Source organism: Malus domestica, chromosome 15 (assembly GCF_042453785.1).
Source record: "Malus domestica chromosome 15, GDT2T_hap1".
In the NCBI taxonomy this organism is placed as follows: Eukaryota; Viridiplantae; Streptophyta; class Magnoliopsida; order Rosales; family Rosaceae; genus Malus; species Malus domestica.
Window position 1 is genome coordinate 29,587,144 of NC_091675.1, and position 144,179 is coordinate 29,731,322.

The 144,179-nt window shown below is 38.9% G+C and overlaps 4 protein-coding genes, 2 long non-coding RNA genes and 2 pseudogenes across 11 annotated transcripts; 1 reads left to right on the forward strand and 7 right to left on the reverse strand.

The window, feature by feature from the left end:
- Positions 1-13,032: 13,032 nt before the first annotated feature.
- On the reverse strand, positions 13,033-15,411 carry LOC103443053 (transcription factor bHLH18-like). Of its 3 annotated transcripts, none has more exons than XM_017334461.3 (5): positions 15,276-15,411; positions 14,986-15,085; positions 14,195-14,797; positions 13,539-13,910; positions 13,033-13,451 (listed from the first exon to the last, which is right to left on the reverse strand). In XM_017334461.3, exons 2-5 carry the CDS (start codon positions 15,022-15,024, stop codon positions 13,365-13,367), a joined length of 1,101 nt encoding a protein of 366 aa, XP_017189950.3. In that variant the 5' UTR covers positions 15,025-15,085; positions 15,276-15,411; the 3' UTR covers positions 13,033-13,364. The 3 variants fall into 3 exon arrangements, with proteins under 3 accessions (XP_017189950.3, XP_017189951.3, XP_070670979.1); XM_017334462.3 differs by having other exon boundaries at positions 14,986-15,067; positions 15,276-15,390; XM_070814878.1 differs by lacking the exon at positions 15,276-15,411 and having other exon boundaries at positions 14,986-15,168.
- Positions 15,412-25,744: 10,333 nt separating this feature from the next.
- On the reverse strand, positions 25,745-27,900 carry LOC108172701 (COMPASS-like H3K4 histone methylase component WDR5A; annotated as a pseudogene).
- Positions 27,901-29,737: 1,837 nt separating this feature from the next.
- Positions 29,738-43,705, reverse strand: LOC103429188 (kinesin-like protein KIN-8B). The gene is made up of 14 exons (XM_029094169.2): positions 42,849-43,705; positions 42,694-42,765; positions 42,432-42,548; positions 42,194-42,282; positions 41,740-41,884; positions 41,556-41,651; positions 41,244-41,335; positions 40,474-40,722; positions 40,235-40,385; positions 39,749-39,811; positions 39,430-39,666; positions 31,419-31,523; positions 31,206-31,319; positions 29,738-30,856 (listed from the first exon to the last, which is right to left on the reverse strand). The coding sequence occupies exons 1-14, from the start codon at positions 42,894-42,896 to the stop codon at positions 30,314-30,316; spliced, it is 2,121 nt and encodes a 706-aa protein (XP_028950002.2). The 5' UTR covers positions 42,897-43,705; the 3' UTR covers positions 29,738-30,313.
- Positions 43,706-46,244: 2,539 nt separating this feature from the next.
- LOC114821675 (uncharacterized) lies at positions 46,245-47,168 on the forward strand. The gene is made up of 2 exons (XR_003769409.2): positions 46,245-46,544; positions 46,660-47,168. It is a non-coding gene; the product is annotated as an uncharacterized lncRNA (long non-coding RNA).
- A 5,543-nt stretch (positions 47,169-52,711) lies between these two features.
- LOC103411459 (UDP-glycosyltransferase 74G1-like) lies at positions 52,712-69,112 on the reverse strand (annotated as a pseudogene).
- LOC103453240 (uncharacterized) lies at positions 54,665-57,352 on the reverse strand. Of its 2 annotated transcripts, XM_029096861.2 has the most exons (7): positions 56,968-57,352; positions 56,386-56,597; positions 55,956-56,194; positions 55,652-55,870; positions 55,443-55,541; positions 55,278-55,358; positions 54,665-55,176 (listed from the first exon to the last, which is right to left on the reverse strand). In XM_029096861.2, exons 2-5 carry the CDS (start codon positions 56,588-56,590, stop codon positions 55,449-55,451), a joined length of 756 nt encoding a protein of 251 aa, XP_028952694.2. In that variant the 5' UTR covers positions 56,591-56,597; positions 56,968-57,352; the 3' UTR covers positions 54,665-55,176; positions 55,278-55,358; positions 55,443-55,448. The 2 variants fall into 2 exon arrangements, with proteins under 2 accessions (XP_028952694.2, XP_070669432.1); XM_070813331.1 differs by having other exon boundaries at positions 55,278-55,541.
- Positions 69,113-92,305: 23,193 nt separating the features above from the next.
- On the reverse strand, positions 92,306-92,761 carry LOC139191840 (uncharacterized). The gene has a single exon (XM_070812866.1). The coding sequence runs from the start codon at positions 92,759-92,761 to the stop codon at positions 92,306-92,308; it is 456 nt and encodes a 151-aa protein (XP_070668967.1).
- Positions 92,762-109,986: 17,225 nt separating this feature from the next.
- LOC139192080 (uncharacterized) lies at positions 109,987-114,470 on the reverse strand. 3 transcript variants are annotated; one of them, XR_011575884.1, is made up of 3 exons: positions 111,713-114,443; positions 110,872-111,612; positions 109,987-110,781 (listed from the first exon to the last, which is right to left on the reverse strand). It is a non-coding gene; the product is annotated as an uncharacterized lncRNA (long non-coding RNA). The 3 variants fall into 3 exon arrangements; XR_011575885.1 differs by having other exon boundaries at positions 109,987-111,018; positions 111,113-111,612; positions 111,713-114,433; XR_011575883.1 differs by having other exon boundaries at positions 109,987-111,612; positions 111,713-114,470.
- Positions 114,471-144,179: the final 29,709 nt, after the last annotated feature.

Here is a 144,179-nt window from a genome sequence, read left to right on the forward strand (position 1 = left end):
TCTGTCATTAGGATCACTTGCCCAGTTAACATCACAAAAAGCCCTAAGGTCCAAATGCCCTTTAGCGTAGTGTATTCCACAAGCCCTTGTTGCTTTGAGATACATAAGGATCCTTTTTACTGCCACAAAATGAGAATTAATGGGGCACTGCATAAATTGATAAATCTAATGCACTGCAAAATGCAATATAAGGTCCGATAAATATAAGATATTGAAGGGCTCATACCAAGCTTCTGTATAATGCTTGATTGTTTAAGGATTTACCATCATCCTTATATATGTTATATGGTAAACAAGGATTGGCACAAAGTTTAGACAAAAGCATCTCATAATTGGTAAGTAACTCAGAAACATACTTATCTTGAGAAAAAAAAATCATCCTCTTTGTGAACAATCTGGAGCCCCAAGAAATAATATAATGATCCCAAAACCTCAATATCAAATTCCTTTGTAAGAGCTGTAATAACATCAATGATAGCAGTAGTAGCACTTCGAGTTGATAATGTCATTTACATAAGAGAAAGAAAACCATGATAGACTTGCCAACAATTTTTATAAATAAGGATGAATCAACATGAGTAGTTTGAAATATACCCAAGGAAGGATAAAAACCTTGTAGATCCCTCATTCCATGTTCTGGGAGCCTATTTTAAACTATATAAAGACTCATGAAGTCTATAAACATAATCAAGATGTTGAGCATCTACAAATCCAAGTGCTTGGGCCATATAAACCTCCTCTTACAAAACACCATGCAAAAATGCATTTTTAACATCTAACTATCTTAAAGATCAACAACAAAGTGCAGCTAAAGAAATAACCAATCTCACAATGGTTGGTTTGATATCTGGAACCATAATCAATCCCCTCTTCTTGATTAAACTCTTTATCAACTAACCTAGCCTTATAATTTCCAATGGTACCATATGCATTCTTTTTTATCTTAAAGATCCACTTACAACCAAGTTTTTTTTTTTTTTTTTTTTGTGAGAAAAAGGAACCAAAGACCAAGTTCCTTGAGAATATAAAGCCAACAATTCCTCTTACATAACAGTAGCCCAAACTGGAGATTTCAAAGTTGACTTATAGGTTGTAGGTTCAACCTTAGTGAGATCAACACCCCATTCTCATGTATAATAGATTATACGACAATTTTCTTTGAGGTCCACTTTTGGACCTTGTTTCCATATGATGCAAATTAAGAGGTGGAATAGATAGTACAACATGTAAACTCTTAAGATGAAATTCTGGTACGACAGGGATATGAGAGGAGGAGGACTGAACTGTATACGTGGTAATGGATTGGTCTTCTATTACATTATTATGACTAGATGTAGTAGATGGCATAGGCACAAACACAGGAGTAGATAAGAGGTTTATGAGGCATAGACCGAATAAATGCAGGAGCAATTGAAGTGATTTTATTGGACTGAGGGATAGGAATAACATTATTGTTAATGGTACTAGTAGCAATGATTGAACAAATGAAGAGGTAGCATGAGTGACATTATGAGACACTTGATTGACTAAAGTAAGGTATGAGAACTTAGACTTGGCAACGAGTGCATGCCTAGATATGTATGGTTTATGTTTGGACACCTTATAACAAATATAACCTTTAAACTTTGAAGTATATCCTAAAATGCACATTTGTGGTTCTATGTTGCAATTTGGTACTATTGTATGGCCTCAGTAATGAAAAGCATGAACACCCACATATTCTAAGGTGATTAATCTCAGGAACAAATTTAAACAATACGTCAAATAGAGATTTATGATCCAAGGTAGAAGTAGACATTCTATAGATAAGACAAAAAGATGCTTAGCAAGCAAAGGACCAAAAAGAAGAAGGCAATGATACTGTTTGTGAAACTGTAATAGTCATTTTAATAATGTGTTTGTTCTTTCTTTCAGCTAGTCAAGTTTTTCTTGGTGTATGGAGACATGATAAATGATGGCTAATTATCTTATCCAATAGAAAAGATTTGAAAGATTTCCTATATACTCACCCCCTCCATCAATTTGTAAAATCTTACTTGAAACATTAAACTCATTCAAAATGAATTTGTAAAATGAGACAAAAGTGGAACAAATATCACTTTTATTGTATAGTGGAAAAATCCAACGATGTCTAGTACACTCATCAATGAAGATTACATAGTGCTTAAATTCTTAAATTGAAATACAAGGAGTTAGGCCCCACACATCACTATAAACAACCTCAAATGCATATACATATTTAGACACATGAGTATAGAAAGGAAGTTTGGTAAACTTGCCTTCTAGAATCTATGACACAACATAGGTATATTTTCAGAAACATGAGACGTATTGGACTTTATTAATGTTTGAGATACAATGAGATTAGAGGGATGGCCTAGATTGCTATGTCAAATACTTGATGTAACTTGTTGTCCAAGATAGGTAGTACCAATCATCATCTTCCTCCTTGAACCAAAATGAGTTGATGAAGTTATAGGGTACAATCCATTACTACACAGTCATTTGAATAGAATTCTCTATGTGGTTTTGTCCCGAATCCAAAAGCAAAAAGTACCAAAAGATTAAAAAACAGTTATTATCAAGACAACTTATATGAACTGGGACCAAATTCTGAGTCAACTTTGGTACACATAGTACTGAATTTAATTTCAAAGGCTGTAATGAAGTATTAATAATGGAGGAACCAACATGTGATATTGATAAACTTTGACCATTGGCTTACTGAATAGTATCATTTGATGGATATGGAGTGACAAGAGACAAGTTGTTTACATCAACAGTCATATGTTATGGGTCTTGAATCAGTGATCTACACTGGCTGAGATTAATTAGATGGTATTTGTGGAGGTGCAAAATGCAAATAATGATCAACATGCATTGTAGTAATTGGAGATGAGGTATTTTGATAGCAGAAAGCTACACTCTAATGAAGATTACCATAAATATGACAACCTTGAGGAACTGCATTATTTCTGAATCTACAAGTGTTAGCAAAATGATTATTTTTCCTACAAATTTGACAATCTTGAGTATTCTTGAATTTATAGGTATCAACTATATGGTTATTCTTACACAAATTTGACTAGGCTGCCGTTGAGGAATATAACCTTGTTGCCTTGGTGGAGAAACATCAAGAAATTCCAGGTGCAGATAACCTATAATCTCCAGTATTTACATTCAATATATTTCCCCTTGTCCTTGTTATTAAAGGACTTATAACCACTAGTTTTAGAATTAGAATAATTATTCTGAGAATTGTAAAACTCCGCCGTGTAAGTTTATCTTACATTGCCGGTCCCAAGCCCGGATAAAGGAGGAGGGGGAGGGCGTCAGGTAGTCGACAGCCGGCACTCCATGATCACGTCGAATCCTTATGAAAATGAATCCAGAACGAAATCGCGCTAAAGCTAGGGCGTCACCCGTAAGTGGCGCGCTGTGTGGCCCGAGCACAGTGATAAGTGAGCAAGGGTCGCTGTATCTCCATCGGCACCCGGATGCAGTGTTAAATGAGCAAGGGGGCTATAGAAACTTCTTTTCGAACGACTCCACTCAAAGTTGTTTGGGAGCATATGCTCCTATCAACTTTACACGGGACACACAAAAGAAGTACTTTGATCCTATTAGACGGGGAAGGGTGAAGAAGCTAGGACAGAAGGGTAGAGTTCAAGAGAGCAAAATGCGTTTAGGAACGTGGAATATAGGAACCTTGACGGGAAAATCTATGGAAGTAGTAGAAGTTATGGTGAGGAGAATGATAAATATTATGTGCCTACAAGAAACTAAGTGGGTTGGTCGTAAGGCAAAGGATCTAGAAAACTCAGGGTTTAAACTATGGTATTCGGGCACAAATAGAATGAGAAACGGTGTTGGCATCATCGTGGACAAGACCTTGACACAAGATGTTGTAGATGTCAAGAGGGTAGGAGATAGAATCATGGCAATCAAGATTGTAATAGGACAAGAACTTATCAATGTGATTAGTGCGTACGCACCTCAAGTAGGGTTGGATATGAGTTCGAAGGAGAAATTTTGGGAAGATCTTGGAGACTTGGTGCAAGGAATTGCTCAGACGGAGAAGTTATTTATTGGAGGAGATTTAAATGGACACATGGGCAGGGAGACAGGCAACTATGGAGGTTTTCATGGTGGCCATGGTTTTGGGGAGAGAAACGAGGATGGGGAAGCTATCTTGGATTTTGCAATGGCATATGATCTCTTCTTAGCCAACACCTTCTTTAAGAAAAAAGAAGAACATGTGATCACCTACAAGAGTGGGTCGTCAAAAACACAAATAGATTTTCTTCTAATGAGGAAAGGGGATCGTATAACTTGTAAGGATTGCAAAGTTATACCAGGAGAGAGCGTGGCTAATCAACATCGCTTGTTGGTGATGGATGTACATATCAAAAGAGTGAGAAAAAAGAACAAGACTTGGAAGTGTCCAAGGACTAGATGGTGGAATCTAAAAGAAGAAAAACAAGTCATTTTCAAAGAGAAAGTAATCACCCAGTGTGTGTGGGATAGAGAGGGGGAAGCTAACCAAATATGGGATTCCATGGCTAGTTGTATCCGAAAAGTAGCAAAAGAGGTATTAGGAGAGTCCAAGGGCTTTGCCCCACACCAAAAGGAATCTTGGTGGTGGAATGAGGAGGTACAAGCAAAGGTGAAGGCTAAGAAGGAATGTTGTAAAGCCTTATACAAGGATAGGACCGATGAAAATGGTGAAAGGTATAGAAAAGCGAAGCAAGAGGCGAAGAAAGCTGTGAGAGAAGCTAAGTTAGTGGCTTATGACGATATGTATAAGCGACTAGATACCAAAGAAGGAGAGTTGGATATCTATAAACTAGCTAGAGCAAGGGAAAAGAAGACAAGGGACCTAAACCAAGTGAGGTGCATCAAGGATGAGGATGGAAAGGTTCTTGCTACAGAGAACGCGGTTAAAGACAGATGGAAAGGTTATTTTCATAATCTTTTCAATGAAGGACATGAAAGGAGTGCTTCTTTAGGGGAGTTGAGTAACTCAGAAGAGTGTAGAAACTACTCTTTTTATCGTAGAATCCGGAAGGAAGAAGTGGTTGTAGCTTTGAAGAAGATGAAGCATAGAAAAGCAGTAGGCCCAGACGATATACCAATCGAAGTGTGGAAAGTTTTGGGAGAGACAGGTATAACATGGCTCACTGACCTTTTCAATAGGATTTTGAAAACGAAGAAGATGCCGAATGAGTGGCGAATGAGCACTTTGGTGCCTATCTACAAGAATAAGGGTGATGTACAAAATTGCATGAACTATAGGGGTATTAAGCTAATGAGTCATACAATGAAGCTCTGGGAGAGAGTCATTGAGCATAGATTGAGGCAAGAGACACGGGTTTCGGACAACCAATTCGGGTTCATGCCAGGGCGTTCAACCATGGAGGCAATCTATCTCTTACGAAGATTGATGGAAAGATATAGAGATGGGAAAAAGGATTTACACATGGTCTTTATAGATTTGGAAAAAGCGTATGATAGGGTCCCAAGAGACATTCTTTGGAGGATTTTAGAGAAGAAAGGAGTACGAGTAGCATATATCCAAGCTATACATGATATGTATGAAGGAGCAAAGACTGCCGTAAGAACTCATGAAGGACAAACCGAAAGCTTTCCCATAACTGTAGGATTACATCAAGGCTCATCCTTAAGTCCTTACCTTTTTGCGTTGGTAATGGATGAGTTAACAGGACATATTCAAGGTGATATTCCTTGGTGTATGCTTTTCGCAGACGATATAGTGTTGATAGATGAAACTCAGAAAGGGGTAAATGCAAAGCTTAACCTTTGGAAAGAAGTGTTGGAATCTAAAGGTCTTCGCCTAAGCCGATCAAAGACAGAATATATGGAGTGCAAGTTCAGTGCAAATGGAGGCCAAAACGAGTTAGGGGTAAGGATTGGAGATCAAGAAATACCAAAGAGCGACCGTTTTCGTTACCTAGGATCTATCTTGCAAAAGAACGGAGAATTAGATGGAGATCTCAACCATAGAATACAAGCTGGATGGATGAAGTGGAAGAGTGCATCCGGCGTGTTGTGTGACCGCCGTATGCCACTGAAGCTCAAGGGAAAATTTTATAGGACGGCAATAAGGCCGGCGATGCTGTATGGCACAGAATGTTGGGCGGTGAAGCATCAACACGTACACAAAATGGGTGTAGCGGAGATGAGGATGCTTCGCTGGATGTGTGGGCACACGAGAAAGGATAAGATTAGGAATGAGGATATCCGGGGTAAAGTAGGAGTAGCCGAAATTGAAGGAAAGATGAGAGAAAATCGGTTACGGTGGTTTGGACATGTGCAAAGAAGGCCTACTGACGCTCCGATTAGAAGATGCGACTATGGGATAGAGGTTCAGGGCCGAAGGGGTAGAGGAAGACCTAGGAAAACTTTGGAAGAGACCCTAAGAAAAGACTTAGAGTACTTGGATCTAACGGAGGACATGACACAGGACAGAACACAATGGCGTTCTAAGATTCATATAGCCGATCCCACTCAGTGACTTGGATTTTCCAAGTCTCCAACCGAGAAGTTTTCCTCACTCGGGAAATTAAGGGAACACTACCTCAACCTATATGCTCCACTCACAAAGCTTCAACATACAAGCTTCAACAAAAGAAAATTCAAAGAACTTAGCGAAGAAGGCTTTGGTGTATTTAACACAATACGTTGAAATGAAGGAAAGCTTATTTATTGATATCCTCGATAAGTTACAAATATGTACATATACTTGAGTCAAAATAAACAAACAAGAGGGAGCCTTCACAAAGGTTGCTTAGGAGAAGTCTCAGCAGTCGGTAGAGCCCCAGAAAGAGAAGGCACCGGAGGGGGATCATTCGGAGCCTCAGTACTGGACAAAACCCTAGAAGGAGGAGGCATCAGAGGTTGATCATTTGGAGCTTCATTACGCGGTACAGCCCCAGAAGACGAAGGCAATAAATGCCTTTGGAACAAACCCACAAATCTCTGATGATCAAGTAAAACTTGACCATCAGATTCCTTCATCTGGTCAAGCTTCCTCTTCATGTTTGTAGCATAGTCATGTGCGAGTCGGTGCAACTGTTTATTCTCATGCTTGAGCCCTCTAATCTCATGTTTGAGACTCATCACTTCAGCCGCCAATGATTCAACTTGGCGGGTTCGAGCAAATAGGCGTTGGGCCATATTAGACACTGAACCTGCACACTGAACACTGAGAGCCAGAGAATCCTTAACAGCCAACTCATCAGACCGTTTGGAAAGTAGTCTGTTATCTTTGGGAGTGAGAAGGTTCTTGGCCACTACCGCAACGGTCATATCATTCTTCATCACGGAATCCCCAACGGTAAGAGGACCAGTAGGGGAGACGAAGGATGGGCGCCATATGTTGTCTGGAGAAGGCGGGGCTGCCTCTTCAACAAGGTTCAAGTCAAAACGACGGTCGGAGGGGCCAGACATTTTCAAAGGTGTTGAAGAGAGAAGAGGTCGGACAAATCAAGATCTTAGAAGTGCAAGAATGGAGCTTCTACTAGTGGATCTTCAAGTGTGCTTTGGAACTTAATGTCAGCCCCTATAAAAATCTGCACTCGACGAAGCTTCAAAAATCGAAGAGGCGTTTGCTTTCTCAAAAGTTGGGCTGCTCAGAGACCACGATGGTCGATCTCAGAAATCGAAGAGGCGTTTGCTTTCTCAAAAGCTGGGCTGCTCAAAGACCACGAAGGCCGATCTCAGAAATCGAAGAGGCTTGCTTTCTCAAAAGCTGGGCTGCTCAGAGACCACGAGGGCCGATCTCAGAAATCGAAGAGGCTTGCTTTCTCAAAAGCTGGGCTGCTTAGAGACCACGAGGGCCGATCTCAGAAATCGAAGAGGCACCTACTTTTCCAGCCTTGTCAGCACCTGTCACACGCACACTCAGCTTTGCGGAAATTATGGGCATTCTGTCGAAGATTTCTGGCGAAGTAGAAAGCACATGAATCGTACTGTTCAATCACCCACTTCCCACATGCAACAGTAGCTCATGGGTACCACATATAACTTTGCCAAAGTTCTCTGACAAAGTTGAGACATGTGAAGTTTGCAGCTCCCACTACATCGCTCTGACCAAGAAGGGTAAAAGAATTGCAAAGAAACAACACTAACAAAGTTTAGACACATAAATTTTGAAGGTCTAGCTTCCATATTATTACCCACAAGGGTAAAGGAACAGTACCACCGCTGGATAATTGGAATGTCCCGGTGTGTCAACCTCTGTGCTTCGTGGCAAGGTAGACTAGCAAACATACCCAACCTTTACTCACATTCGAGAAAACACTCCCAACAAGATTGCTTGCTCCAAAATCGAAGAGGCACCGCCCTCCGAATCTCGAGAGCCAGACTCCCAACATGATTACTTTCTCAAAAATCGAAGAGAGGGTAAAGGAACAGTACCACTGCTGGATAATTGGAAAGTCCCTGTGAGTCAACCTTTGTGCTTCGTGGCAAGGTAGACTAGCAAACATGCCCAACCTTTACTCACATTCGAGAAAACACTCCCAACAAGATTGCTTGCTCCAAAATCGAAGAGGCACCGCCCTCCGAATCTCGAGAGCCAGACTCCCAACATGATTACTTTCTCAAAAATCGAAGAGAGGGTAAAGGAACAATACCACTGCTGGATAATTGGAAAGTCCCTGTGTGTCAACCTCTGTGCTTCGTGGCAAGGTAGACTAGCAAACATGCCCAACCTTTACTCACATTCGAGAAAACACTCCCAACAAGATTGCTTGCTCCAAAATCGAAGAGGCACAGCCCTCCGAATCTCGAGAGCCAGACTCCCAACATGATTACTTTCTCAAAAATCGAAGAGACACCGCTCTCCGAATCTCGAGAGCCAGACCCCCAGCAGGATTGCTTTCTCAAAAATCGAAGAGGCATCGTTCTCCGAATCTCGAGAGCCAGATCCCCGACAGGATTGCTTGTTCGAAAACCGAAGAGGCACCACTTTCCCAACTTCAAGAGCTGGATCTCCTTGGATAAAGCTTGTCTGTAATCTTCACACGCAACATCAGCTTTCCAGATACCACAGACCATTTTTTCAAAGTGCTCTGACAGAGTTAAAACATGTGAAGCTGGCAGCTCCCACTACCGTGCTATGACCAAGCAGGGTAAAGGAATAACATTATTACTTGATGTTAGGGAGACTCCTATATATGTCGACCTCCATCCCTAATGGACAGGCAGACCAGCAAAAATGCTCAACCCTTTCTCTTATCTGAGAGGGCACTCCCAAAGAAGCCTTTCGAAATATTCAGTTTTCTTTCCCCCCGATAATACCTCTGTAAACAAGTTATACTAGAGCAAGAATCTCTCATATCATCAGGGTTAAAAGCAAGAGTATCCCATATCATGCTTTTTCCCTGTCTTTTCCTTTGGCCTTGTTCTTACCTGCAAGACAAGGAGAAAGAGAGCAATCAGTCAGCACTTGGAATCAAGCTTCCAGCCAGGAACTGACTGCCTGGAACCCCTTACCTGATTACTTACCTGGCATTGCTCTCGAGTACTCATCTTCAACATCTTATGCTTCCAGGGAAGATACCGCATCTGCCTGAGGAACAGATAGGGCAAGTGAGAAGGATACAATGAAGCATGTGGAGACAAGCGTAACAGCACACGTGCCGATACATCCACTACTCTGTCAAAAGCAAAAGTATCCCATATCAGTAGGGTCGAACGTACTCTAGATTTGATGGACTTGTTTTGACCCTCAAATTCTTCAGTCGACCTTATACTCTGGAGGAAACCAGAAAACCCTCCAGCCCAGTTCAAGAATAAGCCTGTGGAAAGTTACTTCTTCAAAAGCAAAAGTATCCCATATCATCTCTTCTCATTTTTCTTCTCTTTATCCTTCATGCTGCCTGCAAGATAGGGAGAATGTGAACAATCAGCCGGAGCTCTGATTGCTTACCTTGTCTGTCACCTCTTTCAGCAGATCCCCTAGCTCGGCGACTTGGGGGACTCCTACTACATGGTTTGTATCGCGCTTGACCAAGCATGAAACTACAAGTAAGCTTCAAGTGAAATTGATACATTACCTTGTGCATCTCCACCAGTTACAGATACCACCCCTGGATGGAGGAAGAGTACTTCCAAAGAAGATGCCACATCTACCTATGAGACAGATAAGGTAAGTCAAGACGATACCACACTCCGGTACTTAGAAGTTTCGTGGCTACGAGATCATTCTCCCACAATATTTCCTAATGTCATTTGTACTAAATCATTCACTTGTACTCACTAAAGGAGAGCTTGAACCTATGTACTTGTGTAAACCCTTCACAATTAATGAGAACTCCTCTATTTCGTGGACGTAGTCAATCTGGGTGAACCATGTACATCTTGTGTTTGCTTTCCTATCTCTATCCATTTATATACTTATCCAACTAATGACCGGAGCAATCTAGCGAAGATCACAAAAAGTGACCATTTTCGCTACCTAGGATCTATCTTGCAAGAGAACGGAGAATTAGATGGAGATCTCAACCATAGAATACAAGCTGGATGGATGAAGTGTAAGAGTGCATCCAGCGTGTTGTGTGACCGTCGTAAGCCACTGAAGCTCAAGGGAAAATTTTATAGGACGGCAATAAGGCCAGCGATGTTGTATGGCACAGAATGTTGGGCGGTGAAGCATCAACACGTACACAAAATGGGTGTAGCGGAGATGAGGATGCTTCGTGGGATGTATGGGCACACGAGAAAGGATAAGATTAGGAATGAGGATATCCGAGGTAAAGTAGGAGTGGCCAAAATTGAAGGAAATATGAGAGAAAATCGGTTTCGGTGGTTTGGACATGTGCAAAGAAGGCCTACTGACGCTCCGGTTCGAAAATGTGACTACGGGACAGAGGTTCAGGGCTGAAGGGGTAGAGGAAGACCTAGGAAAACTTTGGAAGAGACCCTAAGAAAAGACTTGAGTACTTGGATCTAACGGAGGACATGACACAAAACCGAGCGCAATGGCGTTCTAGGATTCATATAGCCGACCCCACTTAGTGGGAAAAGGCTTTGTTGTTGTTGTTGTTGTTGTATTCTGAGAATTGTAAGAACTTCCATTTTTAGAATTAAACCCATTTGTATTAGCTACTAAAGTAGTAAGCATTGGAGTACCAGAAACAGTATCAATCATAGCTTCTTCAGTAGAAATCGGGATCGCAGATACTTCAAAGAAATTACAGTTTCGTGTCCTCTAATAATATACCTAATTGTATTATATTCAGCAGGCAATCCATTCAAAGTGGGAATCACAATATCATTATCATCAAAACATGCCCCAACAGTAAACAAACAATCCCTAGCATCCTTAATTCTTTGCAAATAGAAAGTGATAAAATCATTACCCTTCTTGATTGTTTTCAACACGAATTGCATCTAGAAAATACTGGTTTGAGTGACTTTGGAGAATTGTTCCTTAAGTCGATTCCACATATCCTAAGAATTGGTGTTTCCAATAGGACAGGAGAGAGCAGCAAGAGATAAGGTGGTAGTAATCAACTGCATCAGAGCCTTATCATGCATCTTCCAAATCTTGAAGTCATCTGACTCAGATCGAATATAAGAGGCTTCAGAATTAACCTCTGAATCACCAGAGTTTCTGTTAAGAAACTCTGCAGGACATGGTGTAGAACCATCCATAAATCCAACGATGTCATGGCCTTCAAGTAACAATTTTATTTGGAAATGCCAAGGCAAGGAATTAAAATCATCAAGATTTAGAGAAAAGAAGGTTGAAACTGCTCAAATCAAAGATGTAATTGGAGATTGCAAGATCTGTAATTGAGATGTTGTCACCATTGTAACAGATACGAATCGAAATTCCCAAATAGAATGATAGAGGAATTTTATAAAACACCTTGCATGCTTAATATGACACACGAACAATTGCATAAATATGAAAGAAAGAAACCCTAGAATCGAAGATTAAGATTATAGAATATCAAGAAATGATGAGGAAAAGAGCAGCAAGGAAGCGGAAGCAAGAATCCAAGATTGATATCCGTCAAGCATATAACTTTTTCAGTGAAGATATTATGAAGAAAGTTGAGGTTCCATGATAAAACCTATTGGAGAGTAGCTCAAACTCTTATAAGCCATTGCAAGATTTCTCATTTCACTGACAAACTTTTTTACTTTCACATCCTTACACGCCCCTTCATGTATGTCAAATTTTCAAGTCATACATGTAGACAACACTAATTGAATAATGTGGAGCATGTATGGCTGTTCTGCTTTACATATGGTGCCAATATGCTTTGATACCATGTAAACCATGATGAGGTGGACCTTAGAGAGCAAGATTATCAAAGAGAGAGAGAGATTTTTTAGAGAAGAAGAAAGAAAACTGTATTTCATTTACAAAGAATAATTTGTACACTATACACAACATTAGTATATATCCTAACTATGACAGCTTATAAACTAAGCTATCCTACAACAGTTTGTAACTACCTATCTAATCAATTTACACTCGTCAATATCACAACCATTGAACCTGTACTCCTAATAGTTTTCAGGTTGTCTCTATTAATCTGACAACTGCATGCTGGTTTACTCATCGCTACTAATTTATGGTATTCCGTTCAAAACAAATACATAGATGCCCACAGCGAATCCAACTGTTGGTGATAGAAAAGTTGGATTGCCTTGCCTGTATTTCTTTTCCTCTCTGCCTTGCAATGAATGAAAAAGTCGTGTATTTCGTTGGAAAATTTGAATTGTAATCCAACTTTAAAAGCATAATTTGCAAATTGAATTAAACGTAAAAATTGACTAAAATGAAATTTGAGCGAGTTAATTTTTTTGCTCACCACCCCATTTCGTTGACTGGTGTACCATTATTAAATGAAGTTGTCCAAGATGAAAACTAAAACTACAATCCAAATTTTATTGTCTCTAATTCTACTTTTTGGGTCTGAAATTCAACTTATTGTCGGTATTCAATAAATTATATACATGAAGAATATCCGACAAATAAAACAACAACAATTAACCATTAAGTGACAATAGATTACGAAGGAAGTTTACACAAAAGCCCTCCACAAAAAATAAAAACAAAACCTGCAGCTAGGTTTTCATATATAGCACGAGGGTAATCGAACGTGGTTAACCGGTCAACCACGCAAAACTCACAAAGGAAAAAACCCTCCTGCAAAATAAAGCCTTGCTAGCAGCATGAGTACAATGGCTGGTGTTTCCTCCAAAGGTCATAAAAGCCAGAAAAAAACCACCAAAAAGGGAAAAAAAATACATGCGTAAGAAACTGTCAGATTTATTCCTATCTATCTCCAACTCTAGGGCACAAAGCGAACTTCAGAACTTCATATTTCTGGTCCCACCAACTTGAGCAAAGCCTGTCTTAGATTTTTTACAAGATCTTTCACTGTCATTCTGAATTCTACATCCATCTGTAATTAAGAATTGGAGTCTTATTAGTTAAGGGTAAAAAAAGTGTTAAGTTTATGCACTGAATTAACCTAACCAAATTTATGTACCTGAGCAACTACAGTGATATCTAGAGTTGAATTGCCAAGGGGCAAGGCACAGCTGTGAACAATGGTGAGATCAAGCTTTTCTATTTCACTCAGTATGCTTGCCAAAGATCCTTTGGTTTTCTCGCTGTGGATTCGTATGAGGACCTCCTTGTCCGAAACTCTTGCTTCGATTTCTGGTAGTGGCTGGTTAGAGCAGCTCTCGGAGTTCTCATCGGATGAGGATATATCATCATCCGCTGAGTACTGAGTCCTCTTCACAAACACCACCGCTTCCACAGTTTTCTTGGCTGCTTGTTTCTCCAGCATTTTCGTAAGTTCTTGAAGATGTTTCACGTACTTGATCGCATCTCCGAGGACCGAAGCCTTGTCCGTCTGCAATTTTGTGAAAATGGGTAGTTTAGAATCTCTGATGGAAGCTACTATAACCAAATTAAACTAGAAGTATTCTCTTATCAGACAACTCGACTACCAGAAACAATCTGAGTCATTGATTAGACAAATCTTACATAAAATTTAGATCATTAACTATTTAAAACATGACATACTGTACGAAAAGAGGTTACATTAGATCATAACAACTTTACAACATAACGTACTGTCTAACTGAGAACACATTAATTAGGGGTAAAAACTGAAAAAGTTTAACTAATTAGTACCTTCTTCAGGCCTGGAAGTAAGGCAGATAGAGCAATGAACCGCTGGCTGAGATTTTCTCGGCGCTTTCTCTCCGCAAGAACATGATCTTGAGCATCTAAAGGACTTTTAGTCACCGTAGCCGCCCTCTTGATCCCCTGTCCATGTTTCGGTGAGCATGTTTGGGGGTCATAGATACCTTGGGAAATCAAAGCTCGAGGGTTCAATTTCCCATTGGAATATTCCACTTCATTCTTTGGCTTGATAACTCTGCAATCTAGACCATAGTACTGTTGAGAAGTGGTTGGGGGTGATGAGTTGGAGCTTTCAAAAGAAATTAGGTGTGAAGAGGAGGAAGAAGAAGCATTGGCAGTAATTATGTGGTCAGTGGAGCAAGAGTTCCAACTATTAGTGTTGTTCTTAGGCTGTTTTGCTGGCCTTTCATGAGTCCCGTACATCTGATGAAGATTTTCGATGGATGCTTTGCTGAAGTTGTCGGCTTTTGGGGTGAAATTTGGATAGGATGAGTAGCTCTCAGATGAGAAAGATAGGAAATTGAGCTCATCAAGTGAGTAGTCCCGGGAGCTCATTTCGTATTGATTGATGAAAGAAGGATCTTCGATTTCCTATATATAAATTAATCAAAACATTAATAGAGAACCAAAAATTTGAACAACTTTTTAAGATTAACTTTGGACTCTTTTGTATCAATTCTTTTATTTTTTTTTAAATTTCTTTGTTGATTTCTTCATGCTTAGGGTACGGAAGGGTATATATAATAAATTGTATAATTAAAAAAAAAAGCGAGACTTACGAAATCAGATACCCATTTTGCTGATGAGATCATGTCCATTAATGCACCTGGTTTCTTTACTAGGGAGTGAACCGAAATTTAGCTGCACCGTTGGATTCAACTAAAATAAATAGTAAATATATGAAGGCATGAATAGAACTTGAACAAAGAAAAAAGATTTCATGGAAGGCTGATATGTAGACTATAAATGATCATAAAGAAGCCCAGAAATTAAGCGTAGCAACCCCAAGAAAACTCCTTGGAACTTGGAAAAAAAGAAACAGGAGCACTGAAAGTTGAAAACACCTCACCTTAAGATTAGGAAAGACTATGCAAGTTTTTGTTTCTCCAGTTCTCCAGGAAGGACGAGTCTTGCAATCTTTTATAGGCGTACGAACGCGCTCTACATCGAGATGATGACTAAAAAGCAAGCAAATTAAGAAAATTGAACGTACCGATCCAATAAGATACTATAAATGCTAGTGGCACGTGTGAAAATGTTTCCCGCCTTCTGATGAGTGAACACTATTCATTTGGAGGCATTTTCCTCCGGGTCAATTTATGACTCTTTTCGTGTTTTTGACCTACAAATATTGCCACATCGGCAATTATATTGGCCGATTCATTGGGTGGAGAGATTTTTCGGTGTGACCAGTATACGAAATGATACACCACGTGTTATTAAATAAGTGATGAGATATGTGTGTTAAAAAGTTAATAACTTAAAAAATAAAATTTCTCACAATTCTTATTAAAACACGTAGTGTACTACTTGTGTTCCCATGACAACTAAAAATTTCTTCATTGGGTGAACTGATTTTCGATCGGATCGCATTAGAAATATACGTGGATTACAAATTTCGTATACCGTTGGTTAGAAGAAATTTCACTTACAAGAAAACAAACACTATTAGCTTAATTAACAAAAACCCTGAGAAAAGGGGAAGGGATCCGCCAAAGGGCATCCAATGCCTAAGTCAGAAAAGATAGAGAGAAAAATAGAACTTGAGAGATTTTTGAATAGTAAGTGGTGATTATTGTTTTCTCTGTTTGGCATGGCTATTTATACTGAAAAACTCTAACATGTAGCTTGGAGTTGAGGCTAGAGAGAATGCTAGACAATCCTTGATGATGCAGGCTAGTCTTTGCAGTCTTACTAGCTAGTAGTTCTGAAAGTCCATGTTGATAAGAGCGCAGATGCGCTAAACACTCAAGGGGAGACTCAGAAGAGTCAGTGGCTACCACCATTGGGTTGGGTACATGGCTTAATAGCAGGATATATTATGGGCCGCATGGAGAGCCCATGGTTTTTAAGTGGCATAAAACCTCGTTAGCTTAGGGCAAATTACGTCTTATTCGCTTAAGGTAATTTTATGTTCTACTCACGACGTCAAGGGTATAACCGTCATATTGAGTATATTGTTCATGTGTTTTTCCTAAACCCTTGAACATCCAGTAGCTTATGTTATACGAGCCAACACAAATTCTTCTTAAAAGTCATCAAAATGATATCATGAGAATCGAAAAATTTATTACGAAAATAACGATGAGCCATAGTTGTAGAATGATTATTATACGAGTGATCAATATATTAATATCATACTCACTTTTTTCACCCTACTGTGAAAGCCCGTAGTGTTATTAGATACGTTAAATCAAACTGGCTAGCCAGAATAGCTTTTCAAAATCAAATTCTAGCAAAATTAACAAAAATATGACTAATCTCTTGTAGATACTCTTAAGGTTTTAGATTCGAGTTTTGCCGATCACAAGTTTAAGGTTTCCGAAATTGAGTAGGATCCAAAATAGTTTAGATGGAAAAATTATGATCCCATGTCATAACTTATATCTTTTTTATTTTTTTTAACAAACAATATTATCTACATTAAGGGAAGGAGGTAGGCTTAGCCTCACAAAGAGTTAGCAATAATGTCGTTCAGATACGCATTTGGCGAGAATCAAACCTAAGACTTCTTACTTACAAGTGAAGAGGAATACTACTAGATCGTGTTAACGTGAGTCAATGCTATATTTCAGGAATTATAGATGTATTGTTTGGGTATGTAATCATGTGATTGATATCCTGTATAATTGGGATTCTAGTTTCCAGATTTATAGGACCTCCTATACACCTATATATATTCCTTTGAAAGAGAAGAATAAATCTTAACAATTAAATCATAACCCTATACTTTTATTTGACCGTAGTACTAAGTGACAACTTATATTATTAACTGTGTATTATTTATATGAATTTTGATAATTAGGCACATGAGAATTGGGATATTGGGAAGGCGCGCAGTTCAGAGGATACAAGGTAGGGAGCTTTGACCCCAAAAAAGAAAATATTTAAGGTAATTTCTTTAAGCATTTTGGAGCTTTTTGGCCACGACAAGGTTGGTTCTAGTTCCGCACAAGGACATAGCCATTGACTCATTGTAATTTCTCTTCCACTTTCTCATAGTTATGAGAATTTTGTTTTATGAGAATGCAACACTATCTCTTAATTTGAACAGTCTATTCATATTGCCTTTTAAAATTATCGTCAACTAATATTCTCATTTACTTGCAACTAAGAGGTCTTATATGTGAATCTCGTGACTTATGAATTCAATACTAATTTCTCCTCCCACCTCTTAATGTAATATATCTTTGAATAAGAAGAAAAAAATTCTTGTGCATATTATAATATGTCTTATTATTAATCATTGCTATATTTTAAATATAAACTCGGATCATACAAGAAGTGTGATGGTCCCAAATAAAAAAAAAAACATTCATGTGGAGCCAAAAATAATCACAAGGCGACACGTGGATTTTTGGACAGAAGAGGACAAAAATACCCTTGAGGCATAACGGGATTCCTAAGCGTGAGCAGCAGGTAATCATCCCTCAACCAAGTCAAAAGTGCCCAAAATAGGTAACAATCTCAAACACATCTCATCAAATTCCTTCTACAAGGAAACTCCCCAATTAATTAGCTAATTATCTTTTAGCTAATCAATTAGCTAATTATCTTATTCATTCCATAACTCCCCAAATAATTTCTTTCAAAATATGTTAATTAGTCAATTAATAGATTTATTACCTAATTAATCTATTAATGGCTAATTAACCACAATTTACACCAAAAAAAAACCTAAATGGCCAGTCCCTATTCTCCTAATAGGGCCAACCATATCCCTATATATAGGTCACCATTCTCTCCCATAAAGGACTTCCAACTCTTGCTAAAATTCTCTAGAATTCTCAAACACTTTTTCTCTCTAAATTTTAACTTTGGCATCAGAGGTTCTTTAGCTAAAGCCCCTCATTCATTGTGGGCGCGTGAGGCTCTTGGCCTTGACCTAAGATGTTAATTGTTTTGTAGGTGCAATTTTGTCCAAGATCAAGGAGGAGGAAATTTGCATCCACAAATTGGTGCTTTCAATGAGAGACGAGTCACACACTTGTAGAAGACCCCCGCATCAAAAGGTTTTTCTATTTACTTGTCCATTTGTAGATTTTTCATACGTTCTTATTATTAGATTTTTTATCCACAAGGCTAAATGTGATCATAGGATCAGCACCATCTCTATGGAGCTCCACCATGGCAACCTCCACGGTGGCCACCATGGTTACCACTACCTACGGTGAGGTATATGGCATCGCTACCACGACCCGAGCCGTGCCATCCAAGGCTCACGGCACCAAGGCCACGACCCAAGCCATGTCACTCCATGCCCAAGGCGAACTCAACGCGTTGCCAAGCCGAGCCCAAGCCTCGCATCCATATGCATCACACTCCGAGCAGCCTGTTCTAGGTGAGCAGCCCACTCTCGTGGCCCAACCTGCTTCCGCAGCCCAGTCTACTCCCGTGGCCTTCCAAGTAGCCCAAATTGATCCAAGATTAGTTTAACTATCCCGGCTCCAAATTTCTAGATTGAAGATCAAACCAGGAGTATTTTCACCACATTTTTCTGCGGATTTGGCATTTCCCAACTCAAATCTCGCGCTCGGAGTCTACCACACTTCCACTATTCAAGAAAACGCATTCATTCCAAGCTATTCCAACCTAAATGGAGAACAACACTTGTCTCGACAAGTCATAGAGTTGACGAGCGCCCTCGCACAGCAGACGACCTTGGTGAACCAGCTCTTGCAATGCACCAAGATGCAATGTGCCCCAGACGAGGTGCCCTGAAGTAGGATAAGGGTAGACAAAGAACCTCTCCAACAACGTCCTAGGAAGCAGCCACTCGACCAGCCGCGAGCCAAGCGTTCAGGCAGTGTACACTCCCAATTGGGCCCCCGAGATAGCATATACTCCCGTCTTAGAGCGCAAATGAGTGTGCACTCTCGACTAGGCCCATAGACGAGCATACATTCACAGTTGGGATCACACTCCGATAGTCAACATGAGCAACCTTCCAGGTGAAGTATTCATTCTTAGTTAAGCCCGCAAGGAGCATCCTTCACCTCTCATCGGAGTAGGCAACATGACGGACAGAGAGAATCAGTCACTTAATCCAGCTCAAATTTAACCGGCAGCCTACAAAGAACTTGCTCGCTTGCTTAGAACGCGCTACATGCATCGCATCCGCAGCATAGACGAGCCAAACACATGGAATAACAGCTTAGACCAGCAAGTCACGGTTGGGGGGCAGTCGAGAGCTCCACTACCTCAACAAAGGCAAATTCAGGAAGAAGTAGAAAAACTCTTGACCAAGTGATTGCGTAATTTCCAACGCAATGAGGTCACCAACGAGGTACTACGATGGAACATGACTAACATAAGCAAGTCACCCATCATGGACGAGATCGAGCAGGCAGAGCCTCCATGCGAGTTCATCATGACATATTTCATATATTTCAAAGGGGATGAAGACCCGGAGAGACACTTAAAGCACTATCGAAGCGCAATGATCCTTTATCGAAACAACAATGATCTCATGTGCAAGATATTCACCACCACTTTACAAGACGAGGCGCAAGATTGGTTTTACAGCCTACTGCCACAATCCATCCGGAATTTCAACTAACTTTCTTTGGTTTTCACCAAAGAATATTCATCCTATTGCTCGATAAAAAAGAAGTCCGACCATTTGTTCGACGTCAAGAAGAACCCAAAGGAGTCGTTTCGCGACTATGTGAGGAGGTTCAAAGTAGAGAAGGCAAGGATAGTCGGATGCAACGACTCGATAGCTCGAGCAGCCTTCCAAAAAGGACTTTCAGCAGACCACCCACTATTCAGAAAATCGATCATGAAAGAAGCTCTAACTCTAGCAGACTTTTTCGTTCTGGCAGAGAAGCATACACTTTGGGACGAGACTAGCCAATGCACATTCAAGGACTTGAAGAAGTACCCGACATCACATCCCTACTATCCAAACCGAAAGGTTACCATTAGTGTGCCTGGCACATGCCCGCACGTGGGCAGTGCGTCTGGCCGTGCCTTAGCAGGCACGTGGGTAGTCGAAATTTTTTTCTAAAAATATGGGGATGTTCGTGAGGTTGTGTAGATCACGTTGGTATATTCAAACATCCCATTTGAGTATTGTATGAGAAGTTATTAGCTAGTATTGGTTATGTGCTTTAAATTAACGTTTTTATAGTTGTTTCGCATATAGGGGAGACTTATCCCAAGGACGAGCGCAGTCAAGGATGACTCGGGGGCTACGACCCTTCGACATACCAGTGAGTGGGCTTTTGGTTTTCAGTATATATTTATATACTTGATATTTTCCCAGAAAATGTGTTTAAATGAAAGTATGCTTTGAAATGCCATGCATATAAATTTATATTCAGCATATGAATTAGTATATGATGCATAATATGAATTGGTGCTGTGGACACTCAGGTAAGTACCAAGTGAGTTATGTTTTGTTATATGAGATATTGGTAATGTGAGATGTGATTGAAAGCTCATAAACCTACACCCCGGGTGATTGTGATTTAGCCAGAGATATGGTACATGCCTGTTTATGATGTCACCTTCCCGCACTATATGCTCACATTGGATCCAATTTAGGTGCACAGTCTTGTCGTACAAACCATCATAGATGGTTCCAACTTGTAAGTGACTAGTGATTTATTGCACAGCTATCATGAAAGAGTAGCATTGAGCATAACTATATTACACTCAGTCTTGTTGTACGGACCTTTACAGTGGTTCCAACTCGTGTGCGGTGTAGTGTCGTATAAGTCACTTGCGATGACTCCGGCTAGATTGAATAATGAGCTATGAATTCAGCCGTATAGACCTCTACAGGGGTTCCGGCTAATATGTTATTTTTCCATGAAGTTATTATCACCTGAGTTACTTATTCTGTTTCATATTTTGGCATGGCATACTTATGAAAATGGATATGTGAAGGATTAATTGAAATATATGTGTGTATATACTTATATATTTATATTCCATTTCTGGGAAAATTATACATGTTTTACGGCGAGGGTTAGAGCATTTGATAATGAAATGGTTTTGAAAAACTTTGTTTCTGCCCACTCACACTTTCTGTTTTGCGCTCCTCCAGGTTTTAGATAAGCTTATTCATTGGTGGCTCAGGAGGTTTGACTGGAGGTTCTGACAAACTATCATAAATGTAGGGCATTTTTGGGTGTCGTTTAATTAGTGCTTATTTTCTGGACTGAACTTAGGCTACTTATACTTTGATTGTGTATTCACACATTTTCTAGCACTTACCTTAGCTAGTACTCATATGAATTGGTTTTTAATTATTCGTATTCTCTATTATTATTATTGTTTCCGCACTATGCACATGGCTACGTCACCCTCACGTGATGACCAGCATGCCCTGATTCGGGTCGGGGTGTGTCAATTTTTCTATCATTGATTAAATATACAATATCATGTGACGGTATACACATGGGTACAAATACAGATAAAACTTTAAAAAAATATGGGCACAAAAAGAAACTAATATATGGGTACAAATTATAAATGAAAAAAAAATTGGTACAAATTAAAAATAGGTACAAACTAAAAATAAAAATATATGATAAAAAATTTAGCCATAAATATAAAGGAAAACTAATGAAAAGGGCTTGAAAACTTTGAGTTTTAATGATAAGGACAAAATAAAGGGTAAAGTGAATAGTATCAGGATTGACTTTTTAGTGTAAAAATGTGGTTTTTCGTTAAAGTGAACAGTACCGGGTGCTTTTCGTTAAAGTTCCCTAAATATAAATATACTAATTGTAACATTTTTAACACTAAAGGAATATATTTAAAAATAAAAATATTTTATTATTCAAATAATTAATGATGTTATTAATATCCAAGGACCTTGATCAAAAATTGAAAATGAATAGGATTTTAATCAATGGAGTAACAAAAAGAATGATGTGAACCTAATTTCTCCTTTTCAATTTTATCACAAACTTAACAAAAAGATAATAGTCATTAGACCTAGTTTTAAAAAAAGGAAAACTAATGAAAAGGGCTTGAAAACTTTGAGTTTTAATGATAAGGACAAAATAAAGGGTAAAGTGAATAGTACCATGATTGACTTTTTAGTGTAAAAATGTGGTTTTTCGTTAAAGTGAACAGTACCAGGTGCTTTTTGTTAAAGTTCCCTTTAAAAAATCGACTATTCCTATTAATACTTGGATTTATATTGAATTTACCCTAAAGAGAATAGTTTATCCAAATGAAGGCGTAGATGTCTTCCTTTTTTTTATGAGTTTTAGTTGTAAATCTTAAAAAGTAAAAAAATTCTATAGTTAGTCCACTTGGCACTTTATGATTGGATTGGTAGGGCTCACTCGTGCCACAACAACACACTAGCAAAAAATTTGACGGAATTAGACATCAAGGACCATATAGTGATATGCGGCATTGAATCTTAGGGACGACATTGATCGATTTTGAAACTCAGGGACCTTTTAAGTTGCTTAAGTCAATCTTAGAGACTATTTGTGATGAAAACCTCTTTTTTTTTTTTTTTTTTTTTTTTTAATAACAATGATATTGCGGTTTTGAGCTAAGCTAGCATGCATGCAATGGCTAGTAATAATTTAGTATTAAATCCATCATTCATAGGAGTTGAACTAAAACCTTACACTTACATGTGGTGAGAAATATCATTACAACGTGACACTAATCACAACTAGCTCTTGTTTAGTCACATGTTTCAAATTCCCCCTTTTCTATTGAACCCAACATAATGGAGCAAAATTTATGGCATATTTAAGAATTTGAGTGCATAATTCCATATGCACAAGTATACTGACGCATTATGCGTATAATCAATCAATAAAATCAACTGACAGAGGAATCAATATTATATAAAAATCAAGCACGAACAACCACAAACCAAATAGATTAATGATCCATCATGTTCATTAATCTCCCAATTGCATGTGTGTATCATCCAGATATTCAAGATGTGTAGGCATGTTCAGAGGATCGTTGGCGAGGCAGTGTGTCAAAAGTTTCAGATTTGCTTATACAAAATGCAGATTTTAAGTAATTATTTAATTTGTTTATAGTTTCATAAATTCAGTGTATTTTTTTTCTTTTTTTTTTTGTTATGGTGGACACATAGTTTAAACTTGGTGGAAGAAAAAAAAAGAGAGATTAGGCTATGTGAACTTAAGCAGATATAAATTAGATTTCTACCTCATATCCATCTTTATATTCTATCATATGTCAAAAGAAGAACAAATTTGAAAAACTTCACATGGCATAATTAAAAAGAAGTTAAAAAAGTTCTAGAGTAGGATAGTGTATCAAGGCTCAAGCTTCTAAGCTATTAAAAATATGATTACAACAATTATCTCCGTTTAACAATAATGTGATATTGCTCATCTATTGTCAGGATCAGTTTTTTTTTATTATAAGCGATATTATTATTTTAATTTATATTTGAAGGAGGAGAAAGGTTTAAACAATGAGAGTTGGTTGAAGAGAAATGTCCTGACAAACAATATCTAGTTAAGAAAATAATTTGTGCTTTTTTACTTTGGGTTAACTACATTTTAGACCACAAGGTTTAGGGGTCATTTGTAAAATGAAACACTAGGTTTGAATTATTTTTTTTCATTTTACACCATGTGATTTATGAATTATACCAATTAACATCTCCATTAATTTCACGGTCTAATTGGACGTTAAGTGCTGATATGGCATAGCCTTAGACCATCTCCAATCAAAAGAGGGCCAGAGGGCTCGTTTTAGCCATTTGGCCCTCCAAGAAATTAATATTTTAATTAACAGTGTAGGGTCATATTTCTTACCATCTCCAACCGAGGACCAAACATAATTTTATGTTATGGATTGTCAATAATTTTCATGTTGTTAAATGTTTTAAAAAATGTTGTTTAAGTTTTATGTTGTTAAATTTTTTTTTTATATTGTTTAATGTTACTTAATGTTATTTAATGTCGTTTCATGTTACTTAATGTAAAAATTAAAAATTAAAAAAAAACTATAAAAAAAAAATCAAATATGACATCAGCATATGGCCCCGCATGGAGCCTGTTGGCTAGCTCATTTGGGCCGGCCGGTTAGCCCTTTGGCCATTTTTTGTCCAGTAGAGCCCACGAGCCCTTTGACCTGGCTCTCGGTTTGAGACAGTTTTAGGACTATTTTCAACCCTCTGGCCGTTTAGACCCTTCGGTTGGAGATGGTCTTAGTCCACATTTTAAGCACTCGTTGACCGCCAATTTTAATGTTCAGTACTTTACTCTTTTACTTTTTAAATCGTTTTACAAAATCAATAGTCAACGTATGCTTTAAATGTGGGCCCAATGTATGCAAACATCAACATTTATCGTCTAGTTAGACGGTGGAATGTGGTTAAAATGATGCAATTGAAAAATCAAGTGCTGTAAAATGCAAAAATTAAAATCTCATGACTCATTTTGCAAATGACTCCAAACCTTATGGTGTAGAATGCGGTTAACCCTTCTACTTTTTATGATACATAGGATTAAAAGAAGAATATAAAACAAACTGAAAGTGAAACCCCACAAAGGATCATCCCAAAGGAGGTCCAACGAAACCAAGTAAATTATAAGCCTAGAATCAATGGCCCAACTAAGTACGCCCAATAAAACAAAGAAATGCATGGTGGCCCAACGGTTAGAAGATCAACAGCAGCAGAAGAATCGTTTCAAGGACTACATTCAAACAGACAATACTGTATCCCCTATGTCAAGGAACCCTGCATGATTACAGAGACAATGCGTTCAGTCTTCCATCGTTGTGACATTAATGAAGATCGTCAACAAATCAGGCGGAACCACATTGGCGCTAAAGGGAAATGTAATGCAAATTTTCAAGGGAAGTTCCATAGTTAGCATGTTGTACGATTACAAACTACCCAATGACAACAAGTTCCGGACTTGAGTCAAGCTAATCAATGAATGTTGCTCACCACATAGCATTCACACAGACATGCACCAACCATAAACTACTGTGGAACAGTGGAATATGCAACGTGCGCTAACATGCAACACTAACGAGCATATAAATTAGACCATTGAAGATGACGGAGAAATTTTCACAAACCTGCATTGAGAAACCAAAACAAATTTTCATACCACACATCTCTCTGTCCACAAGTACCAAGCAGACCACTCCTTTGTCAACGATTTTCAGATTCAGGACACCCTGGCATCTCACAAAAGGAGTCTGCACCAAACTTTGATCGCTGTTTACAACAGCCAACTACAAGACCCGGCCTAAATTATAATTAAGAGAATTGACCTTAAACTGATATCTAAGAACAGCAAAGTTCTAAAATACAAACAACGAGATAATTACTAAAACAAGTTAGAACGTAAGAGTCGTGCAGCACGGGGCATAGGACAAAATACGCTTCGTAATACAACAAATCAGTCTCCCTCCTCAAGTCAAAATCTTTGTGCCATGGACGCAATCATATACAATACAACTAGGGAACACGGGGCATAGGACAAAATACGCTTCATAATACAACAAATCAGTCTCCCTCCTCAAGTCAAAATCTTTGTGCCATGGACACAATCATATACAACAACGGAAAATGAATCAGTTCACCTGAGTCCAGATCTTCACCGTCTTGTCATTCCCAAGTGCACCAGAAGCAATTATGTTCTTAGTTGGGTGACATGATACGGATATATCAGTGTCAGTGTGACCTTCCAATTTCTGAACTATCTTCCTGCTTTGCAATTCCCACAAGTACAAACAATTATCTTCAGACCCGCTTACAATGTGGAAGAAATGCAGAACCTCGAGCTCTTGTGACCTGTGTAAGTCTTTAGACATTTCCCAGTTGAAAAGTTCCAGAACTTCTGCAGACACAAGATAGAAATTCCAGATCAGCTGTATGCCATGATTGCTTTGGAAAATGAATATAGTGCTCGTTTGCTCATGTTCTTGTTCTTTATTTCTGCTTCTTAAAAGAAAATGGATAGAGGAGAGAGGGGAGGGTAGATAAGAAAGAGATGATATGAGACGGGAATATTTGCCTCCCTCTTCCTCACTCCCTCTCTAAAATGGTTAGCAAATGAGCATGTAATAACCGTTCCAGTTTATCAAATTGTTTTAACATAGTCCATTGTTCTACTAATGTACTTTCATGTATATAATACCATAACCAAAAGATATACCCACGTGTTTGTCTTCAAATCATGCACACGGAAGGTACAAAAATAATTGCAAAAGGAGATGGACAGAAAACCATATGCCATAAGAATGGAGAAAATCAGTTTTCCAAAGGAAAATTTATTGAACCTACATCTAGTTCAAGCTGCATTCCTCAAAAAAGCATGCAAAAAGCACTAAAATCCGATCTGTCAAATGCTGAAAGCAATGTGTCAAATGTGGCATCAACAGATAAACCAGACCTAAAGAACCAGTGCAGATGTTTCAGAACCAATTATCAGGCATTTCACCTGTACATGAATAACATTACACGAAAAGGTTGAAACTTGAGTAAGAACAAGTACAAACGGAACCAATATTTTGTCATGAGTGAGCATTCAGAACCATCAACTTTCCACTACCCAATTAACAGAGTTCTAATCAATATTTAGTCATCGCAACCATGATATTTGAAGTACTTCATCTTATAAATTGAAGTGAGCATCGACAGAGGGTTCAAACGAAGCCATTCAAATTCAACAAAACAGTCGTAAATTACGAAAAGTAAGAAGTGGGAACTGAGCTTACCAAAGTATCATCCAATGTGCCAACAAGAATGTACTTGCCATTAGGCGCAAATTTAACATACGAAACCGGAGGATTTTCATCATCGATCAATGTCTTGGTGCAGTGACCAGTGGAGGCATCCCAGGTCCTGCACAACCCATCATGGCTGCTGGAGACGATAACCGAGCCATCCCGATTGAAATCGACGGCGGTGACAGGGTCGGAGTGAGCCGGCAAAACCTTCAAGCATTTCCCGGTCTCAACATCCCAAATACGCACCGTTTCGTCGAAGGAACCCGAGACGATCATATTGGACTGTGGGTTGAAGTTGGCGCAGAAGACGTAGTTGGTGTGGCCATTTGGCCGGTGGCGACGTCCCAGAGGCGGAGGGTCTTGTCGTCGGAGGCGGAGACCATGAAGCGAGAGTCGGCGGAGAAGGCGAGATCTGAGATGCCCTGGGAGTGGCCTTCGAAGGTCTGGGCGGGGGAGATGGTGGGAGTGGAGGAATCATCGCGGAAGGCGAGGGAGTAGGTGCGAATGGTCTTGTCGGCGGAGGCGGCCGTCGGAGGAGAATTTGAAGCCGGCGATGGCGCTCTTGTGGCCCGTTAGAGTTTCGCAGAGAATGTAGGGTTTGAAGGTGTTCGACGGTTCCTTCGACATTGGCGATTTGATTTGGTTTATTTTGGGGGCTTTGGGGTTTCCCGGGCTTTGGGATTTTCGGAGGGAGAGTGACTGGGTGAGATGGCTAATGCGTGGGAATGCAATGCACCTTCATTCGGCTGAACGAAAAATGATTTTGTGCGGATAAATTTGAAATTTGGACAAAAATTAGTATAAATTAATTATGTACTAATTTTTATGTTTATGAATTTGAATTTTTGTTTGGATTCGTAAACATAAAAATTTTACATAGAAAAAAAACTTAGAATTTGAATCATTTCAATTCCCAAGTTAAATTTAATATAAATAATTGTCGATTTAGAAATTTCATAAATTAGAGTTTTAAAAGTGAAATACAAAAAAACTCAATCATGAGCTGCAGCCACAACCCACCATCATAGTTGTCACCACCATCACATATTACTGGCTCCCTCACTACCCATCGTCATCACCGCCGCCTCTCCACTGTCACTACTAGCACATTTCCTAAGTATATCTTGTATTTAAATTTCACTCTTCTTTTAGGTTAACAAAACAATAAAATTTATAAATTCTAGAAAATAAATTTCATCATTTCAATATTCGTTATTTTATAATTATTTAGTAATCTTAAATTTATTCGCCCAAATGCAATGTAAGGACACAAGGGAATGCAAATATTAACCTCTACGAAAAATGTGTATAAAGTTTAAGGAGAACTAAAAAAGTCACAATCATAAAACACTTTTTTATTTCATCATTATTGGTCCCTGAAATTAAACTAATTCATCATTTTGGTCATTAAAATTGAAAATCGATCAATTTTATCCTTGAAATTGACCTAACACATCAATTTAGTCTTTGGCGTCCAATTCCGTTAAAATTTCCGTTAGTTGGTTGATGTAGCATGATGTGGGGACAATACTATTCATGTATCGCCATGTGGATTAAAAAATTCAGTTTTTTTAAAAAATTAAAATTAAAATTAAAATACGATAATTACTAATTGAAAATGAAGAAAAAAAACCAAAAAAAAAAAAAAAACCCAAGTTGCAGCACAATTCCAAGTCCAACACAGAATTACTCTTCCTCCTTCCTCCTTCCTCCTTCCTCTTCTCTTCCCCGCTGCTTCCGTCTTCCAACTCTCCAACACAGAATCCACTCATTTCCCCCTCTCAACAATTCCAAGTCCAAGTTCCTCAATTTTATTGGCTAACTCACTCATCGCGTACATCTCCTTTAGAATATTAATGCAAGTAAATGTACAAATGGTAAATGTAGAGGCTCAAAATCCTTCGTTTACAATTTCACACATTTATTTTTACTAAAATTGATCATGATGATAATATCGTCATTTTTGAGTTGTTTGTTGTCAAAGTTTGATCGTTATATGTCAAATTTTTATCACTATATTGTCAATCTTTACTTTGATGTTCAACAATTAAGATTTAATCCAAAAACCAAATCTCACGAAAAATTTCATATCCCCAAATCCAAATTGTTTGAAAAATCCCAAGGTGAATTCTTCTACACGTAATCAATTTGTGCTCTATATGCTCATATCGTTTGTTTATAGAATTTTAGACAGAAATTTAGCATATGACGTTTTACTGTAGTGACAAAAAACAATCATGCCTTGCATTTTAGTGAGCGTTCGATCCCCACAAATTCAACTTCCACTTAACAATTAACGTAAAGTAAAGTAAAGTTGAGAAGGGAATAGAAAGGAAGGAAAATCAACATGGGAATTTCTAACATCAACACCTAAACCAGTCCACAATTGCGTAAGTTTCCTAAATACCTAGTTTCCTCCCCTGCACACCCATGTTTAATTGTGGAGAAGAATATGGATGTGTAGAACGAGCAAATGGGCGTGCAAAAATCATCTCCGAAAAAGAAAAGGATTCACTTTAAAAGTAAGCTGCGCACTTTTTCACTCATACAAAATTACTTCCAATTTTGAACAAACGAACTAATTAGTACACAGCAAAGTAGTAATAAGTTTGATAATCAGCCGGGCATGTTCATAACATATGTACACAGCACTAGAACCACATTCCGCGAGTCGGAGTGTCAGAAGACTCAGACATACCTATTTTAACTGACCCCTTTCGTTTCTCTTCTTCCTCCTATCCAAAACCCCCATCTCTTTGCATACAGTCGGTAAAATCACCTGCCAAGTTAACCTTACAGAGACCGTAACTCTACTACACACGCGTACATGCAGGGAAGAAGATGGCAGACAAAAACGATAAGGGCAGATAAGGGGTAAAACCTAAATACAAGGAGGCTACCGAATATTAGAAGGGAGGCCTGGGTGTCAGGGTTATCAGAACCAAAAGAACGTGGGATAAATCTGAGCAGTTGGAAGGTTTAGACTTTCAGTATTTTGATCTTGTTTGAATTGGCTATACGCGTACCTTGAGTTGTACCACATGGCCTACATATAAATCTACTTGGCTAACAAGCACTCCACCAGGATAATCGTGTGCAAATACCTTGTTCTGTTTGGTAAAATCAATACCGAGAGATGCCGCTGGTATACAGATTACACTATCTGCTGAAGCTTCAGTTCTGTCTCACTGGATATGATTTTCGCAAATCTTGAGGATGTTTATCCATAGTTCCAAACCACGAACTTGACCTTCGACCAACCCAGTGCTCAATACTTGTCCTTGTACACATACAGGCTGAAGGAGAATGGTCATGTGACAGTAAGTAATATGAACTGTGATGTTCCTCTCTGCAAAAGGACGGAGTCAAATCCAAATGCCCCTGGGGAAATGACCTCAGACCTAACTCTTGAGACTGCTGAAAGGTGGAAGATGGTCTAGAATATGAATGCCCCATGCCACGACAAGGACCAAAAGAAGCATATTTTCTCGAATCCAAATCTGATGATTGCTCCCTAACAGAAAGGCCCAGATGGGGTGCCGTTGTAGAGTCTTCTTCTATTGTTATTCCCTTCATAGATGCAAGGTCCATGATCTGTCTCTCATCAAGTCCTAACCCCATAAGCAAGTCCCACATGTTTCTCAGTGCTTCCCGCTGGCTGTTAATCACTTGATCCCTCATTGCCATTTCAAATTGAAGCTCAGTATTTGCCATTCCCTATATTAATTGAAGTAAAACTGTTACACCTAACAGAAAGTTTACCGCCAATATGTAAATCTGAGAAATTGAGCTTTAGAATATATTAAAATTGGTAATACTGATGCAACTCATAACAGTTAGCAGTATGCTAATGCAACTGTTAAGAATTTCTTAAGAAAATTTGTGTCATTGGCATTAGATAAACATTTATCTTGAGAGAAATAAAATCTACACCAATGATCTTGCTCAAGTTTTTTTAGTCACGAATTTCAAATAAATGCATATTCAACTCAAAACAGTCATTTACTAATTTATTTTGTCAAGGTCCAGTATATTTATATTCAGTTTGGGTTTAATATCAACTCACCAAGAGCCTGTATTGACTAAGAATACGCAAGTACGTTTTATTTCCATTGTTACTAATGGCCTCCTCAATCATATTTTGAAGATGGCATCGATGCTTCTCATTTGCTTCGATTTCCTACAAAAAGTAGAGTTGGTAACTTGGCAATAAAATCAAAAGCTGATGAAGTTGTATTTTTTTTGCAAGTTTGACTACAGTCTACAGCTGAGATATTACCATATGGTAATTAACACCAGCTTCATCATTGTCACGGATGTTATCCAAAATAACTTGCCGCCTTGTTCTCATGGCCTCTAAAATTTCACTATCATTTCCAATAGCCTGTAACACAGAAAAGGTACTCATGAATTAGTTTATATTATTCAGTTCCCCAACAACAACAACAACAACAACAACAAAGCCTTTTCCCACTAAGTGGGGTCGGCTATATGAATCCTAGAACGCCATTGCGCTCGGTTTTGTGTCATGTCCTCCGTTCGATCCAAGTACTCTAAGTCTTTTCTTAGAGTCTCTTCTAAAGTTTTCCTAGGTCTTCCTCTACCCCTTCGGCCCTGAACCTCTGTCCCGTAGTCACATCTTCGAACCGGAGCGTTAGTCGGCCTTCTTTGCCCATGTCCAAATCACCGGAACCGATTTTCTCTCATCTTTCCTTCAATTTCGGCTACTCCTACTTTACCTCGGATATCCTCATGCCCAATCTTATCCTTTCTCGTGTGCCCACACATCCCACGAAGCATCCTCATCTCCGCTACACCCATTTTGTGTACGTGTTGATGCTTCACCGTCCAACATTCTGTGCCATACAACATCATTGGCCTTATTGTCGTCCTATAAAATTTTCCCTTGAGCTTCAGTGGCCTACGACGGTCACATAACACGCCGGATGCACTCTTACACTTCATCCGTCCAGGTCGTATTCTATGGTTGAGATCTCCATCTAATTCTCTGTTCTCTTGCAAGATAGATCCTAGGCAGCAAAAACGGTCGCTTTTTGTGATCTTCGCTAGATTGCTCCGGTCATTAGTGTGGATAAGTATATAAATGAATAGAGATAGGAAAGCAAACACAAGATGTACGTGGTTCACCCAGATTGGCTACGTCCACGGAATAGAAGAGTTCTCATTAATTGTGAAGGGTTTACACAAGTACATAGGTTCAAGCTCTCCTTTAGTGAGTACAAGTGAATGATTTAGTACAAATGACATTAGGAAATATTGTGAGAGAATGATCTCGTAATCACGAAACTTCTAAGTATCGGATTGTGGTATCGTCTTGACTTGCCTTATCTGTCTCATAGGTAGATGTGGCATCTTCTCTGGAAGTACTCTTCCTCCATCCAGGGGTGGTATCTTTAACTGGTGGAGATGCACAAGGTAATGTATCAATTTCACTTGAAGCTTACTTGTAGTTTCAGGCTTGGTCAAGCGCGATACAAACCATGTAGTAGGAGTCTCCCAAGTCGCCGAGCTAGGGGATCTGCTGAAAGAGGTGACAGACAAGGTAAGCAATCAGAGCTCCGGCTGATTGTTCACCTTCTCCCCATCTTGCAGCAGCATGAAGGATAAAGAGAAGAAAGATGAGAAGAGATGATATGGGATACTTTTGCTTTTGAAGAAGTAACTTTCCACAGGCTTATTCTTGAACTGAGCTGGAGGGTTTTCTGGTTTCCTCCAGAGCCGACTGAAGAATTTGAGGGTCAAAACAAGTCCATCAAATCTAGAGTACGTTCGACCCTGCTGATATGGGATACTTTTGCTTTTGACAGAGTAATGGATGTATCGGCACGTGTGCTGTTACGCTTGTCTCCACATGCTTCCTTGTATCCTTCGCACTTGCCCTATCTGTTCCTCAAGCAGATGCGGTATCTTCCCTGGAAACATAAGATGTTGAAGATGAGTACTCGAGAGCAATGCCAGGTAAGTAATCAGGTAAGGGGTTCCAGGCAGTCAGTTCCTGGCTGGAAGCTTGATTCCAAGTGCTGACTGATTGCTCTCTTTCTCCTTGTCTTGCAGGTAACAACAAGGCCAAAGGAAAAGACAGGGAAAAAGCATGATATGGGATACTCTTGCTTTTAACCCTGATGATATGAGATATTCTTGCTCTAGTATAGCTTGTTTGCAAAGGTATTATCGGGGGGAAAGAAAGCTGAATATTTCGAAAGGCTTCGTTGGGAGTGCCCTCTCAAATATGAGGAAGGGTTGAACATTTTTGCAGGTCTGCCTGTCCGTTGGGGATGGAGGTCGACATATATAGGAGTCTCCCTAACAACAAGTAGTAATGCTATTCCTTTACCCTGCTTGGTCATAGCACGGTAGTGGGAGCTGCCAGCTTCACATGTTTTAACTCTGTCAGAGCACTTTGAAAAAGTGGTCTGTGCTCTCGAGAAGTCTTCGACAGAATGCCCATAATTTCCGCAAAGCTGAGTGTGCGTGTGACAGGTGCTGACAAGGCTAGAAAAGTAGGTGCCTCTTCGATTTCTGAGATCGGCCCTCGTGGTCTCTGAGCAGCCCAGCTTTTGAGAAAGCGAGCGTCTCTTCGATTGATTCGGAGAACGATGCATCTTCGATTTTTAAGAAAGCAATCATGATGGGGGTCTGGCTCTCGAGATTCGGGGAGCAGTGTCACTTCGATTTTTGAGAAAGTAATCATGTTGGGAGTCTGGCTCTCGAGATTCGGAGGGCGGTGCCTCTTCGATTTTGGAGCAAGCAATCTTGTTGGGAGTGTTTTCTCGAATGTGAGTAAAGGTTGGGCATGTTTGCTAGTCTACCTTGCCACGAAGCACAGAGGTTGACACAGGGATTTTCCAATTATCCAGCAATGGTACTGTTCCTTTACCCTCTCTTCGATTTTTGAGAAAGTAGTCATGTTAGGAGTCTGGCTCTCGAGATTCGGAGGACGGTGCCTCTTCGATTTTGGAGCAAGCAATCTTATTGGTAGTGTTTTCTCGAGTGTGAGTAAAGGTTGGGCATGTTTACTAGTCTACCTTGCCACGAAGCACAGAGGTTGACACACAGGGACTTTCCAATTATCCAGCAGTGGTACTGTTCCTTTACCCTTGTGGGTAATAATATGGTAGCTAGACCTTCAAAATTTATGGGTCTAAACTTTGTTAGTGCTGTTTCTTTGCTATTCTTTTACCTTTCTTGGTCAGAGCGATGTAGTGGGAGCTGCAAGCTTTACGTGCTCAATTTTGGCAGAGAACTTTGGCAAAGTTATCTGTGGTACCCATGAGCTAGTGTTGCGTGTGGGAAGTGGGTGATTGAACAGTAAGATTCATGTGTTTTCTACTTCCTCAGAAGTCTTCGACAGAATGCCCATAATTTCCGCAAAGCTGAGTGTGCGTGTGACAGGTGCTGACAAGGCTGGAAAAGTAGGTGCCTCTTCGATTTCTGAGATCGGCCCTCGTGGTCTCTGAGGAGCCCAGCTTTTGAGAAAGCGAGCGCCTCTTCGATTTCTGAGATCGGCCTTCGTGGTCTTTGAGCAGCCTAACTTTTGAGAAAGCAAACGCCTCTTCGATTTCTGAGATCAACCCTCGTGGTCTCTAAGCAGCCCAGCTTTTGAGAAAGCAAACGCCTCTTCGATTTCTGAGCAGGCGCCTCTTCGATTTCTGAAGATCCGTCGAGTGCAGATTTTTATAGGGGCTGGCATTAAGTTCCAAAGCACACTTGAAATCTCCACCAGTAGAAGCTCCATTCTTGCACTTCTAAGATCTTGATTTGTCCAACCTCTTCTCTCTTCAACACCTTTGAAAATGTCTGGCCCCTCCGACCGTCGTTTTGACTTGAACCTTGTTGAAGAGGCAGCCCCGCCTTCTCCAGACAACATATGGCGCCCATCCTTCGTCTCCCCTACTGGTCCTCTTACCGTCGGGGATTCCGTGATGAAGAATGATATGACTGCTGCGGTGGTGGCCAGGAACCTTCTCACTCCCAAAGATAACAGACTACTTTCCAAACGGTCTGATGAGTTAGCTGTTAAGGATTCGCTGGCTCTCAGTGTTCAGTGTGCAGGTTCTGTGTCTAATATGGCCCAACGCCTATTTGCTCGAACCCGCCAAGTTGAATCATTGGCGGCTGAGGTGATGAGTCTCAAACAGGAGATTAGAGGGCTCAAGCATGAGAATAAACAGTTGCACCGGCTCGCACATGACTATGCTACAAACATGAAGAGGAAGCTTGACCAGATGAAGGAAACTGATGGTCAGGTTTTACTTGATCATCAGAGATTTGTGGGTTTGTTCCAAAGGCATTTATTGCCTTCGTCTTCTGGGGCTGTACCGCGTAATGAAGCTCCAAATAATCAACCTCTGATGCCTCCTCCTTCTAGGGTTCTGTCCAGTACTGAGGTTCCGAATGATCCCCCTCCGGTGCCTTCTCTTTCTGGGGCTCTACCGACTGCTGAGACTTCTCCTAAGCAACCCTTGTGAAGGCTCCCTCTTGTTTGTTTATTTTGACTCATGTATATGTACACATTTGTAGCTTATCGGGGATATCAATAAATAAGTTTTCCTTCATTTCAACGTATTGTGTTAAATACACCAAAACCTTCTTCGCTAAGTTCTTTGAATTTTCTTTTGTTGAAGCTTGTATGTTGAAGCTTTCTGAGTGGAGCATGTAGGTTGGGGTAGTGTTCCCTTAATTTCCCGAGTGAGGAAAACTTCTCGATTGGAGACTTGGAAAATCCAAGTCACTGAGTGGGATCGGCTATATGAATCTTAGAACGCCATTGTGCTCGGTCCTGTGTCATGTCCTTCGTTAGATCCAAGTACTCTAAGTCTTTTCTTAGAGTCTCTTCCAAAGTTTTCCTAGGTCTTCCTCTACCCCTTCGGCCCTGAACCTCTGTCCCATAGTCGCATCTTCTAATCGGAGCGTCAGTAGGCCTTCGTTGCACATGTCCAAACCACCGTAACCGATTTTCTCTCATCTTGCCTTCAATTTCGGCTACTCCTACTTTACCCCGGATATCCTCATTCTTAATCTTATCCTTTCTCGTGTGCCCACACATCCAACGAAGCATCCTCATCTCCGCTACACCCATTTTGTGTATGTGTTGATGCTTCACCGCCCAACATTCTGTTCCATACAGCATCGCTGGCCTTATTGCCGTCCTATAAAATTTTCCCTTGAGCTTCAGTGGCATACGGCGGTCACACAACACGCCGGATGCACTCTTCCACTTCATCCATCCAGCTTGTATTCTATGGTTGAGATCTCCATCTAATTCTCCGTTCTTTTGCAAGATAGATCCTAGGTAACGAAAACGGTCGCTCTTTGGTATTTCTTGATCTCCGATCCTCACCCCTAACTCGTTTTGGCCTCCATTTGCACTGAACTTGCACTCCATATATTCTGTCTTTGATCGGCTTAGGCGAAGACCTTTAGATTCCAACACTTCTCTCCAAAGGTTAAGCTTTGCATTTACCCCTTCCTGAGTTTCATCTATCAACACTATATCGTCTGCGAAAAGCATACACCAAGGAATATCATCTTGAATATGTCCTGTTAACTCATCCATTACCAACGCAAAAAGGTAAGGACTTAAGGATGAGCCTTGATGTAATCCTACAGTTATGGGAAAGCTTTCGGTTTGTCCTTCATGAGTTCTTACGGCAGTCTTTGCTCCTTCATACATATCCTTTATAGCTTGGATATATGCTACTCGTACTCCTTTCTTCTCTAAAATCCTCCAAAGAATGTCTCTTGGGACCCTATCATACGCTTTTTCCAAATCTATAAAGACCATGTGTAAATCCTTTTTCCCATCTCTATATCTTTCCATCAATCTTCGTAAGAGATAGATTGCCTCCATGGTTGAGCGCCCTGGCATGAACCCGAATTGGTTGTCCGAAACCCGTGTCTCTTGCCTCAATCTATGCTCAATGACTCTCTCCCAGAGCTTCATTGTATGACTCATTAGCTTAATACCCCTATAGTTCATGCAATTTTGTACGTCACCCTTATTCTTGTAGATAGGCACCAAAGTGCTCGTTCGCCACTCATTTGGCATCTTCTTCGTTTTCAAAATCCTATTGAAAAGGTCAGTGAGCCATGTTATACCTGTCTCTCCCAAAACTTTCCACACTTCGATTGGTATATCGTCTGGGCCTACTGCTTTTCTATGCTTCATCTTCTTCAAAGCTACAACCACTTCTTCCTTCCGGATTCTACGATAAAAAGAGTAGTTTCTACACTCTTCTGAGTTACTCAACTCCCCTAAAGAAGCACTCCTTTCATGTCCTTCATTGAAAAGATTATGAAAATAACCTTTCCATCTGTCTTTAACCGCGTTCTCTGTAGCAAGAACCTTTCCATCCTCATCCTTGATGCACCTCACTTGGTTTAGGTCCTTTGTCTTCTTTTCCCTTGCTCTAGCTAATTTATAGATATCCAACTCTCCTTCTTTGGTATCTAGTCGCTTATACATATCGTCATAAGCCGCTAACTTAGCTTCTCTCACAGCTTTCTTCGCTTCTTGCTTCGCTTTTCTATACCTTTCACCATTTTCATCGGTCCTATCCTTGTATAAGGCTTTACAACATTCCTTCTTAGCCTTCACCTTTGTTTGTACCTCCTCATTCCACCATCAAGATTCCTTTTGGTGTGGGGCAAAACCTTTGGACTCTCCTAATACCTCTTTTGCTACTTTTCGAATACAACTAGCCATGGAATCCCACATTTGGCTAGCTTCCCTCTCTCTATCCCACACACACTGGGTGATTACTTTCTCTTTGAAAATGACTTGTTTTTCTTCTTTTAGATTCCACCATCTAGTCCTTGGGCAATTCCAAGTCTTGTTCTTTTGTCTCACTCTTTTGATATGTACATCCATCACCAACAAGCGATGTTGATTAGCCACGCTCTCTCCTGGTATAACTTTGCAATCCTTACAAGTTATACGATCTCCTTTCCTCATTAGGAGAAAATCTATTTGTGTTTTTGACGACCCACTCTTGTAGGTGATCACATGTTCTTCTCTCTTCTTAAAGAAGGTGTTGGCTAAGAAGAGATCATATGCCATTGCAAAATCCAAGATAGCTTCCCCATCCTCGTTTCTCTCCCCAAAACCATGGCCACCATGGAAACCTCCATAGTTGCCTGTCTCCCTGCCCACGTGTCCATTTAAATCTCCTCCTATAAATAACTTCTCCGTCTGAGCAATTCCTTGCACCAAGTCTCCAAGGTCTTCCCAAAATTTCTCCTTCGAACTCTTATCCAACCCTACTTGAGGTGCGTACGCACTAATCACATTGATAAGTTCTTGTCCTATTACAATCTTGATTGCCATGATTCTATCTCCTACCCTCTTGACATCTACAACATCTTGTGTCAAGGTCTTGTCCACGATGATGCCAACACCGTTTCTCGTTCTATTTGTGCCCGAATACCAAAGTTTAAACCCTGAGTTTTCTAGATCCTTTGCCTTACTACCAACCCACTTAGTTTCTTGTAGGCACATAATATTTATCCTTCTCCTCACCATAACTTCCACTACTTCCATAGATTTTCCCGTTAAGGTTCCTATATTCCACGTTCCTAAACGCATTTTGCTCTCTTGAACTCTACCCTTCTGTCCTAGCTTCTTCACCCTCCCCCGTCTAATAGGATCAAAGTACTTCTTTTGTGTGTCCCGTGTAAAGTTGATAGGAGCATATGCTCCCAAACAACTTTGAGTGGAGTCGTTCGAAAAGAAGTTTCTATGGCCCCCTTGCTCATTTAACACTGCATCCGGGTGCCGATGGAGATACAGCGACCCTTGCTCATTTATCACTGTGCTCGGGCCACACAGCGCGCCACTTACGGGTGACGCCCTAGCTTTAGCGCGATTTTGTTCTGGATTCATTTTCATAAGGATTCGACGTGATCATGGAGTGCCGGCTGTCGACTACCTGACGCCCTCCCCCTCCTCCTTTATCCGGGCTTGGGACCGGCAATGTAAGATACATAGGCGGAGTTATTCAGTTCCCCAATAAAGTAAATAAATGCAAGAAAGTTGACCTAATTTCGTCTCCAGATCTGTTTGAACCTACAAAACCTCTTTACAAAACAAGGAGACTGGGAATGAAAAGAACTTAATAGTCCATAACAAAGTTGTTTCTTAGGAATGTCATGGCTTTTCTTCGGAGCAGAAACTCTGAACTAATTGAGATGAATTGTAGGTGCTAAAAGACATAATGTGCAGAATACAAACTCTTTTTCGTACAACTGCATTGTAAGTGGGACACTCTAACCTGTTGTTTTGCTATAGCATCGTCAAGATGTTGGAGTTCAATCCGGTTACGAAGGTTGGTTTCCTCAAGCTCAAATGATGCCTTCTGTAAGTTTATCCTTTCCTGAACATTTTCACTGGTTTCATGGCTCAAAATATTCAACCAAGAAAGTTCATCGTCTGCAGCATTTTCAACAGGTTTGACACTTAGCTGTGATTCCTTTTCAGCTAGTTCCTTTCTCAATTGACAAACCTCAATCTGCAATCCGAAATAGGTTATCTTAGAAGAAAATAAAAATTATAAATAAAATCCAATAGATCAAACCAATTCAAACACTCACCTGAAGACCGGCAATCATTTGTTGGTAGTCTAATACATGGGTATCAATAGTGCCAATGTTTTTCTGTGAAGTAAACGTGATTGTTGTTAGAAATTCAGTGCATATATAAAAGTACCAGTCTAGCCAGTGATACACAAGTACAAGAAAAGGAATTTTCTGCAAATCCAACAAATTAGTGCATAGAAACCCATATGAAAGACAAAATTGGCAGTTAAACTAAGGCAACATGCAGCATGGACAAATCAATCAACAAAGAACCACATGCTAGTATGCAACCTAAGTGGAAAGCTAAAGCACAATACCAATTTTAAAATCTTATTTCTTAACAGCTTACTACAAATGAGACCGTGACAGATTAGCAGATTGATTAATCTATCATAGAATGAAAACTGAGCATTAATTGTCTTCAATGTGGAATTGGACTATTACTTAATCATGTTTTGATGATCCAAAATGAATATGTCTTCATGCATATTTGGCTCTCACCTGGATGTGTGTCTTTATTTCCTTTGCTCGATCAGCATATTTCAAGGTATTCACAGTGTGATGATACTGACTGTCCACAGGGGATACAGTTGCAACCATGATCGTTTGAGAATTGCCACTCAAACCATCCTTGAGTATTCGTGTCAATTTGCTGCAAAACTAATTACATTAACTACAGTAGCAGGAAGCTAACTACAGCAGCAGGGAGGACTTCAGGATTAAAAATTACAATCATATACCTATTACGGTAAGGAACATAAGCAAGACCCTTCTTTTGCTGTTTCCCAAGTGCATTTATGCAGTTTGCTAAGGCAAGAAGTGAACGGTTAATATTTGCTCCATCCCTTAACTTTTGGCCTCCACTGTTTGTTTCCGAAGCTCGTTCGCTACCAGCAAGATCCACAAGTGCGAGTTTTCCTCGCATTACTTGATTACGGTACTTATTTCTCTGTTTCCTTTTTACTTTTATTTCCAGCACTGCATGTGATCTGGTTAATGGGAAAAATTTTGTATGAATAATAAGGTTACACTTTATTTTCAAAATTTAGAGTGGTTTTGCTGATTTTGGTGGAAATATTAAAAATGATAGCATCTATTACTTTAAACCGGTTGTTACTAGCATTGTATCTTCTGTGATCTGCATTCAATTGTAAAATATCCTTACCTTTTGAAAATAAACTCCACATAGAATATTCTATTATATTTGATGCAGTACATTTTAAATAGTTGAAAATGTGATTCACTGTTTGAAACAAATCATATGCAAGTATAACCAAAACACCTGACCACAGAAGGGTTCATAGAACCTATTGAACGCGCACCTAAACCTAACAAAGCTATCCAGTTGTTGGTATCTAAGGTATGGTAGAATCTGTATAGAAGGTTTAGAGCAATGAAATCGGAAGAACAGTGGTTTCCAAGTACAGCCTATTGTCCAAAGCATGATTAAAACTCAAAGGGACAACAATGATAATGGTATGTCCACAGCACACAAATGAATTCAACCTACCTAGAAGATGTTGTATTAGCCTCTGTACTTTCAGTTTTCCGTCGGCTATTCCCCAAGTTTAAGAGTTCAAGAATCTTATCCGCTGATTGTACCTGAATAAGTAAGACAATTCACAATGGATGAGTAAGAATCCTTCCCATAGTACATAATTGGTTCGTCCAATTGAAGAACCGTTTTCATAGTAGTACTAGAAAGAGACCCAAAATAACTAACAAATTACATTTAACAAATGGAAAAATAAAAATACAGAAAAAGATTGACAATTATTCACAGATAGTCAAACCAGATGCAAATAGATAGCTAAGTGTCAACCTTGATACACCTCAGCCCAGCAACAATTACTCCTTGCTCTGGGTCCTCTCTGAGTTCCAAATAGCCGGATGACTTTTCAAGCAAATCATAGATGACCTAAATAAATAAAATATGAAACATCTTTTCAAAAAAGAACACAGGCGTTGTTAATAAATTAAATTTCTTCATAAGTTGGACGTCCCACCTCATTGTAGACTTCAAGATAGGAACAGGTAACTTCAAATTCATCAGAGCTCTTGTCCTTCCTTATTAGATCAAAAATTGTATGCAGACTGAGAACCATGAGTCCTGGATCATCCTGTGTCCCGACCATCGTATAAGTTTTACCACTGGAAATGTACAGAGAAATTTTAAGATATTCTGGAGGATATCAAGGAATGGATAATGCAAATCATGAATGGTGAGATCATACGCTGAAAGAAAGCATCCCGATTTTACTTATATGGTTCTTTTGAACTCGCACATCTAGACGTTGACCTAATTAATAACTTTTGTCAAATGCACAATGTCTAGATTTTTGAGTGATCGTGAAGGGCTGAGTTGCAAAAAATGCAAATTGCTTCAACTGGTAAAGTCAAGCAAAACCTTGAGACCACGAGAGGTGAAAAATAAAAAACAAGAATATATCGCTTTAGTACCTCCCGGTAGAACCGTATGCAAACACAGTTGCATTGAGACCATGAACAACCCCAGAGATCACGGAAGATATGCATTTTGTGTAGACATCCTGGATATATTAAACATTGTCAAGACATGTACTTTACCTAGAAGCAACCAAAAATATAGAAACTATACTAAGTCGAGTGCTTCAAGCAGATATATACACCATAACTAATCATGAGAAATAAAAAAGCGTAAGATTCAGTATTCATGTACCAAATTAGAAGAAACCGGGTCAAACGCATGATCAAAACAATACTTCTTTTCCTTTGTTCGATTCTGTATTCGTTCAAGGTAGTCCTTTGACAGATCAGGATCTAACACAAGCACCTCCTACAAGTAAAATTTCAAATTTCAAATCAATACATACATATATTCACACACACACACACACACACACACACATATATATATATATATATATATATATATAATATCATTCAAATTAGACAAGTTCTAAGTCTAAGCCAGCACAAACCTTATTGTCAATCACTCGAACAATGTCGCGGCCGCGCTCTCTCAGCCTAAACGGCCTGCATTTCACAGCAACCTGCAGAAATGCGAGCTCGAAATCAATTACCTGAACCAAGGCAATGCAATGCCCATGAAATTTACACAGCAGCAAATGCTAACCGTGAGTGTTGTAGTTTTCTTCGTCGCCGGAGCTCTAATGCTCGGCATGTTTGATCAACATCGGTTTCCCACACCACCACAGCTTCCGCCCCCAGCACCACCACCACTAAAACCCTATGGTCGAAGCAGATCAAAGCAGCTGAATTTCAGAGTCTTCGTTTTCCAAAATTCAAGCAAATTTAAAATTCTCTAAGCTTTTGAAATCGCATTTGCTCCGGATTCCTTCAAAATTCCTCTAGATTTCAGGAAATGACAATTTCTTCGGACATCGAAGAGCGAGAAGACGTGGGACGAACTATTCAAGGGCGCGTTGCGGGAGAGAAAAGGACAAAATTTCTGTCGGCTGAGAGGGGAAAATACTCGGTGCTCTCCGGCGTATCGTAGTAAGATAACGCATTTGTAATAAATGGGACCGGCTGGTTACTGGTCCGGGTAATTAACGCGGGTAAATGAGTTGGGACTTGAGAGGAGGAGAGGAGAGAGAGAGAGAGAGAGAGGGGGGGGGGGGGGTACTGTTCAACAAGAAGAAGAAACGGATGAAAAACAGTGAGTGGAGGGTCGTGGAATGATTTTGACCGTTGGTTTGTTTGGAGAGTTTTTTTTTTTTTTTTTTTATTTTTATTTTTAACAAACAATAGAGAAGTGGACTAAGTCACAATGAGGTAATAATGATGTGGTTTAAATTCGTCTTTTGTTAAGAATCGAACCTAAGATCTCTCACTCACTAGTGAAAAAAAATACAACTAAATCATAGTATTAAATAATTGTTTGGAGAATGTTTAGAATGGGAGTTTTTGGATTTCTTTGGGGACTCCGGCTCATGGTATTCCTTCTCAATTCTCACGTTTGGAGGTCTTAAGTTCAACTTTATTTGATAACGTTTTATCCTGATTAATTCATGATGCTTAACTCGAATTTTGATCATCCGGACCGTGTGGATACATCATTGCATGAAAATACAAAATAGTAAATAATTGAAATGTTGGAAAGGGGAGTGGGTGTAGTTGATGAGTTTGGTTGGCGTCATGATATTCAGCTTATGATTGGGAAAGGTGGGTTTTAAAACTTTTTGGTGGTGTGGACAAAACTAAAAGGGGAAAAGGAAAGCCATGTGAAGGGGATGGTAATCTTGGCTTGAGTTGCATGCACGTGTGTTTGGGAAAGTTTGTGAATCCACGTATGGAACTTTTTCAAAAATTAATTTGGCTTTGAAAGTTTCTTTTTAAGTCTTAACATTATTGAGAGTTTTTTTTTTCTTTCCAAACAATAACTCTGGTCACTCAATATTACGATTTAGTAGTATTTTTCTTTATGTGTAAGTGAGATATCTTAAGTTCAATTCTCGCCAAAGGTAAATTTGAATCATCATTACTTAAAAAAAACAAAAAATAAAATTCTAAGCCTCCTCGTTTAACTATTTGAATTCTAAATTATATACTTTATAATGACCTAAAGAAATAATCTCAAAGAGTTGGCTTAGTGGAAAGTGAACAAAGATTTGAAACTTCTAACTCGAGTTTGAACTCTTACTAAAACATTCCTTGGGTCACTGATGCCATATCTCTTCATATGGTATCAAAGCGGATATTAAATGTAAATTATGCCAATTAGTCAAAAACCTTAAGCTAGTATATATCTCTTCAATATATAGAGTAATTTAACATATGGTCTATTAACAAGATGTGGGTCCAAAACCTTAACTGGTAGATTTAGTCGAAATATTTTCTTTTACTAATTTAGGTCTAGTTTCAAAATTGAGAAAATATACTGTTGGTAGAATTTTGTCCTTCCAAGGATATGGCTGAAAAATAACTCAAAATATAGCGTAAATTACAATTTGTCTTTTTTAAGTTTTCGTCCAATTTCATATTCATGCATCTTTTAATATTATATAACGACTCGTGATTTTCGTATCAATTTTGTACAAACATTAAAATATATGTTAAGTTAGCCGTTCAATGATGACGTGATAAATATAGGGCTTATAAGCTTTGGTGGCATGACAATCAAATTTGTCTATATGAGAATGTTAAGGGGACTATCTCAAAGTGGAACTCTTTATGATTCTTTACCACCTTGTTTTTGGCACAATGTTTTATAATGTTGATACAAAAATTGACATTAAACTATGAGGTGGCAAAGAGTTTAATAAAAGTCTCACTTTTGAGGCAGACCAATTATCATTTATCTTGTCTACATAGATAAAATAATAATTATAAAATAAATAATTTTTTTTATAAAATAAATAATTTTTTTTAAAAAAAAAACAAAATTTGCACCATCTCTGTTGGACACAAGATCTGCACTCAACCTCCCCAGAAAATGGGTGAGGAACTAGGGATGGGCAACGGTTATGGCAGGCGGATAAATGCGGTTATTTACCCATAACCATTTATGCCCATACTCGCATAACCGTTTACCCGTTGGGTAATTGCCTAAACAGTTATACTCATACCCATAACCGTTTATAAACGGTTAACCATACCCCCGTAACCATTTAATACCCATTTACCCTTTTTAACCCGTTTATCTTTTTTTTTGACAATTAAACACCGTTATAAATATATTCATCAAACATTTTCATATTTTTTTTTTTAAGTTCTTATACCATTCCAATAATTGAAATAGTAGTTTACGGATAATATTTTTAGCTGTTACCAATGAAGGTAAATATAATATTTGATAAGTATTATTGGGTTACAAAAATTGTTTAGAAGACATTTCTATCAAAACGTTTCTGTCAATTTCACGGTTACTCGTAAGAAATTTAAATTAATTTGGCGAATTTCTTGATGATGAGAATCATCATTCTTGTAGCAGTGTTATTGAGAAAATGACCGATGAATTCATTGCTAATTTATTGGGTGCTAAGTATTATTGGATCGAGAACATGATTTGTGTTAATTTTACATATATAAAATAAATGGGTAAACGATTACCCGTTTATAACCGCGGTTAATACGCATAACTGCCTATTTAAATTTCACGGGTAAACGGTTACCCATAACCGTAATCGTTTAATTTAAATGGATGGGTAACCGCGGTTATCCATAATCAATGGGTATTTGCCCATCCCTACGAGGAACTCTTTGTTAATTTAAAAGTACCTTAGTCAAGTCTTAAGTAGACTCTTAGGGTGCGTTTGTTGCGTCGGACTATCTCGGACTGGACTAGTTGCAGGGATTAAACTGGACTGGCTTAGATTAGACTAAGCTAGACTAGTTTAGTGAAGCGTTTGGAGCAGTGTCAGGACTAAGGAACAAACTAATAACAAATTCTAATATTATATTATTTAATTCATATTTATTAATATTTTACATTATTTAATAAATATTTATATTTTATTATTAAATCTGCCTATTTTCTCATTCTAGAAACCCTTCCATTCCCAATTTCGTTCATCCACTCTTTCCCTCTTTCTTCCTTTTTCTCCGCCCCTCTCCCACTGTTTTCTTCCTAATTTTTCTACGTCCCTCTCCCTTTTTTTCTTCGTCCCTCTTCCTCTTCATCTCCCTTTTTCTTCATTTTGTTCTCTATTCATCTCCCAACTTCATAATCGACTGCAAATCTTCACAATCAAACCACAAAGCAAGAAAGAGATTGAAAATTTAGGAGTTGGGAGCGGGTTGCATGTGCGATTGGCTCGAAAGTGGGAGATGGAGAAGGTCTGCAATCAAGGAGTTTTATATTTTCTGGGTTCGGTTTGCCTTCAATCAATCCCATCGTTGATTTAAGCTTATAACCATTGCAGATTTTTTTTTTTTGGTGTTTTATGGTTTATGGGTTCAGTTTTCTGGGTTCTATTTTGCAGGTTGGATCTAAATTTGAAAAATGGAACGACTGCATATTTTTTTTTGTTTTGAATTTTGCGTGATATGGGTTTGAAAATGGTTGTGGAAGCGAGGAAGAAGATGGAGCAGGGCAAGGAGGGAGCGATATGTGACAAGCAGGACGAGCGACGTTGGGTCTTGGACGACTAACTCTCTCACGATTTTCTCTCTATCAGAAGAGGGCTTACGAATCTGGCCGAAATTGGGGATCATCGTTAAGAACTCGTAGCGAGGTGGTTAATCCGAGCGAGTCCCACCTAAGCTCATTAAACTTAATCCTGGTGCAGACCAAACAAGGGACTACAGTCTAGTCTAGTCTAGTCCAGTTCTCCCTAATCTGGTCAAACAAACGGACCCTTAGGTTCTCTTGTGAAAGTGATTGTTTTAGGCGTACCATTGTTGACCACAAATAATAAATTGTTTAGTTTTTGTATGGGTTCAACTTTCTTTTTATTCTCCCGAATTTAATAAATGAAGATATACTCTATAATCGAACGTATCTTAATTCAGTTACGAGTTTGTAAACACGCCATAAGTGTGTCATCATCCAGTAGTCCATTCTATATTTCTAATATCCCCTTTGAATGTTTTTTTCTTTTCCTTCTTCTACATGCGAAAGATGTTGAAGATATGTCTCATTTGGCGTGTACATGTTAGGAATCAATTAAATAAAAAACTGATGTCCTAATGTGTCCAGGACAAGCCCAGCTGGACGTATTAAGAAGCTTCATATTCTATTTTTCGCCTTTGTTTTTATTTAAGAACTTAATTTTAAAGAGGAAAACTAATGAAAAGGGCATGAAAACTTTGAGTTTTAATGATAAGGGCAAAATAAAGGGTAAAGTGAATAGTACCAGGTTTGACTTTTTAGTGTAAAAATGTGGTTTTTCGTTAAAGTGAACAGTACCGTGAGCTTTTCGTTAAAACTCCCATTTTAAAGTGTCAGGTAATAGTACAGTCCAATTGTATTCTTTTGTTTAAGGTGGTCGGTTTGATTTTTGTCACAAGACGAATTTGAATCAAATTATTATTATTTAGTTAACTTTTGAATCAAATTATTTGACTAGTCTATTATAAGGCTTATCCACTTTCCCGTTATTTAGTGTAGATAATATCGTATGTATTAAAAAAATAATTTAAAGGCTCATTTAGAAGTGTTTTTAAATTGACTGAAAACGCTTTTAGTAAAATTGAGTTTGGATCCAAAAACACTTTAAGTGCTTTTTAGAAGAAACACTGGATATGTGCTTCTTATATGAAGCACTTAAAAGTGTTTTTTTTATGATCTACTTAGATTTTTACTAAGGATTAGTTTAAAATAATATTTTTACTAAAAACGTTTTCAATCTTTTTAAAAGCATTTCAAAATAAGCCATAAATCAACGAGAAGAATACATATAACACCAGTGTAATTTTTTTTCATTCTAGTTATGGTAACCAAAGAGATGTCCACACACATAAGAAGAGACATTCGAACTCAAAAAACAATTAACATGGCTACATAACCCGCCCGCCTAATTCACCTTGCTAAATAGATATTTAATGCAGCTTAATAAACCATCAGTACAAAACCCCGTGATTTTTCTCACCTAAACTCTAATTTTGGCCTCAAATCTTCTATACTCAAGGTTTGTTCAAAAAACAGTACCAACCTCTAATATTTCTATTTAAAAAAAATATTTCTATTTATACCATCATTTGTACAATCTCTCTAATGAAGATAGGATCATATGTGTTGGTGAGCACTACCTCTAATAGAGATAGGGTACATATAATTGGTAAGTGTAGAACTGGCTACTAATAAAGAGACTCAATTAATCCTGGTATAACTATTTAACTCTAACTCTATTAACATTTTTCTTTCAAATAAATTAATTTAAAATCTATCAGTTAGTAATACCGTCTAATGATATTCCTCTTTACTTGAAAGGTCTTAGATTCGATTCTCGTCAAAGGAAAATTTGAACCACATTATTGATAGACCATTGTGAGGCTAATTAAGCCCACTTCCACTCTCCCTTAGTATAGATAATATCGTTTGTTAAAAAAAAAAAACCAATTAAAATCCTTTTAACTCTAAACTGTGGCATAAATTAATGTAGTTGTTGTTTATGCTTTGAACAGTCCATAATCCATTGACGAAGCATCCTGAAACCACCGAACCCTTATCTGGCGTGTCCTCTATCAATCATTTGTTTCTAGTCTGATACACGAGTAGCAGTATGGAGTTAACAATTTCTGTCCACTTAGCAGCATACTATCTTTAAGTCCCCATGCATCCTCAATGATGTTGGGTTTAGTTACATAGACCACAATGTATTGTTGGGCTAGGATAGTACCAAACATGTTGGAACCAACTCAAGATAACCCACAGGAAATATATCTAATGGAATACAAGAACAAAATATAAAGGACACCAAGATTTTAACGAGGTTCCTCAACAGTCAGTGTAACTAGAGTATGTCCTCGGAGCAATAGGAGCTCACCCAATAATCCACTATCAACCAAATGGGAGTTTACAAAGTGTTGGCAAGCTCACAACCCAAACCCCAAATATACCCAATAACTCTCACATACCAAAGAAACAAATAGAGAGAAATATAATGAATAATTTCCTCTCTATACAAAGCTCAAAGCTAATACAACAAATACAACTTTGATGGAGTGATAGCTAACCAATGAAAGAAGCAACAACTTCTCCTTCTCTGAAATGGGGCTTCGGCAATGGCTCTTTTCTTCTCTGTGGAGTAACTCAGACCATGAGGATTCTTATTTCAAAAGAAAATTGATGAATTGCAGCGCTGCTGCTTTGCATTCTTTTTTATAGTAGGAAAGCTATCTTAGCTATGATTTTGGCTCTTGTAGTTGATAAGGTTCTGATAGCATGCCAAGCATACTCTGGATACGGGACATATATGTCACATAGGCCATCTTGAACTTGCTGCTATCTTGGTGTAGAAAGATCTTATTCGTGTAGCAGTTTGGGATCCTACGTGCACTCGTCTTGTTGTTTGCACAAGAAGTTTTCATCTGTACATGTGGACTCCTGGTGGTGCCTACAATGTGAGCATCCTGCCACAACCACAATTTAGCATACTTGATCTAAAATGGAATTCAAATGGAAGCTGCCTCCTCTTGAAGGATAAAGAGTTGTTTTGCTACGCTTCTGTTGCAGTTCTTCTTGAATTGAGTGAATATAGCTCAAATGATTGAGGTAGTTAGCAATTTTTTAGAGTTTATTGTAAAAAATTGTAGAATGTACAATTAAGCAGTTTACCTTGCTCTGCTGGGTACTGCGTTAATGTAGTATTGGGGTGTTCCATTTGTTCTAGTTGGAACATCCAACAGTTTGATTAAATTATTGACCTTTCCCTTTCTCATTTGTTTTTCCTTTCATCGGATTAGCGGTAGTGCTCATGGAATGGACTGACTTGCTTCGTTGTGAGGGAAGACATATTTTAATTGCTTAGTTTTATATAGAAATGGTTTTGTTGGATGGTCGGACAATCGGGCGTTACATTTGTTTCATAATTTCCTGTTGTCTTATGAACAAAAATATGGGTCTAAAATATTTTAGTCCGAGACTTAGTCCGGCATTGTACCAAATATTTCACTATTCTTATCCTACTTAGTCCAAACCAAGCCAGTCCAGCTTAATCTCTGAAGCTAGTCCAATCCGAAATAATCCAGTGCAACAAACTCACCCTAAAATTCTTCGTGATCCTCATTGTCGTCTTCTCTGGAGTATTTATTAGCCCAAATGAAAAAGTAAATTTTTCACTGTGATGTTTAAGCATCTTTCTGCGTGTGAACTCCATCGTCAACCCCAAACACATGAACTTTGTTTTGAATAGGAATCGAACTAAATCCTTGTTCTTTCTTCACTCCCTTATGCTTCATTGACCTTCAAACTTGTGCAGCATCTACCTATCTTCCACAAGCTGAATACAGATTAGCAAGGGCTATATAAGTTCCACTATTGTCTCTGATTACATATATGCCATATAAGGAGAGGGTTTCAAACTATGGCCAAGAAAAATACTCTGCATTGCTACATCACTATAATACCCCGTATTTAAAAAAAAAAGATTATATATATATATGTGTGTGTGTGTGTGTGTGTGTATGTATGTGTGTGTGTATGTGCGAAGTTCTGATTTTATTGGGTTTCTTTTTATATGCTATGTGTATACTTTTGTTATGTAAACTAGTCTTAACGTAAGTTCATTTTGCTATAAAATTATTTTGAAAACCAGCTAGTAGTATTTATTGATCATATATAATTAGAGATATTTTTAGTTTGAATTGGAGATTATGATGAGTTTGGCTTGATTTTTTTTCTCACAAAGGAAATGTGTCATTTTGACAATCATTAGAGAGTAAAGAGTAGCTATTACTCATCAATCTAAAGGAATCTTAATCATTTGGGCAACATTCTCACTCCAATACAACTCTAACAAGCTTACCTTGAGATAAACTTTTACATGGCCTGTGATGTTTGCATCCATCTTGCATGATATTCATTTGTTCATGATTAACTTGACACTTGTTGCTTTGTCATTGAAACACTTATCATCGTTAATGATTAGGACAACACTTGTTGCCTTGTTATTGGAACACACTTTATGTCTAATGATTGGCACACTTGGAAGATTTTTTTGGAGAGGAGGATGTCATGCAATCTTTATAAAGGAAGGAGCAAGAACCGAAGGAGGACATGGAGAAAGGAGAGAGGAAGAAGAAGAAAAAAAAGAAAAAGAACAACTCCAACAAAAAGCCATTCTCCCCTTCATATTACCTCTTATCTTTCTTTTACATATTGTTAAGGCTTTAAGCCATCTTTCATTGTATTTGTAAGTCTCTCATATATAGTGAAATACAATGAAAGCAAGCCCTAGTGGATGTAGTCGATTTGGCGAATCACTTAAATCTTGTGTTGTTTATACATTTACATTTCGAGATCATTGTCATGAGAATCACTCCCACCAAACCATCAAAAATCTCCATTTACTTCCCTTGAGAATGCTGTAAAATAAGGGAGACAAATCCCATAAAATGCATGAGAGCTTACCCAACATAATTGTTCTATGAAACTCAAATGGGGTTATGCATCAAAATCACCTAGAGGAAGATGAAGTAAAATGGTAAAATAATATTTCTCGATTAGATTGTTGTGTGTTATCAATACTATATTATTGATTATATAATACAATTTTGGCTACTAACAATTTGGTTGGTGTTGTAGATATTTTAGAGCATGTGATTATTGATATCCATGTTACATGGCATATACATAAGCTTGCAAAGCAAGAAAGAGAGTTGAGTTGTGTTGTGTCAAGTGCTCACTTGTGTAAAGTGTTTGAATTGTGAAGATATTCAAGGGCTAGAGAAAGCCTTAAAAATAAAATAATAAATTTTGTATATGTCAGGCATCGTGGGAAGGACTTGAATATACAATTGGATGTCGGGGGAAGTGCCGACATAAATAAAATGGAAATTGAGAATTTAATTCTGAAAATTGGGCTTAAGGGATGAACGGGAGTTAACTCATATTTTAAGGTATTCGGAGCCAAGTGGTATAAGCATGGTATGGGATGTGCATGCTTGGATGCCTTAGGTATGTGTTAGCAGGATTAGAAGGGAGTGAGTACATTCATCCATCTCATTTGCTCTATTTCATGCATTTGAAAGAATTGTTACAATTTAATTATTATTTTGTTGGTACTTTTTGTTTTGAATTAATTTGTGCACTATAGTTATTCCGCTGCGTATTCGATAAATTTTATGTAAGATTTTGTTATATGATGTATGGTGTAATTGTTGTAATTTAATTTTATTTTCCACCATATCTTGGCTGTAGAATTTATTTCTATAGCTAAGATATGACTCACACCCTAACTCGTAAATAGTTTTTATTCACAGATTGAGGCGTGACAATCACCCTTCTAATAAACCTAGCCATAAATTGATAAATAAAAAGTTGCGACGACTGCAGAACATAAACCAAATTAAGCTTTATTACAAAACCTCGTTTTATATCTCACCTAAAACCCTGATTTTCTTTTGTTGAACAACATTTTCAATGAACTCATCAACAGTTTTGCTAGAACTTCCACCTTCATACACTGCTTTTCTAGCCAATTCTTTCCACTCAAGCGCTTTCTTCTTTATTTCTCTCCCTCTCTCTCCCGCGATTATTTCGCTTATACAAAGTTCTACTACCTCCTGCCTCACCACCCCCTTCTCATCAGCCACAGCCTTCATTCCAATTTTCCACACATCCATAATGTACTTGGCATTGGTGCTTTGATCAGTCCATTGCGGCAACGCCACTATCGGAGCCCCCAAACTCAAAGCCTCCAATGTTGAGTTCCATCCACAATGCGTAACGAAACATCCGACAGCTTCATGAGCCAAAACCTCCAGTTGGCGGCACCATGAAACCACCAAACCCTTATCAAACGTCTCCTCTGCAAACCCTTTTGGGAGCTTAGCTACTTCTGATTCCCTAACCACCCATAAGAATTTGCTTTTGCTCCTCCTCAACCCCCACGCCAATTCCTCCATTTGCTCAGCTTGGAGTTGTGCTGCACTGCCAAACGCCATATATGCGACGGACCCTTTTAGCTGTTCATCTAGCCATTTCATGCATGCATCGTTGTTGGACTTGAAGAGGTTGACACCATATTCTTTGTCGTTTTCAAGTCGCTCCAAGTAGTAGGATGGTATAGTTGGTCCAATGGTTCTCAATGGTAAAAACTTTGCGATCCAATCCACCACCTAACAAAAGCAAAATAATTATACAAAAGAATTATTAAACCATCAAAATCTGCTCCTCTAATTTCTCTTATAAACCATATGCTTGAGATGAGTGAATTGCATAATGTGTCATGCAACATAAAATTACGAAATATGCACTCATATGTCAAATATACAAGGTGAAGTAAACTATGTAAGTTTCACTTGTCACGAAATGTGGGTCCACTAATATGATAAAAGAACTATATAATTATTTTTTTCAGTTACAATTAATAGAGAGTTTCGAATCCTGAACTTAGCCGACCTTTATCCATCTCCATCCTCTCACAACTAGACTAACCCCGCTTAAAGACTTATTTACTTTCTAACACTATATACTAAAACCATATATATCATCAGTTTTGAAACTTAAATCAAAGCTTTAATTAACTCCAAAAGCATATCATTACCAAAGGAATGAAGCTAATTAACGATTAAAGCATCTTCCAAATGTACTTGTTCTTCCAACTCATAAAATGAGTTGCATAAGACCCAATTAGTTTTGTCAACATTCGAGAACTGACTCACAACTATATCGTAGACAGCAAGGTAAGATCCCAAATCATATAACATGGACTGCCCAATGTTCAAGCACTAGTACAAAAAAGGCTTTGGGCGACGTAGGACCTTCGTCGCGCAAAGTCAAAAAAACGTCGCGCAAAACGTAGGACAACGAACCCGCGTCGCGCACCGACCCTCGCGTCAAGGCAGTGAAGGAAGGGTTTGCGCGACGCAGAAGTGACCTACGTCGCGCAAAACCACTTAGCGCGACGTAGGTCTTCGTCGCGCAAAACCACTTAGCGCGACGTAAACCTTCGTCGCGCAAAACCGCTTAGCGCGACGTAGGTCTTCGTCGTGCAAAACCACTTAGCGCGACGTAAACCTTCGTCGCGCAAAACCGCTTAGCGCGACGTAGGTCTTCGTCGTGCAAAACCACTTAGCGCGACGTAAACCTTCGTCGCGCAAAACGGCTTAGCGCGACGTAGGTCTTCGTCGTGCAAAACCACTTCGCGCGACGTAAACCTGCGTCGCGCAAAACCACTTCGGGCGACGAAGGTTTACGACGCGCGAAGTGGTTTTGCGCGACGCAAACCTACGTCGTGCAATTGTTTTTTTTTTTTTAATTTGGGGCAAAGAAATTTTTTATTTAATTTTTAATAAATATTGTAATTAAATTCTAAACAATAATTAATAAACCAAGAAAAAGTATTTAATTATACAATATATGAAAATGTACATACAAGATGTCCGAACAAAAAAGAAAAACTACAGGTCTTTAGGTTTAATACATCATGCTACTAAGTATCGACTGGGCGAAGTGGCTAAGAAGTCGAAGGTGGAGCAAGATTAGGTTCTGGCATCGGGATTTGGAGACCGGACATCGCTAAGGCCTGAACAATCATATTCATCCTCTCGTTCTGGGCCACAAGCTGACCTCTTAGGGTTGTCACTTCCTCCTTCAGGGAATTGACCTCTACTGTGGACGATCTGGAAGAAGATGCACCCGTCTCACGAACCCCCGCCTTCCCCATACATCGAACAACCTTGCCATGACGACGACCCAACTTCTGATCCAGGACCTGAGTCACGATCTTAAGATCTGCATCCTCAGGTACAATGACGTCCTCGATCGGGGTCTCTGGTGGAAGCTGCGATGTTGCTTCTTCGAGAATAGCAGTGCTCTTTTCCACCATATCGCCCTGTAATAATAAAGAAAAAACATATAATGTTTAATAACAAAATATAAATAATATTTGAACAATTCATAAAAATAAGAATAATAACAATTACATATACTTACAAGAAGCTGCTCAGCGATCTCTTTGCCGGGTCGAACGTAAACGTCCTTGAACAAGTCAATTTGTGGGAACTTAGAACCCTCCTGAAGAAAAAAACATAAAGAAAATTTTATTAATCAATAATAAAAAATAAATTGTATAAAATTTAAAAATTAATATACTTTTACCTGACGTCATGCCTCAAGCCTATACGAAAAAGGCTTCGAACTGGAATGGTGGAGAAGTGTCTTTGAGTCCCGAGCTTTCTTGCCAGCAACAGATTTCTTCTGTTAATCATACAATATAAATGTTAGTGCGACTATTTGAAATAAATTATTAAAAAAAAACTTAAAAAAATAACAAACAGTAAATTATTATTAAAGTATTATGTACATACTACAAATTTTGGGTCCGTAAAATGTTTGCAGAGCCACTCCCAATCCTCCAGCCGGTCCTTCAACTCAGCTGGGTAACCCTGTAGACGAGCAATCTCCGGATCATCCCATAGCTGAAAATGCTTGTGAAGAGCGCACTTCCAATCTTTGTACCGGTTTGCTAAGGTCTCCTCTAAGTAGGCACTGACCTCAGGGGATATGTCCTTAAGATCAAAATTGACCTACAAATATGAAAAACAATAAAATAAATTTAATAATATTTGTAAACAAAAAAAAATGATAAAGGCTAAAAATTAATATACTAACCGTCAACTTGTCTCGCACCAGTTCCTTCGTCTCCTCAGGAATTTGTGCCCAACTCGTCCACTGCATAGGACAACAATACCGAATAACAAAACCACAGCTATTAACGACGCTGCTATGCTGCTGTGAGGTAGCCGCTCCACGATGTCGCAAGTCATACGCAATCTTGATCAAGGAGGCGGACAAACGTACAGCATGTGCCTCCTTCAGCATTCGATTGGGCCCCTTGGTGTTTTTTTTAGCTGCCCAAAAAAACTTAAATGGTAAAAACCCTAAGCTTAAATTTGTACAGAAAATTCGGCAAAACCTCCCCTAATCATAAAAGTACCTTAAAACAGTAATTAACAACCCACAACACATTTTCACAATCATAAAAGTAATAGTTTTAAAATGAAAAAAAAAATACAACGTAGTGAGAATTAGAAAAAACTACCTGGTTGGGAGTCCCCACCCTCGACTCTGGAGGACGAGGAAGAGTGATCATAAGGCTCCGGCTCGCGGCGGCGCCGGTGAGACCGCCGTGCACTGAGGGGTGTAGGCTCCCCAATCAATGGAGCACTCAATCCTGGAGCAGTAGATGCTGATAATGCAGGGGCCGTATTGGACACACTCCGACGACGAGTGATCAAATGCGACATCTATACACTTTATGAACCATAAAAATATAACATTAGAAACTAATCCCTTCTTGCATTTGAAACTAATAAATTAGCAACCAAAGTAATATAAGTAATTAGAGCAATAATATCAATACAAGATTATTCAAAAAACAAGTGCATGAATCATATATTAATGCCCATATTCAAAAAGCAATAATATCAATACTATATCAAGATTATTCAAAAAGCAATAATTGCAATAATATCAATACTATATATTAATGCCCATATTCTAAACAAGTGCATGAATCAAGTATTAAAGCTCAAAGTGCATGAGCTTCCAATACGGATCAAAGGATTGAAATCCCAGTTCTGGAAATATGAAATATGCTTTTAAGGGTCACAGAGATCATTACCTGAGACGAAAACTGCCCAAAAACGCCAGCAATTCTTCCCAGAAACCGGATTTACCGAATTGAGAAAGATAGTGAAAATATGTGGAGAAAACTGCCCAAATTTTTGAGAAATTTGTTAGGAGGAAAAAAGGGGGAAAGGGAAATTTGTTTACAGATGGGCGAGAGGGAAGAGAGAGACCGAGTGGAATATAGCAAGTGTTCAGTCAATAAAGCATAAATCAAGTGAGCCACTGTATCACTTTCAGAGCATATTTAACTAGGCGTGCTTTAAGAATGATGGCAAGCAAGTGAGCCACTGTATCACTTTCAGAGCATATCATAGAAAAGTACCTCCTTTAGAATTAAAGAAATTTGAAAGGCAGCAGAAGTTTAGTTCAATTGTTGCCAGCTTGTTTTTGGTTTGCAGATTGGTGGAACTAGTGGAGCAGCCCAGAAAAAATAAAAAAATAGCTCCATCATAACCCTAAGGTTCGGTTGTTTAATTCTGGAACTTTTAAGATCATTTCTTGTTTTCTTTCTTTTTCTTTAATTATACATAATTATTATAAGTTGAAAGAAGAGAGAGACCGAGTGGAATATAGCAAAAGAATCGACGTTTTGTCCTATAAAAAAAATTGGGAAAATTAAAAAAACAAGCGCCTATTATTTACAATTGGACCGCCAAAAAAATTGGGAAAATTTAAACAAAGGCAGCAGAAAAGAAGATAAGTGGGAAGGAAGTGGAGTGCACACAGAAAATAAAGAAAATAAAGAATAAGAGGGGAAAGAGAGACGGGTGGACGAGTTATAATTAAAAACCTCAATTTGAACAAGTTATAATATAATTTAGTTGCTTTTAGGGAGTGCACTGACATATCTCTATAATTAAGTACTGTATACTACTTTAACAAGTTACTACTTTGAACAAGTTATAATATAGTTTAGTTGCTTTTAGGGAGGGATTAACTACTTGGTCAAAGTGGGTGGACTATAAGTATGTCCTCGATAATTTTATCTACTTTAACAAGTTACTACTTTGAACAAGTTATAATATAGTTTAGTTGCTTTTAGGGAGGGATTAACTACTTGGTCAAAGTGGGTGGACTATAAGTATGTCCTCGATAATTTTATCTACTTTAACAAGTTACTACTTTGAACAAGTTATAATATAATTTAGTTGCTTTTAGGGAGGGATTAACTACTTGGTAAGAAAATAATTAAAATCTCACATCCAATAATGTTCGACCTAATAATTTTATCTACTAAATGACGTGCCACAGTAAAATGGAAGAATTTAATTTATACGAAGTTTGACTGTTTCTCAACACATATACAAATAAGTTTGACTGTTTCTCAACACATATACAAATAAGTTTGACTGGATCAGAGGTTCGACTTCGGCTTCATGTTGATTGTTCTCCTTCTCCTTGTGTCGTAAATAGCACCAAGGATAAGGAGAAGCAAATGGAGAAGAGATGATATGAAATACTTTTGCTTTTGAAGAAGTAACTTTCCACAGGCTTATTCTTGAACTGGATTTGATTCAGGGTGGTGAACACTTGATCTTGAATCGGGCTTGTGATATCTTCAAGGACCGTTGGTGGCTTGGTCTTTAAGGATTTGATTCAAGAGTGGTGAATCGGCACGTGTAGTTCACAACGCCTTAGTGAGTTGACTCAAGAATTTGAGGGTCAAAACAAGTCCATCAAATCTAGAGTACGATAAACCCTGATGATATGGGATACTCTTGCTGTTGAGGTATTTGCCAATATCTGATCCACTATCATGAGGTATTTGCCGGTGGAATTCGTGACCTTGACAACAGTTGAGAATGAGTACTCGAGAGCAAAAGTTCCAGGCAAAGACAAAGATAGGGAGAAAGACAAAGACAAAGACAAAGACAGGGAGAAAGCATGATATGGGATACTCTTGCTTTCGACCCTGATGATATGAGATACTCTTGTTCTTGGTGTGGCTTATTTGCTGAGGTCTTATCGGGGGGAAATAAAGCTGAGTATTTCGAGAGGTTATGTTGAGGGTGCCTTCTCGAATGCGAGAAATTGTTGAGCATTTTTGCAGGTTTGTCTGTCCGTGGAGGAGGGAGGTCGACATATATAGGAATTTCGGTTTTCGAAAGCGGTGACGCTTCGGCTTTTAAGAAAGTAATTATGTTGGAATCGGTAACCGTTGGAATCGGCGCTTCGACAAACTACCCGTGATTTCCGCAAAGCTTTCTCTGCATGTGACAAGTGCTGACGAGGCTGAGAGAGACATGCGCATCTTTGTTATCTGAGTTTGCGTGTGACGGTTGCTGACGAGGCTGAGAAAGCTGACACTCTTCGATATATGGAATCGGTGGTTTGTGAGCAAGCCCAACTTTTGAGAAAGCTGACACTCTTCGATATCTGGAATCGGTGGTTTGTGAGCAAACCCAACTTTTGAGAAAGCTGACACTCTTCGATATCTGGCATCGGTGGTTTGTGAGCAAGCCCAACTTGCGAGAGGACGCCTCTTCGATTTCTGAGGAGCGCCTCTTTGATTTCTTCTTTTTATAGAGGCGTTAATTTTTTTCCACAACACACTTGAGCTCCCTCCTGTAAACACTCCCTTCTTGCACTTCCGAAATCTGAATCTGTCCGATCTCTTCTTTCTCAACACCTTCAGAAAATGTCTGGCCCTTCCGATCGTCGTTTTGACTTGAACATTGGTGAAGAGGCAGCTCCGCCTTCACCAGACAGCATATGGCGCCCATCTTTCATATCCCCTACTGGTCCCCTTACCGTTGGGGCTTCGGTGATGAAGAATGATATGACAGCTGCGGTGGTGGCCCGGAACCTTGTCACTCCTAAAGATAACAGACTGCTTTCAAGGCGGTCTGATGAATTGGCTGTCAAGGAGTCTCTGGCTCTCAGTGTGCAGTGTGCAGGTTCCGTGTCCAACATGGCCTAACGCCTATTTGCCCGAACCCGTCAAGTTGAATCGTTGGCGGCTGAAGTGATGAGTCTCAAGCAAGAGATTAGAGGGCTCAAGCATGAGAATAAAGAGTTGCACAAGCTCGCACACAGCTATGCCACCAACATGAAGAGGAAAATTGACCAGATGCAGGACACTGATGGTCAAATTTTACTTGATCATCGGAGGTTTGTGGGTTTGTTCCAACAGCATCTGCCTTCGTCTTCAGGAGCGGCACCGCTTAGTGAAGCTCCAACTGATCAACCTCTGTTGCCTCCTCCTTCTGTGGCCCCGCCGACTGCTGAAGCTCCGCCGACTACTGAAGCACCACCTGACCAATGAATGCTATTAGTTTACACATCATTGTAAAATATTTTTACTTTTATGTTTTTTTTTTTTAAGTGTTTTTTTTTTTTTTTAATATGTAACTTAATGTAAAAAGACTTTGTTTAACCAATGAATGCTATTGTTTTGATGAGATACACATTGTACAAAACTAGTTTCAACGATCCAACCGTCAAACTTGTTTGTATATGCTTCGAGATCGCATACGCCAAAAATCGTAAAAAAGAAACATTCAGAGATCAAGTAACGGGACAAAACTTTTCGACGGTTATAAACGAAAAATCACGATTTAACGGTTATTTTAACTCCGATTTTGATGATTTTTTACAGCTACACTCCTTGATCCTATATGAATACAATGAACTAATTCGATCGTCAATTTAAAACATTTACACAAGTGGATACCACAAATCTTATGTTATAGTTAATGAAAATATAAATAAACTCTAAGTGTTAGTGAATCTATTGTTTTGATGGGATACACATTGTACAAAACTAGTTTCAACGATCCAACCGTCAAACTTGTTTGTATATGCTTCGAGATCGCATACGCCAAAAATCACAAAAAAAAAACATTCAAAGATCAAGTAACGGGACAAAACTTTTCGACGGTTATAAACGAAAAATCACGATTTAACGGTAGTTTTAACTCCGATTTTGATGATTTTTTTACAGCTACACTCCTTGATCCTATATGAATACAATGAACTAATTCGATCGTCAATTTAAAACATTTACACAAGTGGATACCACAAATCTTATGTTATAGTTAATGAAAATATAAATAAACTCTTAAGTGTTAGTGAATCTATTGTTTTGATGGGATACACATTGTACGAAACTAGTTTCAACGATCCAACCGTCAAACTTGTTTGTATATGCTTCGAGATCGCATACGCCAAAAATCGTAAAAAACAAACATTCAGAGATCAAGTAACGGGACAAAACTTTTCGACGGTTATAAACGAAAAATCACTATAAAACAGTTATTTTAACTCCGATTTTGATGATTTTTTACAGCTACACTCCTTAACCCTATATGAATACAATGAACTAATTCGATCGTCAATTTAAAACATTTACACAAGTGGATACCACAAATCTTATGTTATAGTTAATGAAAATATAAATAAACTCTAAGTGTTAGTGAATCTATTGTTTTGATGGGATACACATTGTACGAAACTAGTTTCAACGATCCAACCGTCAAACTTGTTTGTATATGCTTCGAGATCGCATACGCCAAAAATCGTAAAAAAGAAACATTCAGAGATCAAGTAACGGGACAAAACTTTTCGACGGTTATAAACGAAAAATCACGATTTAACGGTTATTTTAACTCCGATTTTGATGATTTTTTACAGCTACACTCCTTGATTCTATATGAATACAATGAACTAATTCGATCATCAATTTAAAACATTTACACAAGTGGATACCACAAATCTTATGTTATAGTTAATGAAAATATAAATAAACTCTAAGTGTTAGTGAATCTATTGTTTTGATGGGATACACATTGTACGAAACTAGTTTCAACGATCCAACCGTCAAACTTGTTTGTATATGCTTCGAGATCGCATACGCCAAAAATCGTAAAAAACAAACATTCAGAGATCAAGTAAAGGGACAAAACTTTTCGACGGTTATAAACGAAAAATCACGATTTAACGGTTATTTTAACTCCGATTTTGATGATTTTTTACAGCTACACTCCTTAACCCTATATGAATACAATGAACTAATTCGATCGTCAATTTAAAATATTTACATAAGTGGATACAACAAAAGAAAAAGACAATGTAAGAACCCCAAAAGAAAAGCAAAAGGCCCAAAAAAAAAAAAAAAACGCTTTGCGCAAAGCCTTTGTTTTTCTTTTTTTTTGTTTTTTTTAAATATGTATTTCCCTTTTGCTTATGAACTAATTCGATCAACGAATTAAAACATTTACAAAAGTGAATACCACAAAATTTTATATTATACTTAATGAAAGTATAAATAAACTCTAAGTGTTAGTGAATCTATTGTTTTGATGGGAAACGCATTGTACGAAATTAGTTTCAACGATCCAACCGTCAAACTTGTTTGTACATGTTTCGAGATCGCATATGCTAAAAATTGCAAAAAAAAAATATTAAGATATCAAGTAATGGGACAAACCTTTTCGACGGCGATAAATGAAAAATCACGATTTAACGGTTATTTTAACTCCGATTTTGATGATTTTTTACAGCTACATTCCTTAACCCTATATGAATACAATGAATTAATTCGATCGTCAATTTAAAATATTTACACAAGTGGATACAACAAAAGAAAAAGGCAATGCAAGAACCCCAAAAGATAGGCCCAAAAAAAAAAAAAAATATTGGCGCGACGTAGGTACCCCTACGTCGCGCAAAACAGCTTCACGCGACAAAGACATACGTCGCTCAAAGCTGTTTTGCGCGACGCAGGGATGCCTACGTCGCGCAAAACATCTTTGCGTGACGTATGTGCACCAGCGTCGCGCAAAATTAGGAAAAAAGTGGTAAATTATCTTGATTTGGCGCCAAAACTTTGTGCGACGAAGCCTGGCGTCGCGCAAAATGGCCTTGCGCGACGCAGGGGTACCTACGTTGCGCAAAACATCTTTGCGCGACGAAGCCTGGCGTCGCTCAAAGTAGCGTCGCGCAAAGTATGTTTGCGCGACGGTTTCTTTGTAGCGTCGCGCAAAGTATGTTTGCGCGACGAAATTTGCTACGTCGCGCAAGTTTCCGTCGCGCAAACATATTTTTGTACTAGTGAAGTGGTGGCAACCCCATGCAGGAACCAAAATCTTAGACTGATCTATTCAGTAAGAGGGAGCAATCCTTTGTGAGAATGGTAGTAAATGTTGACAACAACACAGGAGTGAGTGAAGAAAACAGCCCCAGCTATTCCAAACTTTTTGGCAACGTCTAAAGGCCAATAGGAATGAATGCATCATAAACAACACAATCAACTGGGCAACCTAAGCTTGAAAGCTTCTCAAGGAGTTTGGCCAAAGTTCGTGAACCAACTTGCTTAAAGTTGAAAGACTATTAATGAATTCGGAAGGACGTGTGTACCTTTTATGGGCAAGCTTGAATCTCGACACGTTCCTACAAACACGAACAACTGCTCTGACCCTCCGTGCACGTCTAGAACCTCATAGGTCGTCGGGTTGGCTACGATATGTCGAGTTGCCCCTTGGTTTTCACCTGCCGAGACCTAGGGCCAAAAGTGATAGCCCTAAAGACCTAACTAGAATATTTGAATTGTGGAAAAGCTTGTGTTTCTTGTGTTTTCTCTCTTCCCCAAAGCCTCCTTATATAGTGGTTGGGAAGAGCGTACAAAAACTGAAAAGCCCATGAAAATCCCAAATATATTCTATTATGATTATCTCTTGATTTTCATCTAATTATCACATAGATAATTAGGAGGTTAGTATCCTCATGTGGGTGGAATATCCTATGATATTTATTTATCCCATAAGATAAATCCTACAAAAGCCCTCCAAGTAGGTAGACTCAGCAGTGTTTGACACGACACGGTGACATGACACGAAAATAACGGATTTTGGGTCAACATGATAACTAATCTGGTCATTATCGGGTGACCAGTTAATAACGGGTATACACGCGGATAACACGTAGGTAACCCGTTTGACCCGTTAAGAAAAAATTTATTTTGACAATTTTAAAGTTTAATTACTAAAAGATTTATTATAAAATACAATTGCTATATTAATATATACAATATATTCTATATTAAATATATAGTTTTGTATTATTATTCTATATATGTTAAAAAAAAAAGTTTTAGTCATTATTTATTTTTATTATGAGAGTTCCTTATTATCATTACTAGGATAAATTTTACTTAACATGTTGTCCAAAATTAAAATAAACTAGTATAGTATTTGTATAGGCAAGAACTAAGAAGACATATATACAAGTATGAAAAATGTGAAAGAATATATAAACACTCGTGATTCATCATTATTCCTCTACGAGTAGATAATGGTTACACTTACATCATCGTTTAGATTTTTAAAATCCTCCAAACCCTCATAAATAATATTTTTTATTTGGGGGTAAAATTAATAAAATTAATAATAATTATTGTAGAAGTGTAAAAAATGTAAAAAAATATATGCAATCACTCATAGTGACAAGCTTTACAACTTTCATGAAAGGGTCAACTTCGAAATCCAATACCATAATCCATAAACCTTAAATTTATATTTAACCATCGATTGTCATTTAAGCTTTATTCTTCTAACTGAATTTCATTTTTAAAATTTTCTTTTTTAAAAACATGATCATCTAGCGGATGTAAGAAGATGAACGGTTCAGAACTTTGATATCACGTTTCGATATTTACGGTTAACTAAAACATGAGTCGATGTGATATAGTTTGTAGAAACTTTATAAACATCAAGCAATATTTTCACTAACCATAAAACTTTGAATATAATATCAACGATCCAAACCGTTCATATTCTTGCATCTTCTAATAGATCATGTTTTCAAAAAAGAAAATATGAAAAAAAAAAATTGATGAGAACAAAGAAGCGTAAGTGTAAACAACAATCAACGGTTAAATTTTGATCTACGATTTATATGATTATAGTGGCGAATTTCGAAGTTAAGCTCTTCATGAAAGTTGTAAGGCTTGTCATTACGAGCGTTTGTATATTTTTTTATTAATTTACACTTCTACATTAATTAAAAAACTATTAAAGACTTTACTTAAATAACAGCCGTAAGATAAATGAGAGTAAATCTGTACCATTGGATTCTATTTCACTTATATTATTAGAACTTTTTTGGACGAAAAAACCCCTTCTCTATTCCATTATTTTCCAATTTTACCATTTGATGAAAACAAAAGCCCTAATCCCTTTCTCTCTCCCCGCTCATGTAACCTTTTCTCTCGATCCCGCTGTATGTTTTTCCTAACCCTTCTCTCCCACCGTATGTTCAGTTCTTCCGGTAGCCTCTCTCAATCTCTCTTTTCTCCTCCCTCGTGCAGTGGATGGAATCATCCTTGTCATATTTGGTCGTCTCTACATCTCTACATCTTTGTATCTCTATGCCAGCTAATGTATCTGTGATTTCTTTGCAGGATGCTACTGCAACACTCAAGTTCGTTTGAAAAATGGAGAGCACACGACTTAAGGATCTCAGACCCAAGGTAAAATGTAATAATCTCTGGCTCCCTTTACTGATGTAGGCTTGCATGCACTAGATCTGTGAATTTTAATTATGCATGTGCAATCTTTGTGCCAAAAGTTTTTAGATCCAAAGTGGTCAGGACTCAGGATGCTAAGTTCGGAAGGTTAATTTTGTCCTATGGGTTTGGGACGGATTGGGATGGGTCTAGGTGGCTGTCATTCGATGAAGGTTTGGTGAATGAGAGCCATGCCGTCTTTGCACAAAGAGAGAGGGAGGGAGTTATTGTCTTCACTGCACCATTAGTTTGATTTCATATCCCTAAGTATTTGATTTCGTCTGGAAGATGACTTCTAATTCCTATAATAATGAGATACTCAATCTTCAGTCCTGCTTAGTAGTAGCGATCATTACCTGTTTGATGAAAGATACACGTGAAACAATTGTTAATATTTAGGAACCAACAGAGCTCCTTATTTTGGGGGTTTGTTTCTATTTTTGGCAGGAGAACGATTTGGAGCAAGTGACTCTGTTTAGGCCCAAGATATTGGTTTGGGCTGAGTGTAGAATCATTCTCGGCCCGGAAGGATTTATTTAAAAACTGCTAGGGGTCATCTTGTTCATGGGCCGCATGGTTAGGGTCATTTGAATCGTAGTAGGAAAAGGAACGGCCTGGATAAGGAAGAGGCGGGGGAAGTTATACGGTTAACAGAAATCCTGGTGTGATAACGAGTCCCGGTGAGATGAGGAGGTCGAGACACATTTTGAATACGGCCTGATAGAAAGGTTAGGTCTAAAATCTTGATGGGAGTAGACATACTCGAGATGGTGTTTGATTAGAAGAAGAAGTCCTAATCCGAGTAGGGTTTAACTACTCGGATTAACTCTACTCAGGAAGTATCTGATGCTATAAATAGAAGAGGTTGTGCATTGTTCAACCCTCTCTAATTCAACACACAACTGCCCTACGCAAACTCTCTCAACAAATTTGAGATTTTTTTTTATTTTTCCTTTTCGCTGACAGATCTTCCGTTGGCATCAACAGCGCTGTGAAAGCAACTGGTGATATCTTTAGTTGGTATAGATAGCTTTGTCGTCGTAGAATTAGCTGATCTCGCAACATCTTCCGTTGGCATCAACAGCACTGCGGCGAAGACGGTTGGTTACCTATCCAAGTCTCGGTCGAGAAGGATTTCCGAATCTTAATTGATCGAGGTCATCTCATTAGCCTTCTTGGCGAAGTGAGGTGTTACAGTTTACTGAGCTCGACGCGTTGCACACCGAATTTTTTTTTATGATTGGATACTCTCAAGTGGAATTTAGAATTTGGCATTCAGACGGCCGAACCACGTTCACTATTAAGACTTATATCCGCTTTGAGTATTTGTGCCCTTACACTTTGGTGTCGATTCGGCGTGAATTTACTCTGACGAATACCATCACTATGACCGAATCCGACGACGACGACGTTTCGTGAACTTCGTAAGAATAGTAGCCTTGTCTTCAGGTTCGAGAACCCAAGAGGTCGAGACGTGTTGCTTCCTCGACTGCAATCACAAGACGCAGAAGTCAGCCGCGCACCCAACATAACATCAATAAATTTTAGTCCTCGACCGAGTTCGGCTGACGAGTTGGCACGCCCCGCATTCACCAAAGGACGTAGTTAGCGGCCTGCGCACCATGTAGGCTTGGTAGTTTTTAGGGTCAACATTTTGGCACGCTCGGTGGGACCTAGTGCTAAACTACGAAGTTCATGCCAATTGAAACGTGATCGGTAAAAAAGAAAACAGCTATGGGAAAATCAACAACCGATTTGCCAATTCAGAACATAGGACAAAGTGTGCCACAGGCACAGAATCCCCTTAATGCCGTGACACTTGAGTCCACAAGCGCAACTCGTCGAGAAAGGGAAGTTAATCTCGGCAGTCAGCTTCGCAGTCTAGAAGTCCCTAACAGAAACACCTGCGTTCTCAATGAAGGGATAATGGAGGATTGTGACAAGGATGGTGGTGAAGGATCTGATCCACCAACAAGATCGTTTCTTTGAAAACGACTTAATGAGCAGTCTCGGACAGTTGAACAGACGCTTAGTCGAGGAATCGATAAACTGCATGACGTGATACGCAGTACCAGTGAGACACAAACCAGATTGCTTGAAATACTAGTTAGGAAGGTCAGCGATAGCATGTCTTTCGATCTTTTCCAGCACTTGCCACCAAGAAATAATCTGTCACCAATTGTACAAGCCGAGTCAATCCCTGCTCGGCTCAAACCAATTGACTCGGAAAAATGAGGAGGATCGAATAGTAGGTCAGGCAGATCCGACCATAGAGTAGAAGCCACACCCGTTGATATGACCGAGGTTCAACGGATGATCGATTCGGCCATGAAAAAAGGGCCGAAGTTCCCTAAATTTATCCATCTGTATCCAGCTTATGTGGAACAGTTCGAATACCCTAAAGGTTTCAAAATCCCAGATTTTAACCTTTTTGCCGGTGAATCGTCCCTGTCTTCGTTGGAACATGTGGCTCGTTTTACCACGTAATGCAGAGATGTTAATAGTGACTTTAATAAGCTATGGTTGTTCAACTTTTCGTTAACCGGCTCAGCATTTGCCTGGTATATTAACCTCCCTCCTAATTCCATCCAAAGTTGGGAGGAGTTGGTCAAGAAATTTCACGAGCAGTTTTATCGGCCAGGGATGGAAATGTCAGTTTCTTCATTAGCAATAATGGCTCAAGCATCTAATGAGTCACCAATGGATTATCTTACCAGATTCAAATAGGCTAGGAATTGGTGCCGAGTGCCTCTACTCGAAGTCGAATTTGTCAGACTCGCTCTAATGGCCTCGATGTGGAATACAAAAAGAAATTCTTGGGGGCAAACTTTCGAGATATGTATGAACTAGCCCAGCATGTCGAGCAATATGATTATTTGATCTGAGAAGAGAAGATCTCGAAATCCCCATCCCGGGGGACGATATACAAAAATCCCACAGTTAGTTATGCATCGACCGAAGGCGAAGAGTTTCAGTACATCAGCGTGGACGCGGCCGAGATAGTAATAGATAAACCATACATTTGCAAGCCGTTGACTCAAATTAATTCCAAGGATGCCAAAATTCGCTCGACCACGGAAGGAACATTGAAGACTTCAAAAGTTTACACCTTTGATATTACAAAGGCCGAAGCGATTTTTAATCAATTGCTATCAGCAAAAATCATTAAGCTTCGGCCAGGGCGTAACATTCCCACGGCCGAAGAGCTTAAAGGAAAGACATATTGTAAATATCATAACTCGACCAAGCATGCCACAAACAATTGTGTCGTATTTCTGATGATATCCAAAGTTGGATTAACAAAGGCAAGCTAAAGTTCCCTGAAAAACGCATGAGGTTGATATGAATCCATTCCCTTCAGCGATAGTCGGCATGGTAGACGCCCGCTTGCCCAAAAGCAAAGGAAAAGAGAAGGTCAAATTTACCTCAAGATAAATCTATTTTCCAACGCGCTACCTACCGAGCTATCAGGACCAGCCATAGTCGAACCAATGTCGAACTACAACAATGAAGAAAATGATGGGCCAATAGTACCATAGATCCTAAAGAAAGGTTCCCAACCTCGACTCAAGATCGACTTGTTTTCTAATGCACCACCTACCGAACTCTCAGGACCTGTCATAGTCGAGTCCATGTCAGACTCCAATGAAGATGGGAATGGCGGGCCGATAGTTCTGTGTAGCAATTGTAAGGCACGAGTTGTATTGACCAAGCCCAAGGGGAAATTGTCTCCGATACAGATGCCAACATCACAACACCAATCGGCGATTACAGCAAAACCTTCAAAAGAACCTAGTGAAGGCCAGCGCCAAAAAGTATTCGACAGGCTCGGCCCAAGAAAATAGACAGATGGACCTACATTGGTCAGACGACGCCTTGATTTTGACGTACCATTTTACAACGAGGACTATTATTCCCGCAATTCCAGTAGTTCGAGCTCATCAGCAAATCAAAAAACCTTCAAGCCACCTGAACCATGTGACCAACGTTGGTACAGCTACAATTCTCCTACCAGCATGTATACCGCGCTATCCAAATCCTAGAAACGTCGACGTCAGCGTATAGATTGCTTGGCTCGACGACAAGCTGCCTAGCCTGTCTCGGCCACTAAATGGCAGTCGAAAGAGACGGCAGGAAGCGGAGATGATTGGCCAACCCCAACAATCATGGCTGAATTACAAGGGCATGAGGAAACTAATCGGGACTTTGAAACTACCATTGAAGCAGCCGAGAAGTGCATTAAGCTTATTCTTCGGCCCGGCGAAATGAAAGCTCATTTCGAGCAATTTAAGAAAGAGGTCGAAAGCCAACTGCCTCCATTATTATTGAAAGAACCTCTAATCAAAGTTCGACGGAATCTGCATCCCTCATTCCTCGGCGATTCATTAGAATATATGAAAGAATTTCACAAGACATATTCCGCCAATGATTTATATGGGTTGCCCAAGGCTTGCCAAGAAGCTCTTAACCTGATATTAACTTGCCCCGATGCTGAGTAGATCATCCAAAAAACCACCGATCCGGCGATGAAAGCCAGATTCCAGCACATTCGAGAGGCTAGGGTTCTCGGCTTCGAGGTCGATCTATACACGGACAGTGACACAACCGAGCTCCCTTTTTCTCTTGACGACCTTCAACACCTTCGATATCACTTCGAAGTCTTTTCGGCTGTCTCCTTGTTCGGTTTAACGGCCAATGAGACAGAACGGGTGGCACGTCTGGACGTTTACCTGGACACTAAGAAAGTCTGGATCGCCTATGAAGAACGACCTCGCCAAATACGGCAGGATTAGAATCCGACGCCAGATGCATGCAAGTCCAAAGACGACACAAACGCTTGAATATGTTGAGACACATAGCGAATTGGCCGCTAATGCTCTAACACACAATGATATAGTCCTCTTCACTCCGGAAGATGACGACCAGGATCAAATGGGCCCTTCAGTCCTTGAAAATATGGAAATTAGCATGGTCTATGTTCTTCCTACTGAATTTCAGTTGACTACACACCAACCAAGTTCCTTGGACGACGATGTGGTCGCCGAGGAGGTAACACATGTTGATTTCGTCACTACTCCTGAAGACGAGTCAACTAACGGCGATGATAAACTTAAAACAGCCTTGGACATCTTGTTTCCCCGTTCCTCCTCGACTAATCTTCAACATTTAAAACCATTGTATGTCACGGCCCATATTGAGGGCTACCCAATCTCCAAGATTTTCGTCGATTGCGGAGCGACAATCAATATCATGCCTGTATCTGTCATGAAAGCAATACGACGATCCACCGACGAACTCATTCCTTTAAGAATCACTATGAGTAGCTTTGTCGGTGACAAGTCTCAGACCAAAGGGGTACTCCCTCTAGAGGTCAACATTGCAGGTCGCAATCACATGACCGTATTTTTTATCGTCGACTCAAAAACCGAAAATAATTCTTTGCTCGGTAGGGATTGGATTCATTAAACGAATTGCATTCCTTTTTTTTTTATACCAAGTCCTCATTTTTTAGGATGGTAAATCGGTCGTGGTCTATCCAGCTGATACTCAGCCGTTTGAAACCAACATGATTCAGGCCCGCTATTATGATGATCACGTCGGCTATATTACCCTACAAGGTTTTAATGCAGATGGACGGCCGACTCGGATCTCAGTCCAGAAAGCCATCGAGGTAGGCGCTGAGACTATCCACCAGGATTCGGCAAGACTCGGTTTGGCTAATTTTCTCCCAACCACTGATGATTGACATCAACAGTGAAAGGCATCGGGCCGCGGTTTCATCCACGATGGAACGCCTGTTGGCCTATTGGTATGCTATTTCTAAGCACCTGCATTCGGGCATCAACTTAATCGAATTCCTGGCCAAGGAAGATAACGGCCCAATACTATCGTTGGACAAAGTTCAGGTCGCACCGGCCGAACTCGAAGACAATCGGCCCCAAGTTAAAGATCCTCTAGAGGAAATCAATGTTGGGACAGCTGACGATCCTCGGTCGTTGTTTATTAGTGCGTTACTACCCCATACCATGAAAGTTAAACTCCCTCAATTACTTCATGAGTTCAAAGACTGTTTTGCGTGGAGCTATCATGAGATGCCTGGCTTTGATCGAGCCCTTGTCGAGCATGAATTACTTATCAAACCTGGATGCAAGCCTTTTCGACAACCTCCTCGACGATTCTCGACCAAAGTACAGCTCGGCATTAAAGACGAAATTGTTCGACTGTTGAATGCCGGATTCATCCGCACTGCCCGATACGTCGATTGGTTGGTGAATATCGTACTAGTATTAAAGAAAAATGGGGCCCTACGCATCTGCATTGATTTTTGAAATTTGAATCTAGCAACGCCTAAGGATGCATATCCCATGCCGATTTCAGATTTGTTAATCGATCCCGCTACTAACCATGAGATATTGTCATTCATGGATGGACATGCCAGTTATAACCAGATATTCATTGCCGAGGCCGATGTTCATAAATTTGCTTTTCGCTGCCCGGGGGTACTTGGAACCTACAAGTGGGTAGTCATGCCATTCGGTCTAAAAAACGCTGGGGGCACATATCAACGAGCGATAAACACTATTTTCATGACATGATCGGCACAACCATAGAAGTATATATTGATGACGTCGTGGTCAAATCGAAAAGTCATCGAACGCATATTGATGATCTTCGGCAAGCTTTCAGTCGCATGCATCGGCATAACCTTAAGATGAACCCGGCCAAATGCACCTTCGGTGTGTCAGCCGGCAACTTCTTAGGATTTCTTGTCCACCATCGTGACATCGAGGTAGACGAGAACAAAGCTCGTGCGATTATTGACGCCCCACACCCGACGACCAAAAAACAACTCAGTCCTTGCTGGGGAAAATAAATTTTCTTTGTCGCTTCATCGCTAATTCCGCTGGCAAAATGACGACATTCTCCACGCTTTTGAAACTTAAAGATTCAGACAAGTTTAAGTGGCGTGAAGAACATCGAGCGACTTTCACACAAATCAAGGTTGCTTTTGCAACTCCGCCTGTCCTCGTACCGCCTCGGTGTGATAAACCCCTTAAGCTTTACATTTCGACGGTCGAAGAATCCATCGGCTGCCTCCTTGCACAAGATACTGATGCTGGGCGAGAGCAGGCTATTTTCTATCTCAGCAGACACCTCAACCCTCTAAAGATCAATTATTCGCCCTTCGAGAAACTTTGTTTGGCTTTGTTCTTCGCCGTATTAAAACTCCGGCACTATATGCTCCCATCCGTTACATAGGTCATTGCCCAGACAGATGTTATTCGATATATGCTTACTCGGCCAATAGTCAAAGGCCGAATCGGGAAATGGACGCTGGCACTATCTGAGTTCAGTTTGCAGTACGTCCCACAAAAACCTGTCAAAGGACAAGCGTTTGTCGATTTCTTAGCCCACCACCCTTCTCCATATGGGTTCGGGGGCACCGATGTTGAAATTGAAATGGTGGAAGCACGGGACAATTATTGGACGATGTATTTCGATGGTTCCAGCACGTCAACATCGATCGGCGTAGGGATCGTACTCCAGTCTCCCCACCAACACCGTTGGTTCCTTTCCCTCAAGTTGGATTTCGATTGTACCAACAATCAAGCCGAGTATGGAGCTCTTGTTATCAGCCTTGGCGTACTTAATGGCTTGCACGCTGCCCGCGTCTTTGTCTTCGGGGATTCAGAGCTTGTGATTAACCAACTTAATAGCACTTTCGGTGCACGAGTTGTACTCTGGCGCCCTATCACATGGTGGCCAGTTACTTGGCTGAGTCATTTGACGGTAACACATTCAATCATATTTCCCATGGGCAGAACACCATCGCGGACGAACTCGCTCAGATAGCCTCTGGAGCACAACTCCTAGGAGGCAAGAGTTGACCAATGGTACCTGTTTTACGACAATCATGTCCAGCTCTGGTTAATCAACAAGTCCTTCAGCGAAACCAAGTCATCCGAACACGGGTAATGTCTTTACCTTCGTTGTTGGAACGAGAGGATCCTGCGGAGGTGTGCGTGGTTGAAACGCTACCAAGCGACTTGAGGAGGTCAATTATGCAATACCTTGATAACCCCAAAGGTAAACACGACAGGAAAACAAAGGTACATGCCACAAACTATGTCTCATACCATAATGAGTTGTATCGAAAAGGCGAGGACGGTTTATTATTGTTATGCCTTGGCCCGCAAGAAGCTACCCAAGCAATCACAGAGGTACATGAAGGAATTTGTGAAGCCCATCAATCAGGATGCAAAATGCGTTGGTTACTTTGCCAACACGGTTACTTTTGGCCAAGTGTGTTGAAAGATTGTATTGAGTATGCACGAGGATGTATCCAGTGTCAAATTCATGGACCTATCCAAAGCCCCCCGACCGAATTACTTCATTCGGTCACTAAACCTTGGTCGTTCAAAGGATGGGCAATGGACGTAATCGGCAAAATCACACCATCCTCTAAAGCAGCAAAACATGCATGGATACTCGTGGCAACGTATTATTTCATTAAGTGGGTTGAAGCAAAATCATACGCCGAATTAACATCCAAGGAGGTTTGCGATTTTGTGGAGGAACATATTGTGACCAGGTTCGGCGTACCAGAAACAATCATAACTGATAATGGCACAGTCTTCACAGCTGAAAGGTTCAAAGAGTATACAGCAAGCTTAAAAATTCAGCTTGAGCAGTCCATACTATACTATCCATAAGCAAATGGACAAGCCGAAGCAAGTAATATGGTTTTGATCGGTATTCTCGAAAAAATGATAAAAGAAAGATCGGGCTTGTGGCATTTAAAATTGAATGAAGCCTTATGGGCATACCGGACTTCACCTCGGTTGGCAACAGGGACCACCCTATATGCGCTAACCTATGGACATGACGCGATGTTGCTAGTCGAGCTAAGTGTAAATTCGTTACGCGTGATCGAGTAGAGTAGTTTGTCCAGTGCCGAATACACCCAGGCCATGTTACAAGACTTAGAAGATTTGGAAGAAGATTGGCTTGACGCTTACAACCTCCTAATGGCACAAAAGAAAATTGTCAAGCGAGCATATAATCAAAGGGTCAAACAAAAAATGTGCGGCAAAGAGGAATTAGTTTGGCAAACTGTCCTACCCATGGGGACTAAAGACCCCAGGTTCGGCAAATGGTCGCCGAACTGGGAAGGGCCGTTCGTCATCCATAAAGTCATCGGCAATGGGGCATACCATCTTAAAGATCGAACCGGTGTTATTCACAGGTTGCTAATTAATGGAAAGTTTTTAAAGAAATATTACCTAGTCACATGGGAGATGCAAGAATAAAAAGTTTTCTTTTATTTCATGAATAAGATGGGTTATAGTCAAAATATTCTAAGGCGATAAAGGAAGAAGAGTTCCAAGAAGTGCCTTCAGCTCCAACCACCGCACCTTGCCCATTATGACCTCAGCCTGCCGGTTCTTCTTGTCCATTTTCAATTGCTTGATTCGTTTTGTGCTCACCGCATATTCGAATAAACAATCTTTGCCACCTGACTCAAAGTCTTTCGCAAGCTCAGAAGCAATAGCTGACCTTCGTTTTGCCAATTCGACCATTTGACGATCGAGGTCGACCAAGGCTTCTCATTTCACCTTTAAAGCATCGATCTTTGAACGAAGAGTGTCTTGGACGGCCACGACAGCTTTTAGATCTTGTTTAGCCCTCAGAGCGTTCTCGAGGACACTAAAGGTTTCCCAAACTCGCTCAAAGGCGGACGACGCCTAAACGATTGCCTCGGCGCTCATTCGAGCATCAGCTCCAAGGTCGTTTAGGCATACACCCAACAAATCAAGATCTTTACGCTCAAGGACTTGCGACGTCGAGAGAGACAAGACTTCTTGCAACTGAACCAAAGCAGTTGAATCAGGGGGTTCAGTTATAGTGGTCGAAGGACCAGCCACTCTGGTAATGCTTGACAAGAGAGCTTTGAACTCGACTTCCCATAAAGGCTACACACAAAAATCAGTTTAAGCTCAAGGAAATCACGAAAAAGATAGTAAGAAGGTTTTGTTTTAAACCTGCTGAGAAGAGACTTTGGCCATGTCTTCAGGTTCGTTGCTCGAACCTAAAGAACTTAATGGCCGGGCTCAGTGTCTTAGACTGCTTCTTAGTTCACGCGGCCGATGGAGGTTATCTACGTTCGATAGCCACTAGGCGGTCAGGAAATATAGATAACACCCTTCGACGCATAGAATTTTCGATGAAAATAATAGGTAGGCACCTGACATTTAGTATTTTCCTGGTTTAGAGCTCTAAGGCAGAAAAATAACCAAGGAAAAACGGTAGGGGTACTTACAAAGGTTGAGGTGGCTTCTTGGGGAGGAATGTTGAGGTTCTGGTCCTACGGGTGAACGGGCGTTTCCACCGTCGCTTCTGGCTCTACGGCAGGTCGTTTGCCACGGTCGACCACAGAAGGGCCGACTTGGACAGCTGCCTCAGACGTAGGGGGAGGTTGATTGCGTGGTTGAAGGCGACTCGCCAGTGGAATCTCGTTACTCCCGTCGCTCTCTTCTAGAACGACTGCCATATGTTTTGGATGTTTAGGATGAGTTCTCTCAACCAAAGGGACTGCCTCTTCCAGGACAGGTGCAGCGGCCGACCCCGAAACCATAGACTCCTCGACCAGTAGAGCACCAGCTAGTTTAGCGACCTTAGAAATAGGCCGTACTTGGGTTGTTTCTTCGGTCGGAGTTGGCTGTTTCTTCACCGAGGCTTGGGCGATGGGGGGAGAAGGGGAAACACTAGGAATCGTCACTCTTGTAGTTTGACTGGAGATAACATGAATCTCTTGTTCTCCTTTCTTCGCCAGCTTTTTAACCCGTTTGGCGGGTCGAGGGGGTTCGATGGCCGGCTCGGCCTCTTGACGAGGCCGTTTGCTCAGCAAGGCCTGCGCAGTGGTCTTAGCCCTCTTAGAGGCGATCGATTTTTTCTCAATCGCAGCCACAGCAACCACTTCCATATTTTTCAGTGACCAATTACCTGAGAAAGTAAAAGCAAATTAGTAAAGCAAATCAGTAGAGTTCAAAGTTGAAGGAAAAAGGTGGAAATAAACCATTACCTTGGGATTTGGGGGCAGATGCCTTTTTAGGTCGACCGCCGAAGACCTTGTTCAGAACGGTTTCGACTGGAACACCAAAAAAGTGTGTATACTCTTCCCACCAATCACCGAAAGTGTCAGTGCAAACAGATTCTGGGATAGTTGGTCGAAGGCGGAATTTCTGGCACTGTTCTTGAAACTCCCTTTTGGCATCCTTACATTCATTCTCTGAAGAACCAGGTTCGCGTCCACGACTTAGGACGGATCATGAGGAGAGAAGGGGGACCGGTCAACCTTGGAGGTAGCCAAGATGTCGAGCGAGGAAGTTGGGATGATACACTTCTCAGCTTGCTCGGCGACCATCACAGCCGAGGGGCAGGTCGCGGGTAAGGACGAATGACCCCCAAGACTGATGAAGGTTAGCATCTTCATCCACGCCCCACGCTGATGTAGGAAGCTTGATTGATGAAGGGTATTCTTGACGATGACATATCAAGAGCTCGTCGTCAGAAAGGTCGTCGAGGGTAAAAAAGTATCTAAATACCTCTTCGGCTTGGTGATGGGGTGTTGGCCGGGAAGCCAGCTAAGGTCCAAGCACTTCCGTAGGCGAGAAATCGACAATCTCTAGCCGAAAAGAGGCGAAGTAAACTTGTAGCCAGAGTTGAAAGACCCAGAGGGGACCGTTTTGGTACAGGTCGATCTTGTGTTGGGTCATCTCAGCCAAGCAGCGCAAGAGATGGGCGAGAACGGCTAAGCTAAGTGCTAGAGTGTGACCGCTAACCAGGGCTTCGACCACTGGTATGTTCTCGACCAGGCACTTGTTAGATTTGGTACAACAGATATATTTGGTGTACCAATAGAAGAGGAAAGCCTCGTGTTCCCCTTCTCGCATAGCCTCTTCTCCTCGGCCGGTAAAACGGAGATAGAAGGTGTTGTAGTTGAAGAAGTTCTTTTGAAGCTTCTAAACTTCTTCTTTCGAGGGTGCTTGATCCTCACCGCTCAATGTCTCAAGAGCCCGTTGAAAAATTTAATTTTTTCTTGTCTTCTTCTTAGATAGTGCTATTGCGGGGCAGCCTTCGGGGTGGTGCGGCACGTTGGCTAGCAGGGGTCAGGAGTCAGCTCAGCATGGGCCGATGAGGCTTCGTGGCAGGGGCCATTGCTTGGACTGTTTGGCTTGGTTAGAGCCAAGGGCAACTTGTGTGGCTGGGGCCGTGGATTGTGGCGCTGGGACGTAGTGCTAGGCGATCCACATGGCTCATGTCCTTTGGGCTCTGATAAGCTCATATTTATATATATTTTACATAAAATTCACTTGTCTTTTCTTAGTTAGTTCCTTATATTTTTGAGCTATTTACTATGTTTTTGTGTTTTGTGTGATTTATCAAGCAAAGAAAAGAAAAGTAGCACAAGTGAATTATTAAGTAACAAATTCGTCAAAACTGCCTGTGCAGATTATCTGACTTTGGAAGCATGTTACAAACAGCTCAGAATGAATGGGAGAATGAGCCTTATATGCGTGGAAAGCTACGGATGTCTATTTTCTGGAGCAATTTACGGATTGTTAATCTCATTTTTCTAGAAGAAGTTATGGGCATTGTAACACTGAAAGGTCAGAAAAGGGCTAAGCAGATTTGGCTAATAAAAAGAGAAAGGCAACACATGGGCAAAGGAAACACACACACATGGGCAGAAAATGGGTGGATTGTTGGCTGAAATAATGAAGAACATGTGTCTGCAAATGCAAAGGAAAAACACACACACATGGGCAAAGGAAACACACACACATGGGCAAAGGAAACACACACACATGGGTAGGAATTGTGGGTGTTTGGTGGTTGAAATGATGAAGCATGTGTGTGTAAATGTAAAGGAAAACATGGCAGAAAATGTGTGTGTTTGGTGGTTGAAATGATGAAGCATGTGTGTGTAAATGTAAAGGGGAAACATGACAACTCACACCCACACAAGATGCACATGCAAAGGAAATGGAGTGGTCCTCTCTCAAGCCTATAAATACCACCTCCCATATTCATCAACACAACAGATTTTGATCCTTGTTTGGCCGAAAATTCCCACCTCCATTCTCTCCAAATTCAGCCAAAAACCACCCCTAGCCATACCACCCATCAATCCTAAACCTTTCCATACCATTCCCCATCCATTCTACACCATAAAAACCACCCAAAGCCGTCCAAAACCTCTAGTGCCGCTGCTTGCAAGGAAGGAAAGAGAAGGAACATCTTGTGCCGTGCCTATGCCCAAGCCTTGGGAGTGTTGGAGCGTTTCTAGGTGTTTTCTATCTTTGTTTTTAATGTCTAAATTTATGCATCTTTGCTTTGTAAGTACGAGGAACTAAACCCCTATTAGTTAGGGGGTGATTCGAAACTATGTTCATGCTTGCAATATGATTTGATTACATCCAGTTGTGATTCATAAGTTGTGAATTCAATTTACTTATCCGTTCGTATAAAAACTGATTTATGTATGTTGGTTGAGAGTGCACGCTTAATTTTCATGCATGAATTTGACGCTAGAATATAAGGGAGTTTCACCTAATCGTTATGAACTTATATTCACAAGTAGTGAAGGTTGCTAGTCACAATCACGTTAAGTAAATTCTTGGCATAAGTTTCATGCAAATCATAGTAACGAGTGCCTCGTCAATGCTTATGTTTTTCATAGAACTTAATGATTCTTGCTTGTATCTCTATTATGCAATTCATGTAGGGAACTTGTAGGGAATGATATGGGTTGTCGTATGCAATCATCCAACCTAATAACTTGTGGAAAAACTGAGGGTTAATTAGTGCAATTCAAGGTTAATTTGGGGCGTTGAGTATTCATAGTTTATCGAAAAGCAACTGGAAATCGTTTTGTATGCAAGTGTGACATGTGTGGAGAAGAACCTCCTAGCTAGCCTTCCATCCATAAGTTTCATTCAAATTCATTTACAATTTGTTTTGATTCACCTAAATTTGTCTAAGAATCTGTTTACTTTGTTCTTGTCTTAATTTAATTATTTTCGTCCAAAATCAACCCCATCTTATTTCTTTGAGTCATTAATTAGAACTTGTCTTAGATTATGTTTTTAAGTGTTTTAGTCCATTAGAAAACCAAAATTCGTCCAAGTTTATGTTAGGTGTTCAAAACTGCCCAGAAAGTGTTTTTAAGGCAGTTTTGAGTGTTTATTTGCTGTTTTGAATCTTTTTTTTTATCTTAGTATTTTAAAGTATAGTTTTGCATTCTTTGAGTCTAGTTTAGTGTTTTAAACTTTGTTTTTACGTTTTCAAGTCAGTTTCCAAGTGATTTAGCAATCCCTCCTAATCCCCGGCCTAGAACGATCCCTACTTACATACTTCACTACATTTGATAAAAAGAGGGTTTAATTTGTGTGCTTATATATTTCGCATCAAATTTTTGGCGCCGTTGCCGGGGATTAGCAACTTTGCTAATCCCCCGTTGTTTCTTTTTCATGTCTTTTGTTTTACTTTTGATATTTGATTTAGTTTTCTTTCTTTGATTTTAGGTACTAGAGAAGTAAGACATGGATTTTGCTAGCATTCAAACTCAATTGGCAAATCTTACTTCTCAATTGTCACAGTATGCCGAAAGGACCACAATGCAAAGTGTCCCTACATTTGGTGCGTCTTATAGGCAAGGATATCAAGCCAATCCATGCCCACAAAGAGATTGGAGTGATCATTCAAACTCTATGTGGTGGGAAGCTCAACAAGTTCAACATGAAGGATATTGGCAGCCATATGAGGAGTTCTATTCAGGACCTATGCAGTCACCACAACCTCATATACAATATGCCCAATCAAACTCAGACTCGTCAATAGATTACAATCAAATTCTTAATGAATTAAACTCTATGGTGCAGGGCTCACAACAAGAAGAATATCTGCCACCATCGGAGGAGTTCTATCACTGGCCATATCAACCGTCACAGTCACCACAACAATCTGCCCAATTCAATTCAGGTACGTCTTTGGATGATGATATGTTTAATAAGTTACTCACCTCTTTGAACCAGAAAGTAGAAAATCAAAACAAAGAGATACAAAATCAAGCCAAGAAGGCGAGTGAATTGGAGAAGCAACCTGGGCAGATTATGGAGTTCATGGCACAAATTCAAGAGCAGAGTGAACTCCCCAACTCAACTATTGAAAATTCGAAGGAAGATTTTGAAATCCATGATGCTATCACTTTGAGAAGTGCTATGGAGGTTGAAGCTAACCTAAAAACATCCAAACATAGCCTAGAAGTGGATGAGGAGCTGCTGATTGAGGAGGAGGAAGAAGACATACACACGGAAAGGGTAGAACAACCCTTGTCGCAGCCTCTTAAGCCCTCTAAACCACCCACCACAAGTAAGGACGTCCCAATTTCATTTCATTCTAATGTTATTCCTCCGAACGTCCCTTTTCCTCATAGGTTTTTGATTCCCAAGAAAGAAGAGAGTGAAAAAGACATCGTGGAAGCCTTCCCAAAGGTGAAAAATGATATTCCAATTCTTGGTGCAACAAATCAAGTTCCAGATTGTGTTGAAATATTCAAAGGACCTTGTACACCAAGAAGAATGATTCAAGAGAAAGTAGTGGCTGGAGAAGATGTAGAATGCATCAAAGAGGATGTGCTTGAGACAACCATTCCTAAAGAAGTTGAATTTTATGCAATGGGACAAGTCCCAACCATCACATTCAATCTGGCCAAGTCCAATATCCCTGAAACTTTCAAAAATATGGTGTTTGTCATTGAGTTCTTGTCGGACAAAGCAAGTAAGTCAGCTTCTCCAATTTCACATACGTTTTCCACTAACTTGCTGATTTTGATGATTCAGGCACCCATACTAGAATTTACACCATTGCCGGATCACTTCAAGTATCACCTTCCATTCGAAGATCACTTCCATGGAACCTAGGGGAATGGGACGGGAGGTATCGTCCGGCTGCAAGACGTTAAAGAAAGCGCTTCTTGGGAGGCAACCCATGTATTCAAAAAAGGAAGATCTATGAATCGCTCTACAATCAGTTTTGCGTTTCTAAAAACCTTCACTTTTCTGCATTTCTATTTTGCCATGATTGTCATTTTTTTATTTTTGTTGTTTATTTAATTATTTTTGGGTGTGGGTTTATTTTTGAAACATTGATAGATATGCAAGATATTCTTACATTCATTTTCATGAAAAAAAAAGGGAACATTAAGCAAGAAATTATAAGAGGGAGCCTTCACAAAGGCTGCTTAGGAGAAGTCTCAGTAGTTGGCGGAGCCTCAGCAGTTGGCGGAGCCCCAGAAGGAGGAGGCAGCAGAGGTTGATCATTTGGAGCTTCAGTACGCGGTACAGCCCTAGAAGACGAAGGCAAATGTTGTTGGAACAAGCCCACAAACCTCTGATGATCAAGTAAGATCTGACCATCAGATTCCTGCATCTGGTCAATTTTCCTCTTCATGTTTGTGGCATAGTTGTGTGCGAGCTTGTGCAATTGTTTATTTTCATGCTTAAGCCCTCTAATCTCCTGCTTAAGACTTATCACTTCAGCCGCCAATGATTCAACTTGACGAGTTCGGGCAGATAGGCGTTGGGCCATATTGGACACGGAACCTGCGCACTGCACACTGAGAGCCAAAGATTCCTTAACAGCCAGCTCATCAGACCGTTTGGCAAGTAATCTGTTATCTTTGGGAGTGACAAGGTTCCTGGCCACCACCACAGCTGTCATATCATTCTTCATCACCGAATCCCCAACGGTAAGGGGACCAGTGGGGGATATGAAGGATGGGCGCCATATGTTGTCTGGAGAAGGCGGGGCTACCTCTTCACCAAGGTTCAAGTCAAAACGACGGTCAGAAGGGCCAGACATTTTTCAGAGGTGTTAAAGAAAGAGGAGATCGGACAAGTCAAGATCGTAGAAGTGCAAAACGGGAGTTCTTACAGGCAGAAATTCAAGTGTGCTTTGAACGTCCTGCATACCTCTATAAAAATCAGCATGCGATGGGATTTCAGAGATCGAAGGGGCGAGCTCAGAAATCGAAGAAGCCAATTCAGAAATCGAAGAGGCGCCAGCTTTCTCAAAAGTTGGGCTTACTCACAAACCACCGATTTCAGATATCGAAGAGTGTCAGCTTTCTCAGCCTCGTCAGCACCCGTCACACGTAAACTCAGCTTTGCGAAAATCACGGGCAGTTTGTTGAAGCGCCGATTCCAACCATCTGTCTCTCTCAGCCTCGTCAGCACTTGTCACATGCAGAGAAAGCTTTGCGGAAATCACGGGCAGTTTGTCGAAGCGTCGATTCCAACCATTTGTCTTTCTCAGCCTCGTCAGCTTTGAGGAAATCACGGGCAATCTGTCGACGATTTCTGTTGAAGTAGAAAACACGTGAAGTTTACTGTTCAATCATCAACGGTTGCCGACAGGAGTGAAAGGACAGTACCGGTTATTATTTCCTATAAATGTCGACCTTTACCCTTCATGGCAAGGCAGACATACATAACCTTCCTTCATCTCCGAGAATGCCTTTCCAACAAACCCTCTCGAGTCACTCAGTGTTCCTTATTCCTTGGGGTACCTCTGCAAACAACCTATCTAAAGCAAAAGTATTTCATATCATGAAGGTTGAAAGCAAGAGTATCTCATATCATGCATTCTCCATGTCCTTTTCCTTGTTTTTGTTCTAACCTGCAGGACATGGAGAAATTGCTCTCGAGTACTCGTCTTCCACTGCTGATGTACTTCCAAAGAAGCTGCCACATCTACCTGAAGAACAGATAAGGCAAGCGAAAATGATACCAGCAGCATGTGGAGACAACGTGCAGAAGAAACAAGCAGAGAAGAATGCAGCTTGCACAATCAACCCAGCATAAGGAGTCTGAGTTGAAGAACTAGAGAAGCTGCCACATCTGCTTGGAGAACAAATAAGGAATTAAGCCTGCACAATCAACTCGAGAGCAGAAGGAGTCTGAGTTGAAGAACTCAAGAAGCTTCAACAACATCGCCAAAGAGCAAAGCTTCGCCGTACAATTCCAATCCAGTTCAAGATCAAAGCTGTGGAAAGGCAACAAGATCATCTACCTCCATAACCAGATTTGTGTTCCTAAACTCTACTCTTTCTTGTTTTTACCTTGCTATACTTGTCATGTTTATTCGTTATTTGTTTATTTGCTTGTTTTTGTGTGAGTTTATACTTGAAACATTGAGGACAATGTTTGATTTAAGTGTGGGGGGGTAACCATTGTTTTGCATGAAAGTCGTAGGAGTTTATCACCCATTACTTCTAATGTTGTTCCTTGCTCTTTTAAGTGTTTTAAGCTGTTTTGAAGTGTTTTAGTTTGTTTTGATATAAAAATCCGAAAATCTCATAAAAATTTGAAAAAAATTGTTTTGAAAAACCTAAAAAGAGTTGTTTTTGTATGTTTATTTGTGTCTTAGGGTACCTTCCAACACAATGATGAGGATTTGGTTTTTAATTACATGACTGTTAAAGAGAGTTATAAACATGGATGAACATTTGATTTACTCTTTGGTGTATGCTTGGTTGTGGTTATAATTTATGAATTCACATGCAATCATAAAGGAAAAATTAGTTTTTGTAACATGCTTGAAGGAAGGAACTCAAACAAACGCTACAACCTTGTGAGACTTGAGTCTAAACGTTATTTGGAGAGTTGATAATCTGTGCATTATTGTTTTCTAAGTCGTTGCATGATCTCATTATTCTTTGCTTGGTTACTACTTAGAAGGCGTTTCATCATTTAGTTCGAAATGCTAGAACTCATGCCCGTTTCATTCAAAGCATGATATTGATTTGCATAACACATATTCAAGATGAAGTTGTGTAGTTACCACCACCAAAGACAAATTGCCGTGTATCCTACTTCATTATATGTTTAAGTTAACCCCATTGAGCCTTGTTAGCCTACGTTCTTTGTTAACCCACGTTATCCTCACCTAGCCTAGATTAGGACCATCCATACCCTTATTCTTAAAGCATAGTAAAGCATGATTCAAATTGAATTCCTTGTGATTATGTATGGCAGAAAATAAGTGTGGGGGAAGTGTTTCTCATGTAAGTAGTGTGCCATAGGCACGGGTGGAAAGAAAAAAAAAATATAAAAAAAAAAAAGAAAAGAAAAAAAAAAGTTGAATTTGACCCTAAGAGTTGTTTAAATCTTTCCCTTACGTCTAAAAGTTGATTTCTGCAATCTAAGTGAATTATAAGTTCAAGTTCATTATTTTATTTGCTATTGCTTTAAGAACGTTTGTTTTCCCTTACCTTCATTTGTTAGCCAACACCCCAAGCCCGTTACAACCTTTGACTTCAATCTTGAGTGTTATGTGTTTCAATTTGTGGAGTTTGAATTTGGTATGAGCATATGGTATCACTGGTTCTCGCATTTAAGTAGTAGCATTCCATTCATGAGATCATATCTAAACATGCTTAATAACTCCAGAAATCGCTTTCTTTGTAATACATATAGGAATGTGATATCCACACACCCCATTTTACTTCTCACACACCCTTTATTAATTTCTGTTCGTTGATCTTCTTCAATTCATCCCATCCAACGGCCGAAAATTAGAAGGGTGTGTGAGAAGTAAAAAAAGGTGTGTGAATATCACACCCCTACATATATATGAGCGTTCGTTTTCATGTTTACATCAATCTTCTCACATATAACTAGTATAGGGTGTGTAGTTAGAAAATCTGAGTGAAAATTGAGTGAATATCTTGTAAGGACTTGAGCAAATTCTCTAAGGCATGTTACTACATTCAAAATCATATTTTAATTGGTAAAATGTGAACTAGTACGTGGTGACTATGATTAAGTATATGCTTAAGTGTGAAGATGACTCAAATCTGTGGGGATAATGATTTTTAACATGTCATGTGCGTTCGAAATCCCTAAGGCAAACGTTGGAAGGTTTAGGTTGTGTTTTGTTTTCTTTATTTTGCTCAAGAACTAGCAAAAGCTAAGTGTGGGGGTATTTGATAAGCTCATATTTATATATATTTTACATAAAATTCACTTGTCTTTTCTTAGTTAGTTCCTTATATTTTTGAGCTATTTACTATGTTTTTGTGTTTTGTGTGATTTATCAAGCAAAGAAAAGAAAAGTAGCACAACTGAATTATTAAGTAACAAATTCGTCAAAACTGCCTGTGCAGATTATCTGACTTTGGAAGCATGTTACAAACAGCTCAGAATGAATGGGAGAATGCGCCTTATATGCGTGGAAAGCTACGGATGTCTATTTTCTGGAGCAATTTACGGATTGTTAATCTCATTTGTCTAGAAGAAGTTATGGGCATTGTAACACTGAAAGGTCAGAAAAGGGCTAAGCAGATTTGGCTAATAAAAAGAGAAAGGCAACACATGGGCAAAGGAAACACACACACATGGGCAGAAAATGGGTGGATTGTTGGCTAAAATAATGAAGAACATGTGTCTGCAAATGCAAAGGAAAAACACACACACATGGGCAAAGGAAACACACACACATGGGCAAAGGAAACACACACACATGGGTAGGAATTGTGGGTGTTTGGTGGTTGAAATGATGAAGCATGTGTGTGTAAATGTAAAGGAAAACATGGCAGAAAATGTGTGTGTTTGGTGGTTGAAATGATGAAGCATGTGTGTGTAAATGTAAAGGGGAAACATGACAACTCACACCCACACAAGATGCACATGCAAAGGAAATGGAGTGGTCCTCTCTCAAGCCTATAAATACCACCTCCCATATTCATCAACACAACAGATTTTGATCCTTGTTTGGCCGAAAATTCCCACCTCCATTCTCTCCAAATTCAGCCAAAAACCACCCCTAGCCACACCACCCATCAATCCTAAACCTTTCCATACCATTCCCCATCCATTCTACACCATAAAAACCACCCAAAGCCGTCCAAAACCTCTAGTGCCGCTGCTTGCAAGGAAGGAAAGAGAAGGAACATCTTGTGCCGTGCCTATGCCCAAGCCTTGGGAGTGTTGGAGCGTTTCTAGGTGTTTTCTATCTTTGTTTTTAATGTCTAAATTTATGCATCTTTGCTTTGTAAGTACGAGGAACTAAACCCCTCTTAGTTAGGGGGTGATTCGAAACTATGTTCATGCTTGCAATATGATTTGATTACATCCAGTTGTGATTCATAAGTTGTGAATTCAATTTACTTATCCGTTCGTATAAAAACTGATTTATGTATGTTGGTTGAGAGTGCACGCTTAATTTTCATGCATGAATTTGACGCTAGAATATAAGGGAGTTTCACCTAATCGTTATGAACTTATATTCACAAGTAGTGAAGGTTGCTAGTCACAATCACGTTAAGTAAATTCTTGGCATAAGTTTCATGCAAATCATAGTAACGAGTGCCTCGTCAATGCTTATGTTTTTCATAGAACTTAATGATTCTTGCTTGTATCTCTATTATGCAATTCATGTAGGGAACTTGTAGGGAATGTTTTGGGTTGTCGTATGCAATCATCCAACCTAATAACTTGTGGAAAAACTGAGGGTTAATTAGTGCAATTCACGGTTAATTTGGGGCGTTGAGTATTCATAGTTTATCGAAAAGCAACTGGAAATCGTTTTGTATGCAAGTGTGACATGTGTGGAGAAGAACCTCCTAGCTAGCCTTCCATCCATAAGTTTCATTCAAATTCATTTACAATTTGTTTTGATTCACCCAAATTTGTCTAAGAATCTGTTTACTTTGTTCTTGTCTTAATTTAATTATTTTCGTCCAAAATCAACCCCATCTTATTTCTTTGAGTCATATTAATTAGAACTTGTCTTAGATTATGTTTTTAAGTGTTTTAGTCCATTAGAAAACCAAAATTCGTCCAAGTTTGTGTTAGGTGTTCAAAACTGCCCAGAAAGTGTTTTTAAGGCAGTTTTGAGTGTTTATTTGCTGTTTTGAATCTTTTTGTTTATCTTAGTATTTTAAAGTATAGTTTTGCATTCTTTGAGTCTAGTTTAGTGTTTTAAACTTTGTTTTTACGTTTTCAAGTCAGTTTCCAAGTGATTTAGCAATCCATCCTAATCCCCGGCCTAGAACGATCCCTACTTACATACTTCACTACATTTGATAAAAAGAGGGTTTAATTTGTGTGCTTATATATTTCGCATCAGGCTCTTGGACCTTGCTCGGGCCAGGCTGGCGATTGAAAGAAATGAGGAGATCGTGGGCCTCATAGGTTGCTAGAATGCTGGGCATGCAGGCCTTCTGCCTGCTAGAATGCTGGGTTGATCTCATTTGCTAAGTACCGTGAATGACGTTGTCTGCTTAGTTCTCTTCGCCGGAAGTAAGGTGGACTGTTCTCGAAAGATGAGGTAAAGAGGATCAAGACGGATGCATTGGCTCGTCAGATCGCTGTCGTGTAGCCTACTATGAATGATGGTGGAAAGAAGAGATCTTCCCCGCCTACTTAAGAGATACCGGTTGATAACGATTGAAGATTTCCTCTGCTACTTATGAGGGCATGCTTGTTGCCGAGATGCTTATGATTGACATAACTTCTTTGAATGGAAAGAAAAAAATGAGGCTGCTAGATCTGAGTCTGTGGCGCCTGCCATGTCGAGAATGGCTAGTAAGATTGTTGATAGGATTGCTCAATGTAAAGTTCTTATCATGCATCCAGTGCCAAAGTCTGTACCAAAATGTCTGTTAGGAGCTAAGTCCGGTTCACCTCTGGAGAGGCTTGCTACTATGAATAGCGATAAGGTGGACTCTGCTGCTAAAGTGGCGCTAAGGCCTACTCTCTTTACTGCTAAGATTGATCCTACTAGGCAGGAAAAAACTGCTTGTGTAGGCAGCTGTGAGAAATCCACTAAGCCTGCTTCTAGGGAGGCTGCTGAGATCTGTGTGCTTTTGAAACTAGATCTGTTTGAAGACATGAACGTTTGTGCCACTAGATCTGTCTAATATTTCTGCCCCCACTTCTCTGTAGCTTGAGATCACTCGCCATGAGATTGTTGACTTGAAGACTAGGCTTGACGCGATCCAAGTTAAGTATGAAAGTGCAGAGAATGAGATTGGATGTTATATACCTCAGATTCAAGATTTTGAATTTGCAGTTTCTAAGCTTCATTTCGCTGCTTATGCAAAGGATGAAGAGTTTATTGCTGCTTATAATCAAGTGATCCACTTCAAGAGAATCATCGATAGGCTTGAACCCCAAGTGTTGGAACTTCAAGATGTACTGAAGATTAACGAAAGTTTGAAAAAGGGAGTGGAAGAGCTGCAACGCATCCGTGTTAGTCTGCTTGAGAAGAATGAGCAGCTGAAGGGTGAGAAGGATGAGCTTGAGGTTTCGAGACCTTCTCTATTTCTCCAGAGACTTGCTTGCTTTTACTTTTGAGGCTTCCATTGGTGAAGTAGTTGGAGAAGTTAGTGCCCAGGCTGGGGCAGCCAGGGGTGAAGCGCCGGATGATGTCTGCTGCTAAGAGCGTTACGGCTGCTGAAGGTGTGGCGACCGAGTAGTCGTGGGATGTCCAAGCTGCTGTAGTTTTCTAAGTAGTCTTTAGGATTTTATTTGTTTTTCCTTGTAGCTCTTGTTTTGTTTGAACTTCTTCGACCTTTGCTAATTGTTTATAAACATGTTTTCCTTCGTTTTTCTTCATCTTCGCTTCTTTTGTTCATGCTCTAACCTTTAGACTTGATAGACCAATAGCAGACATGCTACTTTTTTATAAGTAGACAAGCTCGCGTAACCTATGCAGCCGTAGGTGTTGGTGTAGAACTTTGCAAAGTTGTTAGCCATAGGGTTGGCAGCCAGATGCCTTACTTACAGAAGCAGACGAGTCCGCATAACCATTAGGATGTTAACCTTGACTTTCTTCAATTCTGAAGGTTGCATAGCAAGTATCACAACACTTTAGGACTTGGTGTATGTTATTCCGTGCTTGGCAGAGGTGAAGCTTATCGACTACGTAGCATGCCAATAGTGGATAAAGCTCCGTATATGCGCGCTAGCTTGTTTAACTTTTCACAAGAATGTGCGATTGTATAAGTCTAGCGCAGCTTTACTGCTCAAAGGGCAAGCCATAGGTAATCTTCTGGAAACCGTAGGCTACCTTAGTGCATTCGGTAGCAGCTTTAGGGTTCCAGGGCAACCGTCTGTAGGGCGTACTACGTAATGTGCACTTCCGTCTCTAGGGCTCGGTTCCCCACAGATTAGGCCAAGAGTCCCAAAATCCTTCAGTTAGCTAAGCCTTGAAAAACACCATTATGGCTACTTCTAGGAATCCCGACGCCAGCCATCGTGCATCTTGTTATACTAGGGCAGCCAGGCTCATCCGCGTCTGGATATTCAGAGTGTAAAGTTTATCCTTTCGTCTTAGAGAGCTGACCCATATGGGTGTCGAGGAATTAGTTTACCCTTTTCGCACTGGAAAGTAATTAGTTTACCCTCTCGCATTGGAGAGCATGGTTGGTCCCTCAGAAGGCGCAATTCTTGCGATGAGTCCCTAAGAAGGGCTCAATGTTCTTTTGAAGTGCAGGAGTGATCAGTTGTTGTAAGCATGCGGCCGAGCCAAGTTATGATTACTTCTTAATTCCTCATTAAAAAACGAGTTAAACGAACGAGAACTTAGCTGTAAGGTAGGAACTGCATAACAACTGGATAGTCATCGGCTTGTGAAGTGGTGCCTGTCGAGCTTTTTGAGTCTTCAGGTTTTGATATAGTGAGAGGTCAAACATGGTACTTCTTCAGATTGTAGGCGCTTCACTGCTTTTTGATCTTTTTATCGTTTCATGGTGGCGATGGTGTAATTACTCTTGTCGCCTACTCTACTGATCTTGTACGGACCTTCCCATATGGGATCCATCTTTTTTGGAGCCTTCTCTGCGGGCAGTGATAAAGGCTTTTCATAGGACTAGATCTTCGAGCTGGAACTGCCGAATCTTGGCCTTTTTTTGTAGTTGGAAATAAGTTGTTGGTAGGCTGCGATGCAGGTGATGGTCTGCTCGCGCTTTTTATCTGCTAGATCTAAGCTTGTGGCCATCTTCTTACTGTTTTACTTAATGCTTGGTAATAGAGCGATGATACTTGGCTTGATGACATTGGGATGAATGATTACTTCTTAGCCAAATGCCAAAGAGAAAGAAGTCTCACCGGTTGCTCATCCTTTGGTGGTGTGATATGCCCATAGACATCCGGGGAATTCGTCTGGCCATTTTCCCTTCTTATTGGTGAGGCATTTCTTAAGGCAGTCAAAGATAGTTTTGTTAAATGCTTCGGCTTGCTCATTGCCTTGAGGATATATTGGCATAGATATGTGCTGCTTGATGCCATACTTTTAGAAGAACTTCGTCAAATCTCTGCCCATGAATTGCAAGCCGTTGTGGGTGACGATGGACTGAGGGATGCCAAATCGGTAAATGATGTTCCTCTATTTGAAACGCTCTATGTCCTTCTGAATCGTGGTTGTCATGGGCTCTGCTTCTATCCATTTGGTGAAGTAGTCGGTTGCCACGATCATCATGTCTCTGCCCCTAGTAGTAGGTGGCATAGGTCCTACCAAGTCGATTGCCCATTGCATGAACGGCCAATGACTTGTCTGCGGGTGTAGTTTCCTGGCAAGCAGTGCTGGTACCAGCTTGTAGTGTTAACAGCGGTTGTGCTTTTGTACTAATTCCTTAGCATTTTAGTGCATGGTAGGCCAATAGTAGATGTGTTAAGAGCCATATGTGCCAAGGATTGACCTCTGGAGTGATTTCCACAAATGCTTTTGTGGATTGATCTTAGAACCTTTAAGTCATCGGGAGGCGGTAAGCAGCGGAGACGTGGTCCGGTGCAGGATCCTTGAATGAGAATGCCGTTCCACATGTAGTAATGTTCCGCCTTGATTTGGAGTTTCCTAGACTCCAATCTTTTGATTGGGAGTGTGCCATTGACCAGGTAGTCTATAATAGAACTTTGCCAGTTGAGAGTTACACTAACATGTGACATTTTGGCTGCTGCCTTCGTCTCTATACTTGGCTTGTCTAGATATTCCATCGGAATAGAGCGTTTGAATTGATGGTCAAGAGCGGAGTCTTAAGCTGGCTAGCACATCTGCATGGGCATTGTCTGCCCGGGGAACTTGAGTAAGAGTGTAAGTCTGAAATGCCTTAAACTGCTTACATACTTTCTCTAGGTATTGCACCATCCTCGGATGTTTTGCCATGTACTCCCCAGTAGTCTGGCTGGTGATTAGCTGGGAATCAGAATGAATTGTGAGCTTCTTCACCACCAAGTCTTTTTCCATTTGGAGGCTTGCTTGTAGGGCCTCGTACTCTGCTTCGTTGTTAAATGCTTTGAAGCTTAGAGTGATCGCCTGCTCGAGCATTGAGCTTCTGGGGTGACAAGAACCATGGCTGCTCGCGAGCTTTTGTAGTTGGATGCGTTGTTGACATGCAAACGCCAGAAATCTCCACTAAGGGAGCAGGTGCGGCTAAAGTGTGCTCGACTGCCTTCGTGGCGTCATTGGGCTGCTCTGTTGCGTTGTCAAGGCTCGGCGTAAAGGTGCGTCTGGATTGAGCAGAATAGTATGTCATGAGGATGACCGCATGCATTTGAAAGTAAAACTTGAGCTTCTGGGTTGCAACAATTATCGCCAAAGTTAGTTTTTGAATTTCTGACAACATCAATGAGAGCTTTTAAACTGTGGAATACAACTGATAGCATCGAGGAGAGCTTTTAAACTGTGGAATACTAGTCGAGCCCCTAGCTCTTCTCGTATAATGGTAGAGCTTATTGCTGTTTCAGATACGATTACTCGTCTAGTCAGACTTTGAATCTCCTTCAGAATAGTCATATTCAAGATCGCTCGGATTTTCCTTGAATGGGCATCGGCGAACTTCATCCCAAAATGCATGCTTTTCTGCCATAGCGAAAGATTCTGCCAGAGTTAGATCTTCTTTCATTATTAGTTTTTCGAACAGTGGGTGGTCTATTGAAAGTCCTTTTTGGAAGGCTGCTCTAGCTATCGAGTCGTTGCATCCGATTATCTTTGCCTTCTCTGCTTTGAACCTTCTCACATAGTCGCAAAGCGATTCCTTTGGGTTCTTCTTGACGTCAAACAAATGGTCGTACTTCTTTTTGATCGAGTGACAGGATGAATATTCTTTGGTGAAAACCAAAGAAAGTTCGTCGAAATTCCAGATGGATTGTGGCAGCAGGGTGTAGAACCAATCTTGAGCCTCACCTTGTAGAGTGGTGGCAAATATCTTGCACATGAGATCATTGTTGTTTCGATAGAGGATCATTGCGCTTTGGTAGTGCTTTAAGTGTCTCTCCGGGTCTTCATCCCCTTTGAAAGATGTGAAATATGGCATGCTGAACTCGCGTCGAGGCTCAGCCTGCTCTATCTCGTCCGTGAAGGGTAACCTGCTTATATTGGTCATGTTCTGTGGTAGTGCCTCGTCGATGACCTTGTTGCGTTAGAAATTGCACAATCGTTTGGTTAAGAGTCTCTCTACTTCTTCCTAAATTTGCCTTTGTTGAGGTAGTGGAGCTTTTGGCTGCCCCCAACCGTGACTTGCTGGTTTAGGCTGCTCTTCCATGTGTTTGGCTTGTCCATGCTGCAGATGCAGTGCGTGTAGCGCGTTCCTAGCAGGTGAGCAAGTTCTTCACAGGCTGCTGGTTGAACTTGAGCTATATTGAGTGACTGCTTCTTTCTGTCTATCGTGCTGCCTACTCCGATGTGAGGTGGATGATGCTCTTTGCGGGTTTAGCCATGAATAAACACTTCGCCTAGAAGGTTGCTCATGTTGACTATCGAAATGTGACCCCAACCGTGAATGTATGCTCATCTGTGGGCCTAGTCGAGAGTGCACGCTCCTCTGCGCTCTAAGACGGGAGTATACGCTATCTTAGGGATCCAATCGGGAATGTACACTACCCGAACACTCAGTTCGTGGCTAGTCGAGTGGCTGCTTGTTGGGACGCTGCTACAAAGGTTCTTCGTCTGCCCTTATCCTACTTTGGGACACCTCGTCTAGGGCACGTTGCATCTCAGTGTGCTGCAAGAGCTGGTTCACTAAGGTCGTCTGCTGTGCGAGGGCGTTTGTCAACTCTATGACTTGTCGAGACAAGTGTTGTTCTCCATTTGGGTTGGAATAGCTTGGAATGAATGCGTCTTCTTGAGCAGTGGAAGATTGGTAGACTCCGAGCGTGAGATTTGAGTTGGGAAATGTCAAATCCGAAGAAAAATATGGTGAAAATGCTCCCGGTTCGATCGTCGGTTTGGAAATTTGAAACCGGGACGGTTGAACTAATCTTGGATCTATTTGGGCTACTTGGAAGGCCACAGGAACAGACTAGGCCACGGAAGCAGGTTGGGCCACGAGAGTGGGTTACTCGGTTGGAGCAGGCTGGGCCACAGGAACAGGTTGCTCAGCGAGAGCAAGTTAGGCCACGAGAATGGGCTGCTCGGAGTGTGATGCATATGGGTACGAGGCTTAGGCTCGGCTTGGCAATGCATTGAGTTCGCGTTGGGCTTAGAATGACATGGCTTGGGTCGTGGCCTTGGTGCCGTGAGCCTTGGATGGCACGGCTCGGGCCGTGGTAGCGATGCCATGGACCTCGCCGCGGGTAGTAGTGATCGTGGTGGCCATCGCAGTGGTTGCCATGGTGGAGCCCCGTAGCAATGGTGCTGCTCATATGATCACATTTAGCCTCATGGATCACCGTGGTCCCATTTCTTGAATATTGGAATTTCACTTGTGGAATTTTCTAAATTTCTAGCCATTGTATTTCTCTTTTACGTTTTATCAAAGAATCTTTGCAAATAAAAAATTCTAATAATAAGGACGTATGAAAAAGTACAAGTGGACTAGAAAATAGAGAAAAACCTTTTTATGCGAGAGTCTTCTACGAGTGTGGGACTCAACTCTCAATGAAAACACCAATTTGTGGATGCAAATTTCTTCCTCCTTGATCTTGGACAAAATTGCACCTACAAAACAATTAACACTTTAGGGTCAAGGCCAAGAGCCTCATGCACCCACGATGAATGGGGGGGCTTTGGCCGAAGAACCTCCGATGCCAAAGTTAGAATTTAGAGAGAAAAGTGTTTGGAAAGTATTGGGAACTTTGCAAGTGTGTTCGAATGATCTTTTGGTGAAAATGGGAGTCTATTTATAGGGATAGGGTGGCCGGTCCCCTTTAGATGTTTTTTAGGGTGTAACTTATGGTTTAATGTGTGATTTAATGGATTAATTAGGCAATTAATCCATTAATTGGTTAATCAACACATTTTTGGAATAAATATTTTGGGGGTTATATAATTTATATGGGATGTTTTGAAGGTTATGAAATAATTACCTTGTGGAAAATATAGGATGAGGATGAATGAAATAACTTTGAATTTGTTACCTATTTTAGGCACTTTTGATTTGGTTAAAGGATGATTGCCCGCTATTCGCGCGTAGGAACCCCGTTGTACCTCAAGGGTATTTTTGCCCTTTTTGTCTAAAAATCCACGTGTCGCCTTGTGATTATTTTTGGCTCCACAATACACATATATGGTCAAAACCTATTTTTCATCCATGTAGATATAGTTTGTCCAAAGGTATTTGGTACATTATTGATCAAAGACATTGCACTAGTGAGTGAAACTCAACTTGTAAAATTCATAGACATTTGAAATCTTAGTATTTTACAACGATTCTTGAGCCTTTAGAACTGTTACCTACACATTTGGAGTAAAACTCAAAATTTAGGTTCGAAATCTACCCCAACTTACTCCAACTCTTAGGCCAAATATGAGTTTTAACCCAAAACTCTTTTTTGGAGCAAATTTAGGCTAGAATTATCCTGGGTTAGTGAGTTGGCTCACCATATATGTATATATATTTTTTTAGTTTTTTATTTGTTTGTTCCATACTTGACCAATCCCGAAACTACCAAGTACCAGTCAATTTCATACCTTCAAGGACCCACTGAGAGGTTCATGTTGAGGCACCCCAGCTAAAGCGCCAAGAGTTTCTCTTCAACTAGGAGGCGAATCATAGCACGGCACATGTCAACGTCAGAATAAAGCTCATAGAGTCCCACATCGACCGCGGACGAAAGTTGGAGACTTTCCTTAACTATAAAAGAAGACCATCCTCATATAGTTAATTCCTAATGTCATTATTGTACTTAAACTAATCATTAGAACTCACTAATGATTATTATGCTTGAACCTATGTGTTGTGTAAACCCTTCACTATTAATGAGAACTCCTCTACTCCGTGGACATAGCCAAACTTAAGGTGAACCACGTACATCTTGTGTTTGCTTCCCTATCTCTATCTCTTTACATATTATCCTCACTATGTGACCGATGCAACCAAGCGAAGGTCATAAACTTGACACTTTACATTGTTCCAAAGCCTCACTAATTTTGTGCATCAACATATGGCGCCGTCTGTGGGAAAAAACACTTATTCCTACTCTCTTTAACTTTATCAAGCTGGTTTCCATCGTTTGTACACTCTCATTTGACCAAGCATTCTTCTCCAACATGGGGAGCGAATAGAGCCATAACACACAGAACGACACTTCCCTCGTGCCTAGTGTGAGGCAGCGAAGGAAGGAATGAAAAAAGTTTGCTCTTCAAGCTAAAGTCAAAGAGCTAGAGGCTCAGAACAACAAGATAACAATAAAGAATGAGATCTTCCAGGAGTAGCATGAAAAGCTCTTCGAGATGCTTCATGAGGCTAGACATACTCAATCACACGAGCCCATTGCCCATGTGGATGTCAACCATCACCTGGGTGCACCCCAATATAGGGGGTCACTGGTCTTCAACATGGATATTCCTGATAAAGAGCAAGCTACTCATCAATGTGTTGATCAATGTAAGACTTTTCTCAACCCAGCTGCTTCTACCTGAAGTAGGAGAAGTGGAAGGAGACACATTCTTGCAGAGGGAGTGGAAAGATCGAAAGTTGTTCATCGCAATTATTGAGACTTCTTGAGACAATGTCGAAAGAACCCCATCCATATAAGCTCAAAGATCAATGACCTAAGGGTTTCCGAAAGACTCTGTCCTCTACCACAACCTAGGCCAGCTACTAATCCAGGGAATGAGCAATAAGTCCTAGAGGAATATGAGGGTATAGGGGACTCGAAGGTCTTCCGACACATATGCCCTAAAAGCCAGTACGGTGAATCCAAGGAAAGACCACATGCCCTTGATCAAACTTCCCTACTTCCAATAAATGATGAAAACTTACGAAGGAAAGCTTCAATAGTACGTGACTCCACTCAGGACCCTTTTGTCCTGCAGCTCCTTGAGGAAGTAAGCAAGTTGAAGGCCGAACATCAGGCCAAGATACCTGACTGGAATTAACCAAAGCCTGGCCCACTTACAAAGATGATCTTTGACACGTCTTTCCAAGCAAAGAGAAAGCAAAAGCTGGGCCTACAACTATATACCGGAATGGAGGATCCGATTGAGCACCTTAACCTCTTTGAGTTCACCATGGCATACCAGATGCATACTAATGAAGAACGATGTCTTCTCTTCCCTTCCACCCTCTTTGGTGGAGCCTTGAACTGGTATTTCCGCCTTCCACTTGAGACGGTATATTCCTTTGAGAAGCTAAGGAAACTATTTGTCTCTCAACACATTTTCTAGACCTGTCGTTTGCACATTATTCACCAAAAGCCAAACGAGTCACTACGTGAGTATGCCGGCTGCTTTATGATCGGATCATATTTATATATATTTTTACTTCAAAGTCACTCGTCTTTTCTTAGTTAGTTCCTTATATTTTTGAGCTATTTACGTTATTTTTGTGTTTATAGGATTTGTTATGCAAAGAAAATAAAAATGGCACAAATGAGTTTTAAATAATAAATTCGTCGAAAATTGCTTTAGTCGTTCTCATTCTGTCATGAGTTAGCTGTTATAATTTTAATTGTATGGTCTGTTTATGTTGTAGTGCCTTAGAATATTAATTCTATGATTTTTTCTTTTACTATTGCCGTCCAAGTTGTGGCCATCTTGTCCACTCATGTATGTTTATTATTTTCTGCACTAAAATTTGTTTCTTTTGGAAGAAAAGAAAATAACAAGTGCTTGTGCAGCGTGAGGTGGAGAGCAAAAGAGAAGCTGCATTTGCAGCTAGTGGAGTGAATAAACAAAAAGAATCTGAGTGCAGCGTGGTTGGTGGAGGTTAGCAGCTCCTTGGCAGCATGTGAAGTGGGAGCCTCGGAACGAGGGGAATAAAAACGTGCAGCGTGATGCAGTGAAGGGGGGGAGATCGCTGCCCTTTGGCAGCGAGGTCAGAGGAGAGAAGTGGGGGAAACGAAATGAGCTGCCTTTGGCAGCAGATAGACGGTGAGACAGAAATAACGGGGGGGGGGGAATTGGTGGAAGGCAGAGAGCTGCCTTTGGCAGCGTGTCAGTAAGAGGGAAAGCTGCCTTTGAGCAGCGTGAAAGAGGACTGACAGGGTGAGAATCCAGGGGGGAGCAAGTCAGGGGCTTGCGGAGTGTGAAAAGAGAAGGCAACCTTGCTGCCAGAAAGAAAAAAAGGAAATAAAAAAATAGAGGTCAGAGAGAAGAAGCCAAGTCCACGGAATGGAGAGGAGAGCACAGCAAGAGTTGGTCAGAGCACAGAAAGCAGAAGCCTTCTCTTTCGGTTTAATCTTTCCAAACTTCTATTTTATTTCTGTTTTTAATAATGTGTAATTAAATTTATGTTGGCTAGAGGTTAATTCAAAACCATGAATATATTTGTAATATGAATTGATTACCTTCAGTTGTGATTTCTGAGTTGTGATTTAATTTGCTTAACTGCTTGATTTATAACTTATTTTTGTATGTCGATTAAGGATGCATACTTAATTTACATGCATGAATTTGATGCTAGAATATAAGTGAATTTCACCTAATCGTTATGAACTTATATTCACAAGTAGTGAAGGTTGCTAGTCACAATCACGTTAAGTAAATTCTTGGCATAAGTTTCATGCAAATCATAGTAACGAGTGCCTCGTCAATGCTTATGTTTTTCATAGAACTTAATGATTCTTGCTTGTATCTCTATTATGCAATTCATGTAGGGAACTTGTAGGGAATGTTTTGGGTTGTCGTATGCAATCATCCAACCCAATAACTTGTGGAAAAATTAAGGGTTAATTAGTGCAATTCACGGTTAATTTGGGGCGTTGAGATTTACAATTTATTGAAAGAACAACTGAAAATCAATTTAGGTTGCTTATGTGTCATGTGTGGAGAAGAACCCTCTAGCTAGTCCGTCATTTATCATTTTACCTTAATTTTATGTTTTTGTCAATTCTGTAATTTAATTAAGTTTAATTTACTTCTTGTTAAAACCAAACACCCACCCATTATTAAATTATATTATTTAGTTAGTTTTCATTATTGTTAGTCTTTCAATTCGATTTCCGTCCATTTCAGTTCCTAGTGTTTAATTTGATTATTTTCATTATTTTGAGTCATCCTAAGTGTGTTTCGAGTTATTAGAGTTTTTAGCCTAGTTTTGTGTCCTTGAGTCTTGTTTAATATTTTTAAATTAATTTAGAATAGATTAGCAATCCCTCCTAATCCCCAGCCTAGAACGATACCCTACTTACATCTATACTACAATTGTCAAAAAGAGGGTTTAATTTGTGTGCTTATATATTTCGCATCAAATTTTGGCGCCGTTGCCGGGGATTAGTAACTTTGCTAATCCTTTTATTTTTGTTTTTGTTTATGTTTATATTGGTGTTTGTGTATTTTACTTTTGATATTTGATTTATTTTTCTTTCTTTGATTTTAGGTACAAATGGAGCTGAGGGAAATTTAAAGGAAAGATGCGTCCGGCTAAAGACGTTAAATCAAGCGCTTCTTGGGAGGCAACCCAAGCATTCAACGAAGGGAGACTTTGGAATCGCTAACCCAATCAGATTTGCATTTTTACACCCTTATCTTTAATGCTTTCATTTTGTTTTGTTTAGTTAGTTGTGTTATTTGTTTGATTTCTGTGAGTTTGTGTTATTTAGTTTAAGTGTGGGGGAAGGTTAACCAAAGTCTTTCTACTTTAATTTACATATAAAAAAAAAAAAAATATATATATATATATATATAAAACAATTAAAAAAAATACATTAAAAAAAAAAAAGTACAAATATTTTACAATGATGTAAACTAATAGTATTCATTGGTCGGATGGTGCTTCAGCAGTCGGCGGGGCCACAGAAGGAGGAGGCGGCAGAGGTTGATCAGTTGGAGCTTCACTACGCGGTGCCGCTCCAGAAGACGAAGGCAGATGTTGTTGGAACAAACCCACAAACCTCCGATGATCAAGTAAAATTTGACCATCGGTGTCCTGCATCTGGTCAATCTTCCTCTTCATGCTGGTGGCATAGCTGTGTGCGAGCTTGTGCAATTGTTTATTTTCATGCTTGAGTCCTTTAATCTCCTCTTTGAGACTCTGTATTTCAGCCACCAACGATTCAACATGACGGGTTCGGGCAAATAGGCGTTGGGCCATGTTGGACACGGAACCGACACACTGCACGCTAAGAGCCAGAGACTCCTTAACCGCCAATTCATCAGACCGTCTAGCGAGCAGTCTGTTATCTCTGGGGGTGACAAGGTTCCGGGCCACCACCGCTGCAGTCATGTCATTTTTCATCACTGAATCCCCAACGGTAAGAGGACCGGTAGGGGATATGAAAGATGGGCGCCATATGTTGTCTGGTGAAGGCGGAGCTGCCTCTTCACCACGGTTCAAGTCAAAACGACGATCGGAAGGGCCAGACATTTTTCAGAGGTGGTGAAGAAAGAAGAGAGTCGGACTGATCAAGATTAAACAAGTGCAAGAAGGGAGTGTTTACAAGAGGGAGCTCAAGTGTGTTGTGGAACAAAATTAGCGCCTCTATAAAAAGAAGAAATCAAAGAGGCGCTCCTCAGAAATCGAAGAAGCGTCCTCTCGCAAATCGAAGAGTCGGGGCTCCGTTCTCAAAAGCCGGATTCTTTTCTCAAAAGAGGCATTTAATTTCTTAAAAGTTGGGCTTGCTCAGAAACCACGAGCCGAACCCCGTATTTCGCAAGATCAATTCGTCCAGACGTGTTGTCACCCGTCACACGCAAACTCAGCTCTGCGAAAATCACGGGCAGTCTGTCGAAGTGCCGATTCCAACCATCTGTCTCTCTCAGCCTAGTCAGCATTTGTCACATGCAACTGGCAGCTTTGCGGAAATTACGGGCAGCTTTGTCAGAAAGCGCGTAATTTGTACTATTCATCCATCCACCGGCTGCCGACAATGAGTGAGAGAACAGTTCCGGTTGTGACGACAAGTCCTATAAGTTTCTACCTTCGCCTTCCACAGCAGAGGCACACCCTCTCAGCACTTCTCTCTCAACACTTCTTCATCTCCGAAAATGCATTCCCAAAGAATCCTCCTAAGTTACTCAGTGTTCCTCATTCCTTGGGATACTCTTGCGAACAACTCATCCAAAGCAAAAGTATTTCATATCATGAAGGTTGAAAGCAAGAGTATCTCATATCATGCTTTCTCCCTGTCCTTTTCCTTGTCTTTGTTTTACGACAAGGAGAAAGAGAGCAATCAGCCAGCATTTGGTATCAATCTTCCGATCTGGAGCCAACTGCCTGGAACCCCTTCCTGATTGCTTACCTAGCCTTGCTCTCGAGTACTCATCTTCATCATTTTATGCTTTCTCTTCGTCTACCACATCTGCCTGGGGGACAGTAAGGGAAGTGAAAATGATACCTCGAAGCATGTGGAGACAATTCAGCTAGGGACAAGGAGAAAGAAAGCAAGAGGTGGGCACTTGGAAAGATTGAAGAAAGAAACAGACCAATACCTCTACCTCGTGCCTGCCCGCCGTGCTGAAGAAACAAGCAGAGAAGAATGCAGCTCGTACAATCAACCCAGCACAAGGAGTCCGAACTGAAGAACTAGAGAAGCTACCACATCTGCTTGGAGAACAAATAAGGAACTGCAACATAACCAAAGAGCAAAGCTTCGCCGTACAATAGCATAAAATCATCACTTGCAAGTAAAAAGCTAAGTGTCACCCTGTTCAAGAGGAACGCTGTGGAAAATCAACAAGCATGACCAATGATCACTTATTAGTTTCTATTCATTGTCTTTTATTGTGATTTTCAATTTTTCGTTTGCAATTTTTTTTACATTTTCTTGCGTTACTTAACTGAATTATTTCTTTTCTTTGCAGGAACTTTTGGTTATTTCCACCCTTGAAGTTGATTGCAGAATTTTAGCGTGTGGGGTAATCACTTGATTTTACTGCAACTTAGGGAAGTTTTCAGTCTAATTGCTTTATTTTGTTTCTTATTATTTATTTATTTTATTTTATTTTTATTTTGCGTTATAGTGTTTTCTGACATTGGGGACAATGTCAAGTTTAAGTGTGGGGGTAGAAATCTCCAGAATTTCATTTGTTTCTGTGTTGTTGCTTTTTGTTTTCTTTAAAAAAAAAAAAAAAAATTCGGAAAATTTAAAAATCCAAAAATATTGTCTTGTTTTCCTTATTGTTTTGAATTAGATTTTTGTTAGTTTCCCGACCCAATGATATAATTGAATAAAATTTGAACCATGATCATCAAGAACTTAGTTAACATGTGTTTTGTGAAATTCCTAATTCTTTTGTTAGTTTTGTACATGTTTGATCATCTTTGAAAAACCAAATGCACATAGCCTTGTTGATGTGAAACTAAAGCATAACGTAAAGCTTCATATGTGAATTTAGTGACCATATACATCCTATGTGAGTTTTTGAGCCTATTGAAAGTGTGTGCATTTTTCATACACTCCTATTCTTTCATGTGTGCTGAACTTATGTGAGATGCATCTCTAGAACTTGCGTAACGATCTTTCGAAATGTTTGTCATTGATTACATGAACTTGGAAATGATAGAGGCATTAGGTTTACCACCATGGCCCAAATAACCATGTTTCCCAACAAAAAAATGATATCATTAGATTGCCTATTTGAGCCGTGTTTGTTGAACCTTTTATTTCTTATCACCAAATATGTCTACCCTTATACCTGAAACATTTTTTTTTTTCCTTACCCTTTCCAAGCAAGCTAGTGAGCAATGTGAGATTGTCTTATGAGAAATGTTTGTAAAGTACTTTGAAGGTGTTTGGCAAAAAAATAAGTGTGGGGGTATTTCATGTTTGTATTAAAATAAAAAAAAAATATAAAAAAAAAAAAAAATAAAAAGAAAGATTGTATACGAAGAAAAGAAAAAAAAAATAATGTTTTTAAAGTTTCAGTTTAAGGGTGTGATTGGAGGTTTCAGAAGAATCGTTGGAGAGCTTGAGTTCTTATAAATCTAGACAAAAGAATTGCTTGCAATGTAGCTTGGAACTTGTATTTTCCTATTCTTTCGTTTCAATAATCCTATCCCTAAGCCTCATTACATCCAATAAAAGTCCTCTTGATTTAAGTTTTGCAATTATGACTGTGGAGAAGTGATCTTTATGCAAGCCTATGGTAGAACGTTCACATTTGATTCTTTGAGCGAAACACATTAAAACTAAACACATGTGTGATTGAGTGCATATCCCGTGAGAATGTCGCTAGTTTGCATATGATGATTTTAAAAATAAAAACTTGAAATTGCATTAGCATGGCTATCTCACACACTACACTTCAAGGATGATTCAAAGATTACTGCTAATATTTGAATAACGAAGATGAACTTGGATTAGTTTGTTTGGTGCTAGCTATGGTTCTTGATGATTTGTTTTCTCGAATGAAACTCTATGAGGGTCACATAGGGGGAAACTAATGTTTTTCATGTTAGTATTTTTTCATGTTTTCTTTGTTTTGCTCGAGGACTAGCAAAAGCTAAGTATGGGGGTATTTGATCGGATCATATTTATATATATTTTTACTTCAAATTCACTCGTCTTTTCTTAGTTAGTTCCTTATATTTTTGAGCTATTTACGTTATTTTTGTGTTTATAGGATTTGTTATGCAAAGAAAATAAAAATGGCACAAATGAGTTTTAAATAATAAATTCGTCGAAAATTGCTTTAGTCGTTCTCATTCTGTCATGAGTTAGCTGTTATAATTTTAATTGTATGGTCTGTTTATGTTGTAGTGCCTTAGAATATTAATTCTATGATTTTTTCTTTTACTATTGCCGTCCAAGTTGTGGCCATCTTGTCCACTCATGTATGTTTATTATTTTCTGCACTAAAATTTGTTTCTTTTGGAAGAAAAGAAAATAACAAGTGCTTGTGCAGCGTGAGGTGGAGAGCAAAAGAGAAGCTGCATTTGCAGCTAGTGGAGTGAATAAACAAAAAGAATCTGAGTGCAGCGTGGTTGGTGGAGGTTAGCAGCTCCTTGGCAGCATGTGAAGTGGGAGCCTCGGAACGAGGGGAATAAAAACGTGCAGCGTGATGCAGTGAAGGGGGGGAGATCGCTGCCCTTTGGCAGCGAGGTCAGAGGAGAGAAGTGGGGGAAACGAAATAAGCTGCCTTTGGCAGCAGATAGACGGTGAGACAGAAATAACGGGGGGGGAATTGGTGGAAGGCAGAGAGCTGCCTTTGGCAGCGTGTCAGTAAGAGGGAAAGCTGCCTTTGAGCAGCATGAAAGAGGACTGACAGGGTGAGAATCCAGGGGGGAGCAAGTCAGGGGCTTGCGGAGTGTGAAAAGAGAAGGCAACCTTGCTGCCAGAAAGAAAAAAAGGAAATAAAAAAATAGAGGTCAGAGAGAAGAAGCCAAGTCCACGGAATGGAGAGGAGAGCACAGCAAGAGTTGGTCAGAGCACAGAAAGCAGAAGCCTTCTCTTTCGGTTTAATCTTTCCAAACTTCTATTTTATTTCTGTTTTTAATAATGTGTAATTAAATTTATGTTGGCTAGAGGTTAATTCAAAACCATGAATATATTTGTAATATGAATTGATTACCTTCAGTTGTGATTTCTGAGTTGTGATTTAATTTGCTTAACTGCTTGATTTATAACTTATTTTTGTATGTCGATTAAGGATGCATACTTAATTTACATGCATGAATTTGATGCTAGAATATAAGTGAATTTCACCTAATCGTTATGAACTTATATTCACAAGTAGTGAATGTTGCTAGTCACAATCACGTTAAGTAAATTCTTGGCATAAGTTTCATGCAAATCATAGTAACGAGTGCCTCGTCAATGCTTATGTTTTTCATAGAACTTAATGATTCTTGCTTGTATCTCTATTATGCAATTCATGTAGGGAACTTGTAGGGAATGTTTTGGGTTGTCGTATGCAATCATCCAACCCAATAACTTGTGGAAAAACTAAGGGTTAATTAGTGCAATTCACGGTTAATTTGGGGCGTTGAGATTTACAATTTATTGAAAGAACAACTGAAAATCAATTTAGGTTGCTTATGTGTCATGTGTGGAGAAGAACCCTCTAGCTAGTCCGTCATTTATCATTTTACCTTAATTTTATGTTTTTGTCAATTCTGTAATTTAATTAAGTTTAATTTACTTCTTGTTAAAACCAAACACCCACCCATTATTAAATTATATTATTTAGTTAGTTTTCATTGTTGTTAGTCTTTTAATTCAATTTCCGTCCATTTCAGTTCCTAGTGTCTAATTTGATTGTTTTCATTATTTTGAGTCATTCTAAGTGTGTTTCGAGTTATTAGAGTTTTTAGCCTAGTTTTGTGTCCTTGAGACTTGTTTAATATTTTTTAAATTAATTTAGAATAGATTAGCAATCCCTCCTAATCCCCGGCCTAGAACGATACCCTACTTACATATATACTACAATTGTCAAAAGAGGGTTTAATTTGTGTGTTAAGTAATTCTCGCATCACTTTAGCCATGAGTATTCTCATTACGCTAAGGCAAATGACAAGACTACCTCAAAGCATTCGCAGCAGCCTTGCGTGATTGTTTATTTAAATACATGATCAATGCCAACACTTGGAAGACTTACTCTGAGGTGATGGCGCTTGCTTACAACCATACATCAGCTGAAACAAGGACATATCAAGGGAAACCCCCTATGGCTATCCTTTATTAACAAGTGGGAGGTGGGAGCCAGATCCAACCAAGTGAGAAAACCTCAACCTTCCAAACGCCTGTTGCATCTCCCCTTGCCTTACCTAACACTTTGCCAAGACAACAGACATATCAATCTCAAGGCAAGAGGAAGGATTTCCATCCTTAACAATCTCATTTTAATAGGAAGAGTAAGGGACACTATCGGGATAACCAAAGGTATGGTTATGATAAAGCCCGCCCTCAAATAGTCAATGCAGTAGGCTAAATGCAGGTCAAGACAGGCCCTACCCCAAGGTATGTAACATACACACATTTGAATGCCACATGAGTAGCCATTTACCCCAGTATAACTCACTTGATACCAAAGCCAAGCCGAGACTGCCAGATTATAAGTCCATAAAGAACACGGGTATGTTTTGCTGCTACCATGAGTATAACGGCCATGACAACGAGAAGTGTATCACCCTCCATAACAATATCGAAGTTTTGGCACGCGAAAGGAAAATTGATCAATTCCTTCTTCACCTTCCAAGGGATAACTGTAATCAACAGGGCCATGAAAAACAATGAACGAACTTTGAGGTCTAGCCACTAAGTGTTTCATGTGGAAGACATTAGGGGAGGCAAGTATCAAAAGCCTAACTGGGATCCGATATGTTTCTACCCTGAGGAGGAAAGAGGCATCATCTACCCCCACATCGACCCACTAATTGTGGAGGCTCACATAGCCAACTTTGATGTGTGATGGATTCTTGTAGACATAGGTGCTTCAGTCAATATCATGTTCGGCAAAGCTTTCAGCACACTTAATGTAGCTAAACACTTGCTCGATCCCTCAATTACTCCCTTGATAAGCTTTTTTGGTGATATTGTACAAACTTTAGGGAGCATACACCTACCACTCACCATTGGTACAGGCCCTTATATAACTACTATTACCACAAACTTCCTAGTGGTCGACTGCCTAACGATGTACAATGTCATCTTTGGGTGCACAGGCAGGCATACAAGTGCATGTCAGGCATTTCTCCTGATATCATTTGTCATCGCTGGAACATTGATCCCAAGACCAAGCTAGTAAGATAGAAACAAATATCTTATGACAGTGAACATTACGAGGCAATGAAGGCAAAAGTCGAAAAAACTCAAAGACATATGCTTCATCCGTGAAGTCAACTATCCAATGTGGATAGCAAATGTTGTCCTTATTAAGAAAAATTTGACCAAGGAAAGCCTCCTGCTTCAAAAGTGGAGAATGTGTGTTGACTACACTAACTTCAACAAATGATACCCAAATGATAGCTTTCCCTTCCCTTTCATTGAGAGACTTATCGACTCAACATCAAGGTGTGAACTCTTGAGCTTCATGGATGATCACTCAGGGTACAACCAAATCCTCATGTATCATCTGGACCAATAACACACAATCTTTACTATTGATAGGGGACTATATTGCTATAAAGTCATGCCCTTCGGCCTCAAGAGTGCAGGGGCGACTTATCAAAGATTAGTAAGAGCATGGAATTTCTATGTTGATGATATGCTAGTCAAGAGTAAACATACTGACCAACACATCACCAACATGTCTGAAACCTTCATCATCCTGATAAGGTACCAAATGAGGTTGAACCCTAACAAATGTGCCTTCGACGTGGGTTATAACAAATTCTTGGGCTTTATGATTAGCCTACGAGGTATCGAAGCTAACCCCAAGAAAATCAAAGCAATCCTTGACATGAAAGAGCCAGTAACTTCAAAAAACATCCAGAGTCTTATTAGCGAAGTGGTAGCCTTACTGGTAAGGTGGCAGCCTTGACCAGGTTTATCTCTAAGATCATACACAGATGTGCTCATTTCTTCAAAGTACTTAAGGGAAGTAAGAAGTACATTACATGGACTGATGAATGTGTCGAGGCATTCAAGAACCTCAAGGAGTACGTGAGTAAAGCCCCTTACTCTCTAAACCTGAAGCTAGTGACATTCTCATTATCTATTTATCTGTTTCGACTTCAGCAGTCAGTTTTGTTCTCATTTGAAATGATGGTAATGTTGAACGACCCGTCTACTACGCTAGCAATGTCGTACATGATAAAGTGACATGGTACTCTACCATTGAAAAATTGGCTCTAGCATTGATCATGTCTGCCCGAAAACTTCACCCTTCCAAGCACACTCCATCATCGTGCTTACCAATCACCCCATTCGATAGATTCTCCAGAGTCCTGAATGATCAAGTAGGCGATATCAATGGGTGAGTTTGACATCTCTTACCAACCAAAGCCAGCTGAGAAAGGTCAAGCAGTTGCAAATTTCATCATCGAATTCACATATATATTAACATTTCTCCTACACTTGAGGCATTGATTTTGTTACCCTTAGAAGCTCGGAAAGTAAAATCAACCCTTTCAGTATAGACTCTATATGTTGATGGCTCATCCAACCAACAGGGTTGTGAAGCAGGACTAGTCCTTACTATGCCTGACAAAGTTGCAATGGAGTATATTCTTTGCTTCAAATTCAAGGTGTCAAACAATGAGGCTAAGTATGAAGCCCTTCTGGCAGGCTTATGTTTGGCCAAACACCTTAGAGTTAAACAAATTAATATCTTCAGCAACTCTCAGTTGGTGGTTAACCTAAGTCACGAACAACTTTGATGTTAAGGATAGCTTCATAGCAGCATATCTTGCTTAAGCACTTCCAATACCAAATCACTTAAGTCCCTCAAGGGGTAAACAGTCATGCAGATGCCTCGGCTCTCCTTGCCTCAACAGTGGAAGACGAGATTGGAAGAAACATTTATGTCGAGTTTTTGGCAATACCAAGCACCATGGCCATGTAAGTGTGCAACTTACAACAAGGGGATAGTTGGATCACCTCGATTTATAAATTCCTCACTCATGGCACCCTTCTAGATGATAAAGTCCTAGCTAAGCAAATTCGATACAAGTCTACCCGCTACCTAAACATCAATGACCAACTCTACAAGCGAGGTTTTACCCTGCCATACTTGAGGTGTCTTACACCTGCTGAGGGGGAAATTGTCCTTCGAGAGATACATGAGGGAGTCTGCAGAGATCATGTGTGATCTTAGTCCCTAGCATACAAGGCTTTTCATCAGGATATTATTAGCCAACATTTCACCAAGATGCCATCAAAATATCTCATTTTTATGACAAGTGTTAACGCCACATAACTATTCCTCACTCCCTTACTAAGCCTCTCACTCCAATGATCAACCCTTGGCCCTTCGCCCAGTGGGGACTTGATTTGATTAGCCCAATGCCTACGGGGAAAGGCAAGGTTAGTTATGTGATCGTTGCAATTGACTGCTTCATACAGTGGGCCAAAGTAGAACCTTTGGCAACCATTATTGAGGCAAAGATAAAAGACTCTGTTTGGAATAACATCCTTTGCAGATTCAACATTCCCAATGCAATTGTCACTAACAATGGGCGATAGTTTGACAACAAGAAGTTTAAGATTTTCTGCTTTAAGTTCAACATCAACTTATGTTTCGCCTCCCCAGCTCATCCTCAAGCTAATGGATAAGTTGAGGTCATCAACAAGATAATCAAGCGCACCTTGGAAACCAGTTTGGACAAGGCCAAAGGCTGTTGGCTAGAACTTGTACCCTATGTTCTTTGATCATATCGAATTTTGTATCGGACTTCAACATGAGAAATTTCATTCTTACTTGCCTTTGGTACAGAGCCAGTTGTCCCAGTTGAGCTGAAGCAAGCAACATATCGAGTTAAGAACTACATGCAAAGTGAAAATGACAAACAACTCACCCTCAATTTGGATATAGTTGAGGAACATAAGGACCAGACTCACTTGAGGAGCATCGCTTACAAGCAGCGTGTCTCCAACTACTATGACTCTCGGGTCAAACCTTTCAAAGTGAGGGACTTGGTATTGAAGAAAAGACTACTCTGTGACAAAGTCATGCGCGAAGGCACACTCAGTCCAAATTGGGATTGACCATTTGACGTAGTTGGCATCAGTCGTCCTATCTCCTACAAACTCAGAAGTTCCGATGGCAAGACCCTTGGCCATCCATAGAATGTTAATTACCTGAAGTACTATTACAAGTAGACTTTCATTATGCAAGTGTTGAGCTATAGTCATTCGACATCTTTTGTAATGAAGGCCATCCGGCACAAACTCAATAAAAAGGTGATTCAGACAACTTGGTCCTAACTTTTTTACATTCCTAGCACTGAAACACTTGGTCTCACACTGACCTAATAAAATCCTAACTCAAAACCTCAACTTAAATGACACCGCATACTCCAGTTCAAAGCTTCAACATGAATGCTTTCAACGTGAAATAAATTCTAAGTATTTGTCAACAAGACTACGCAAATAAACAAACATCTTCAAAGTGTATTCATTCAATTATACCCATGTCATAAGTTATACCCAAACAGGGGATCTATTCGAACATAGCCAAGCATTCATAAATGATAATGCATATACTTAGCACTTAACATCAAAATAAATGGAGCAATGTTGTAAACATCCATAAACAAAAAGCCTTTAAGCACCTAACTTAACAAACGGCATACATACAACAAACTAGTACATGTAGGAAGTGAAAGCATAATGAATCATCTTTATCTGAGGTCGAACTCTCGATAATATCATGTTGCGTCTTACCTTCATCATTATCACTAACATCCTCGGCATCTCCAAGACCATCCTCACCCTGCTGAGTCTGCTCATCAGCATTGGTGTCATCCTCTAACTCCTCATCATTACTGGGATTGAGTTCGAGGACGAAAGGGTTCACCCATTCGTCGATGTTTTTTCATCTCCTCACGGTACTTGTCGATAATGCCTCCGCCGTCATATCGCTCAAGGAAGGCCATCAATTTCCTTTTCTCAAGCCAAATCTCTCTGGTGCAATAGGGCCTGATGACATGGTGGAAAGCCTGGGAACCTAAGAACTCCCGCATGGCAGCTTCTCTCTCAGCTGGAAGACTCTTATTCAGCTCAGAAACCTCAGAGGCACTATCTCGCTCATTTCTGACCTTTGAAGCCTCGAGGATAGTTACCTCCAACTGCTTTTTAAGCCGTACGTTCTCATTATTTCGCCTCTTCAACCTCTCTAAGGTTTGGTCCTTGAGCTAGACGACCTTAGTCCAAGCTTTTCTCTTATTCCTGGCGTCATCCACAAGCTGCTTGTTCTTTTGAAAATTCACTTTGTATCACTTGACCTCTTGTAGCCTATCGGCGTACTCAGTCATGACTTACATGACAAGATGATCGTCAATGCCAAAGGAAACTGAAGATGAAGGAAAAAGAAGAGAAAGTAATGAAATGACAAGGTAACACTTACATAAACAAATACCCTTATCATCTGATCACGATCCGATTCGTTCTCGGCTAGTGGCTAATTGAACTCGTCAACAGTGGCTCAACGCCCTGCAAGGTAATTGTTGACGTACCTAAAGCTATTTGGGTGCATGGCAACCTTCAAGTCTTTCTAGGGGACATGACAAGATGATCGTCAATGCCAAAGGAAACTGAAGATGAAGGAAAAAGAAGAGAAAGTAATGAAATGACAAAGTAACACTTACATAAACAAATAGCCTCATCATCTGATCACGATCCGATTCGTTCTCAGCTAGTGGCTAATTGAACTCGTCACAGTGGCTCAACACCCTATAAGGTAATTGTTGACTTACCTAAAGCTATTTGGGTGCATGGCAACCTTCAAGTCTTTCTAGGGGATGATACCAGCCTCTTCCTTATACTTCCTCTTACAGCTGGAGCTAAGGTTACTGTCTTGGCCAATGTGCTCCATGACTGGAGGAAAGATGAGATCGATGTTAAGAGGATGAGGCAACAGTCGCCTTTCCTCCCCTGCAACTATGGCAGCAGCATATCCGATGGCCTCAGCTTCAACTTTCTTGGGAGGCAGCTATCTTGAGGACCTCATCTTGATACTTAGGCCTAGGGATTGACTTCACCCTATGCTTGCAAGCTCCCTTGTGAAACAAAATGTCATCTACAGGAATTAACATGATTGATGTCCCTTTCTTGGTGCTAGTCTCTTATTTCTTGCTCATCTTATCCACTGAACAAAGAAAATCAAAGTAAGGAATACAACTTTGTTTGAAGAAATACAACTTTATAAAATAAAAAATAAAAAAGGGCAAACGTAGGATATGACTTACTTACTCGTCTCTGGCACTCGGACACTAGGGGCTGGAAACTGTACTTTCAAAACAAAGGTCGTAGCTTGCCCAAGTGTCTATTATCTTTTAACACCCTCAACACTTTCTCTACATCGACAAGCTCTCGTCCAAACAATTTGATGATACCACGTGTCATTGCATGAAATAAAATGTTAGAAGCAAGAAAAAATCACAACAAATAGCAAAGCATGCGAACAATGGATACATTACAACCTACGGTCTGGAAGTGGGTAAGAACACGTCACTCAGGTGTGGCACCCCTAGCATGCTCCTAATCTTTATAAAGAAAGCACCAACGGTTTTTCCAAGTGCAATATGCCTTTTTCTTACCAAGGATAATACACTATCTCTCGCTTTGACATGCACACTCGGCATAGCCATTGCATAACTTCACCGGACGCATCTTATAGCAACAGTGCCACTGATGGAAGGAACGCTCACCTAATCTACACTCCATCCAAATAATATAAAACTAGACCAAGGTATCCTAAAAACCAGGATTGAGTTGTCCAGACGCATATCCAATCAGAGATAGTATCTTTTGCAACCATGGGTGCAAGGGTAGCATCACCCCTAATGTCAATAGTATCTGGGTGTAGAACATGACATGACCATTGGGCGACTCAGTGGGCAATTCTTCACCATGCACCAAACGCATTCCTACACTACTGGGTATGCTACATGACTGAGGTCTCAAGCTACTCTTTAATATCTAACATATCTAAATGGTTCGCCGTGAACTCAGAGCGAAAGATGGGTATGGCATCAAGAGTAACCTTCTCACCCCCATACATGTAAGAGATAGAACTAATATAGGCTAAGGTTACATCCTTAGACCTACACTCCTCACTTATCCCTTCATCGGAAGCTTTGGGAGAAAGAAGTGGAATGCATGTTCGATGATTGTGAAGGTTATCCAACGTTTCTTCTTCACAAGACTCTAACAAAGGCCCTGAAGACTCAAACATTGTAAGGGAGCCCTCATCATTAGGACCTCCAGGCTCTGACATCTACAACAAACAGAAACAAACTCTATCACTATGTGAAGGATCGAAACCTAAAAGGTTCTTAGGGCATGAGGAAAGCTCAACCAGTTCATCATATTCTTAGCCAAAATGCATAGAAACTAAAACATTCAACAAGAATAAAAGCATTTGATCTAATCAAGAAGACTACCAACCTGAAAATGGTGTCAAACACTGTCGGAATCCCTTTTAACTAGAGATTACTCTATCTTAAAAAAATCACTACAAAATGAGCAAATGAAAGCAATGTAAGAAGTGGAAGCTCATCATTCTTATATAGTTCAACATGGCCAAAACAATTCAAACTCAACCCATGAGAAAGCCTCACATGTTAAGCCTTGAGATTTCCACACAAGCTAGGAAAATTCAAAATAATAATAAATAATAATAAAAGAACCGAAAATTAATTATTAATTAATTAATCATTAATTACCAATTGATTAACTAATTAATAATTATTTTGATAATTATTAATCAGTTAATTAATTGTTAATTACTAATTAATTAATTATTAGTCAACTAATTAATTGATTAATAATCATTAATTAATTTCACACATAGAATGCAACTACAACATGTAAAAGCTTCACATACTCTTGATCAAGATAGTGTCAAGCAAAATTAATTTATGGTGCCCAACAAAAGCTTCAACACATAAGATGCAACTACATGTAAAAGTTTCACACACTCTTAATCAAGATAGTGTGAATCAAAATCAATTTATGGGGCCCAACGATTAGCTTCAACTATTCAAGGTATTCAATATGTCCATTTCTTCTCCATTCAACAAACAAACATAAACATAAACCTCTTTCACATAGTAAATTCAATTTCATATACAATTCAGGTATATTATAAACAAAAGCACAATTAAACAATCAAATCCCAAGTGTTTTGACACCTAAATGAAATGAGGAGTGTCGGACCTCTGAAGCACAATTAAACAATATGTCTATTTTTTATCCATTCAACAACCAAAAAGCTTCACAGCTGTTTTTGCAGCTTCAAACTTCACCCACTTTCAAACCTCCTTGGGAAGATCTTCACCTCACCTTCATCGACTGCAGCTAAATAGCCCCAAACCCAAAAACAAAATTATCATTACCTAGCCACCCATGTTTTCTTCCCCGATCTCACCTCAATCTCTCAAACGCGGGATCTTCTTCCCTGACCTACCTTCAACCTCTCAGACTTAGGGATCACCACCGTCATGGCTAGCTAAAATGGGGATGACTTCCTACAGTAACCACTCCTCTTTCGAACCTTAACACCACCCCCAAATTGGCAGCATGTGACAGTTTGAGTTTATCCCCAGCAACATTTTCCCTCTCGGTAGTCTCTGCAGCTTGAGGCTGCAGCGACTACAACAACAAGGGTTTTAAATGAAGGATGGGGAGGAGAATGAAGGCACGGGAAACTGTGACCACCGTGAGCTCAGCCCCTACGAACTCGAGATCTCTACTCCAAATCCCACTTGAGGGTCTGTCCGCGCAAGGACTTGGAAACCACAAATTCTAGCTACCTCGAACTGAACACAGTGGCTTGGTTACAATAGGTGAAGTCGAAAGGGTAGGGGACGGCGTGTTTAGAAGGGACAACCTTAAGCTTGTTTTCTAGAAAGGATAGGCAAGGATGGAAGGTTAGGGTTTCAAACAAAGGCTGGGCCTCAGGCTGGTTTTAAATAAAGGTTGGGCCACTATTCGCTGGGCCTCAAAATCTATGCTGCCAACCCATGACAAAAAAGAAAAAAAGAAAAATAAGTAGCCCAATTAAGAAGGGCATTTACAACCCGTTAGGTCTCTCTTTCCTGGGCTTCACATTTATCATATATATATATATATATACAGAGAGCTTAAGGGGAGGGATCCCCATTTTTTCAAAAAAAATGGGGACACGCTCCCCACCGTTAGATTGACTTTAATAAAATTGTGTGGTTGAGATTAAAACACAGGCCATAGAATCTCAACCACAGGATTTCATTTAATTCAAATCCAACGGTGGGGAGCGTGTCCCCATTTTTTTGAAAAAATGGGGATCCCTCCCCTTAAGCAATTCCTATATATATATATATATATATGTGCGTGTATAAGGAAACGAGAATTTTTTTTAAGGAAAACTAATGAAAAGGGCTTGAAAACTTTGAGTTTTAATGATAAGGACAAAATAAAGGGTAAAGTGAATAGTACCAAGATTGACTTTTTAGTGTAAAAATGTGGTTTTTCGTTAAAGTGAACAGTACCAGGTGCTTTTCGTTAAAGTTCCCTTTTTTTTAAGCCTTTCCTTTCTCAATGACCCGAGAACTTTAGAGGCGCCTCTTACGGCAACCCTCCTTGCTCAGAGACTTGGGAGACGCCTGCTATAAGTTACTACACTTCGGTACTCAGAAGTTTCGTGATTACACAGTGACTTGAATTTTTTCCAAGTCCTCAATTTAAAAGTTTTCCTCACTCAAGAACTTAGGGGAGAACTGTTTATACCATACTTGACCAATCCCGAAACTACCAAGCACCAGTCAATTTCATACATTCAAGGACCTACTGAGAGGTTTATGTTGAGGCACCCCTGCCAAAACGCCAAGAGTTTTCCTCTAATCAGAAGGCTAATCATAGCACGACCCATATCAACGTCAAAATAAAGCTCATAGAGTCCCATATCAACCGCGGACGAAAGCTGAAGACTCTCCTCAACTATAAAAGAAGACCATCCTCCTACAGTTAATTCCTAATGTCATTATTATACTTAAACTAATCATTAGAACTCACTACTGATGATTATGCTTGAACCTATGTATTGTGTAAACCATTCACTATTAATGAGAACTCCTCTACTCCGTGGACGTAGCCAAACTTAGGGTGAACCACGTACATCTTGTGTTTGCTTCCCTATCTCTATCTTTTTACATATTATCCTCACTAGGTGACCGGAGCAACCGAGCGAAGGTCACAAACTTGACACTTTACGTTGTTCAAAAGTTTCACCGATTTTGTGTATCAACAATATTTATAAGTTCATTGAATTCAATGGCTAAGATCTAATATGATCAAATATAACAGTAAAAAAAAAGATCTAACGATCCAAATTTAAATCTCATTGCTAAAGTAATTAATAAAAATTATTTCATGTATTTCATATTCTTTCATAGTGTTCCACGAGTTTCATGGTGTCAGTTTAGTGAGTTTTCAATATTTATTGGAATCTAAATATTTTTAAGTTAAAATGCAATAAAATTAAATTATGACAGTCTACATAATTGTTTTTTTTTTAAGTTACTTTAAGAGAAAAAAAATTATCATAAATTTATTTAATAATATTGGGCTAAAAATTTAACTCAGAAGGATTGGAGATTGTCTTAATAGTTTGTCTACTTTCTCATACATAAAAATCAAGTGTGAAATTAGAGTAATACCTTGTCGAAATGGCTTCGCACGCAACTCTCAATTGTTAGTTTTACCTCTAGCCTCCTTTGGCTGACAACTCTTTCTTTCTCTAATAAAATAATCACCAAAAATTCTAACCCCTAGTTGCGGGTGTTAAATTAGATTAAAAAATTGGAATTAATATTCATTTCTGGGACTTTTTTAAATTGAAATTGGAACAATGTGTTTCTAATGCAATCTAGCAAAAAAGCTAACCTAAATATATTTAAATTGTTGTGAATAATATGTGGATGGCCCACATGAATAGTTTATTACTATTTATTCATAGTATTTTCACTATTCATTTGTGGAAATTTTTTAAAGTGAATAGTGTTCTCTTTTGTTTATAAAATGAATGAGAGATGAAGAAGGTTGGGTGACATACAGGAAAGATAGGAAGGAAGAAAGGATGAGAGAAAGAGATAGGAAGAGAGAAAAGAGAGGAAGAGGAGAGGAAATAATAGAGAGAGTTATCTTTGTACTCCTATTATTCCAAATTATAATGAAAGCACCACTGCTGCCCCGATGACGTACTCCAGTCACACTGACTGTAGAGGAACCTTGTAAATTTTGTGTCTTGTTTCATTTATTCCACTGCACCCACCGTCGATTTTACAACACGTTATTAGCATGAAAAGCTCTTATGTCCGTGGAAAGCACAATGCCATAAATACGGTGAAGCATTACCTACCTCCCACCTCTGCTAGCCAAAAATTTCACAGAATAAAAGGTATGTCTATTTTCTGTATCTCCCACCATGCCAGAAGCGCCCCACCGAATTCTGGTGAGAATTGAAATTCATAACTACCTGTAGTCGTCACGAGATAAGAAAACTCGTACCTGACAACTGGTTTCCAGAGATCCAGAAGAATCTCATCAAACTTGGAAACATAGATCGCGTTGTTTTCGACGGATCTCGAGAACTCCCATGAATACTCGGTTGTCTAAGATGGTGATGGCATGACTGACTCCACACATGCCTCCCTCTCTTGTACCTCCATCAACTCCGTTGTCATCTATGTCCCTATAGTGAAGTTCTTGCTTTGCGACGCCATGTTCTCCCGGCCATGCAAGAACAACGTTAGTCTCTAGTAGCCTTATTGGATTGAATTGGCTCTGTGTGACCTCCACAACAACCCAGATGGCCTTGGGTTTGAGACTAGTACAGACAGACAAATAAGAAAAAGGAATGAGGGATTATGGAATGGTGTTTCAAGCACCGTGTGAAAAAGAATTGGAAAGGTGGAATTTTGGTGTATGATGTTGAGACAAAAGGAGAAAATGACAAAGGTTTCTGATGATACATTGCACCATCTAAATAATAAAATAAAAATAAAAAAGAGGAAATGGGGCCATTTTGGAATGGTGTGTAGCATCATGTGAAAAAGGAATAAAAGCAAAGTTCTTGAATGGTGCACGACACCATGTGAAAAAATGAATAAGAAAATAATAAAATAAAATAAAAAGGTAAAGGTTTTTGGATGGTGTTACACCATTTGAAAAGAAAGAAGAAAAAATATATATATTTATTTATGTGAATAGTGTTGGCTTAAAACACTTTCACAAGTTCTATTTATTTAAAGCAATTTATTTACAGTGGGTAGAATTATAACCCTTTGCTTTAAAGCTTTGATATTTATGTGCATGGTTTTGGTTTAAAGCCCATGTCACAAGTTCTATTTACTTTAAAGCAATTTATTTATCATGGACGGTTTTACCGCCTACTGCTTTAAGTTTTGATTTATGTGAATGGTGCTGAATTAAAGCACTTGTCACAAGCTTTATTTACTTAAATGCTATTTATTTATTATGGCTGGATTTACCGCCTATTGCTTTAATTTATTTATTGTACTTACCTTTTGTTACGATAAGTATATATAGGGCCCAAACTTCCTTGATCAAATCATAACCTAAAGTTTCTTGATCCTCATCATATAAAATGATTGGAAGTTCCATCAAGCAAAAAGATCAGGTATGAAGTCCCTTGATCCTGAAGATCAGGACATGAAATTCCTTGATGAGTATCGTAAGTTTGAAGTGCCGCAGTGCCTCAACTTAATTGTAATAAAAGCCATAAGATTCTCAGTCTACAGACTATTTAATAAGGACTAGAAGTTCCTTATATCCATACTCAAAATGGTTTAGCAGAAGCATTTATTAAGAGGATGAAATTGATTACCCGCGCTTTGCTCATGAAAATGAAATTGCTCGTTTTGACATAGGGACATGTCATTTTACATAATTCACTATTAATTTTGGTTGAGACCAATTACCAACCACCGATATTTCTCAGTACAACTCGTGTTTAGGCACCAGCCAAACATTACACATTTACGAGTTTTTGGTTGTGTTATCTATGTGCCTATTGCACTGCCACAACGTACTAAAATGAGGCATCATTGCTGATTGGGCATTGATGTTGATCACCATCTAGCATTCAATATTTGAAACCTTTGACTAAGGATATGTTTACCGCATGGTTTGCGGACTGTCATTTTGATAAGACAATTTTCCCGCCGTTAGGGGGAGAAAATATCGTTCCAAAAGAACGATGAGAAAATATCATTCCCAAAAAATGATGAGAAAAGAGCGTTTCAGAAGAACAAAGAGAATTTGTCTTATGATTCACGAAGCAATCAATGAGAAAATGAAGTAAGAATAATTGAATGATGCAACGAAAGTGATGAAATCATATTCACTTGCTGCAAATGTGCCTACAAGAATTGATGTCCCTATTGGACAAAATTATGATGCAGTAAATGATTTATCTGTTGCACGCCTGAAGCGTGGCAGACCCTTAGACTCAAAAGGTTCATTCATTCGAAAGAAGAAGAATATGGCACTACTAAACTATTGCATTCCCGAAGCATAACTGTTGCATGCCACAAGCATGACAGTCGCCACATAGATATACGTCCCAGAAAGGACAATCCGCTGACATGGGAATGTTGATGTCTCATGCATGGAGCATGATAGACATATAGGTTCCAATGAATCAACTCCCGGAAGTGGAGATTAAAATACAAGCTCTATAACGCTCTAGAAGAGGTTATGATCCGCATTCTCTAAATTACGACTATCCTGGAAGAGATAGTGTAATGCCCTTGAAGAGGCAATGGATATCTAAAGAAATAAAAAACTTTTATGCATGTGCATGCACATGAGAATATGGGATCACAGATTGATGATAACCAATGGTAATTTTGGTTTTTACATGTAGCTACTAAATTCATCAATGAGCTGTGTTGATATTGAGTCTCATTCTTTTTCGTCAACAAAATTATTGGCCAAAAATGGAGAAAGGCAATTCCATTACAATTTTGTAAGAACGTGGAAAAATGGATCTATATATTTGAATATAATACAAATAGCCAAAAGATGCTGAACCAAGGAGGTTACATTAGGCATTTGTAATACAGTGAAATACACTCACATGATATGACACAAGGTATTAAAACCTAAAATTATACTCTTGTAAACAATCCATATCTCCATAAGTAAATCCCTCAAGTATACATGGGAGCAAATTGCTCTGTATAAATTTCAAAGGAAAATGTGTCATGAAGTGTAGAAAATCCCTGAAGGATTCAAAATTGGTTGAAGTAAGCCCCCGAAGGGTAAAGCATAAATTATGTACTCAATACTAATGGATGGTATAAATTGCCTTAGTAAGTACTATCATTATGATATTATTGCAACATACTAAAATCTCTTGCAAGAGTCAATGACATTAAATTAGAACTCCTGAAGAGTTGATGATATTAAATTGAGACTCCTGAAGAGTCAAGAAAAATTATAAAGTGTTGAGAGAAATATTGTCTCGAGCTGCAGATCGAACAATCTACCAACACGAATCTTATCCATGATGTTAAAGAACCATATGGATTGAAGATTATGAGTTGAATACTCAAATGATGTAGACACTAAGAATGATCATTTATCTTTGTGAGGGTAAAGATAAATTGATATTTGGTCCAGAAGTACCATATCTTAGTGAAGTATATGCTTTATTGTATTTAGCACAATACACTGAATGAAATAAAGCTTATCTATTAATATCTCCTGAGAAATTACAGATATGTACTTACATATGAGTTAAAACAAACAAATAGGATGGAGCCTTCACAAAGGCTGCTCGTGTGAAGCCTCAGTACTCGGAAGTACCCCAGAAGGGGGAGGCACTGGAGATTGATCATGTGGCACCTCAGTACTTGGCAAAACACCAAAAGGGGAAGGCATCGATTGCTTTCGAAATTTAGCAATTAACTTTTGGTGATCACTTTGAATCCGACTTTCGGATTCTTGCAGCTGGTCGAGCTTTCTTTTCATGCTCGTAGAGTAATTATTTGCAAGCATGTGTAACACTCTATTCTCGTGCTTGAGCCCTCTAATCTCTTGTTTAAGACTTGCCACCTTAACCATCAATGATTCAACTTGGCAAGTTTGAGCAAGTAGACGCTTGCCCATATTGGATACAGAGCCCGCACACTGAACATTGAGAGCCAATGAGCCGACTCATCAGACAATTTTGAAATGATCCTGTTATCCTTTGGAGTAAGAAGATTCCTAGCTACCATAGTTGCGGTTATGTTATTCTTCATCACAGAGTCCCCAACTGTAAGATAACCATTAGAAGATAAGAAGGACGGGCGCCATATATTATCTTGACGCTGCTCGTCTGTATCACTCCTAAGACTTAAATCTAAGCCAATGTTAGATGGGCACGTCATTTTCAGAAATGATGAAGGAAAAAGGAGGTCAAGTAAAATTTCAGAAGTGCAAGAAGGAGGAAATTTCTACAAGCAGCTACTTTCTGAGCATACTCTTAAACACGATTGATGTCTCTATAAAAAAAGAGGCAACAGAGCCACTCATTCAGAGATCAAAGAGGAACCGCTCTCCGAATTTCAAAAGCCAGATTTTCCTGAATAAAGTTCGTTGGCATTTTCAGACGCAATCTCATATTTTTTTGGATATCGCGTGCAACTTTGTCAAAGATCTCTGACAAAGTTGAAAACACGTAAATCTTACTGTTCTAATTACACCACAGTTGCTGACAAGAGTAAAGGCACAACATCACTACCTGCTATTGAAAAATCTCTATATATGTCGATCTCCGTTCTCCATAACAAGGCAGACCTTCAAGAATACCTAACTCTTCCTCATTTCCGAGAATGCATCTTCAACAAAGCATCTCGAAATACTCAGTTTTCTTTCTCTCCAAGAATACCTCTTCAAAACAAGTCACACCAGAGTAAGAGTATCTCATATCTTCAGGGATGAGAGCAAGAGTATCTCATATTATGCAATCTCCCTGTCCTTTCCTTTGTCCTTGTTCTTACCTGCAAAGACAAGGATAAAGAAAGCAATATGTCGGAACTGAAGGAAATCTTTTGGGAAAACATGTTCATTTGAGCAACATCATATAGCATGCAATTAACAATTAAAGGCGGAATCATGCTTGTATGCACTCAAAAACAAAACATTACCAAGAAATTCAAAGCCTAGTAGATTGGTGAACCAATAATCAACTCAAAAACAAAGTGAGTTGAAATTTACCTTTGTAGATTCCTCTTTGCATAAGCAAAGGCTAATCACCCAAAGAGATAGGGGCCTTCATTCCTTGCTTCTTATCACCATGGATTTGGATGGAAGAATAGGTTCTCCAAGTTCCCAAAATTGAGAACCTCTAATTCTCGACACCAAGGTTTGATTGAAGAAGAAATGAGTGACCTTGGAGTAGTAGGATTGCTAGATGTACCCTCCAAGGTGTTGGCCTATTTAGAGAGAAAATGGAGAGACAATTCTCACCCATTTTTCCCCAAAAATAAACCCTTATTTTTCCTTAATGAATTTTAGTTATAAAGTCATTTATATAGTCACTTCTATAAGTGACCTAAACAACCAAAAAACCCTAATTCATCTTCATGGCCGGCCATATAGGGATTTATGGGCTTTTGGGCTTTAATGAATCTTTATTCATTAAATTGTCATACAACTTAAGTTAATGGGCTTGACATTCGAAGCCCATTGGGCCTTAAGGTCCAAAACTATCCCGAAGTCTTTAACGAACTTATTCGTTTGATTAATTAACATATTAATTAATCCTTGCCATAAATAAATGATTAAACCATTTAATCATTCTTACTCATTTCCGTTTAATCTCCAATCTCCACCTCTTACGGTGTGCGATCCATTAGGTTCCTTTTAGCGAGGCAGTGGGCGATTAAAACCATTTTACATCGATTGTGAATTGAAACTATTTTCAATTCTCCCTTTAGTGATTACACACGTTTAGGGCTTCCACAAACCATGAGTGACACCTAGCAGCATATCATGGTTACCCAAGCTAATCAGAAGATGTTAGAGAACCTATTCAGTTCGAGATTACAAATGCAATACGGTCCTTCTCTAATCTAATACTCTTGACCACATTGTTTGGTTTGATAGTTCATTTTCTCATGTCTACTATCCAATGTGTGTCTTGTGCTTATATGATTACCTTGAATGTGATTCGGAACGCATTCCCTAATCTCATTCATACTCTGGCCAGAGATTCAAATCATATCATAGAGTATTCTCCCTCAAACGGTTTGAAGGTTAGAGATCCCTTGTTGCGCATTCACTTGTCTCCATAGATAAGTGGCTTGACCCCAACGATGCCGTGGACACCCTCCTAATGGAGTGACTTTGACATAATCAAAGATCAAGGACTTATCCACAAGACAACTATGATGCCTCAGGTCAAAGGACTACTTTGCATTATCCCAACCATGAGTTCTCATGTGACATGGAATATGAGAACTCTTCGTTGATCGCGTTCAGTGAACTCATTCTCTATTGAGCACCTACCGTACTTGTCTTGATGTCACACACACCAATGATTCGAGACTAATCACTCTCCCTGAGAGAAGACATAGTACGTACTGATCTTAACGGACTGTCAATGCCCAATTGGCAATCCTATGATCAGGAACGTTTAGGATGTGTCTACGAAAGAATGGTCTCATGAATCTAACTTCATTAGATTACATTCTCCCAATCACATATTCCTTGGACTTTATCGTTTAAGCATATAACATTTATATGAGACGGCTCAAACAATAATCTATGCCCTTTATATGTTAAACTAGATTAGTTTAACATGTGAAATGTCCGTAAAGTATCATCACATGATTGGCTTTAGGGCACATTTCCAACAATCTCCCACTTGCACTAGAGCCAATCAACTTGGTCATCTTGATGATACCTCTTTTGTAGTCATTTCATAAATGGCTGAATAGTAGGCCTAGGCAGTGGATATCTATATGTGTTATCCATAGAAGCAACCTTGAGAATAACGACGTCACCATTATACATGATTCTCAATCATGTGGTTCAGTCTCTCATTTGAGTTCGGATCTTGATGAGACCTTGATTCCCAGGCTTGAGCTATCGCCCCATTAGTGTCATACACTTTCTGGTTGGAACCGAATAGAGAGTTCATAAATGAACTTTCCCATCCAAACAACATTGTTGTAAACTTCTATATGGCAATATATCTTGCATTCATAATGGAACACACTAAAGTCATTACTTTAATGTTTCCATCCAAATATCTCTTTAGTCATAATAAAGAGATATTCGTTTATCTCTTCATTCATAATGGAGAAACATCCAATGATGGATTAGATTCATAATCTAATACATTTACGCTTCCTTTTCGTTACTTTGATTCTTCCTTGTTCTTTGAGGAATTTATCCTTTAGTATTTCTTAAATACTTAAGGACTCACTTGACAGTTGCCATGGTTCTGATCCTGGGCTTGCACTGATATCGTCTTGTACTGTTCTAGGTACAACTCATATCAATGTTTTTCATACAATATGAAATACATAAATCACCTTTCTGCGTATGCATAAAGGATTCAATTTACGCATTATTTCTTTGGGAGTCAAAGGGTACGTTCCCTTTGAGAAGGGCAACCTGCTAGTCTCACTAGAATCGTCCTTCTTATTGAAGTTTATAATCATATGAGAAACTTCCTAGCATCCATTGTCTATTATTAGGGATTGATATAATCCAATTATATCAAGAAATATATCATTATAGATTTCCATCCCATGTATATAGACTATATCTCCCATATACATTCTATCTTCATATAATGTATTAAAGTCATAACTTTAACGAAGAAGTATTCTTTTCATTTCCAAAATTAATATATCATATATACTTAAATTTTAGGAACATGATTAACTCCCACTAATCTTTTGTAAAACTAGTAAACAAAAGATTCATTTACATCTTTATGAGGAATCAAACGATTTAATCCTTTCTCTCATAAAATGCAAATAGCTCCCACTAACTTGCTAAGATCCATGATGGATGGATCTCTACAACTTACATGTCTTGTGATTTATAGTTTTAGACATATATTATCAAGACTATCTTAATAATGGTTTCGGAAACCCATATTATGTCCAAACATTGAATCACCATTTAGTTGTAGCTAGCAATCTTCGAATTAATTGAAACTAAGACTACGTCAAAAATGGTTCCTTTAAAGTCAACCATTCTTTTTTATTGTAGTCACCTTAAGCTACCAATTAGCTATGAAGGTTTCATTATTTCGAGTCAAATGGTCTTTACCATTTTCTTGAGTATATATCGTATATGCACTCAATGTAGTCATAAAGTTCAAAACCATTCAACTGAGACGGTTTATAAATCCTTATCGACTACCTTGGAGCTTGTGGTATAGGAACTAGGTTGTTATATTTGTTGATTACTTTCTTGTCTCTCAAAGAACCCATTCTTCGAGTTCTATCTCTCGTTCATTTGCTCTTAGGCAAATCACATTGTAGAATTACAATGAACTACCCAACAAAACAACATTTGTTAGTTGGTTTATAGAAGCGATATCCAAAAGTTATTTTAAGGATATCCTACAAGATTGTTATCTAACAAATATTGCTTATTAGCACACAACCCCAAATCTTTAACATGCTTAAGATTTGTCTTTCTTTCCAATTACATCTTATGGAGTCATGAAAATATTGGAAGATCTTCTCATTGACAATCATATTGTTTTAGAAGTATATATCCTATATATGGGTAATAGATAATATCTAACGAACTAAATCTTATTCGAGTTCGTTCTTCTCCTTATGGAGAAATATATTATCTTATGATGCTATTTTCCTTGATATCTTTCAAGGAAACTCATCTAAAGTGTTACCTCTCCTTGGATCAAATCTAAGGAGGTAATTACTTTAGATGTCTTACTCATCAACTTACATTTCTTGAATTCTTTGAAACATTTTGCAAAGTATTCGGACTTGTGTTTATTCAAAATAAACTATAGTCCAACCGAGAGTGTTCTTCGGTGAATGTCATACAACATGAGTAGTATTATGTTTGTGGACAAATGCCACTAACATTTAAGTGAATTAACATCAACAACTTTGTGATTCTTTCTTCTTTCCAAAAGAATAAAGATTTGAACATTTCGCCTCCATACAATTTTAACAAGAAGGTATTGGATCCGGATCTAACGATCCAAAGCGTCCATTTTTCACCAACTCATAATTTATGTTTTAGAGGTATCACAACTTTAGTTGGGATTAGTCACTACCTTGCAACCTTTTGGGTTTTAAGCATCATTATTTTCTAAACAGTTAACACTACCATATTATCTCTACTATAGAGATAATTAATTAGATTACCATAATCCAATTATTGATTAATAAAGAACATTGTTTTGTCAAACAAAACATTTATCCATTTCACATAGTGACGGAATTTAGTTCCTTAAAATTGGAATATAAAGACAATCTATGTTTTTCCAATTTCTTTGGTAGTTCATATGAGGAAGTAAGTACCATCTGCTTTCGCAGAGATCTATATTTGATTCACGTTTCCGAATGTGAAGCACCTTTTCTTCACTCATATATCTTCTACTTCTTATTAGTCACACTTTTACAACGATTTGTAAAACATAGTTACTAATACGGAATCAAGCATTCAAGTAGAAGAACCAACTGTTTTGAACTATTCAAGAACAATTTACAACACCTTCGAAAGGTGTGTTCTTGACACTTGCAAGACATTTCTTGCAAATACCCTTTCCAATGTCCATCCTTTCATAAAGAAAGTTTGTTCCCTTGGAGTTATTTATCTTCTTTATCTGACTTATCCTTTTGACTACAATAGTCATGGTCCCTAAACTCCCACTATCTCTCTTGAAACCTTTTTCAATTGTGTTATACACATCAAACATTTTGGAGAGCATGTGGTTATTTTTCACTACATAGTTTATAATAAACTTAGTGAACGATTAGGATAGGGAAACAAAGGTGAAGTCCTTGCCTAGTTTCCGTCTCGTTAAGTGGTTTATTACTTCAACACTCAATGATTCAAAATCATCATAAGTCCATGTTAATGGACTATTTTTGTCAACCAACCATTATGTTCTAAACATAATTACAAACTTTAAAGAGTTGTACAAGGCAACTCTTATTTCTTCACACAACAAATTGTAAGTGAAGAATCATGGCACATAAAGTGTCCATGCCTTTGTGCTTTCTTCTCAAGTTCCTTGTTCATGTAACAAAGAAACAAGCACTAAGTGTTTGCATTGACTAAGGGTTGTTCAAAGCAACTCCTATTTCTTCATACAACAATTTGTAATTGAAGAATTATGACATTAAAAGTGTTGTCCTCTTTATGATAGACCTTTTCTAACATATTCTTCTAATGATACATTATCAATAGGAAGATTGTGAGGATGAGACTACTTTGGTACTTTTACAAGCCATTAAAGACAATCTATGGTTTTGTAGTACCAAGTCCGTAAACTAAACGTTCGGTTTTTATTTGTCAAGTGATGGATAGCGTTTGCAAATATATTGGTAAACAAATACATAACGAATATAAATTGATTGATTTTAGGCCATTTGATTCAGGGTCTTTAAATCAAATAGCACCACCCACTATTTTTGGCAAATTCCATATCCCTCATTGGAATTCGAGAGTTTTGGATGAAACTCCTAGTAGGTTATGGGAGGCTCACTATTACCAAGCCCACCTCAGAAGAACTCCATATTGGCTAGCAACAATAATAATGAGAGAGTACGCTTACTCATTTGCAACTAATGCAAGTACCCATCTCGTTTGGCCTCTAGAGAATGATGCCTCAGAAGAACTCCATATTGGCACCATTGCACTTAGTTAAGTCATTCCCACCATGCTAGTTCAAGTAGGGGTTCAAGAATGGCCTCAGAAGAACTCCATATTGGCCACACTTGTTGCCTACCTTTCACTTCATCATATGTGTATAGGCTTCTCCTGAATGTAAGCACATACTTTGCAACCCCAGAATTGGACGAATACGGTGTATGAGTCACACACGATTGAAGCCTACCACGGTGGAAGGCCACGAAAGAGTGTTCAAAGCACTCTCACGCTTATCAACTTAATAATGATTTGGTTGAGGGTTTTAGGTCTCATCACATATAAATATTCATTTTAATCTCTATTAAAACAATTTTGGTCCTCTTACAACTATTGGTCCATCTCATTGCTTTAGTTGTACATAATACTCCCACTATGCTTTTAAAACGATTTTTAAAGCAAGAGTATATGATACTACTAACATAAACTTTGCATTCATTTGATGGACTATATAGTTGCCTTAGGGCCTTAGGATGATTATGAACCTTTGTTTAGATTCAACACGAGCCTTGTGTTGAATCTCGGTCTAGGGATGGTGATTAATTTTAGTTACGCGTTTAATCACATTAAGGCGTGTTGTCTTAGGGGCGTTGGACCCAACTACTTCATTTTCATGCATATCATATAAAGCAAGAAAGAAGTACTTCAAAGTAAAGGTGAGCTTATGCTCATTACAACATTTGCATATAACAAATTACTTTAAAGTAAAGAAGAGCTTAAGCCCTTTTACAACATTTGATCAAATCAAATTACAACCAAAATCTAATCTACACATTCCCATGGTTCAAACAAATTTGAAACGCCTTTCACATAGCTCAATTATATTAGGCTTAGGTTCATAATCACCCTTTAATTAATTAACACTTTAACTAATTAATTGAATGCAACATTTTCATTTGGTTTTTGTATCCATAAAATTGATTTAAATGGAGCTAAACAAAATGAAAATCCAATTCTCATTTAAAGAGACAAAACAATTTTGTTCTCATCCTATTTGGGCCATCATGCAATTAACCTCAACTTTTGGGCCATATTGCAATAACAAAAACTTTTGGGGTCACTTTGTACAATACACAAAAGTCACTACTTCATGTAAATACAACTAGAACCCAAACTTTTAATAATGCAAAAACTTCATTAAAGGAACAAAACAATTTGTCCTTTAGCGTTTTTGGACCTAAACGTAAAAACGTAAACTTTTGGGCCAAAGTGCAAATACACAAAAGTATCAAAACTTTATGTAATTGCATAAAAGCCCCAAAAGTACTCCCTTTGAGGGAGTGGCTGGTTTTGGGGAGGGATAAGGTTGGTGTGTGTGTTGATTTGTGAGTTTTGTCAAAAGCATGCAAGTGTCTGTAAGATAAGTTTTGAAATAATTCAATCACAATTATTTCAATCATCATTTATACAAATATTTAACACTTTAAATACATGATAAATCATTTAAAAACAAATCACATAAACTTTATGAAATAAATCAAAACTTTGAATCAAAACACCAAACCTTTTTGTTCTTGGCAAGAACATCAAGAACAATGAAGAACATCCATAAAAAACCCAAATTTTTCCATGAACTTTTTTCACCCAAAAACATTCCAAAACCATTCTTACTTAAGGGAAATAACATCTAACCAAACTAGGGTACTTAGGGGTTCCAAATAACACATTAAAACACTTTTAACAAGTCAAACAAGAACCCAAAAATCCACCCTTTGGATTTGGCCGAATTTTCCCAAAAGCATGGCACCAAATTTTAGCTCCAATATTCATGCTCATATGAACAACATCTACAACATTTGAGATAGCAAATTTTCCAACAAAATTTACTTTCAAAGAAGCAAGAATAAAGCTTGTAACAATTACAACTTTTAAATCACAAACTTATGAACTACAAAACACAAAAGGATTCACCAACTACTAGACCTAGGCTCTGATACCACTTGAAGGAAATCTTTTGGGAAAACATGTTCATTTGAGCAACATCATATAGCATGCAATTAACAATTAAAGGCGGAATCATGCTTGTATGCACTCAAAAACAAAACATTACCAAGAAATTCAAAGCCTAGTAGATTGGTGAACCAATAATCAACTCAAAAACAAAGTGAGTTGAAATTTACCTTTGTAGATTCCTCTTTGCATAAGCAAAGGCTAATCACCCAAAGAGATAGGGGCCTTCATTCCTTGCTTCTTATCACCATGGATTTGGATGGAAGAATAGGTTCTCCAAGTTCCCAAAATTGAGAACCTCTAATTCTCGACACCAAGGTTTGATTGAAGAAGAAATGAGTGACCTTGGAGTAGTAGGATTGCTAGATGTACCCTCCAAGGTGTTGGCCTATTTAGAGAGAAAATGGAGAGACAATTCTCACCCATTTTTCCCCAAAAATAAACCCTTATTTTTCCTTAATGAATTTTAGTTATAAAGTCATTTATATAGTCACTTCTATAAGTGACCTAAACAACCAAAAAACCCTAATTCATCTTCATGGCCGGCCATATAGGGATTTATGGGCTTTTGGGCTTTAATGAATCTTTATTCATTAAATTGTCATACAACTTAAGTTAATGGGCTTGACATTCGAAGCCCATTGGGCCTTAAGGTCCAAAACTATCCCGAAGTCTTTAACGAACTTATTCGTTTGATTAATTAACATATTAATTAATCCTTGCCATAAATAAATGATTAAACCATTTAATCATTCTTACTCATTTCCGTTTAATCTCCAATCCCACCTCTTACGGTGTGCGATCCATTAGGTTCCTTTTAGCGAGGCAGTGGGCGATTAAAACCATTTTACATCGATTGTGAATTGAAACTATTTTCAATTCTCCCTTTAGTGATTACACACGTTTAGGGCTTCCACAAACCATGAGTGACACCTAGCAGCATATCATGGTTACCCAAGCTAATCAGAAGATGTTAGAGAACCTATTCAGTTCGAGATTACAAATGCAATACGGTCCTTCTCTAATCTAATACTCTTGACCACATTGTTTGGTTTGATAGTTCATTTTCTCATGTCTACTATCCAATGTGTGTCTTGTGCTTATATGATTACCTTGAATGTGATTCGGAATGCATTCCCTAATCTCATTCATACTCTGGCCAGAGATTCAAATCATATCATAGAGTATTCTCCCTCAAACGGTTTGAAGGTTAGAGATCCCTTGTTGCGCATTCACTTGTCTCCATAGATAAGTGGCTTGACCCCAACGATGCCGTGGACACCCTCCTGATGGAGTGACTTTGACATAATCAAAGATCAAGGACTTATCCACAAGACAACTATGATGCCTCAGGTCAAAGGACTACTTTGCATTATCCCAACCATGAGTTCTCATGTGACATGGAATATGAGAACTCTTCGTTGATCGCGTTCAGTGAACTCATTCTCTATTGAGCACCTACCGTACTTGTCTTGATGTCACACACACCAATGATTCGAGACTAATCACTCTCCCTGAGAGAAGACATAGTACGTACTGATCTTAACGGACTGTCAATGCCCAATTGGCAATCCTATGATCAGGAACGTTTAGGATGTGTCTACGAAAGAATGGTCTCATGAATCTAACTTCATTAGATTACATTCTCCCAATCACATATTCCTTGGACTTTATCGTTTAAGCATATAACATTTATATGAGACGGCTCAAACAATAATCTATGCCCTTTATATGTTAAACTAGATTAGTTTAACATGTGAAATGTCCGTAAAGTATCATCACATGATTGGCTTTAGGGCACATTTCCAACAGGAACCTCCACTCAAACTCCCGGTAAGGAACCGACTGCCTGGAACCTTTCTTGATTGCTTACCTAGTATTGCTCTCGAGTAGCCATCTTCAACTATTGTTGGAGCTGGGTCTCCAGTCACCAAGAAGTGATGAACCATCCAAACGCAAGGGTTGCATTCCACTCCTGCATTAGAGGGCAAATACTGCAAGAGAATATGCCATACATGCATGGAGGAAAACTAGGGAAAATACTACTTAAGTAAGGGGAGCAAGTAAGGCAAGTGAAAATGATACATTGAAGCATGTGGAGACAAGCGCAACAAACACGTGATGATTCATCCCCGACAAAACCGAAGATCATTTGCCACGTGAAGCTCCTCATGGTCCAATTTCATTCAAGATCAAACCTCAAAGCCCTTGAAGAAATCACAAGTCCGATTCAAGATCAAGTGTCCACCACCCTTGAATCTGTTGGAAATATGCCCTGAAAGTCAATCTTTGGAAGAAATCTTTCAGGACAAATGAATCGATGTATGGATGATTCTTATACATCAAATGGCAAAGACACGAATTAGGACTATCTCAATTAACGATATATGTCCTAAATAGTGTATCTATGGACAATGGATCGATTGAAGAAGTAATCTAATGATGTTAGACTACAGAGACCTTCTTCACATAACCATTGTGTCCAAAAAGGTTCCTGGTCGTTGGATTGTCGGAAGGATACTGACAATGCGTAGACCGGTACATACTATGTCTGCTTCAATTGGAAGGATGGAAAGTCTCATCCCATTCGTGTTGTGACACTAAGACAAGTATGTAGGTGCTCATTAGGGGAATGAGTTCACTGAACACAATCGAACGAGAGTACTTGCATGGAGGTATACTCACATGTCAAGCAAGTAACTCTAATGGTTGGAAAGATGTAAGTAATCCTTAAACCTGAGGCATCGTCGTTGTCTTGTGGTTAAGTACTTAATCTTTGATTATGTCAAAGTCTCCCCATTCGAGGGTGTCCACGGCATAATTGGGGTTAAGCCACTTAGTCATGAAGGAAAGTGTATGCGCAACAAGGAATCTCTAATCCTCGATAAGAGAGGAAGAATACTCTAAGATATGATTCGGGAATCTTCGGCCGAAGTATCGAGCGTAATAAAGGAAAGCGTTCCTATACGACTCAATTGGATCATATAAGAAGGAATAATCACATTAGGGGTTTGACATGATATATCCATACCCTAATGATGTGATTGAGAGTATTGTATTAGAGAAGGATTGAATTACATTGTAATACCAACTGACTAAGTTCTTCGAATAAACTTCTACATTAGCTTGGGTAGCTATGACATATGGTTAGATGTCACTCATAGCTTGTGAGTTCTTCTAGATGATTAAATGTAGTCATTAAAGAAGAAAGGTGAATTAAAATGAGGTTTTAATTCACTAAGTGATTGAATTAAATATAAGCAATTGGATTGATGCCAATCACCTCACTGCCTTGCTAATTAGAACCTAAAAGATTGTTCACCAAAACACTATTGTGGTGAGTAACTAATGGATGATGGAAACAATTAATTGGATTAATTATGTGTTGTGATTAATTTAGAAAAGTCTAAAGAAATCATAAAAGTGATAAAGATCGTTTTGGGCTTAAAGAAACGTTCGGGTTTAATTGGGCCCATTGGGTCTAAACCCATTGGGCTTTTATTCAAGCATTGGATGACTTGAAATAAATGAAAGCCCAAAGCCCAAACAACACAAAGAGGGCCGGCCATATTAAGTGGGGAAGGAGAGAAAATTAGTCAAGTGTTGACTAGGTTTCTTTTGTCTATATAAGCAACTTTATAGAGATAAAGTTCAATAAGGGTTTTTGTGTGTTAAAACAACAAAGAGGCAAAAGAAAAAGAGCTCTCTAAACTACACAAAGGCCGGCCACCAAAGGGGGTTTTTACTAACCTCTCTTACACCCTTTTGGTTATTCCTTCATCCTTCTCACTACACTAGTGGGTGAGGATCTTTAGAGGTTTCCTACTTTGGAAACTTGAAGAGAACCTAGGAGCACTCATTGTAACAAAGTGGAGGAGGCAAGGAGGGAAGCTAGGCTCAAGGATTTCAAGGAGCAAAGGGCTTGGAGGTGGTCCATCCTTGGTCTCAAGTCTAGATCAAGAGGTATAAGACTAACCTTCTCTTTGTTCTTGATTCTTTAAATGTTTTGATGCATTATATATAAACCTATGAACCTTGAAGGGGATTTGCATGACTATAGCTTTGATAATATGTTATAAATGCTTCCGCTGCTTTCGTATATTAAATTTGATTTGAATATGCATGATAGTCATTATGAAATCCCATTCTAGAAATCTCATAAATTTCCCTTCAAGTGGTATCAGAGCCAATGGTTTATGTATAATGTGTCCTTTTGGATTTTATGCATATGGGTATTAATGTTATGCATGACATATTTATTGTTTCATTCAAAGTATGTTTGTCTTTTGTTTTTCAATAGTTGAAAAATGTTAGTCAAAAGTTGAGAAAGATATGTTTGCAAAAGTGTTTTGTATGCATGAATGAAAAATGAGTTTAAGACAAATTTGACATATTATTTCTTCATTTAAAAGTATGTTTGTCTTTTGTTTTTCAATGGTTGAAAAATGTAAATCAAGAGTTGAAAAAGATATGCATGTAAAAGTTGTTTTGTATGCATAAATGAAGAATAAGTCATGAACAAAATTTGGGGTTTTGTTCAAAAGGGTAGGCACGGTTTTGGGGGTGGTTTTGGGTTGTGTTTGTGTTTTATTGTAAACCACTCACACATCCTATTAAAGCTTAAAAGACGTGTTCTTGTCACTTTTGTTTTTGGGTTTGAAAAATCACCAAGAATACACAAATCTTGAAAAAGTGTTCATGGTTTTGTTCTTGGTGTTCATAATTGGGTTTTGGGTGAAAATGGTTTTATATGGTTTTCATGCATGGTTTTATGGTTTTGGGTGATGTTCTTACCATCCATAACTATATTAAAACTTATTAAAACCCTAGACTTGTCTAGGAGATTTCCATCAAACTTTCTCATTAAAGCCTTTTAATGCCAAAACCAAGTGACATGCAAATTTGGATTTTTTCCTACTTTGCATTAAATTGTAGCATGTGGGTGAGACTTCCCACCATCCCATTGAATGGCCGGCCTCCCTAGTGGATTTATCCACTTGTGTGGCTATTTTGTAATCTTTGAAAAGTTGATATTTACTTTGAAATATTTACGGTTTTACCCCTAACTTTTCATATTTACATTTAGGCCCCTACTAACTAGAAAGTTAAAATATTTGATTTTAATTTTGTTAGTTGTTTAAACTCATAATACTATTATGCCCATATGCACTAAATCTAAATGTTTATGTTGCATTCCCTAATGATTATTTAAATGTGTTTAAGTAGTTATGAAATGGATGACTTTGGACTTATGCCTTAAACGATAATTGAGCTATATGATAAGGCGCTAAAATCAAATTGTTTGAACCTTGGGAATGTGTTTTAATTACTGTTTAATTGGACCTTGTCACGTTTGACGTTAATCTTTCTCTCCCCTTTTAGTATATGTAATTTATAGGAATTTGTACAAATCGGTTTGTAATTCTTATTACTTCTTAATCTCTATTCGTTAGTGGATTCCCTCTAGTGCTAGACTAGAGTTTCTTTAACTATTGGTAAGGAGACATAACTAAAAGAGGGTTTTGACATGAGATTAAAGATTAAAAGGGTCCAATGCCCAAATTAGCAATGAATGATTGTCTTTCATTTCTAATGGCTCAATGAAAATGGTTTTAATTGGATTGATAAGCACGTAATTAAATTGACACAACCTCCCCGAGTTTATATTCAACAATGATGGCTCGTTGTTGCAATAACCTAATAAGTCCATAGTCATCCAAGAGCCTAAGATAACTATAAAGTCCAATTTCAAAGGAATGCAAAAACCTTAGTAGTAGTAGTTACTTCCAATATTTGAAAAATTCGTTTTTGATATTGATTTGTTTTTCCTCAAAACAAATAGTGGGAGTATCATACGCTACTAGACTATAATGAATACAATTAGTAGTTATATATATCTCCAATATTTGGAAAAATGTTTTGATATTGATTTGTTTTATGAAAACGAATAGTGGGGATATTGTATGCTACTAATTTCATTAACTTTGGACTAGTAGTTATAATAGGACAATTTATTTGATTGTGATTAAATAAATAAAATTGATGAGACCTTAAAATCCCTCAAACAAACATATATTAAGTTGAAAGCGTAAGAGTGCTTAGAACACTTTTTCGTGGCCTTCCACCGTGGTAGGCTCCAAGCGTTTATGACTTGTACACCGCCTTCACCCTATCATGGGGAAGTGACAAAGTGCATGCTTATATTCAAGAGGAGTTTATTTAAAACATTTGATGAGGTTAAGGTAGGCAACGAGTATGGCCAACATCGTATCATCGTGAGGTCATGCTTGAACCCCTAGCAAAACCGGCATGGTGGGAAAGAACTTAACTAAGAAACATAATGCCAACATCGTATCATCGTGAGGTATTATTTTCTAGAGGCCAAAAAGATGGGTAATCACAAGAGGTTGTTGTGAATGGGTAATTGTACCCTCTCATTATTATTGTTGCTAGCCAAACATCGTATCATCGTGAGGTGGGCTTGGTAATAGTGAGCCTCCCATAACCTGCTAGGAGCTTTCTTTGAAATCTCCCGGATTCCATTATGGGGGATATGGAATTTGCCAAAAATGGTGGGTGGTGTCATTCGGTTTAAAGACCCAAATCGTTTGACTTAATCAACAATCAATCTAATTATTTTATTTGTTTATGTATATAGATATGGTTGGAAGCACACTCGCGAAAATACTCGACAAACATTGCCTAGAGGGGCACAATTTCCCATCATGGTATCGTAATGTCAAGATTCTCCTAACCTTGGAGAAGATTGTTTACGTACTAGACAAGGCTCCACCTCACATACCTCTTGGCCCTGACGCCACTGAGGATGAACGTGCTAAGTATGACAAGCACGTTGAGGATGATACACAAGCTAAGTGCTATCTGTTGGCTTCCATGAATGAGGAGCTACAGAGACAGCACGAGGGCATGGACAGTGCATCTTCCATAATACTCCATCTTACGGAGTTATATGGTGAAGGGACGCGCAACCGTCGCTTTAGCACTGTCTGTGAACTTGTGAAGACCAAGATGGTCAAGGGGGCTCCAGTGCATCAACATGTACTGAAGATGATAGGATTCATTGAACAATTGGAGAACCTTGGTACTCCACTTGACGGGGAATTAGCCCAGGACTTCATATTGGCTTCTCTTTCTGATTCATTCTCGCAGTTCGTAATGAACTACAACATGAATAAAATGGATAGCACTCTCTCCGAGTTACTAAACATGTTAGTAACCGCCGAGAAGACTATGAAGAAAGAGAACGTTGTAGGGACTGCTGCAGTAGCCTACAACAAGCCATCCTCTTCCAAGGCTAAGCCGCAAGGCAAAGGCAAAGGGAAGGAGAAGAATTCCCCCACTCCTAAGCCGAAAGGAGGAGTGAGGAAAAAGAAGGCAAAGGAGCCCAAAGGGACTTGCCACCACTGTGGAAAGGAGGGGCATTGGAAGAGGAATTGCAGGTTATACCTTGCAACTCTTAAGGACAAGCCACAAGGTATGGTTTATGTCCTTATCTTCAATTCTAAATGTTAGATCTTCTAAATATTTATATTTGATATAAAGAGCTAATCACTTGTATAATTGTATATAGGTGGAGAAGCCAAGTAGAAGAAAGACAAGCAAAGAAAATATGGAGAAGGGTTCGGCCACTATGATTTTTGCTTACTACTTAGGAAGTTTTGTTAGGCATTTAAAGATTGTCTTTAAAACTTTCTTATTTTGTTAAGAACTAATTATATGGCTTCATTTGATGGAAGGCCACTATTAGTGCCTAAATGTATAAAGGCATTTATATTAGTCTCTAAATGTATAGAGCTAATACCTTTTGTATTAAACATTATGAATGTTTGAACTATCATATTAATGTAATGTGAAGTATGCCTTTTTGATATACTATTTCCTTAAAGTAGTGTTATGAATTGAAAATTGTCTTGTTGTATCCTAGATGAGATACAAGAGTTATATCACTTAATTGTAATGTGATAAACCAAACTTTAGATTTATCAATTATGGATAGATCTCACATGTAGGACATAAAAGGATACAATGAATCTTTAGATTTGGTTCCATTTGTCTACTTATGAGTTCTATATGAATTGACAAAAGTCTAGAGAATCCTTTCTTGAAGAAAAGGAAGATCACATTACAATGATATAAGTAATAAGAAAAACGTTTCTTATATGGTTATCACTTGAAACACAATGATCAAGATCACTCTTGATACAATTAGTAGTTTTGAACAATTAATTGGGCATTCTTAAAATTGTTTTAAAATGTCAATGGTGTTAGTGATTAAACCAAGAAAGAAGTGTCTAAATCTATAAAAGGTTTAAAGACTTTAGTCACTTAAATAACAAGACATTAAACTTAGTGAAGATTGAAATAAATAAGCTTGAAATGTTTCAAAGCTACTACACAATGTCTTCTACCAATATAATCCACTTTTATACATTTTGAATGTATGAAATGATTTCTCATTAAAGTCATGAGAAATAGTGGGAGGTGTGAAAATGGATATAAACTTGAATGTGATTGGTTTATAGTTGTCTAAAGAATAATAGTACTTGACTATTACTAAGAGTTTGTAATTTTAATTGTTAAAAGGACTCAAGCTCTTCAATCGTTAAAATTCTATGTTGTGTAACATTTAAAGAATAGTCTTTGAATGTTGGTTTCGTCAACCTAGCATAAAATGGTTATATGTTGGGAGTTGTCCATCATTCTCTTTTATGAGAACATGCTAATAACAAAGCATATGGACAAGTTGATGAAACAAAAGGGAATAAGTTTCAAAATGAGTCACAACATATGGTTTAACAACAAGACAATCCAAATTCAACATCTCATGTAACGATATTGCTCTATGTAGTTTTGATAGAGAATTATATTAACCACCTAGAAGGAATGGTTGAGTACCTATATCCTTAGTAGGAGCCATGCTTCCACTAACGAATTGGATAATTCTTATATGACTACATTAAAGGTCTTAGTATGACTAAAACTTGAAGTATGGTGTATGACATCGTATAATTAAATGAATAGACTTGATAAAACAAGTCACATATTCAAAAAGGAATTACTTTAGAAGGAATTCTTTTGTATGTGATTCGTTTAAATAACTTGTATTAGCTAGGGTTGTTGATAGTCTCAAAATTGTTGAGACATCATCAATAAGCTAATGGATCTCAATGATTCTCAATGGATCCAAGACAAGTTAGTGGGAGCAATATGCATTCAAATCAAGAAAATTTAATTGTTATTTTTGAATGAATGCTAAGTTACAACAAGGCCAGTGGGAGTGATGTCATAATTTGAGCAACAAGATGTGAATAAAGTCTATTTGATAGACTTGATGAAACATAGATGTTACTCGAAAATGACAAAACATGACACGGTCAATTTTGAAGTATAGACTTGAAATTGGACTTATTGATATAGCAAGGCTATCTCAAATAATGTTATATGGGAATTAAATCTCAAATGTTGAAGATTTAAGAAAGCATTTTCCTATGTGATAGGAAATCACTTTCATAACCCTTATAATGAATGTGTCATAAAATCACAAAAGGGACACATGTATTGACTTGTGAAGTAGATATCCAAAGGTGAAGAAACCACTGAGTTTATCACTTTAAGATATTACTATATCCCAGGATCAGAACTAAAGCAACTGATAGAGTATTATTGCCTTTAAGAAAGAAACATCAGAGTGGGACTCTGGAAGAGTGCATTCACTTAGGTTGTTAACCAAAGTGAAAATAAGCCATTTTAACAAATGGAACTTCATAATGGATGAAGTACTAATCATATGAATGAATTGTTAGTATTGTACTACAATGGTCTCAAGCTTGGAGCAAAGTTTGTGTAAAGTATACAAACGAAATATATGTAGATATATAGTTTTAGAAACTGCTTCAAAAGGTGTTTTGAATGGAAGGGGTTCTTTTAGAACCAATGATTGAATCCAAACCATAAGGTCGTTAGTAGAGTACTACGACGTAATGGGGCGATAGCTCAAGCCATGGAATCAAGGTCTCATCAAAGTATTCGAACACAATAAAGAGACATCATCAAATGTTTTGGAAACATTTGATAAGTAAATCCCTTTTAAATATAAAAGAGATTAATACATAACCAAGTTAACCTACGAGCATAAACTCTCTCGACAAGATGTATAAGATACACTAGTGATTGACTTTAGTGCAAGTGGGAGATTGTTGGAAATATGCCCTGAAAGTCAATCTTTGGAAGAAATCTTTCAGGACAAATGAATCGATGTATGGATGATTCTTATACATCAAATGGCAAAGACACGAATTAGGACTATCTCAATTAACGATATATGTCCTAAATAGTGTATCTATGGACAATGGATCGATTGAAGAAGTAATCTAATGATGTTAGACTACAGAGACCTTCTTCACATAACCATTGTGTCCAAAAAGGTTCCTGGTCGTTGGATTGTCGGAAGGATACTGACAATGCGTAGACCGGTACATACTATGTCTGCTTCAATTGGAAGGATGGAAAGTCTCATCCCATTCGTGTTGTGACACTAAGACAAGTATGTAGGTGCTCATTAGGGGAATGAGTTCACTGAACACAATCGAACGAGAGTACTTGCATGGAGGTATACTCACATGTCAAGCAAGTAACTCTAATGGTTGGAAAGATGTAAGTAATCCTTAGGCCTGAGGCATCGTCGTTGTCTTGTGGTTAAGTACTTAATCTTTGATTATGTCAAAGTCTCCCCATTCGAGGGTGTCCACGGCATAATTGGGGTTAAGCCACTTAGTCATGAAGGAAAGTGTATGCGCAACAAGGAATCTCTAATCCTCGATAAGAGAGGAAGAATACTCTAAGATATGATTCGGGAATCTTCGGCCGAAGTATCGAGCGTAATAAAGGAAAGCGTTCCTATACGACTCAATTGGATCATATAAGAAGGAATAATCACATTAGGGGTTTGACATGATATATCCATACCCTAATGATGTGATTGCGAGTATTGTATTAGAGAAGGATTGAATTACATTGTAATACCAACTGACTAGGTTCTTCGAATAAACTTCTACATTAGCTTGGGTAGCTATGACATATGGTTAGATGTCACTCATAGCTTGTGAGTTCTTCTAGATGATTAAATGTAGTCATCAAAGAAGAAAGGTGAATTAAAATGAGGTTTTAATTCACTAAGTGATTGAATTAAATATAAGCAATTGGATTGATGCCAATCACCTCACTGCCTTGCTAATTAGAACCTAAAAGATTGTTCACCAAAACACTATTGTGGTGAGTAACTAATGGATGATGGAAACAATTAATTGGATTAATTATGTGTTGTGATTAATTTAGAAAAGTCTAAAGAAATCATAAAAGTGATAAAGATCGTTTTGGGCTTAAAGAAACGTTCGGGTTTAATTGGGCCCATTGGGTCTAAACCCATTGGGCTTTTATTCAAGCATTGGATGACTTGAAATAAATGAAAGCCCAAAGCCCAAACAACACAAAGAGGGCCGGCCATATTAAGTGGGGAAGGAGAGAAAATTAGTCAAGTGTTGACTAGGTTTCTTTTGTCTATATAAGCAACTTTATAGAGATAAAGTTCAATAAGGGTTTTTGTGTGTTAAAACAACAAAGAGGCAAAAGAAAAAGAGCTCTCTAAACTACACAAAGGCCGGCCACCAAAAGGGGTTTTTACTAACCTCTCTTACACCCTTTTGGTTATTCCTTCATCCTTCTCACTACACTAGTGGGTGAGGATCTTTAGAGGTTTCCTACTTTGGAAACTTGAAGAGAACCTAGGAGCACTCATTGTAACAAAGTGGAGGAGGCAAGGAGGGAAGCTAGGCTCAAGGATTTCAAGGAGCAAAGGGCTTGGAGGTGGTCCATCCTTGGTCTCAAGTCTAGATCAAGAGGTATAAGACTAACCTTCTCTTTGTTCTTGATTCTTTAAATGTTTTGATGCATTATATATAAACCTATGAACCTTGAAGGGGATTTGCATGACTATAGCTTTGATAATATGTTATAAATGCTTCCGCTGCTTTCGTATATTAAATTTGATTTGAATATGCATGATAGTCATTATGAAATCCCATTCTAGAAATCTCATAAATTTCCCTTCAGAATCAAATTCCGCTCCAGATAAAAGGAGTAAATTAAGACCTTTTGGGTAAGTCTAGCAGAAGGCCCACATGAATAGTTAATAACAAGTAAAGCGCCTCTTTCGGCAACTCTCCCCGCTAAGAGACTAAAGCATAATGATCAACGATCAACCTAAATGATTTGAAATCAGGGGGAGATACTCATTAGGGGGAGCATTCAAAACAAATCAAGATTTTAAAGATTCAATCGAAGACTTGTGGCTATCCAAGGGGGAGTGTTGTGAACAATGTGGATGGCCCACATGAATAGTTTGTTACTATTTATGCACAGTATTTTCACTATTCATTGTGGAAAATTTGTAAAGTGAATAGTGTTCTCTTTTGTTTATAAAATGAATGAGAGATGAAAAAGGTTGGGTGACATACGGGAGAGATAGGTGTTGGAAATGTGCCCTAAAGCCAATCATATGATGATACTTTACGTACATTTCACATGTTAAACTAATCTAGTTTAATATAAAGGGCAAAGATTATTGTTTGAGCCGTCTCATATAAATGTTATATGCTTAAACGATAAAGTCCAAGGAATATGTGATTGGGAGAATGTAATCTAATGAAGTTAGATTCGTGAGACCATTCTTTCGTAGACACATCCTAAATGTTCCTGATCATAGGATTGCCAATTGGGCATTGACAGTCCGTCAAGATCGGTACGTGCTATGTCTTCTCTCAGGGAGAGTGACTAGTCTCGAGTCATTGGTGTGTGTGACATCAAGACAAGTACGTAGATGCTCAATAGAGAATGAGTTCACTGAACGTGATCGACGAAGAGTTCTCATACTCATGTCACATGAGAACTCATGGTTGGGATAATGCAAAGTAGTCCTTTGACCTGAGGCATCATAGTTGTCTTGTGGTTAAGTCATTGATCTTTGATTATGTCAAAGTCACTCCATCAGGAGGGTGTCCACGGCATCGTTGGGGTTAAGCCACTTAGCCATGGAGGCAAGTGAATGCGCAACAAGGGATCTCTAACCTTCAAACTGTTTGAGGGAGAATACTCTATGATATGATTTAGAATCTCTGGCCAGAGTATGAATGAGATTTAGAAAAGTCGTTCTAAATCACATTCAAGGAAATCATATAAGCACACGAATCACATTGGATAGTAGACATGAACATATAAACTATCAAACCAAACAATGTGGTCAAGAGTATTAGATTAGAGAAAGACCGTATTGCATTTGTAATCCCAAACTGAATAGGTTTTCTAACCTCTTCTGATTAGCTTGGGTAACCATGATATGCTGCTAGGTGTCACTCATGGTTTGTGGAAGCCCTAAACGTGTGTAATCACTAAAGGGAGAATTGAAAGTAAGTTTCAATTCACAATCGATGTAAAATGGTTTTAATCGCCCACTGCCTCGCTAAAAGGAACCTAATGGATCGCACACCATAAGAGGTGGAGATTGGAGATTAAACGGAGATGAGTAAGAATGATTAAATGGTTTAATCATTTATTTATGGCAAGGATTAATTAATATGTTAATTAATCAAACGAATAAGTTCGTTAAAAATCTCGGGATAGTTTTGGACCTTAAGGCCCAATGGGCTTTGAACGTCAAGCCCATTAACTTAAGTTGTATGACAATTTAATGAATAAAGATTCAAAAAGGCCCAAAAGCCCAAATCCCTTTAGGTGGCCGGCCATGAAGGAGAAAATTGGTTTTGGTTCTTTAGGTCACTTATTTGAAGAGACTATATAAAGGACTTTATAGCTAAAAATTCATTAAGGCTTCTTTTTGGAGAAAATTGGTGAGAACATGTCTCTCCTTTTCTCTCTAGGAGGAAGGTCACCTTGGAGGGTACATCTAGCAATCCTACTACTCTAAGGTCACTCATATCTTCTCCAATCTCTCCTTGGTGAAGAGACTTAGAGGTTCCCTATTTTGGGAACTTGGAGAAACCTATTCATCCATCCAAATCCATAGATTTTAGATGCAAGGTGATGCGTAAAATTCTTGACACACAAATTAAACCCTCTTTTTGACAATTGTAGTATAGATGTAAGTAGGGTATCGTTCTAGGCCGGGGATTAGGAGGGATTGCTAATCTATCCTAAATTAATTTAAAAATATTAAACAAGACTCAAGGATACAAAACTAGGCTAAAAACTCTAATAACTCGAAACACACTTAAAATGACTCAAAATAATGAAAATGATCTTATTAAACACTAAGAACTGAAATGGACGGAAATTGAATTAAAAGACTAACAATAAAGAAAACTAACTAAATAATATAATTTAATAATGGATGGGTGTTTGGTTTTGATGAAAAGTAAATTAAACTTAATTAAATTACAGAATTGACAAAAACATAAAATTAAGGTAAAATGATAAATGACAGACTAGCTAGAGGGTTCTTCTCCACACATGTTATACTTGCATACAAAATGATTTCCAGTTGTTCTTTTAATAAATTGTGAATCTCAATACTCCAGATTAACCGTGAACAGCACTTTTTTAATCTTCAAGTTTTCCTTAAGTTATTGAATTGGACGGAAAAACGCATACAACAATTCAAAACATTCTTCAAAAGTCCCCTACGTGAAAAGCACAATAGCGATACAATCAAAGATCATTAAACTTTGTGAAAACTATAAGCATTGACGAGACATTCGTAACTATGAAAAGCATGATACTCTTGCCAAGAATTTACTTAACGTGATTGTG

What these genes read in the sequence shown, in the direction of transcription:
- LOC103443053 (XM_017334461.3), bottom strand. Translation starts at nt 15,024, where the DNA reads ATGGACATGATCTCATCAGCAAAATGGGTATCTGATTTC. An exon ending in CAAAATGGGTATCTGATTTC is followed by an intron (nt 14,798 to 14,985) that starts GTAAGTCTCGCT and finishes ATTTATATATAG; the next exon opens with GAAATCGAAGATCCTTCTTT. An exon ending in ATATCACTGTAGTTGCTCAG is followed by an intron (nt 13,452 to 13,538) that starts GTACATAAATTT and finishes TCTTAATTACAG; the next exon opens with ATGGATGTAGAATTCAGAAT.
- LOC103429188 (XM_029094169.2), bottom strand. Translation starts at nt 42,896, where the DNA reads ATGCCGAGCATTAGAGCTCCGGCGACGAAGAAAACTACAACACTCACG. An exon ending in AGAAAACTACAACACTCACG is followed by an intron (nt 42,766 to 42,848) that starts GTTAGCATTTGC and finishes GCATTTCTGCAG; the next exon opens with GTTGCTGTGAAATGCAGGCC. An exon ending in AAATAAAGACACACATCCAG is followed by an intron (nt 39,812 to 40,234) that starts GTGAGAGCCAAA and finishes TTTACTTCACAG; the next exon opens with AAAAACATTGGCACTATTGA.
- LOC139191840 (XM_070812866.1), bottom strand. Translation starts at nt 92,761, where the DNA reads ATGTGCAAGATATTTGCCACCACTCTACAAGGTGAGGCTCAAGATTGG.
- LOC103453240 (XM_029096861.2), bottom strand. Translation starts at nt 56,590, where the DNA reads ATGTCGCATTTGATCACTCGTCGTCGGAGTGTGTCCAATACGGCCCCT. An exon ending in GGGTGGGGACTCCCAACCAG is followed by an intron (nt 56,195 to 56,385) that starts GTAGTTTTTTCT and finishes TTTTTTGGGCAG; the next exon opens with CTAAAAAAAACACCAAGGGG. An exon ending in TTACGGACCCAAAATTTGTA is followed by an intron (nt 55,542 to 55,651) that starts GTATGTACATAA and finishes TATGATTAACAG; the next exon opens with AAGAAATCTGTTGCTGGCAA.